The sequence below is a fragment of the Bos taurus genome, chromosome 15 (genome assembly GCF_002263795.3).
Source record: "Bos taurus isolate L1 Dominette 01449 registration number 42190680 breed Hereford chromosome 15, ARS-UCD2.0, whole genome shotgun sequence".
Classification (NCBI taxonomy): domain Eukaryota; kingdom Metazoa; phylum Chordata; class Mammalia; order Artiodactyla; family Bovidae; genus Bos; species Bos taurus.
In genome coordinates, this window is record NC_037342.1 from 58337421 (window position 1) to 58481599 (window position 144179).

At 41.9% G+C, this 144179-nt stretch overlaps 1 protein-coding gene across 4 annotated transcripts; it reads right to left on the reverse strand.

Moving 5' to 3' along the window:
* Nucleotides 1-45465: 45465 nt before the first annotated feature.
* On the reverse strand, nucleotides 45466-107877 carry BDNF (brain derived neurotrophic factor). 4 transcript variants are annotated; one of them, XM_005216334.5, is made up of 2 exons: nucleotides 107296-107877; nucleotides 45466-49137 (listed from the first exon to the last, which is right to left on the reverse strand). In XM_005216334.5, exons 1-2 carry the CDS (start codon nucleotides 107296-107298, stop codon nucleotides 48364-48366), a joined length of 777 nt encoding a protein of 258 aa, XP_005216391.1. In that variant the 5' UTR covers nucleotides 107299-107877; the 3' UTR covers nucleotides 45466-48363. The 4 variants fall into 4 exon arrangements, with proteins under 4 accessions (XP_005216391.1, XP_059730970.1, XP_005216392.1 ...); XM_059874987.1 differs by lacking the exon at nucleotides 107296-107877 and adding an exon at nucleotides 106228-106486; XM_005216335.5 differs by lacking the exon at nucleotides 107296-107877 and adding an exon at nucleotides 85707-86000.
* Between the last annotated feature and the right edge of the window lie 36302 nt (nucleotides 107878-144179).

The window sequence follows — 144179 nt, forward strand, 5'->3', positions numbered from 1 at the left end:
TCAATGGTTCCCTGTTCACTTCATTCACTTCATCCTGTCATTTAAAATTTTCAACAATCTGGCCTCATCTATAATTTAACTTTTCCTCTTCCCTTAGCTATTTCTAGAAAATGATTTCCATATTCTTTCTTTCCTCCATAGCTTTGAAAACACTGTTGCCTTCCATCTGGAAATCCTTCTTTTCATAGATCTGGATGATTAAGTAGCATTCCATTTTATGTACTTCTGCATACTTATGTCTTTTACTATGTATTATACTGCTTCACCAAAATACAAGCAAGACTTATATAAATGCATATGTAGTTGATTAATCTATTCACTGATCATGGTACTAAAAGGTCTTGCATGTGCCCTTCCTATTCACATGCCCACTTACCCCTTAGCCTCATGTTACCCTCCTATTTCTCGCTTGCTACACTCTGACACGCAACAAATGCCTAATGCTGTTTCCTACTTTACGAAGTCTACACGCATATCCTCCTCCCCAGTACATTCTTTCCTGGGTAAATTCTACTCATCCTTTGGCTATTTCCTTGAACACCATGTCTTTACAAAAGCCTTCTCTGACTCTCCAAAGTAGATTTGGTCTTCCTATTCTATGCTTTTATAGGACCCTTTATTCTGTCTTTATGATACTTGTATCAGTTGCAATTAATTATTCATTTGATTATCTCTTTAATGCTTGTGTCTCCTCATCTAAGTGCCTAGTACAGTGACCACTAATATTGGTCGCTCTTTTTGCAACAGTGGAAATATTTTAAATCTTTGCTGTTCAATACTCTGTCCATGGAATTCTCCAGGCAAGAATACTAGAGTCGGTAGCTATTCCCATCTCCAGGGGATCTTCCTGACCCAGGGATCAAACCCAGGTCTCCATAATTTTTGGCAGATTCTTTACCATCTGAGCCACCTGGGAAGCCCTAGCCATGTGGGGCTATTGAGTACTAGAGATGTGGCTAGTGCAACTGAGAAACTGAATGTTATAATTAAATTTAAACACTCACATGTGGTTAGTGGCTACTGTATGTCACAGCAAAGCTTATTTGCTGTGATAGATAAATGGTATTCTAGATTTGTAAAAGAGGAATCAAGAAGTGACTGTTGCCTACTCTCACCATTTCTATTCAATATAGTATTGGAAGTCCAAGCCACAGCAATCAGACAAGAAAAAGAAATATAAACTATCCAAATTTGAAGGAAGAAGTAACATTGTCAATATGCAGGTGACATGACACCATATACAAAAAAACCATAACAACTCACACAAAAACTGCTAGAACTGATAAACAAATTCAGCAAGGTAGCAAATAAAAAACAAACATAGAGAAATCTGTTGCATTTCTTTATACTAAAAATGATATATCAGAAAAGGAAAGTAAAAACTAATCCCTTTAAAAATCACATTAAAAAATTAAATACTTAGGAATAAACCTGACCAAGGAAATGAAAAACTTATATGCTGAGAACTATAAAACATTAATAAAGGAAACTGAAGTGATTCAAAGAAATAGGAAGATATCCTATGCTCTTGGGTGGAAAGAATTAATATTGTAAAAATGGCCACACTGTTCAAAGCAATCTACAGATTTAATGCAATCTCTGTCAAATTACCCATAACACTTTTCACAGAAGTAGTGTAAACATCCTAAAATTTATATGCAACCACAAAAGACCAGAATTGCCAAAGCATTCCTGAGGTGAAAGAACAAAGCTAGAGCATAATTCTCCTACCACATAAGATAAAGGATTATGTTTTACATGAGCATATCTTCATATGTGCTATAGTAATCAAAACAGCATGGAATTGGTACAAAAACAGACATATGGATCAATGGAATATAATAGAGGGCCCAGAAATAAACCCACATACTACAGTCAATTAATCTTTGACAAATGAGACAAGAATATACAATAGAGAAAGGATAATCTCTTCTGCAAATGGTTTTGGGAAATTTGGACAGCCATATGTAAATCCCTAAAGGTAGAACTCTCACACCATGCATAAAAACAAACTCAAAATGGCTTAAAGACTTAAATATAAGACATGATACCATAAAACTCCTAGAAGAGAACAAAAGCAAAACATTCTCTGACACAACTCATATCAATATTTTCTTAGGTCAGTCTCCCAAGGCAATAGACATATGAGCAAAAATAAACAAATGGGACCTCATCAAGCTTATGAGATTTTGCACAGCAAAGGAAACCATAAACAAAACAAAAAGACAACTTACAGACTTGAAGAAAATATTTGCAAGTGATATAACTGGCAAGGGCTTAATTTCCAAAATATACAAACAGCTGATACAACTCAACAACATAGAAAACAATCCAATCAAAAAAAAAAAAAAAAAGGACAAGGGCTTCCCTGGTGATCTAGTGGTTAGGAATCCACGTGCCAATGGAGGGGACACAGGTTCAGTGCCTGGTCCAGGAAGATCTCACATGCCTCAGGGCAACTAGGCCCATGTGTCACAACCACTGAGCCCACAGGCCGCAACTGCTGAAGCCCATGTGCCTAAAGCCCATGCTCTGCAGTAACAGAAGCCACCTCAATGAGAAACTCGCACATGGAAACCACCAGTAGCCTCCATTTGCCACAACCAGTGAAAGCCTTCACAGCAACGAAGACCCAGTGCAGCAAAAAATAAATAAATAAATCTTTTTAAAAAATGGGCAGAAGACCTAAATAGACATGTCTTCAAAGAAGACATACAGATGGCCAACAGACACATGAAAAGATGCTCAATGTAGCTCATTATTAGAGAAATAAAAATCAAAACTACAGTGAGATATTACCTCAGACCAGTCAGAATGGCCTTCATTAAACAGTCTACAAATAATACATGCTGGAGAGGGTATGGAGAAAAGAGAACCCTTCTACAGTGTTTGGTGGGAATGTAAACTGGTTCAGCCACTATCGAGAATAATATGGAGGTTCCTCAAAAAACTAAAAATCGAGTTATCTTATGATCCAGCAACCCCATTCCTGGGCATATATCCAGGCAAAATACTAATTTGAAAAGACCCATGCACCCCAATGTTCATAGCAGCACTATTTACAATAGCCAAGGTATGGAAGCAACGTGAATGTCCATTAACAAATGGATAGATAAAGATGTAGAGTATATATATGTGTATATACATACACACATAATACAACAGAATACTAGTCAGCCATGCTGGGCTTCCCAGGTGGCCCAGTGGTAAAGAATCTGCCTGCCAATGCAGGAGACACAGGAAATGTGGGTTCGATCCTTGGGTTGGGAAGATCCACAGGAGGAGGAAATGGCAACCCACTCCAGTATTCTCACCTGGAAAACTCCATGGACAGAGGAGCCTGGCCAGTTATAGGCCATGGGGTCGCAAAGAGTTGGACATGACGGAGCATGCAGGCATGCCCACTGCAGCCGTAAAAGAAGAATGAAAATTTGTCATTTGTAGCAACATGGATGGACCTAGAAATTATCATATTAAGTGAAGTAAGTCAGAAAGATAAAGACAAATACCATATGATATCACGTATTGTTGTTTTTTAGTTGCTCAGTCGTGTCCAACTATTTGCGATCCTGTGGACTGCACCATGCCAAGCTTCCCTGTCCTTCACCATCTCCCAGAGCTTGCTCAAACTCATGTCCATTGAGTCAGCGATGCCATCCAACCATCTTGTCGTCTGTTGTCCCCTTCTTCTCCTGCTTTCTGTCTTTCCCAGCATCAGGGTCTTTTCCAATCAGTCAGTTCTTCGCATCAGGTGGCAAAATTATTGCAGTTTCAGCTTCAGCATCAGTCCTTTTCTTCCAATGAATATTCAGGACTGATTTCCTTTAGGATGGACTGGTTTGATCTCCTTGCAAGCCAAGGGATTCTCAAGAGTCTTCTCCAGCACCGCAATTCATAAAGCATCAATTTTTTGGTGCTTAGCCTTCTTTATGGTCCAATTCTCACATTCATACATGACTATTGGAAAAACCATAGCTTTGACTATACAGACATTTGTCAGTAAAGTGATGTCTCTGCTTTTTGATATGCTGTCTAGGTTTGTCATAGCTTTTCTTCCAAGGAGCAAATGTCTTTTAATTTCATGGCTGCAGTCACTGTTAGCAGTGATTTTGAAGCCCAAGAAAATGAAAATGTTCACTGTTTCCATTGTTTCCCCATCTATTTGCCATGAAGTGACAGGGCAAGATGCCATGGCCTTAGTTTTTTGAATTTTGAGTTTTAAGCCAGCTTTTTCACTCTCCTCTTTCACTTTCATCAAAAGGCTCTTTAGTTCCTCTTTGCTTTCTGCCATAAGGGTGGTGTCATCTGTATATCTGAGGTTACTGATATTTCTCCCAGCAATCTCGAGTCCAGCCTGTGCTTCTTCCAGCCTGGCATTTTGTACAATATCACTTACATGTGGAATCTAAAATATGACACAAATGAATCTATCCATGACACAGAAACAGACTCACAGACACAGAACAGACTTGTGGTTGCCAAGGAGGAGGAGGTTGTGGGAGGGATGGACGGGGAGTTTGGGATTAGCAGTTGCAAACCATGGCAGGCATGATGGATAAACAGCAAAGTCCTCCTGTATAGTACAGGGAACTATATTCAGCTTCCCGTAATAAGCCATAATGGAAAAGAACATGAAAGAGAATGTATATATATGTATAACTGAATCACTTTGCTGTAGACCAGAAACTACCACAACATTGTAAATGTAAAACTCTACTTCAATTAAAAAAAAAAAAAAAAAAGAATTGACTGGTAATCTTGGTCCTCTCTCCCTTCTATTTATTATGTAGGTGAAGGAACAATTCTAAAGTAGAAACTTGCTTCTAATAGGATCTCTGGCTACATGGGACATTCCATGCTGTAAAAATTATACAACAGCTCATCTGAAACACTCAAAGATAGACCTTCACAAAATTATTCATTAAACATGTTTAAACAGATACATTCTGTTTCTTCTCTCTTGTAAAGCACAGATGCAGGAAGGCTTTAAGGGTTCCGAAACACCAATAATATGAGCACGTATTATGGCTGAGTGTTTGTGGAAATATTGCACATCCATCCATCTCATCACCTGTTAAGTCACAACTTTGTTTAATATTCAAGAATGAAATGATTCATAGTCATTTCATTCATGGGAGTTGGTGCCAGTTCATTTCTGGGAGTTCAATCACCAGCTTCTGGAACTGAGACACAATAATATGTCTTATTATAAATAAGCTATGTACAGAGATTTCTGTCTTGCTTGCCCTAGGGAAAATATCTGTAATATCATATTTGGTCTAATAAATCAATTTCCAGAAGAATATCTGTTGACATCATTTTTCTTATTGCCTGAAAATTTGATATGGAACAAATCGTCTGGTCATGTTCAAAGCAGTAGATGAGCATGGGCAGGGTCTTCCTGTCTATTGTAGCCCCCAACCTCTGCAGTCACATTTTAGGGGTGTTTTCATGCTAGCATAAGAGAAATGCCTTTGTGAAAGGCAGAGGAATTGGAAACTGATTCCCTTAAAGCACTGATTTCATCACGTCTATGTTTAAGTTATGGCTGTTGTTTGCTATCCTCAGAGACAAGGCTGAAGTCCCAGTCTGCATTCAGAGTTCACTGTAATCAAGCAAGCCAGACTTACAAGGTGAACCACACTGCAAAGGCCCATCTCTCTCCCACTTAAAATCTTACCTGTGTGAATTCTGATCAAAATTAACATCCAGGGCAGCCTTCAAGGCAAACAGAGAAAGAGAATATTTCATTAAAAAGCTGAGATTGTTCGTCAGGAACACAGAGCCTTTCCCATTCGTGCTGCAGCTGTTTTCCAGGCTCCAAAGCCAATAACTCACCATGTACTTATTGATCAGCTACTCTGGCCGCAAAACTGGGCTCAGTGGTACAGGAGGATTCACTTTCAGCCTTGTTAATTATTTAAGCTAAGCCTTTCTAAAAATACATTCTTATTTAAAAAAATTTCAAATACACAGCAAAGCTGAGAGACTAATACAACCATCCTCCAAATATCCAGTACCCAGATTCAACAATTAGCAAACATTTGCCATGCTTACATCATTTATCCTTTCTTGTTATAGTTACTGTGGCTAAATATTTTAAAGCAAATCCATTTCATGTCATTTCCTAACTCACGTGTACATATCTTCAAAAATGTTAGCATTTCCTTCCATAATCTTAGTGCCATGATCGCACCACCCAAGAAAATTAAGAATGTTTCCTTTGCATTCTTCAATAATCAGTCCACATTCAGTTTTCCCCACTTATACAAAAAAGGTTTTTTTTAAATTTGTTCGCTCAAATTAGGAAACAAAGCCAAACTTCAGCTCAATCCAAACCAAGTTCTACTTCCTCTCTCTCTCTCTACCTGCCTATTCATTATCATATTATATTATATTTTATTTAAATATACATAATTGACATGTTGAAGAAATCAGATCAGCTGTCCTATAATCCCTGCACTCTCAGATTCTAAATTTTTCTGTCTACTTCCTCATGGTATCGTTTATCTTGATTTTTAAAAATATTTATTTATTTGGCTGTGTTGGGTCTTCGTTGTAGCACGCGAGATCTCTGTTGCAACACTTGGGCTTCTCTCCAGTTGTGGCATGCTGGCTCCTGAGTGCGCAGGCTCAACAGCTGCCTGCAGGCTTCGTTGCCCTGTGACGTGTGGGATCTTCCCGCACCAGGGATAGAACCTGTGTCTTCTGCATCGGCAGGCAGATTCTTTACCACTGAGCCACCAGGGAAGTCCTGGAAGGCAGATTCTTAACCACTGGAGCACCAGGGAAGTCTCTCTCTTGATTCTTTATCCCTCTATTTTCAACAAACCAAAAGTTAGATCTAACGATTCAATTAGGTCTTTTTTCTGGCAAGCACGCTTCTGAAGTGGTCCTGAGTGCTACACATTCTGTCACTTTAGGAGATTCATAGTGTCGGTCATCACCCTCTCTGAACATCTTTTCCTCTCCTCCCTCCAAAATTAAGGGTAGTCTTGGGTAAATCATTTGACCCTGCAGAGCCTCAGTGTTCTCATAGATGATGGGATCTTAAAGTTTGTTGTAAGGATTAAATTATATAATCTTTGTAAACATACCATGGTGCCTGGTACATCAAAACACTTAAATGCTAACTGTTACTGTGAATAAGGCACACAAAGTGTTTAGTATAGTCCCTGGTCTATGAGGTACTTGATAATGTTAGTTATTATCGTCATTATACATTATTCTGGCTGAACAGATCAGAGAACTTTCCTTTGGTGGACCCTATATGAAGGATGAAATGAAAGGAGCACAGACACTGACACACTAAGGCTCTGAGAAATCTGAGTATCTTTTTAGGACTACATCACAAGACTCAAGATGGCAGAAATTAACTAATTCCTATAATTATCGTATGGAGCCCAGAGTATGGCCTTCAGAAATGGATGAGTAAAAGACCCTGTACAAAGCTCAACCTCAGACCCTTATTCTGGTCCCTTATTGCACAATCCCCTCCCCGTGCCCCTGCAATACCTATCGTACAACAAAAACATTACCCGCCTCGTTCCCAGCTCTGGACATGTACCCCTCCTATCCCGCTGCACAGATAACTTGAGCCCTGTAGTTTCACCAGTGTCAAACAGACCAGTCCCTCTAGGTCTAGTTCACACTTCTCTACTCTTGGAAGGCCTTTCTGAGATGACTCCAGCCTGTACCACTCTCTTCCTTTTCCCTCGCCCATAGCACTTACAGTTTGCCAACACAATTTGATGCTTACACTTTACAGAGTTATAGACTGTTGTGGTTCCCTCCACTTCTATTTCCATATTATTTCCTGCAGGTAAATTGTGAACTCTGACGGCTGACATGATGTTTTCTTGCTTCCTAATTTCTGTTCTTTTCTCTAATACTCGTGCTTAAGCCAAACACTTGGCCTAGGAGTAGAAACATTGTGGAACTTCATATAAATACTCTCTCCTGATCATGCACTTCCTCATTATACCTTTACAATACACTTAGAAACCCAAGGACAGAATCACCAGTGCACTTCCAGGATTAGGCTGTGGTTCTGTGCTCAAAATCACCTACGCCTACCTCCTCCATCAGGTACCAAACTGCGTGTTGATGGTCTGGTTATGTGCCCATGTCCCTATCAGGCTGACAGGGTGCCAGAAATGTTCATTTCTATTACCCAGGGACAAGTGTGTAGGACTTGGCACATAACAGATGCTCAATCAATCAATGATGATTTTAAGAAATATGGGGTCACTCAATTTGACAAATTCACTTTTGCTCCAAAAGCAATTTTAATTGAGTTTTGGATTGATTTAGGCAACAAATTAAGATGTTCAAGCTAATTACATATGTAGGCCCAATCTTCATGAAAATATGAAACTTATGCTTAGGAAGCAGATAAAATTAGATCTAAAATTGAAATGGAAAAAACATTCAAGGAAGGCATTGACTCCTAATGGCTTCATTGTTCTCCTCAGGAACATTATGGAGCTTTCAAGATTTTAAACCTAAAGAAAAACTCTAGCAGTGGAATTTCAGACAGGGGAGAGAAAGCTATTTTGAACGGTGAGATCTCTTGGTACTGCTTAATTAACACTAAAGAGAAAGCTCTGTCCTCCATTCTGGAAGTTCTGGTGTTGCTCCAACCTCCACACCCAGCAAGTAAAAGAAGGCAGCTACAGGTCCTAAGAAAGTCAAAGGAAGAATCCTCTCTGCTTTTGTGATCAGTTTCTTCCACTGTTTGGGGTGGAGATCATCATTCAGGTTGAGGCATGTCCAGGCCATATTCCACACTCCTTCCTCTGAATCCAGAGCCCAGGGGCATTAATCAGACATCCCCATGTTGTCATTCAAGAGAAACACTGAGTTTTTTAAATACTGACATCTGAATGAATGGCCTAGCCAAACGTAAGGGAAAAAGTTTGTTATCTAATTATCTTCATCCTCTGAGCAAAAAAAAGATGTCCTTTCTTGTGTTTTTTTCTACCTAACCATTGTCTGGTTTGAAACAACAAAAACCAAAAAAAAAAAAAAAAACAAAAAACCTCAGCTCTTCAAGAGTTAGGCAAATTGGCATTGATTAATTTAACCTAATTTAGTTACAAGTTAATTCTTGCCTGCTGTGAGCCACAGCTGATTTGTTTAGAGAATTATCACCATTCATTGTTCATTGAGTTTTATCTTTCTGAATTTTCATTGATGTGGCATGATGTGTTACTAAGAAAAATATTATGATTTTAATTGCATTTTGGCATCTTAAAGGAATATTTCACACTGTCGAACATCTGCAGTCAACAGATGTTTAAACACAACTCCCTCAATGACTAAAATTTGCAAAATGCGTAATAGTTGGAAGAGCTTAAAATTCTAAATATATTTCTAGGAACACGATACAGGCAGATGAAGTGCTACTGGAAAGTGTCTTATATTAAATATTAAAGTATTATACATACCACCCCTCTGGGAAATGACAGGTCTTAGGGAAAGGACAAGAAAAGCCAGGAGACATTTCAATGCTGCCACACCAGAGATATTTTATAACAGAGTTGTATCTCTGCTCACAGTCAACTGCAGTGGGGACCCTTTTAAAGTGTGGCTATGAACTGTGGTTAACTCTGAACACTTGCAAAAGAGACAAGTTTGTCCCTTTGCTTTTGGTACCCATCTTCTCTGACCCAGAACCCCACTAGCTTCCTTGAAGCTAGAGCCTAAGATTAAGACCTCAGACTTCCCATGAATTGGTCAATCTTCAGTTAAACCAGGCAAAAATCCAGCTGTAGCAATGTGTGTGGGTGTGGGTGTGAGTGGGTGGTGTGTATCGGGAGGTAGAGGTGAGGGTAGAGAAGATGGGGAAGGGAGGATGGACCAATTAATGTTTGACTTACTGTTGACCAGTTGTCCAACTGAGTACTCTCCATCATGGTCAGCATGGCTTAAAGAAATCCAGTTGAAATCCAGAAATGAGTTGTATTTCTATCACAACTTTCAACCATCTACTCCCACTGACCCCTAATGTCAGTTGCTAACTTAAAGGCTGAGCTGAGATTGCTTGCTTTTCTTTTCCTGAACTACACTTTGATGAAAACTCCATTTCCACAGCAAGCTCCAGAAGGTGGTAGCAGAAAGAATAAGAAGCCCACGTTTTCCATCCCTGAAAGGCTAAGTTCACAGTCACAGGAAATGTATTTGAGATTCTGGTTACTATATGAGGGCTTTCAATAGACTCATCCCTGTCTGATTCATGATGTTATCCTGTTCCCTGCCTTCCAATGGCTTAAAATCCCATTGAGGAGATATGAATCAAATATGTAAAATAATAGAATAGAAGGACTCTAATGGTTAATTTCATGTGTCAAGTTGGCTAGGCTATAGTGCCCAGTTGTCTGATCAAGCATCAGTCCAGTCAATATATTTTTGTAAAGGTCATCTTTTTAGATTTTTGACTCAAGACTGCAACTGAAGTCTTATCTGAATTTGCAATCTGCCCTACAGATTGTGGACTTGCCAGCCCCCACAATTGTGTGAGCCAATTCCTTAAAATAAATCTCTCTCTCTGGAAAAACAGATATATATTATATTATACTGTATGTTATCATATATACATAATGTGTTACATACATATTATATATAATATATATAACATACATACATATATACATACATATTGGGCTTCCCTGGTCGCTCAGATGGTAAAAAATATGCCAGCAAAGCAGGAGACCCAGGCTTTATCTCTGGGTTGGGAAGATCCTCTGGAGAAGGAATAGCAACCCATTCCAGTATTTTTGCCTGGAGAATTCCATGGACAGAGGAGCCTGACGGGCTGCAGTTCATGGGGTTGCAAAGAGTCAGACACAACTAAGTGACTAAGCACATAAGCACATACATATATAGACCATAGACCATGAAGCACTATAAATATTTACTACTCAAAACCACAGTTCAAGTTTGAGTTGTCCAAAGGTCAGTTGTATACACACATAAAATCGCCTCCTACTGGTTCTGTCTCTCTGGAGAATGCTGACTAATACAGGTGTGTATAGGTAACATCTGTGTTCAGAGACGTTGACTATGGCCAGGAAGGGACAGAAAAAGCTTCACTGAGAAATAAACCAGTTTAGAAGTGTGATGGAAGTGGTTCATCAGAAAGGAAACCAGTGGTGATGTCGTTCGTGGCATCGTGGATGGACCTGGAGATTATTGTGCTGGGTGGGGTAGGTCAGACAGAGAAAGACAAATATCATATGATATCACTTATATGCAGAATCTAATTTAAAGAAAGGATACAAATGGACTTATTCATAAAACAGAAACAGACTTACAGATACAGCAAGCAAACTTCTGGTTACCAAAGGGGAAATACGGCTTGGGATGAACATCACTACCATGTATCAGCGACATAACCAACAGGATCTACTGTATAGCACAGAGAACTCTACTCAATATTCGGTGATAACCTATATGAGAAAAGAGTATAAAAATGTATAGGTATAATGAATTACTTCACTGTACACCTGAAACTAGCACAACATTGTAAATTAACTACAGTCCAATAAAATCTGAAAAAAAAAAAGGGGGAACAGCTTGTGTAAGACCTGGAGACTGGTCCTGTGCCCTTGAGAGGATCAATGGAGAGCCTCAGCCTGATAGTTGAGAGGTTGTGCCCTGGAGAGCAGTGGGCACTGAGACTGGATGGGTGGGGGCCCCAAGGGCTGATGTGTAAAAGAGTGCCTCTTCCTTTTCTTCCATGCAGGGGCTTAGATGGAATCACTGCATTTTTCAAACAGAGTGGTCATTTCTGTCGCACACTGACAGCAGCGTCCACGTCAGACTGCCTGCAGCTGTCTCCAGCCATCAGCATACCCTCTCTCCTTCCTACCCACCACAGAGGCATTTTCTCTTCCTAAGTGGAAAGCCCTCTAGAGAAACTAAAAGAATCTCATTGAGGAAATCCAAAAGAGTATGAAGGTAAATTCACAACTTGATGAACATTGAGGGGAATGCTTGAGTCAGGAGATGGATGAAGAGATACGAGGGTTCCTTTCTGATAGAGCAGAGAAATTGCATCCTGGAGAACCAGAAATTCAAGAACCAGGAGAACGAGCATTCTTATTGCTGCCAGTGTCACAGACTGTTTGAGCAAGAGGATCTTTCAAGTGACATTTAAACGAATAAACAGAACTCGTGTCTCAAGGTCAGAAATGATGTTTATGCAATTGACTCTGACCCTCCGGAGAGGTTGTCACCAGCCTGAGAGGGTGAGATGCCTTAATGAACACTAACAATGGGTTTATTAGAAAAATACTGGGGATTTGGCATTGCGGTGGGGGAGAATCAAAACCATCCACAATCCTATTACTTGAAAATGATACGAGGTGAGAAGTAAAGTTCTCCCTTCTGAATCCCCAGCCTGTTTCTTGTGCTGAGTATGAATCTTATGTTACAAACTCAGATGTGCAAGGAATAGCATTTTATTCCTTTTATGTAAACTAAATATAATTATGAGACTACAGTTGGGGTTCCCAGGTGGTGCTAGTGGTAAAGAACCTGCCTGCCAATGCAGGAAACCTAAGAGATGCAGGTTGGATCCTGGGTTGGGAAGATCCCCTGGAGGAGCAGATAGCAACCCACTTCAATATTCTTGGCTGGAGAATCCTACAGACAGAGGAGCCTGGTGGGCTACAGTCCATGGGGTCACAAAGAGTCAGATACAACTGAAGTGACTTAGCATGCACACAGGCACATGGGAGCCCTCAGTCACTTTCCTCACCCTATCAGGTAATTAGGAATTCGATATCAGCCATTACTGTCATCCTCCTGGGGTGGACGAGGGTGCCAGAGTTTTACACAGGTTCTCGGGAGGTCTCTTTAGCCATTGAATTTCATCTGTGATATTTACAGCTGAGGCATCCACAATCTCAGACCACATGACCTCTTCTAGTACTGGCTCCTCTGCTGCCTCTTTTATTTATTTATTTTTAAATTTATTTACTTGGTTGTGTTTAGTCTTGGTTGTGGCATGTGAGATCTTCGATCTTGCAGAATGCAGGATCTTTTTTTTTTTTCAGTTCCAGCATACAAACTCCTAGTTGCTGCAGGTAGGATCTAGTTCCCTGACCAGGGATGGAACCCAGGCCCCCTGCACTGGGAGCACGGAGTCTCACCCACTGGACCACCAAGGAGGTCCCATGCTGCTTCTTTTAAAGCCAGGAAAATCTTTGTTGAGGCGTTAGCATTCCCACCTCCCTAGGCCTGTCCATCTGAGATCTTCCTCCTCCAGGGAGTACTCCAGGATACACAGATTTCCATTCCATTTCCATTTCAAAGTTCTTCTCTTCTTTCTTCTGCTCCTTCCAGAATGCCAAAGGTAATCTCCTCAATGGGCTTAGGTTTTATAAAATTCCGGATCAAGATCAGAAATGTCTTGCAAACAATTTTGGCCTCTGGCCCTGTGAGGAAAGTCTCCCTTATGGCAAGAGGCCACAGAAAGGCCTGACCATCTGCTTACAGTGCAGGAAAGGAAGAACACAGGGTGGGACAAACACAAATTAATATTCCCAAAGCTAAATCACCACACACTGTTGAAAGCTTGGTGAGTATCCTTCCAGAATTTTCTTGTGCTTACAAAGTAAAATATCTATTTACACATAAGCTATTTTTTTAAACAAAAAGGGATTTTTAAAAAATCATATGTAGTCACAAATTCATTTTTTCACTTAGTATAGCATCTTCCTAGATTAATCTTATTATGTTTGATGAGACTGGGTATTGCTCCATTGATCGATATTCAGGTTGCTTCTGTGATTTTGTTCTTACAAACCATGCTGTGTTATGCACGTATATGAATGTCTTTGTTTTGTTCATTTTCCTGCCATTGCTTCCTAGGAATGAACTGACTGGCTTGACCAAGTGGTTAACGAAGCTTAAGTACTCAGATTTATTTGCAAACTGCAACTGAGTTCTCTGCATCCTGTACCATGGGCTACGGCCTGTTCTGGTGGTGGTTTGACACAAGCTGGTTTTAGAGAAAGACAGAGCCCCTAAAATGAATTTCTCAAGTTCCTAATTCCTGTAAGTTTGATAAAGGAGGTGCGGTTGGTCCAAAATTTATTCCAAAAAGCTCCCTCGTTTGCCGCTTGGAGTAGGAGCTCACCATTTGTATTTAGGCAACAAGAACCTGGAGTTCACCACAAATTTGCTACATGACACAGGCAAATCACTTCCCATTCAAGGTCTTAGGTGTGTTGTTACTGAAGTGGAGATGAGTCACACAGATGATCTCCCAGGGTCTTCCTGCTATGATATCATGATATTATACATATGACATGCTCTCTGAGTCCATAAACATCCACTGTCCTAGGGCGGTAACCAGCATCCATCTGTGGGTATATGGCTGACCTTGGGCTGCTCTGGATCCTACTATGCCTCTTCAGGGGCTTCCTAGGAGGTGCTTACATCATAAAGAACCCACCTGCCAATGCAGGAGACATAAGAGATGTGGGTTAGATCCCTGGGTTGGGAAGATCCCCTGGAGAAGGGAATGGCTACAAATTCCAGTGTTCTTGCCTGGAGAATCCCATGGACAGAGGAGCCTGGTGGGCTATAAGCCATAGGGTCGCAAAGAGTCAGACACGACTGAAGCGACTTAGCATGCACATGTGCATACCTCTTCAGCCTCTTACACTATATTTTAGCAATACTGTATTTGTATTAGCTTATGTTTCCCTAGAAGTAAACCTTGGGACCAGAATTCAAGTTCAAGGAGTTGATATTTGGGAAGTTCAGGAAATACCTCTAAAAGGGTAGGGAAAGTTTGCAGTGAAGGAAAGTGGCCATTAGAGGGTGGATGCGGACAGCTGTCACTGTGGATGTCTGGAGCTTATTCCCAAAGGCAGTCCTGGGAAAAGGTATAAAGCACCTGCCGTAGACTTATCTTGCCTGAAGGGCAAGGAAGCTGGGGTGTTTATACACCACCTCTCACCATCATACTATAATGTGCTAATTAACAGCACCTTTAGCCTACCACACACAGCATCTCTGCCTCCCCTGGTGAGAGGAAATCAATCAAGAGTACAAGAAGAGGGACTTCCCTGGTGGACCAGTGGCTAAGACTCCACGCTCCCAGTACAAGAGACCTGGGTTTGATCCCTGGTCAGGGAACTAGATCCCATATGCTGTATATCTAAGCATTCACATACCACCACTAAATGTCCCACATGCCGCAACAAAGAAAGATACTGCCTGCTGCGACCAAGACCTGATGCCGTCAAATAAATAAATAAAATAATTTTTTTTTAAAAAGTGCAGGAAGAGTTCTCTGGAACACAGCCTTGGGATATGAGCACGCCACGACCAGTGTCTGCTACCTAACTCGTCTTTGCCTTTGCTCGTGTTCTCCTTTCTCCGTTCTTTATCTGGTTAACTTACAACCCTGAGACACCCTGGGTCTGCATCCTGCCTCTGCGCCTCACTACCTGTGTGACTTGGAGCAGGTCGCTTAAGCTCTCTGTGCTTCAGTTTCCTCTTTTGTGTGATAGGTAGAGTGACATGATATTTTATCTCATGAAACAGTATTTAGGATTAAATGGTAATGGATGGGAAACACTTAGAGCAGTGCCTACTGCTACGTAATACTTCTCTAATATGTGTAGTTATCATTTTTATTACCCTTCAAAAGTTCATTGAAGGAATTAGCCCTGAGACCCCCAACTAGGTTAAGGGCTCAGGCCCCTTCTGAACACATCATGCTGGTATTTTCCATACGAGTCTGTCTTTTCCTACGGACAGAGAGTTCTTCCTCAGGCCTGCATCCCTTGTAGTGAGTGCGGGGCTTAGCCTGACTTTCTGTGAAAGTGAAAGTTGCTCAGTGGTGTTCGACTCTTTGAGACCCTATGGGCTGTATAGCCCCGCAGGCTTTTCTGTCCTTGGGATTCTCCAGGCAAGAATACTGGTAGTGGGTTGCCACTCTCTTCTCCGGGGGATCTTCCCAACCCAGGGATTTGACCCCCATCTCTTGTCTCCTGCATTGGCAGGTGAGTTCTTTACCACTAGTGCTACCTGGGAAGCACAACAGAGGTAATAAACAGAGACTCTGATTTTACTCATTTACAGATAAATGCTTTGTTTTAAGAATCACTCTGGGTAAAATAAAAATTTCACTCAAGTGTAGTAATATGCTTCCTTTATCCTAACATACATACTCCCACCAGTGCCCCCAAGAAAACACATATACACACACTCACACAGAGGAGAGAGAAGCAAACATTTTTTAATGCTTCTGAAATCAGGTTGAGTTAGTCTTAGCACTGAAATGTTTTGTCACCCCATCTGCTTTGCTTTCAGAAAATCAGCTGTTATTAAAGAAATGGTGGGCTCTCCCATTAAAATTGACGATGTTTGTTTTAGGAGCTGATATGCTGAGCTCACTGAGTTTCAGCCTCACCTCAGTCAAGGATGAGCATGGCAGGTTGTGGGAGGTGGCGGAGGGGGGGTTGAGTTCTAAGAGTGGAACAAGGCTTGTTGGAGCCATGCCAACCAGGGGTCTGAGGGTCAAGGTGAAGAAGCCTGATCAGATGCCAGGATGAAGGAGCAAGGGACATTGTGATGGACAGGAGACAAAGTTTAGGAATGGAGGGAGAGTCACGAGAAATGAGAGGATGAATCCTGTGCTGAGGGGCAGACCCATCCAGGAAGTCCTCCTGTGTGAGAAAACAGCTGCATGGTGTGAGAGTAACTTGGCCTGGGATGGACACCCCAGGACCAAGATTCGTGCCCAAGTGGCACTGAGAGAAGTGGGCCTGGCCCCGGGCCTCAAGGGGGTGATATAGTTTCGGTGGGGGAGGGGAAGGCAGCAATGATGAACCAAGGGCCACAGGGAAGTTTGCTGCTGCTGCTAAGTCACTTCAGTCGTGTCCGACTCTGTGCGACCCCATAGACGGCAGCCCGCCAGGCTCCCCCGTCCATGGGATTCTCCAGGCAAGAACACTGGAGTGGGTTGCCATTTCCTTCTCCAATGCACGAAAGTGAAATGTTAAAGTCGTTCAGTCGTATCCGACTCTTAGCGACCCCATGGACTGCAGCCTACCAGGCTCCTCTGTCCATGGGATTTTCCAGGCAAGAGTACTGGGGTGGGGTGCCATTGCCTTCTTAGTCAGGTGCTAAATGCTGCCTCATTCCATTTTGGTTGAAGAGAAACATAACTCTGACAAGAAAAATTTAGCAAATTGGCTTCTAACATCACCAAATCAGAAAAGGAACTTTGTAGCAAAAAAAAAGCAAAAGCAAACCTGAGTAGGGTGAGAGATAAATTAGAAATTTGGGATTAACAGATACACACTACTGTATATAACATAGATAAACAACAAGGACACAGGGATCTCCTTGCAGTCCAAGGGACTCTCAAGAGTCTTCTCCAACACCACAGTTCAAAAGCATCTATTCTTTGACGCTCAGCCTTCTTCACAGTCCAACTCTCACATCCATACATGACCACTGGAAAAACCAGAGCCTTGACTAGACGGACTCTTGTTGGCAAGGTAACGTCTCTGCTTTTCAGTGTGCTATCTACACTGGTCATAACTTTCCTTCCAGGGAGTAAGCGTCTTTTAATTTCATTGCTGCAATCACCATCTGCAGTGATTTTAGAGCCCAGAAAAATAAAGCCAGCCACTGTTTCCACTGTTTCCCCATCTATTTGCCATGAAATGATGGGACCAGATGCCATGATCTTCGTTTTCTGAATGTTGAGCTTTAAGCCAACTTTTTTCACTCTCCTCTTTCACTTTCATCAGGAGGCTTTTTAGTTCTTCTTCACTTTCTGCCATAAGGGTGGTGTCATCTGCATATCTAAGGTTATTGACATTTCTCCCGGCAATCTTGATTCCAGCTTGTGCTTCTTCCAGCCCAGCGTTTCTCATGATGTACTCTGCATAGAAGTTAAACAAGCAGGGTGACAATATATAGTCTTGACGTACTCCTTTTCCTATTTGGAACCAGTCTGTTGTTCCATGTCCAGTTCTAACTGTTGCTTCCTGACCTGCATACAGGTTTCTCAAGAGGCAGAACAGGTGGTCTGGTATTCCATCTTTTTCAGAATTTTCCACAGTTTATTGTGATCCACATAGTCAAAGGCTTTGGCATAGTCAATAAAGCAGAAATAGATGTTTTTCTGGAACTCTCTTGCTTTTTTGATGATCCAGCAGATGTTGGCAATTTGATCTCTGGTTCCTCTGCCTTTTCTAAAACCAGCTTGAACATCTGGAAGTTCACAGTTCACGTACTGTTGAAGCCTGGCTTGGAGAATTTTAAGCATTACCTTACTAGCATGTGAGATGAGTGCAATGGTATGGTAGTTTGAGCATTCTTTGGCATTACCTTTCTTTGGGATTGGAATAAAAACTGACATTTTTCAGTCCTGTGGCCACTGCTGAGTTTTCCAAATTTGCTGGCATATTAAGTGCAGCACTTTCACAGCATCGTCTTTCAGGATTTGAAATAGCTCAACTGGAATTCCATCACCTCCACTAGCTTTGTTCATAGTGATGCTTCCTAAGGCCCACTTGACTTCACATTCCAGGATGTCTGGCTCTAGGTGGTGGTCATACCATCGTGATTATCTGGGTCGTGAAGATCTTTTTTGTACAGTTCTTCTGTGTATTCTTGCCACCTCTTCTTAATATCTTCTGCTTCAATTTAAAAAAAGCAAACTCAAATTTCAATCCTGGCTCCTTAATGTAGTAGCTTAAAGAATTTGGGCAAGCAATTCAGAGAAGTAATCTCTGTGCACTTAAATTTTCATCTTGAAATGCAAATAATATCCCTCAGCTGTTGTGAGGAATCACTAAAGTAATAAGATAATGATAGTGATGATTTATTGAATTCTTAGTATGTACCAAGCCCAGTACCAGGGGTGTTCATACACTTTGCCTTATTTCCTAGCATAATCCTACAAGATAGATATACTATCATTCTTGTTTTACAGATGCAAATTGAATCTCAGTCTGGTGAAGTAACTTGTGTCATCTCCCATAGCTAGAGAACATATATAATCATCATGCATGTTTAACACAGTATGTGTTTAACACACGTGAGTTCTCAGCTTTCATTCTGCCTGCAATACTAGCCATAGACAATTTTAAAGTCAAATCCTTGGAAGAGTGTTCCCCCTCTGCTGGTCTAGGGTTTGTTCAAAGACTGCCATGTTTTTGTGAATTTGATAGCATCTTAATCTATAGAAATCACATGACCTTATTGTAATGTGCTGAATTTCTCTGCTGGTAATTCCTCTAGGAGACCTCCATCTGCATTGGTTTGCACCTGACTCTCTCAGTGGCATTTCCTCTTCTACCTGATTCCCGACATGATTTATCATTTGAGTTTAAGCAACCTGAGAGATAATGTCAAAATCCATCAATCCCTCCACAAACTTTGTACATCCCTTGGGTTTGCGTAGAGGATAATCTCGACAACCCAATTCTTGTGAGAGTGGTGAGGGCTCCCAGAAAAGAACCAGGAGGCTGGAACACTTCCTAGAGCATGGAATGTCATGCTTGGGGGAACTTGAGTTTCATAGCACTTGAGTCCCAGAGCAGGAAGATGGGAACTGAAGAGATGTCATCCATACCCTGGGACATCTCAAAACTGCAGGTGGGACCCAGGAGCCCTTCCTTGGTCCAACATGGGTCACCAAGAGCCCCTCTAGGAGTTCCAGGAACAATCCTGCATCTAGTCTTCCCTCCTCTCCCAGTTTCTGGCCTTAGGTTTGGAGGAAACCAGTGATGCCTCAGGGCTTTGAACTGGTTTCTGAGGAAAGATTAAGGCTGGATCTCAGGCTCCCTCTTCTCTCAAGACAAGCCAGCAGCCACGCACTGAGTGCAGCTTGTGGATTTGCCTCATAAAGTATTTGTTAAAAAAAAAAAACAAAAAAACAACGAATTAGTTGCGACATTTAAAATGAGAGACTGCATATGAAACTCCACATTTCTGGCATCTCTTGAAAAATCACATCTGATGATCCCAGGCTGGCATTTCCACAGTGAGAGTAGGCTGGATCTAAGGAAGCCTCCTCAGACAGGACAGGCACTCCCTTGCATGCCTTGGATCGGTGCTCATGGCTCCACACGCTCTGAAGTTATTTGCCTGATTATTTGCCTGGTCCCCTGGGCATTTTGGCTTTGAAAGAGCAAAGGAAAGTAGCAATGGGATTACAAGAGAGTCACAGTTTATAACAGGAGAAATAAAAGGCACTTTTTAACTATTGCCTTCATATATGGTTATTGAGTTTTGCAGAAAGAGAAAGTGGAGATGGGATGAGTTAATTAGGCTCAGTTTTATGTGGTTGGTAAGTGGTAGAACTGTCATTTGAGGTGTGCAACCACAGAATCCCACTCTGCCTTTCCACCGCAATGACCTCACTGGGGATCTTCTTCCTCCTTATGAATAGGATACCCACTCATTCCTGAATCCCTAGGGCACCTGTCAGGCCCTTCAGAGTTAATATTATACCAAACACCATCCTTGATACCAGGAAAATCCAAGTGGAGTCTTGCTCTGGCTAGCATCTTCTCTGCTCTTTGAATCCCTAATGAGGATGTGTGTAGTGATATTCAAAGAGGAGAGGTTCTCTGTAAGTCAGCCAGGTTACCATTTGCCTTAAGGTGAAGAGGTTCAGGTTAAGAAGTTGGATGACTCAGTCCCACAGCTCAGCAGCCATCTGCACTTGACATCACGGGCCTGAATTTTCAGCCCCATTACATTCTTTCAGGTCCTTTAGTCTTGTCTTTAGTCAGGTCTTTAGTGTTGCCTGAGTTCATATTCATGTCCTAGGAGAGACTCATTTTTCAACCTGTGCTTTACTGCTCCCACCTCCCCACTAGCCTTAATTGCTCTTGAAGTACTTCTGGCATTATTTTTTAAAGACTCCCCTCCCTTAATTATTTCCAAGAGCCCATAGAGCCTACTGTGTGTGTATCAGACTTTTACCCTTTGGGTTTCTATGGGACACCTGCCTCATTCTATCCAAGTTCCTGGGGAGCTGCTTTTGCCAAACACCACAGTCTTTCACCTGACACCCTGGCCAAGGGGGGTCAAGGTCATATGAGTTCTGTGCAGTAGTGGTAGAACCAATGGCTCTTCTCTGTGTGGTGTTTTAGGGTGGCTACCAAACTGCCAGTAGCCTCAGTTCTTAGAGAGTCTGACCTCGAATTTTCTTGGTTTTTTGGTGGTGATTTAGTCACTCAGTCATGTCCGACTCTTTGCGACCCCATCAGGCCCCTCTGTCCACGGGATTTCCCAGACTAGAATAGTGGAGTGGGTTGCCATTTCCTTCTCCAGGAAGGAACCTGGGTCTCCTGCATTATAAGCGGATTCTTTACTGAGGCACCAGGGAAGCCTGTTTTGTTTTTTTAATGTTCACGTATTTGGCTGTGCTGAGTCTCAGCGGGTCCCAGGGATCTTGCATCACGCAGGATGGTTTGTTGCGGCGCAGGGACTCTCCAACTGTTGTGTGCAGGCTTAGTTGCTTCGCCGCATGTGGGATCTTAGTTCCCTGACCAGAGATCAAACCCATATCCTCTGGGTGGCAAGGCACCACGGACCAGCAGGGAGGTCCTAAGCTTGATGGTTTTTATCACAGCACTCTTCTGTCTCCAGATATACCCTCCCATTGCTCTATAGAATCCAGAGGCGATGCCCAGGAGAAATGGGTTGGGAGGCATGATACTGAGCTGGAGTCTGCCCTTCTCCTTCAATGACTAAGGCTATATTACTGCACTGAGACAGTCCACCTAATGCTGTCTTCCCTAGGACTGAATTTTTTGTGCAAACCCTTACTATTATCTTACCCATTCTAGGCATGTCTGGATGGTAGTGACGAATGTGATTCAGAGTTCAGTTGGAACCCCTGAAATCTTAGGTGGTAGTATTTTATATTATCTCATGGCCTTAAAGAAATAGGCTTTATTTCATCTGAAATAGGCTTATCTTACAGCTTCAGTCCAGACACAGGTTGACTTAAGTGCTCCTCTGGGTGCTTGGGTATGCACTTTCAGTGTCCTGTTTCCTAATGAAGAAAGCCTCATGACTCAAAGGAGATTTGGGCTTTAGATTCCTGCACTGTGTGGGCTGAGTAACAGGGCCCCAGGGCCCCAGTTGCTGCTGTAATAGGTGGAACTCCTGAGGTGACACGGAGGACAAGACATGGAACCCAAAGACAGGTTAAAGCCAGGCCTTAGGAGGAGACAGAGGCAGGAAACCCTCACACCACTGCCTTCCTCTGCAGGCTGGTTTCACCCCCTCTCTCTGTAGACAGTCATCCTCAGCTGACAGGAAGGTGTCTGGCCATCCCAGAGATCTCAAGTTTACATGTGAGAGTTCCAGAAAGAAGCAAACTTGTCACATCTTTCCCAATGCCACTTTCAAGCTTCCAGGGAGTAGAACCTGGCTGTTTCTACTTAGATCCATAGTCACCTCTGATCTACCCAGCTCTGTCCAACCCACATGTTTGTGTCAATGGATCAAAGGCCATCCTCAGAGAAGGGGTTCAGGGGATTTCAGGCGTTCCAACGGACTCTGAGCCACATTCAGCACTGACATCCAGGCATGCCTAGTGGGCAAGATAACAGTAAGGACTTGCACACACACACAAAAGAAAAAACACACAAAAAAACTCAGTCCAAGGGAAGACAGGATTAGGCAGATAGTCTCAGTGCAGTAATACGCATCCATCATTCTACCTGATCATATCTCTTACATTCACTTAAATCTTCCTGGAATGGCACTGAGGAGGGGAGGGATGGTACTTAAGAGAAGTAGTGAGATCTAGCAAATAATCTTGGTATCTAGTAGTTACAGAACGTTTCCTATACACCAGATACCATACTGAGTGTGTCACAGGAATTATCTTACCTAATACGTAAAACCAGATCGTATCAGTGGTTACTATTAGCCTCATTTCATAATGAAGACACAAGGCTTAGGGAGCCGGCTGGACCAAGATCTCTGTAGATAGCAGGGCTCAAGCCAAAACTTACGCTTCTAGTTATTTTATTTAAAGTCTGGCACATCTAGGTTCAAATCTTGAGGTTGCCACTAGATATGTGATGTTGGACTAATCTGAGTCTAGTTCCCTGACCTGTAAAAGGACACAAAAATAACTTTTCAATTTAAAAGGTTTAAGCGACTAAAGACTATCATTCTCTTCCTCCATGTATCTGGGCTTCCCTGCCTCATCCAGGCACACCTGTTCTCTCATTCAACCTTATGGTAACCAAATCCTCCAGAATTTTCCAACCACCCTCTCATTCTCCATGAATTCTCAGGTTAGAAAAAAGTGATAAGAAAGCAGTATTAGGAGTCAGAAGATATGGATTTGAATCTTGTGTCAGCATTAAATTAATTTCTTGACCTCAGGCAGGTTTTTTGACAATGCTGAATCATAGTTTTCCCATCTATAAAATAAGAAGACTAGAATACTGCAAAGATATAGAAGTGGTGGCAGTGATGGTATATGTGTGTGTCTGTTCTAAGGATTAAATTAAGAAAGGCATGGGAAATGTTCTGGAACCTCTAAGGCACTGCTCACTTTGAAGAGATTATTATTAAGGCAGAAAAATCCTAGAATGACCTCCTGGCCTGTTGCCTGGTTGCCGGGATGTTTTAGGCAGGCATTGTTTGCACAGTGCTTTCATACTCTTAATTTGTAGCTGGATGTGTTTGCACATCTAAACTCTTAGATGGCACGAGTCTTGAGCCTAGGGTGCGTCTTTAAAGTTTCTTTACAAAACTTAGAAATGATGGATGCCTAATAAATTCTAGATATACAGATAGAATTCAGGCTTTCTCTGCATTGGTCTTTCATGTTATTGTAGCAATGTTTTTCAATAGTCTGGTGACCTCTTAACAATGAGTATTAAAAGCCTTTGAAAAATCTCAAAAAGCCCTGTTCAAATGCAAAGGTATTATTAAATTTTCAGGAGGTGCTATTATTACTAATACTATACGAATTTATGAGTAGCAATGGAAACCACAACTCTATAAGCAAAATTGCTTTTATTTCTGTTTTGTTCTTTGCATTTGGCAAAAACATCCTATATAGGTCAAATTTCTATATTTCTGTATCCTGTGTGCCTTAGGGCACATATTGAGCTATCAAAAGAAGAGAGAAATGTATAACAACTCAGAATCATGAAATTTCAGAGCTTAAAGATCATTATGTTCAGCTCTGTTATTTTATGGATGAGAAGACTATGTCTGAGAGACATGAAATGACTTGCCTAAGTTCACACTGTGAAATGTAACCTTTGTATGTCATTATTCTTCCTTGGGAACATTTGATGTCTTTGGTATATTGACATGTCCTTGGAAAGAAAACAATTTTTAAAGTGAAATCCTTTCTTTCAAGGGTAATGATATGTATCTTAAATTCACCAATGGAGATGGTAGAAATAAGGCAGTAGACAGAATTCAGAAAAGTTTGCAAGCTCACCACTTAGTTGACCACAAATAGACCATTCAAGTAGCCAATTGCATTCCGGCCAACAGGCATCTAATCAGGTGACCTTCTTCAAATTAAATACCGAGTCTTTGTTGTTTAGTCATTAAGTCATGTCTGACTCTCTGGCAACCCCATGGACTGTAGCCTGCTAGACTCCTCTGTCCATGGGATCTTCCAGGCAAGAATACTGGAGTGGGTTGCCATTTCCTTCTCCAAAGGATCTTCCCAACGGGGAACTGAACCTATGTCTCTTGCATTGGCAGATGGATTCTTTACCACTGAGTCACCAGGAAAGCCCCCGTATGGAATGGACACTGATAAATACCATTTCCTTTTGCTTTTTTCTGTGTCAAGATGGGCTTCACCTAGCAGATCTGATGGAGTAGCAGTGATTTAAATATTCTTTTGGCAAAGTTCATATTTACCAATGTCTGACTATTAAATTGCCAAAAGCAAGATATTACTTGGGTTTATTTGATTTTAATACAGAGCAGGTGTTCACAGTGCATGATATACAGTAAGAGCTGTATCGCTGTTTCACACATACTATCTCATTGAGTCTCCTGGCAACTCTATGAAGTTGGTACCCTCCACCTTTTACATGGAGTAAACTGAAGCGCTGAGAGTGCAAGTAACCTCTTGAAGGACACCCAGAAACCAGTGGCAGAACCAGAATTCAAACCCAGGTCTGTCTGACAGCCAGGCCTGTTCTCATACCCAATATTCTGTGTACTGTCCTGAGAAGCAAATTTGCTGTCAAGAAAGCTGTGTTCAGTTCATCCATCTCTACTACAACAACAAAACAAACAGCCCAATTGAAAAATGGGCAGAGATCCTCAATAGACACTTTCCCAAAGAAGCTATACAGATGGCCAACAAACACATGAAAAGATGCTAACAGTACTAATTATTAGAGAAGTACAAATTAAAACTATAATGAGGTACTGGCTCAAAGCAGTCAGAATGCCATCATTAAAAGGTCTACAAATAACAAATGCTGAAGAGGGTGTGGAGAGAAGGGAACCCTCCTACACTGTTGGTGAGAATGTAAATTGGTGCAGCCACTATGGAGAACAGTAAGGAAATTCCTAAAAAAAACTCAAAATAGACCTTCCACATGATTCAGAAATCCCAGTCCTGAGCATATATCCAAAAATAACTCTAATTCAAAAAGATACACGCACCCCAGTGCAGCACAATTCACAGTAGCCAAGACATGGAAACCACCTAAATTACCACCAGCAGATGAATGGATAAAGAAGATGTGGTTCATATATACAATGGAATACTACTCAGCCATAAAAAGAATAAAATAATGCCATTTGCAGCAACATGGATGCAACTAGAGATTATCTTACCAAGCGAAGTAAGTCAGAAAGAGAAAGACAGATATATGATATCATATATATGTGAAATCTAAAATATAACACAAATGAACTTATCTACAAAACACAAACAGACTCACAGACACAGAGATCAGACTGTGGTTGACAAGGGGGAGGGGGTTAGGGGAGGGATGGATTGGGAGTTTGAGATGAACCGATGCAAACAAGTACACGTGGAATGGATAAACAACAAGGTCCTACTGTGTAGCACAGGAAATTCTATTCCGCATCCTATGATAAACCACAATGGAAAGAACTTGAAAAAGATTGTATATATATGTATGACTGAGTCATTTTGCTGCACAGTGGAAACTAACATGACATTGTAAATCAGCTCTACTTCAATAAAATAAATTGTAAAAAAGAAAACTGTGTTCTTGGAGTGTTATGGCAGGACTGAAAATGCTCGAGGTCCAGTGAGACCAAGAGCTAATGTGGGATGGAGGCTTTAGGACAGGGCCTGAAGACGATGGTTTCTAGCTTGGAAAATGAGGAGCAATGTCATGCAGGATGTGACACTGAAGTTGAGTCTTGAAGGACTTAGTTATCCAAGGACAGGAGTAAGCAAGGACAAGCAAAGAGCCAGGGGTGAGAAGGGCAAGGTAGTGATGGGAAGCAGGCAAAGGGTGTTTCAGGAAAACTGGATCCTGAGGGCTGTGCAGGGGAGCATGGAGGCAAGGGCTCTGAAACCCTAAGTGCTGCCACATCACCACGGCCTCAAGTGCCAAGCTAAAAAGTGTGCATCTCAAATTGAAGTTGCCTAAAATGGCCCTTAAAGAGATGAAAGGAAAAAAAGAACAAAAACAAAAAATTAAGACCCAAGAGTCTGAGACATGGTTATCATTTATCAGTGAGAATTGGCAAAATATGAGCTTATGGATCTAGTCAGATCTCTTCTGAAAAAGTCACATCAGTTTACAGAGAAAAAAAGCCTTTTTTAACCACAAAGAGAAATGATTTTGCAAACAAATACTTGTTCATTTGAAGAGCTTTCTTTCTGAAATGTGATATAGTTTCCATTATTTAAATGAAAATACTATTGTGGGTATTTTTCCTAGGCTGGATAAAATACACCTAGAACTTACACTTTATTTGTGAATTCTTTGCCTTCCTCCTACCCTCCTTCTCTCTGTCCCTTCCTTTTGCTTGCATTTGGACTTGGCTTACCCCTTTGTCCTGGACAACTGGTGTCTTCTCCAACTTTAATTCTGCTCTCTCTTTCACATTTTCAATGTTGTATTATGTTTAAATTTCATGCTAAGACATGGAAGCAACCTAAATGTCCATCAACAGAGAAGTGGATAAAGAAAATGTGGTACATATATACAATGGAATATTACTCAGACATAAAAAGGAGTGAAATTGGGTCATTTGTAGAGACGTGGATGAACCTAGAGACCGTCATACAGAATGAAGACAGAAAAAGAAAAACAAATATTGTATAATATCACTTACAGGTGGAATCTAGAAAATGGTACAGATGAACTTATTTGAAAAACAGTAGAAGAGACACAGATGTAGAGAGCAAATGTTTGGATACCAAAGGGGGAAGGGGGATGGGATGAACTGGGAGATCGGGACTGACATATATACACTGCTATGTATGAAACAGGTAACTAATGAGAACCTACAGTGTTGCTTAGGGAACCCTACTCAGTGCTCTGTGGTGACCTAAATGGGAAGGAAATCCAAAACGAGGGGATATATGTATACATATAGCTGACTTACTTTGCTGTACAGCAGAAATTAACACAGCATTGTAAAGCAACTATACCCCAATGAAAAATTTTTTTAATAAATAAATAAATTTCACATTCACTGCAACGTGAATTCTCAGCCACCAGCACACCCAATATCCCTGGCATGACCAAGCTGAAAGGTACCGTCCAGAGAGGATATAACCTCAGATTACAGCTGAGAAGACGAAGGTGCAGACAGGGAGCATGTCTTTCTCAAGAACATGACACCCGTTCTAGTTTGAGCAAGCTCTGGGAGACAGTGAAGGACAGGGAAGCCCGGTATGCTACAGTCCTTGGGATTGCAGAGAGTCAGACACAACTGAGTGACCGAACAACAGCAAGGCAGAGCTGGACTCTGACCTTATCCTCTGTTCCCCATCCCGTGCTCATTTTAGCACAACATCTGAGCACATGTATAAGCAGGGCTCGGGGGAGAATTTAGTTTCTTAGGAGTGGTTGGTTCGCAGAATTCCAACAGACTTCTCATGTGCTATTTCAAGATAGAATCCATGGGGTATTTAGAGCTGGGGGGAACTTTAAGATCATCAAATCCACTATCCTCCTGTTGCAGAGGAGATGACCAAGACTGAGAGAAGTGAAGAGGGTCTTGCCCAGATCTCACAGCTGGAGAGGGACAGAGTAAGGTCAGGGATTCCAGTCCACGGACTCTCAGGCCCATGTTTTCTCTCTGTACATGCTCATCCTTATTCCTCAGAGTCTCCACTTCAAGAATCCATCTCTTCGCAGTCACACACACTGAAAGGAGTTCTGCTGCACAAAGCCTGGAGGAGCTTCAAGTGGAATGTATCCATACCAGGATGAAGCTGTGTCCTTGGTTTTCCTGAGATGGTCAGTTCAGGTTGGTGTGTGGTGGGGTGGAGGTGTGGGAAGCTGGCCAATTCTTCTCTGGAAAGTCCTTCATCCTTTCCTCCCTGAAATGTATCCCAGTTATTGACGTCTTCATGAAACCAGAGCCCAAGCCAGTCAAAGTGGAATCGGGAACATTGAACTGGGCCCAACCCAGTCAAAGACAAAACTTCATATTCGCACAGCATGGCTGCATCCACCCAATTCTCATACTCACAAAGCAAACACATGATGAAGTCTCAATGGCTAGATTGGGTCGTGGGTGTGGCAGGCGTATGTGTGAAATCACTGTGTGGACTAGTAAACACAATATATGGGAAAAAAATGAAAAGAAATCCATATCTCCCTCATACTCCATTCTAACTCCTTTAAATAGATTAGATCCAAAGAAGAATATTGGTCCTGATCTCTACCAATCAGTCATCATTTTCAACCTTGTCTGACCAGTAAAATCACCTGGGAGCTTTGAAAACAATAGCGATGACTGAGCTCCACCCTTAGAGATTTTGGTTCACTTGATCTGGGATGGTATCTAGACCTCAAGATTTTTTACAAAACTCCCCAGATGTCTAACATGCAACTAGGATGGAAAACCACTCAATTGGATGATCCAGTAGCTTTCCCTGACTGCTGGGACGCATTCCTTTTGCTGCTGCTAAGTTTTTTGTATCCACTTAGGGTTAAATGCCCTTAAAATGTGGTGTTACACTGCGTCATTCAATCTCATAGACACTTGTTGAGTGCTTGATGGTTAGATGGACTGCAGGGGGTGAACAGATGAATGAAAATGCCCGTGGTCCTACAAGAACATAGGGTAAAACAAGGGCCTCAATCTCCTCGACATTAATAACCACTGCCTGGGAAGGTAGCAATTACTTTTTTCTGGGAAAATCCTAAAGGCCTTATAAAATTGAACCTTGAAGATTCTATAACATGTGGGAACAATTTTATCTTCTTAGTAGATGATTCACTTATAGGGAGAAGAGGCCTGCCTAATGGGAAGGGTGCTTTGATAAGTCCATTATTGTGTTCAAAAGCGCCTTGGGCCAGTGTCTGGATTTGCAAGATGGAAGTGTCCCCGCATAACTGGGAGTGGGAGCTGGAAGGTAGGGCTGAATGCCCTGTAGAGAAGAGCTCAAAAGAACACTTGGCAACTTTTTCACCAAGAACTAGGGCTCAGCACTTGCAGCAACATGAATGGATCTAGAAACTGTCATACTGAGTGAAGGAAGTCAGAGAAGGAGAAATATTGTAAGACTTCACTTATATGTGGAATCTAAAAAGAAAAGATACAATTGAACGGACAGAAGAGAAACAGACTCACAGACTTGTGAATTTATGGTTGCCTGGAGGCGTGGGGGCGTGGGGAGGGGAGGGGAATGGACAGTTAGGGAGTTTGGGGTGGACATGTGCACACTGCTATATTTTAAATGGAAAACCAACAAGGTACTACTGTATAGCATGTGGGACTCTACTCAGTGTTATGCAGCAGCCTGGAGGGGAATTTGGGGGAGAACGCATACTTCTATATGTATGACTGAGTCTCTCTGCTGTGCACCTGAAAATAACACAGCATTGTCAACTGGCTATACTCCAGTACAAAATGAAAAGTTTTTAAAAATGTAAAGACAATTTAAAAAAATGTGGCTCAGGAGTCCATTTTAAATAAGATATTTGAAGATGAAAGTTTAGGTACTGTGGAATGGGAATTCTACCTTTCATGTTTACTAAGAAACCTTCAATAAAATCCGCACTGTTCACCAATGATTTGGTAAGAGTGAATTATGTGTGGAAAATACAAAGAGGATGCTGAGTCCCATTTTGAGATGGGCTGAGTAAAATCAGAGGATACATATGAGGCAACATCTCAAGGGCAGGGCTGCTGGATTTAGCAACAAAAACTCCAACTCCATCAAGTTTAGTTTGAATTTAAATAAATACAAATAATATTTTAAGTATGTCCCATGCAGTATTTGGACATACTTATATTAAATATAAGTATTTATATTATATGTATATAATATAAATATAATAGAGCCAGGCATCCTGGAATGTGAAGTCAAGTGGGCCTTAGAAAGCATCACTACAAACAAAGCTAGTGGAGGTGATGGAATTCCAGTTGAGCTATTTCAAATCCTGGAAGATGATGCTGTGAAAGTGCTGCACTCAATTTGCCAGCAAATTTGGAAAACTCAACGGTGGCCACAGGACTGGAAAAGGTCAGTTTTTATTCCAATCCCAAAGAAAGGTAATGCCAAAGAATGCTCAAACTACAGCACAATTGCACTCATCTCACACGCTAGTAAAGTAATGCTCAAAATTCTCCAAGCCAGGCTTCAGCAATACGTGAACCGTGAACTTTCTGATGTTCAAGCTGGTTTTAGAAAAGGCAGAGAAACCAGAGATCAAATTGCCAACATCTGCTGGATCATCAAAAAAGCAAGAGAGTTCCAGAAAAACATCTATTTCTGCTTTATTGACTATGCCAAAGCCTTTGACTGTGGGGATCACAATCAACTGTGAAAATTCTTCAAGAGATGGGAATACCAGCCCACCTGACCTGCCTCTTGAGAAACTATATGCAGGTCAGGAAGCAACAGTTAGAACTGGACATGGAACAACAGACCATTTCCAAATAGGAAAAGGAGTACGTCAAGGCTGTATATTGTCACCCTGCTTATTTAACTTATATGCAGAGTACATCATGAGAAACACTGGGCTGGAAGAAGCACAAGCTGGAATCAAGATTGCCGGGAGAAATGTCAATAACCTCAGATATGCAGATGACACCACCCTTATGGCAGAAAGCGAAGAGGAACTGAAAAGCCTCTTGATGAAAGTGAAAGTGGAGAGTGAAAAAGTTGGCTTAAAGCTCAACATTCAGAAAACAAAGATCATGGCATCCGGTCCCATCACTTCATGGCAAATAGATGGGGAAACAGTGGAAACAGTGTCAGACTGTGTTTTGGGGCTCCAAAATCACTGCAGATGGTGACTGCAGCCATGAAATTAAAAGATGCTTACTCCTTGGAAGAAAAGTTATGACCGACTTAGATAGTGTATTGAAAAGCAGAGACATTACTTTGCCAACAAAGGTCCGTCTAGTCAAGGCTATGGTTTTTCCAGTGGTCATGTATGGATGTGAGAGTTGGACTGTGAAGAAAGCTGAGTGCCAAAGAATTGATGCTTTTGAAGTGTGGTGTTGGAAAAGACTCTTGAGAGTCCTTTGGACTGCAAGGAGATCCAACCAGTCCATTGTGAAGGAGATCAGCCCTGGGATTTTTTTGGAAGGAATTATGTTAAAGCTGAAACTCCAGTACTTTGGCCACCTCATGTGAAGAGTTGACTCATTGGAAAAGACTCTGATGCTGGGAGGGATTGGGGGCAGGAGGAGAAGGGGACGACAGAGGATGAGATGGCTGGATGGCATCACTGACTCGATAGACGTGAGTCTGAGTGAACTCTGGGAGTTGGTGATGGACAGGGAGGCCTGGCGTGCTGCGATTCATGGGGTCGTGAAGAGTCGGACACGACTGAGCAACTGAAGTGAACTGAACTGATATTAAATATTATTCAATAATTTATTTGAAATTCAAATTTAACTGGGAATCCTTTATTTTATCTGGCAGTGGTTTATGCTTGGTGGGGCTTTCACAATCAGGGAGTCAGGAAGTGAACAAAGGCATGGAGGAGGGAGAATGCAAAGTGTACTAGAGGATGGGGAAGGGTAGGCTGGGAGTTGTCTGAGAAATATAGTAGGAAAATAATCTATAAACATAAATATAAGGCTCTGAATGCCAGTCTGACTGATATATACTCTGTCAGCAATGGAAATCCTTTCAAGATGTCAAAGGAAGGGAAATCATGTGGCCCATCCATCTATCCATTCATCTGTCCATCGCTCCATCCATCCATCATTGCATCAATGTATCTGTATGAATATGGCATATGGGAAAGCACACATCCTCTGAATTTATATTCTCATTCTGCTCTGTGCTCACTGAGTGATGTTTGGCAAATCATCCAGCTGCCCTCAGCCTCTCTTTCTTGAAAAATGGGCATAATTAGGTCTTCATCCTATACTTTTCATCAGGATTATCATGCTATCATACAAGTGCTGAGCAAACAAGGTCATCTTGAATGACTTCTTGAGGCCTTCCTCAAAAGCTCCAATACTGTGTTTACCAACTGTTACCCTTATTACCCTAAAACATTCCACTCAGTCTGTCAGTTTCAACCTTTTGCAAAAGCACTGGACTTTATCCCTTACCAGCGCCCTTACCAGTATGTAAGGACAGCATCTCTCTCTCCTGCCAAGTCAGTATACAGGTGTTGCTATTCCTTCAGATGTGCTACAAACTGTTTTCTCGTGATTTCCATTGAATCTTCAGGGAGATCCTTCTGCTATCTTGAGGGAATAGATTGGGATGGGGGTAACAGAGTGGAGGTAGAGAATGCACCAGAAGACTATTCTGAGAGTCCAGACTAGAAGTAATGAAGACCTGAACCAGAGTAGTAGAAAGGGTGAGCTGAAAATGGAAGAAATGGATGAGGAGAAATGACCCTGAAATAAAAACAAAGGAAAGTTCTGACCCCAGGAGTTGGTCCCTTTGACATTGCTTCCATTTCCTCTAGGGACATGTCCTAGATAACGGTGAAATCGGATATTCCTTGGCAGTTTCAGATGACACCACCCCTGACTTTCCATTGGATGAGTGGAAGCCCAAAATAGCCTCTGGTCCCACAGGCGGGTGATTCCTGGGACTCAGATTCCTGTTCTGAAAAATTTGGGGAAGAAGCCAGGCACTTGCCCACTCACGCTCTCACCAGCTGACCCTGCTGCCTGCTGCCACAGAGCATGTGCCAATTCCGATGAGCCCTGTGGCCTAGCAAAGCTGGCTGTGTCCTGCACTGCTGCTCCAAGAAGCCCTCCTGGAAGGGGTGAGATAGGAGAGATGTTTTTCCTGCTAGGAGTCAATCAGACTGATTGCTTGGCAATTTGAGGTAGAGGTGGGAAGGGAGACAGAAAAATTAGAAGGGGCAGAAGACAAACCCAAGTGTAAACCTAATGGTCAATCTGAAAGCAGAGAAGATATTTCAAACAATTGAATCTTAGTATTGCTTGAGCTTTACAAAGGCCTTAGGAGTCCCGCAGAACAATCCAAGCTTTAGTGAAATGACGTATGGGAGTTCATCTCTCTCAGAGCGGGCTGCTCGGAGGTGGGACAGGTGGTGACCTGTCTGCCCTCTGGCCGGTGGAGCTTTGTCCTCTGCACTGCCGCCACCGGGCCTTCAACTGCAGCCTCAGCCCTCAGAGTTCGTGTCTCCTGTTGCTGATCACAGTGAATTTGAAGAAATTTGAGGACCCTAGTTTGGGATTCAGTGTTTGAGCTTTCTGGTCATCCCATCCTGACTCTGAATGCTGATTTTTACATCTAGAATTGTTTTTCTTGTTTCTATGGTAAGGCTTCTACTTTATTTGATTTCCTCTGGGCCTAGGTTCCTAGCTGGTTAATATATAGGCCTTAACTCCCATGCCCAAGTCCTAGGCACCAGGTTAGGACTAGAATTCTCTGATGTTTCCTAGTCATGCTTACCTGAAGGAAGTGGAGTTTGGTGCAGTGGTTCTGCCCTAGCTGGTCAAGAGAACCATTGGGCAACTTTAATAGATGCCTGCACCCCTCTCCAGAGATTATGATTTAACTCATCTGGGGTAGAGCCTGGGCATAAATATTTTTTAAATGTTCTCTAATGATTCAAGTGTATAGATCCTGATCAAGAGCCACTGGTCTGGTGATTAAGATTGGGGCCCTTAGCATTTGCAACGATAGGAATAGACCATAAGGGCATTATGCTAAGTGACATAAGTCAGACAGAGAAAGACAAATACTATATGATCTCTTTTATATGGAATCTAAAAAAGCTGAACCTTAAATCAGACCAGTGTTTTCCTAGGTCAGTCTTAAGGCAATAGAAATAAAAACAAACATAAACAAATGGGATCTAATTAAACTTACAAGCTTTTGCACAGCAAAATAAACCATAAATAAAATGGAAAGACAACTTACAGAATGGGAGAACATATTGCAAACAATGCAGTCAACCAGGGCTTAATTTCCAAACTACATAAGCCGCTGGGTTTTCTATGTGGCGCTAGTGGTAAAGAACTTGCCTGCCAATGCAGGAGACTTAAGAGATGCACGACTGATCCCTGGGTCAGGAAGATCCCCTGGAGGAGGCCATGGCAACCCACTCCAGTAATCTTACATGGAGAATCCCATGGACAGAGGAGTGGCCCGTAGAGTCACAAAGAGTCAAACACAATGAGGCAACTCAGCACACGTGCACACAAGCAGCATGTACAACTCAAGAATAACAAAAAAATCAAATAATCCAATCAAAAATGGGAAGAAGTCCTAAATAGACATTTTCCCAAAGAAAAAATACAGATGGTAAATAAGCACAGGAAAAGATGCTCAACACTGTTAATTATTAGAGAAATGCAAATCAAAACTACAATGAGGTACCACCTCACAGCAGTCAGAATGATCATCATTAAAACGTCAACAAATAACAGACAGGAGAGGGTATAGAAAAAAGGAAACCTTTCTACACTATTTGGAGTAGGAAATGGCAACCCACTCTAGTATTGTTGCCTGGAAAATTCCATAGACAGAGGAGCCTGGCGGGCTACAGTCAATGGGGTCACAAGAGTCAGACACGACGGAGTGACTTTCACTTTGACTTTTCTACACTGTGGTGGGAATGTAAGTTAGTACAGCCACTATGGAAAATAGTATGGAGGTTCCTCAAAAAACTAAAAATAGAATTGCCACATGATCCAACAATCCCACTCCTGGACCTACGTCCAGAAAAAAAAAATGCTAATTCAAAAAGACACATGCACCCCAATGTTCATTGCAACAATATTTACAAAGTCAAGACATAGAAGCAACCTAAATGTCCACCAACAGATGAATGGATAAAGCAGATGTGGTGCATATAAACAATGGAATACTGCTAAGCCGTAAAAAGAATGAAATAATGCCATTTGCAGCAACATGGACGCAACTAGAGATCATCATACAAAGTGAAGTAAATCAGAAAGAGAAAGACAAATACCATATAATAGCAATTATACGTGGAATCTCAAATATGACGCAAATGAACTTATCTATGAAACAGAAAGAGACTCACAGACATGGAGGACAGACTTGTGGTTGCTAAGGAGGAGGGAGTTGGGGAAGGGTTGGACTGGGAGGTTGGGGTTTGCAGATGTAAGCGTTTATATATAGAACGGATAAACAGCAAGCTTATAGCACAGGGAACTGTATTTGATATTCTATGATAAACCATAATAGAAAAGAATATAAAAAGAATGTGTATATGTGCATTTTATATTCTTTTATAAAAGAATATAGATAACTGAACCACTTGCCCTATAGCAGAAATTAACACAATATTGTAAATCAATTCTACAATAAACAAAAATAAAAAACTGAACTTATAAAAATAGAGACTAGATGATGGCTACCAGGGGTTGGGGGTCAAGGCAAAAGATACAACCTTCAACTGTTAGAAGGAATATGTTTTGGGGACGCTAATGTATAGCATGGCAATTATAGTTAACAATACTTTATTGTACACTTGAAAGTTGCTAAGAGAATAGATCTTTAATAGTTTTACCACAAAAAAGAACAGTAATTATGTGATGTGATGCAGGTGTTAGCTAACATTATGGTGGTTATCATTTTGCAATATATAAGTGTATCAAAAGAACACATTGTACTTAATTTACACAATGTTCCATGTCAGTTATACCTTAATAAAGCTATGCTATGCTAAGTCACTTCAGTCATGTCTGACTCTGTGCGACCCCATAGACGGCAGCCCACCAGGCTCCCCCGTCCCTGGGATTCTCCAGGCAAGAACACTGGAGTGGGTTGCCATTTCCTTCTCCAATGCATGAAAGTGAAAAGTGAAAGTGAAGTTGCTCAGTCGAGTCCGACTCTTAGCGACCCCATGGACTGTAGCCTACCAGGCTCCTGCGTCCATGGGATTTTCCAGGCAAAAATACTGGAGCGGGGTGCCATTGCCTTAATAAAGCTAGATGGGGAGAAAAATGCCAGGGTCATAATGAGAATGCCAAGAGATTATTAACATAGAGGCAGCAGCAACTTGTAGGTAGCATATGAACAACGAAAGGAAACAAAGTTGATTTGAAAAAAATGGGATCTTGAGATTTTATAGATGAGGCTTCAAATCTGACTTTATCATTTACTAACTGTGTGACCTTGGGGAAAGTTATGTAGGCTATCTATTGTCAGTTTCCTTGTCTCTAAAATTACATGTATCACACAGTTGACAAGTATTTTAGATAGTATGCAAAGGACCTAGCCTGGCATCTGGTACAAAATAGCGATGTAAATCATTTCGAATGTCAAACTCTTTCCCATGTTCAATCAAGTCCTAGAGTCATCACTTCTTTCTGGGCTTCTCCCGTATAGATCACCTGTCTGAAGCTCATGGAATTCACTCTCTGTGAACACATCTGTAGAACATGCTTTGTCCTTTCATGCCCCAATTCTGCTCCAGCCTGATGGGCACATCCAATCCTTGGCATGTTGACTTTGCTGCCTGATGGATCCCATCACCTATTGGATCTGTTCTTGAGAAATTGAGGAAATCTGAACTGCAAACTGAGTTCATCTCCTGCATCAGTTCTGTTCCATTTAAGGTCACAGAGCGTAACACCTAAACTCTGCTAGGACAACATGGATGAGTAGGGGACATAGGCCCTCTTCTGATGCCAACCCAGCAGGGACTGGATCACCACCTTTTCTCTCCTCCACCAAACCCAAACACAGAACAACTTTATAAAGTTTTGACCTAGAAGGATTGGGCATTCCTAAGTTTAGTAAGTCTACTTACTAGTCTGCCTGTCTACTCAGTCCTGGCCACTCACAGGAAACCCTTCTGAGCTGCTATGAGATGGAAGGGGTGACAGCTGTCTCATTTTCAGGTATTGGAAACAGCTGGTACAGAGTTGTAGAAACCATACCCTCATGTTGTTCAGCACAGACTAGAATGTGTCCACTTCTGAAGGGACACCAGCCAACATGAGCCTCTTGGCATGTTAACCCTTAAAAGAGCAAGCCAGTGTTCTTTCAAAGGTAAAAGCTGTAAGCACCACTAGTGCGCCACCTTTTTGATGGAGGTCCAGCTCTTCTGAGATATGTAGCTACTTCCATTTCTCTTGTTTCCATATTTGCCCTTCAGTTCAGTTCAGTTCAGTTCAGTCGCTCAGTCATGTCTGACTCTTTGCAACCCCATGAATCGCAGCATGCCAGGCCTCCCTGTCCATCACCAACTTCCCAGAGTTCACTCAGACTCACGTCCATCGAGTCAGTGATGCCATCCAGCCATCTCATCCTCTGTCGTCCCCTTCTCCTCCTGCCCCCAATCTCTCCCAGCATCAGAGTCTTTTCCAATGAGTTAACTCTTTGCATGAGGTGGCCAAAGTACTGGAGTTTCAGCTTTAGCATCATTCCTTCCAAAGAAATCCCAGGGCTGATCTCCTTCAGAATGGACTGGTTGGATCTCCTTGCAGTCCAAGGGACTCTCAAGAGTCGTTTCCAACACAATTCAAAAGCATCAATTCTTCGGCACTCAGCTTTCTTCACAGTCCAACTCTCACATCCATACATGACCACTGGAAAAACCATAGCCCTGACTAGACAGACCTTTGTTGGCAAAGTAATGTCTCTGCTTTTGAATATGCTATCTAGGTTGGTCATAACTTTTATTCCAAGGAGTAAGCATCTTTTAATTTCATGGCTGCAGTCACCATCTGCAGTGATTTTGGAGCCCCCAAAATAAAGTTTGACCCCATTTCCACTGTTTCCCCATCTATTTGCCATGAAGTGATGGGACCAGATGCCATGATCTCCGTTTTCTGAATGTTGAGCTTTAAGCCAACTTTTTCACTCTCCACTTTCACTTTCATCAAGAGGCTTTTGAGTTCCTCTTCACTTTCTGCCATAAGGGTGGTGTCATCTGCATATCTGAGGTTATTGATATTTCTCCTGGCAATCTTGATGCCAGCTTGTGCATCTTCCAGCCCAGCGTTTCTCATGATGTACTCTGCATATAAGTTAAATAAGCAGGGTGACAATATACAGCCTTGACGTACTCCTTTTCCTATTTGGAAATGGTCTGTTGTTCCATGTCCAGTTCTAACTGTTGCTTCCTGACCTGCATATAGGTTTCTCAAGAGGCAGGTCAGGTGGTCTGGTATTCCCATCTCTTTCAGAATTTTTCACAGTTGATTGTGATCCACACAGTCAAAGGCTTTGGCATAGTCAATAAAGCAGAAATAGATGTTTTTCTGGAACTCTCTTGCTTTTTCCATGATCCAGCAGATGTTGGCAATTTGATCTCTGGTTCCTCTGCCTTTTCTAAAACCAGCTTAAACATCTGGAAGTTCACGGTTCATGTATTGCTAAAGCCTGGCTTGGAGAATTTTGAGCATTACTTTACTAGCCCTTACACGGCTTCTATTAAATTCTACAGGGATTAACAGACTGGCTCCAGACCAAGACTGTCTGGATCCCAGACCCTGCTCAGCTACTCACTAGTGACCTTTGGCAACTTCAGTGAACTCTCTACCCTGTGTTTTCATCTCTAAAATGGGAGACCTAATCCAACTATCTAGTCTATGGACTCTTAGGAGGATTAAGTGAGCACGTCTTCACCAGGTGCCTTGCATGCTGCCTGCTTGCAGTCAGCACAAATCATTCTTACTGTGTGAAGGGCTGGATGACCTGCAGCTCAACGATGAGGTGGGATCTTCCTCATGGGACATGACTATTTTTATAAGTGTGGCTCTGGTGCCTTGTATCTCTTTCCAAGGATGACTCTGTGAGTTCATCCATTTTACCCTGGCTTCCATTTTTTCCATTCAATTGGGATGGACACTTAAAAGATAATTTCTAACATACAGTCTAGAAAGATATCTTTGACTGTAGTAGATCTCCTTCTCCATTTGCCTAAGTGTGAGTATTGGTCACAGTTTAACTGTCAAGGAATATTGCAAGGGGTTACACTAGAGTTGCCTTCCTGAGTCTTCCAGAAAAGACAAAGTAGTCTTAGATGCTAATGAAACACAGATGAAATAGGATACCCTCTAGGGGTCAGAGAATATTAGAGAACAGTCTCTAATATCTGCTCTAGATGAGCACAGCTTATCCACAGTCAATAGAGTTTGAGACTTTTCCATGGGTCCATAATTTTTCTTAAGGGTTTCATGTGTATTGACCTATTTGATTTTCACAAAATACTATGAGGTAAGTGATAGTATTTTTTACCTATCCTTTCCAAGCAAGGAAATTGGGACACAGAGAAGTTAAGTAACTTGCCCACAGACACACAGCTCTAGTATCAGAGCTAAAATTCAGAACCCTGCCCTCAGGTTTCAAAATCCATGGTCCTGTGCTCTGATGGGGGTGATAAGTTGGATCCCAGAATAAATAGTGTCCTGAGGTCACCAAGAAGGGAAAATCAGCATGAACTGGGAGCAGACATACATGGAACTAGAAAGAAAATTTATGTTTTCAGAGATTCAGGCCCAAAGGGTTCTGGGCCAGGAATAAGTCAAAGTTGGGAGACTAGACGAGGAATTCCAGACTCTCGCCTACCTAGAGAGGTTTGTCTCCTAAGCGGGCCAAAGTTCTTTTCAGACTGACCTTCCCTAAAAGTTTGCTGTTAACAAGTCTATTGGGTGTGGTGTTGCCATGATTTATCATGTGACACCCTTATTTTCACTGTCATTGTCTCCAGAAAGAGGCTATACCTAGAGTGCTGCAGGGAGAAGCATGTTGAGAGCTGCATGACCTTGGTGAAGTTATAAACCCAAAGGAATCAAAAGGCAAGTCTCTTCTGTTTTGGAGGTTCTTGCATCCTGACTTCACAGGATGCAAATCCTGCAGTTTGATCCGGGGTTTCCTGACCATAACTCAGCAAAACACACCAGATCTCTCTTTCCCAGGAACCGTTTCCATCACAGAGTGACATACGACATAGGCACATATCATTGTCTGGCTTCAAAAGCAAGTTTAGAGCCAGGCAGAAAATGTTTGCACCTTGAAGAATATATGGGTACCTTTGCCAAGGAATTTCCTGCCCAGTTGTCAGAGTTGGTAACATTTTCATAGTTATGTGTGAAGGGAAAACTTCCTGGGGCATCTCCCCCGCTTCCTCAACTCTCCTTTTGACAGGGCCTCCTGATTTCAATCTCATGATAAATGCTGCACTGTGCACTTAGTCATTCAGTTGTGTCCGACACTTGCAACCCCATAGGCTGTAGCCTGCCAGGTTCCTCTGTCCATGGGATTCTCCAGGCAAGAATACTGCAGTGGGTTGCCATTTCCTTCTTCAGGGGATCTTTCTGACCCAGGGATCGAACCCAGGTCAGAATGATAGACTCAGCGTGGAAGTTACCTCCAAGACCATCCAATTCAGCCTCTTCCTGCAACAGATGAGGGCTTGAAGTTTCAGAAATCAGAAATGGCTTTGGCCATTCTAGTTAAAGACTGGACTACCAGGATTCCTGGCTCCTAAGGTAGGCTTGTCAGCGCTCAGGTTTCCATGTGGTTTAATAAATAGGTAACATAGGTGTACACCCTCCACCCCAGCCCATAAATGGAGACTCTTCAAATGCAGTTTGCAGTGTCTTAAATGTGCAGGAATATGCACACACAGACACACACACACAGATGGGGTGAGGGTGAGAACACATTATTCTCCTGTCCTCCTTTCCAGAAATAGTTCCTACGATTAGGAAAAGGTTTGCCACGGAGACTGGAGAAGCCCTTTGCATTTGCAATCTGGTCATTCTGGAGGGGTGAACCTAGGACTCTTCAGCTGGACGTTAATAGCTGATTAATTCAGAAAGCTTATTTAATTTGTGACCAATATAGCTCTGTTTCGCAAAGAGAGGGCTGTGTTGGCAGATGCAGAGACCAGCTCCCCAGATGGAATAATCTTTTTCTTATTAATTTGCTGTATGTTGCTTCTCATTTCTCACAGTCACTCCAAATGTGTTACAAACGACTACATGCTCTGGGTCCTGAATCCACTATTGCTATAGCTTTGGGAAAAAAAAATATTGACTGTCAACTGCAGTGAGCTTTCCCAGCACTTTTTTCGTGCTCGATTTTTAAATTAACATTACCGTCTCCCACCACTGAACACTGCTCCACCTGGGAGCAGCCATTGCTCTGGTGTTTTTTAGGAAACGACAGTCTAGATGGTTTGAGTGATGTTTTCAGGGCCCTGGAAAGAGGTCGAGGTGTGGCTGGGATTGAAACTCACAGTTCCAACTTCTTGGGCTGTGGAGTCTTCCTATTGTCTAGCATATGAAGCAGGCTGTTTACTCCCTTCAGGCAAGGGATTCATGAGCATTGCCTGGAGAGCTTGTTAAAAACTCTGATTTCTGGCCCTGCCCCCAGAGCATCTGATTCAGTAAGTCTAGGGTAGGGCCTGAGAACGTGCATGTCTAACAAGTCTCTGGGGGTGCTGCTGCTGCTGATTGGAGAGCGCACCTTGAGAACCATTGCTTAGTTGAATGAGAGGCACATACAGGTAGGATCGCAGAGAGTGGGGCGACCGAGTGACTTTACAAAAGGTAGAACGATCTCCAAGTAAACACAGCTCGGTACTTTTTGAAGAAGGTCCGATGTTTGTCACTCAGTAGTGTCCAACTCTGGGACAGAGGAGCCCGCCAGACTCCTCTGTCCATGGGACTCTCCAAGCAAGAATACTGGAATGTGTTGCCATGCCCTTCTCCAGGGGATGTCCCCAACCCGGGGATCAAATCTGGGTCTCCTGCATTGCAGGCGGACTCTTTACTGTCTGAGGATTTTTATTTCGTTTTGTGTCTTTCGCTTTTCCCCTGACACTAAGCACCAAATTAGAGTTTAGAAACTATTGTGATTATTTTTTAATGTTAAGGCTCAATGGAGACTGTAGACTAAATTAATTTGACTGTGTACCTCGGTATGTGATATGGATTTTTCCAAAATGTGAGCACTTAAGCTGGACAAAAATATTTCCCCTGAGTTCAGCCATTCTAGGCAGACCAGCTCCTGGTTCCTAAGGAACCATCTGAACAGCATACAGCACCACAATGCGATGCTGCAGAAGCATCCTGGTGATGATTTCTAAATGCAGAACATGTACCCCAAGCTCAGTCTTTCAACCAACATTTTTTTTCTTGTCACTTACAGGCTTATGATTATTAATACCCTGTCATTAACTACAGTGTTGTTTGCGGTGTTTTAGGACGGAAGGGCTTATTTTTGCAAAGGAAAAGTACTTTTGTTTTGCCAGATACAAAAATCAGCAGCTCACAGTTATATATACAATGAATGCAAAGGTCCTATTTGTTTATTTTGCATGTGTGTGATGGGTGGGATAAGATTTAATGAACTGGAAGACCAGCTTTTACAAGTCTATGCTACTGACATTACTAAGCACACAGGATTGTTTATCAGAAAAGCACATGTCAGGTTGCACAGGTCCTGATCTAGGATTTTGTGCCTAGCAAATAATTAGAGGGATTGAGGTAAAGGCCTATGGAAATCCTATAGAGCCACATAAATGGCTTTTTTTCTTAATGAGGAACATCATGGGTAAAACCACATACTTTTGTAATATTTAAATACATTCTTCAGGCAATTTACTGCATCTACTCACAAATCAAAAAGCAAGGAGGTTGCCTCCTTCCTCTCCCACCACACCACATACCCTGTGCAAGTTAAACAGTGGCTAGAACTGAAGGAACAAGGGATAGAGGTGTGGGTCAGATATTTATTAGCTGAAATGTACATAAAGGCTGGCTGGTTTGGAATGGCTGCATCTACTCTAACCAGAGTTTGGTTCTTAGGTGGGGAGTTCATAGCCCCAGTCACCAGTTAGCTTATTGTAACCAACAGCAGTCAGTTTCCCAATTATTTCTCCCCCAAAACCAACCACCTAATCTTTAAAACAAGTTAAAACAACCCACAGCTTAAAAAAGAAAAAGCCCAGATTCCATCACTAATTTTGCTGTTCAACATTTTAAGGTTAGCGCAAATCTGTGGATCACTGTTTCCAAGCTAAATAATTTATCTACCTACATTATGTACGTAAGTTGCTTCTTATCCGAGTTATCAACTTCCTTTATTTAACCATGGCTTACCAAAACATACAGCCACCTCCACTTTAGCTGACTTACAGGACAGGCTTGATGAACATGGAGAAGACATGTACGTTTTAATTAAGCCTAAGCCCTAATGCTGCTGGGGTACTGGCTGAGCTGAAGCCAGGCATGAAGGCTTCTGTTACAGTTCATAAGGTGTTGACATTTTATCCAGAGTTTAATAACCACTGAACCAGGGAAAACTTAACACTGATCCATTCTAAGAATTCAGATTCTCACTCAGAACTGTGACAGAATTCAGTATTCAGAATCAGTATAGCTAATAAAAAAGACTTCATGGACACTGCTTATGACCAAAGAGGCTTATCAATAAGGTGATAAACAACAGCAATGGTCTGGGTTATTTCCAGGCATCTTTGTGATGAAGGAGGTTTACCTTCTTACCCAGTGACTTGAGTACCTATTGACTACTCCTGTTATGTTCAAGTTGGATACTTTTGATGTCTCCATCTTTTGTTGTTTGTTTGTTCCTTGGACCTCTTCTTCTGATGAAAACTTCCCATCATGTTTACCAAACTCCTTTAAGGAGTTTGAATGTCACATTGAATTCTTATGTCTTTTCACTCAAGATTCAAAGTTTCCCAAACTTCTAATTCCATGGCTGGGCTCCTGGCTTCATTGGCTGTTGGGACTTCTAGAATTTAGAGTATTTTGCAAACTCACTGGACTGTTTAGGATTGAGGAATTCTATCTTTGGATCTGCTCTTCCAAATCCACAGGTCTGTTTGTTATGACTTCCTTGATCCTTATTTATAAGACAATACAAGAGGAAACCATGTGTGTATATGTTTGAAATAGAAATGATACATTGCACAGATATAGTTCACCACGTTCTGGGGTGGGTTGCCAGTGTTCAAACGGGGAGTCTAAAGAGTAGGAACAGATGCTTTTTTCCCTTAATGGCCCTTTCTCTCATGTAAAATCCTTCCATTTATTTCCCTAAGATTTAGTGATAACTTTAAACACTTTAACTAAATTACCCAGTGGCTTGGCAGCCATGAATGAGGCAAAATCTTTTTAGAAATCCTAGCAATCTGTTAGACTGTGGGTACTGTGATATAAAATCTGCATGTTCCACGTAGAAAAATTAAATCAGTGCAGTTGATGTGAGCACATAATGCAAATGGCACCATTTCTAAACCAAGGGTACATGACCTGCCTCTAAATATTGAATTTCTATGTTTTTTTTCAGTCATTGACTTTCTAAATTTGGGCCAATTTATCCTCATTATCCCTAAGTAAACCTACTTTGATTTTTTTAAACAGTTATTTTATAATCAAATAGAGCCAGCCAGCCCTGATTCATGGATCCTGGTGTTGCTAGGATACATGGCTTGGTATTTGATGAAAGTATATCACTTCAAAGGGGAAAACTTTCAAGTGTCCTAGAAAATGACACTCCCCCGTCTTCAACTGTGGAAGACAGGCCCAATCCTAGAGCTTCTTGAAAGCTTGCAGACTGCAGGATTGGCCTCCCATGCTTTGAAATAAGCAGCCCTTCTGGAGGGCTGTGCAATTGCTGAAACTGGTCAGGTTGATCTTAAAGCAAGGAACACACGTATTTAACAAAACACGTTTTCATGTTTGTTTCACAGTGAAGAGAAAAAAACCCAGAACCCCCAGATTTTATGTACTTTGAAAATATATTTAAAAACATTAAAAATTCTATATTTAAAACATATATTATATGTTAATTAGTACACTTAAATAGAACTTGTATTTACAATAGGCTTCTGATGCGATTAAGTTTTAATGCCAATTTTTTTCAAGAACATAATTATATAAATATACTAAAATACAATAAATATTTTTTTGTTGGTTTGTTTTACATGGTGAATAATATCTTTACCATAGAGAGAACAAGGCCACAGACATTTACTTACATTGTCAATGGGAATCACCATAAAAAAAGCAACAGGCTTGCTGCCATGCATGAAACACTTCTGCCACAAAGAGACCACAGCAAGACTTTTAAAAAAAACAAAACCAAACAAAACAGAACACAAATGAACAGCAACAGAGAAAGATTTGAACAAAATCAACCTTAGGTCAATGTAAACCACCAAGCATGTGACTGTGATGTAGGTTGTTGAGTAAGAGACTGCCACTGACCACATGGTTGCTGAAACGTCTCCTACTCAGCCACAGATTCGGCCTTTGCAATACTCTTTGAAACCGTGAAGGGGACTTTTTCTGGTTTTAGAATTTTGCCCCTCAAAAAGAGGCTGGGAAAAATTGACAGCAGATATTCTGAGAATTCATTACATGTTAAAAATAATTACAAAGATAATAATTTCAAACAGCACAAAACATAACTATACTACATAAAGTTATCCCTTCTTTTAAAGACAGGTATTCGGATGGTACCATAAAATATAGGCTTGTTCTAAATGAAAGACTGAACAAGTTACACATTATTTGCTGATGGTATCTTCATTCCCTGGGTCATGGTAGACAGCCTCTTTTGTTTATCTCTTACCCTAAGATGCAGCAAATTTCTTGAGGCTTTCTGATACTCCAGAACTGGCCCAGGAGATTTTCAAGTTTACACAATGGGCTAAATGCACCTTAGCACTAATTTTCACTGGGATCCCTTTTGCCCAGGACCACTATTCCAGCTCCCAACTCGATTTCTCCTAACCCAAGATGGCAGAGGGAAGGTAGGGACCCTCTCCATGAACAGACAGGGTGGTCAGGAGGCGGGGAGCATCATTTCACCAGGGAGCAACATTTTGTCAGCTTGTCCTGGTCTCTCCCACCGAGCAAGGTGCCTTTAAGCCTTTGGTATCTTGGATGGGCAGACACTGTTCCAAAGTCTTGTCCCTGGACAAGATTTTCTATTGGTAACTGTGGTCATCCAACCTGAGTTTTGGGGGGACCTTTTCCTGTTTTTCTTTCCCCTTTACCGAAGTTCTCAAAAAACAAAACCCTGGTTTCCTCATGTCTAATTTCAAAGCAATCAATGTTCATGTAGCAAACATCTCCCATTTCATTGAATCCATTTCATGATCACAATGCCACCCATGTGGTTCCAAAAATGCTCCGGGCTAATCCAGCTTTACGCAAAATTATTCAGGGGCAGAGGGTATAATCAGCTTGAGCGGGATCCTCCAGCGAGAACCTCTTAGCACTGTTAGATAATGTAGGCACTTAAAGCTTGAGGTCCAAGCAACTTGACACGTGTCATGCCAGAGCCACCCCTGATGAGTCCTTTAGAGGTCTCCCTTCTGGAATGTCTCAAGTACCCTTCCCCACCCCCACCTAGGCCTCAGCATGACCACTCAGAAATTTCTCCTGCACGACCTGGACAGGATACATCCGCTCCACACAGCCTCCAGATGGCTGTTTAGTCTCATTTCACTGGCAGTGTGGACTCCTGCTCTATCTAGGTGTTTCTGGGTCTGTATAGAACTCTCCTTTGGCTTCCAAGGCAGTTTTAAACTTTACCATGATTTTTTTTTAATCCTTATAATGATTGACCCAAATGTTTACCCCTCATCTAAAAGAATCTTCATCTTCGAGTTATTTTTTGTTGTTTTTCTCTCCTCTAAACAAAAAGAAGAAGAAAGAAAGAAAAGAAAAGAAAAGAAATCACTATTCTCTAGGCTTCTGAGTGCCATGGTGTGACAAACCTGTCTACTCATTTGCAGCAGTGGTAAACTACTTCAGGGCTTGCGATTGGTTTTTCTCCCTTAAGAGGAAACAAAACAAGGAGGGGACCAGAGGGGGTGGGGGGGAAAGAATGTGCTCAGAGTAAATGAAGATCTTTCTGACCAAAGAAGATGCCCTCCCCACCCCCACCCACCGACCAAGGCCCAGAGGGTGAGTGGGCGCCTAAGTGGTGCGCCATGGGGAGTGGAGTGAGCACTTCATTTGTTTGTCATAATTTTATTCACTTTCCAGTCATCTGATTGATACTGCCAACATCTCTGCAAATGAATCTTTGACAAATGAATCTTTTATCAACCAGAATATAGATGGAAGGAATTCTTTCCCCATCCCTACACCCTGTGGGAACTAAAAAACAAAACAAAACAAACAAAAAAAAAACACAAAACAAACAAAAATATACCCCTCCCATCCCCCATCCCCTAAGCCAGTAAAGCGATGACAACAGCACCTTGACATTGTTTTAATTCCAACGCTATCAGAAGTTAAAAGCAGTAAAACAGATAGAGTACTAACAAGAACGAAGATACTTACTGTCTAAAATGTAAACGGAATGTTTTGGTTCAAATTTTTGTTAGACTTTTTCTTTCTTTTTTTGTCTGTTTTCTGAAAGAGGACAGTTTGTTATCAATTCACAATTAAAGCAGCATGCAATTTATTAGTAGTATTTTTTAAACTTTTTTTTTTTTTTACGTTTTTCAATTCTTGGCAACGGCAACAAACCACAACATTGAGGAATGTAAAGCAGACTTTTTAAAGTTGTGCGCAAAAAATGACTGTTTCCCTTCTGGTCATGGAAATGTCCAATAAATAGATTGTAGAACCACTGTACTGTATAAACTTCATTTATACATGCAGTTCATAAAATTATTTTTTTTCTTAACTGAATAATTTACCCTGTTATGTATATATACAAATAGATCATTTTTGTCTCAATATAATCTATACAACATAAAGCCACTATCTTCCCCTCTTAATGGTCAGTGTACATACACAAGAAGTGTCTATCCGTATGAACCGCCAGCCAATACGCTTTTTGCTATCCATGGTGAGGGCCCGCACGTACGACTGGGTAGTTCGGCACTGGGAGTTCCAATGCCTCTTGTCTATGCCCCTGCAGCCCTCCTTCGTGTAACCCATGGGATTGCACTTGGTCTCGTAGAAGTACTGCTTCAGCTGGCCTTTTGAGACGGGGACTTTTTCAAGGACCGTGACCGTCCCGCCCGACATGTCCACTGCAGTCTTTTTATCCGCTGCGGTCACCCACTCGCTGATGCTGTCACACACGCTCAGCTCCCCGCGGCGGGCGGGGTCCGAGTGGCGCCGGACCCTCATGGACATGTTTGCGGCATCCAGGTAATTTTTGTATTCCTCGAGCAGGAAGAGGAGAGGGGGCTCCAAAGGCACTTGACTGCTGAGCATCACCCGGGACGTGTACATGTCCGCGTCTTTATTGTTTTCCTCGCTGGGCCGAACTTTCTGGTCCTCGTCCAACAGCTCTTCGATCACGTGTTCAAAAGTGTCAGCCAACGACGACGAGGACGTCAGGCCTCTTGAACCCACCTTGGGCCCATTCATGCTCTCCAGAGTCCCATGGGTCCGCACACCTGGGTAGGCCAAGCTGCCTTGGGCTCGGAGGTTGGCTTCTTTCATGGGGGCAGCCTTCATGCAACCGAAGTATGAAATAACCATAGTAAGGAAAAGGATGGTCATCACTCTTCTCACCTGGTGGAACTGTGGGGAGAGAGCAGAAACAGGACACAAAGACGGTTTAGGGCTTTCTTTTGCTGGGAGGCAGGGCAGCCATCTGATTGTAATTCCAGGCCATTCTGCAAGGTCAAGGTTTCTGCTGTATTGGTGATAAACTTGCAGCTGCACCAGGCACGGGTTAATGTCAGTAGTGTGCCCAATAGGCTTTAATATAAACCAGAGCTGTGCAGCCCTGGTCCCAAGGTTGAGCATGTAAACCCTAGATTAGATGGCTCCTGAGCAAGTGAAAAAGAACTATGGCTTCGAGTGTGCTTTCTTCCTCCCACTTGAGCAGCTTTGTAAGTTTAATTTTTAATGATCTCTGCTCAGGCTGTCACAAGAAACACATCAAAAATGTTACCAAGCAACAACTGCATGGGTAATAGTAATTTTCCCCCCTCAACTTGGCAGCATGGCTCTAAGGCAGGAATGTGTGATGGGACCAGTAGTGCCTGTGCGGGGTGGGCCTTTCTACCTACAGACCATCCAGGCATGAACGAGAAAACGAGTCAGGGAGCTACAAGGAGGCTTCCCATTGACTCTCTTTCCTCCCACGGAGATAATACATTAGAAGAAAGGAGGGACTTCTTTGGTGGTCTAGAGTTAGGACTTGGCACTTTCACTGCTGTGGCCTGGGTTTAGTCCCTGGTCAGGAAACCGAGGTCCCCAAAGCTGTGTGGCATGGCCAAAAAAACCCCCCAGAACAGAGAAAGATCATTTCATCAAGCCATCCAGTTTTACTGATAAAAAACCAAAGGCCACGGAGGACTTGCCTCCCATCATGAAGAAAGTTTCTGTTAGAACTCAGGGCTCCCAAGTCAAGCTCCAGTGTCTTTCTACTTGTTTTTCTTACTACACTTTGGGTGGCCGTAATGAATATAAGTTTTGCTTATTCCCAAACAGAAGTCATTTTCTACATGTTAATTTTAATGACGTGTCTATGCCTGGGGCTGATATCATGAAAGGAACGTGTCTGCTTAAGAGAGAGCTGAAGAAGGAGGCGTCGAAAAGCTTGGAAGGCAATTTCCAGTGCCTGCCATATGCACATCCATGTGTATGTCAGCTCCCCTGGCCCCTTGCCCCTCAGCTTTTCTGGCGCATATGCAGACCCATCTAAGAGAGCGTAGCCTCTTTTTATTGGAATGTGGCCGGTGTGCACGTGTGGGTGCGTGCAAGCCCTAAGCTGATCGTACCTTTAAAAGGCCGAGTAGCACTGTATACATTTTGGTACAGGCAGCTGGTGGTTCTTTCTGGGCTTTTGAAGTTTTCTGGGAAGTCCCTTAAGAGCACACCACAAAATTAATCTTTTCCTGTTTGCCAGAGGGTAGCTATACTCTAAATTTGACTCTCTCTCTGCAAGCATGCTCTGGGAAGCCAATTAGAATGAGCGAACAAGTGAAGTGAGGACATACCTACAGACACAAGGTTATCGTCGGGTGGTGGAGGACATCAGAGTCACTTACCTGAAGCATCGCGTCCCTGAGTAGTAACGAGAAGCATCCTCCCCGCCCCCCACCTGGACACTCTAACTTACTCCTACTCCTCAGTTCTGGAGCAAGGACTTACAAAAAGACACTCATGTGCCATAGCTGTTATATTGTCAATCAGTAGGAAAGGGGACTGCCTGTCTGCCCATGAAGTGTCACTTGCCAGGGAAGGTAACCTACCTCCAGTCAGTAGGTCATACTGCAGAAAGAGCTGAAACTCTGGGCATAAGGAACCAAGGTGTCTGTCCTCCACTTTTATTGAAATCACAGTTTCTACTACTATGAGACTTAATTATTGTCCCCAGACACCAACCAATTTCCTTGCAGATTCAATCCTGCTTTGTGCAAACAGCAAGCATGCTTGGAGCTCCTTGGAGTGCACAGTCTCAGATTAGCACAGACACAAAGGTTTGAAAAAAAAACACAGATATCCATTCTGCTAATACCTGAACTTCTGGAAAGATTCTGGATTCTACACCATCAAAGAACTAGATCCTCCAAGGAGATTTCTACTCCTGGCAGGCGGTATTTACACACTGAATGAAAACCCTTTCTCCTAGCATTCCCTGTCCAAATTAAAGCAACCCGAGGGGCACCTCAAATGCAGGTCACTGAAAAAAAGACAAATTTAGAATATTTTACTCCTGCCCTCTATATCATACTGGCTGAGATTTGCTGTGATGAGCTACCTTTTTTAAAAAAATTGTATTTTGGCTGTGCCAGGTCAAAGTTGCAGCTTATGGGATCTAGTTCTCTGGCCAGAGATCAAACCTGGGTCACCTGAAATGAGAGTGTAGAGTCTTCACCACTGGACCACCAGAAAGTCCCTGAGCTATCTTTTAGTACCATATTCCCTGAAATCTAAGCTGCCATCCTCATAAAACATATCATTTTAGGTACCACTAGGATACAAAAAAATGCAGCCAGATAAACTATCGCTTTCATTACCACTTAGAATGGAAAAGAGCTCTTTTAGACTTATTTGGACATATTTTATCATAGATAACTTTTGTACAAATGTAAAAAAGAAAATTAAGCAAAATAACTTGGTTAAGGCAATGACAACTATGTTGCAACTGCTGCACAGCCCATGACAATAAAATGACATTAACTGTAAGACATGACCCAATTCAGGGATGTTTAAAGAAATGAATAAGAAAATGTGCATCTTAGAATTAACAAAATGGGTAAGTTTCGTGTTTACTAAGTGTCCACACTCGCTGCTTAAAATGGCCCAAGGTATTGAGATATCTTAAACTATACAGGTGGAAAATTATTTTATTATCACTATCATACTGAGTCTTTAAATGATCCTTTTTTCTATACTTAGCTTAAAGAAGCTGACACTGTAAAGTTACTGCTTTTCACTTGTCTCATTTGTCTCTTTTTATTAAAAACTTTTTGCTTATAAAAGTAGTTCAGTTCAGTTCAGTCACTCAGTCGTGTCTGACTCTTTGCGACCCCATGAATCGCAGCACGCCAGGCCTCCCTGTCCATCACCAACTCCCGGAGTTCACCCAGACTCACATCCATCGAGTCAGTGATGCCATCCAGCCATCTCATCCTCTGTCGTCCCCTTCTCCTCCTGCCCCCAATCCCTCCCAGCAGCAGAGTCTTTTCCAATGAGTCAACTCTTTGCATGAGGTGGCCAATATATCACTTTCTCATCAGTTCCACAAGCAAGTACTTCAGAGGAACAAATGGCATCTGAGTAAATATAATTTGGCTTTCACCCTGAGCCCAAACATGGGCCTTCCTTAGAGCAGAACATCTGTAGACATTCAGTAATTAACCTACCTGGTGATAAAGCCCTCCCAGCATCCCCCCGCCCGCCCCCCAACACATTTCTACAATGCTGCCTGCCTGCTGGCTTATAAGGTCAATATTTCCTGTAGGAACAATGTTCCTTTCTAACTCTTCTGTTTTTGACAATGGTTTTTTGATACTTTGGACCACCCAGGGTGCAGGTTAGAAATCTTGGAATCAATTCTGATAATGTATTTCTTTCAAAGCCTTTAAATCCAGTCAATGAAGAAATCCTGCTCATTTTTCTAAAATATGTCTCCTGTCCATCCTATTTTCTCCATCCCACTGCCACTCTCTCGGCACACAGCCCTCACAATCTTATTTTGACTATAATCCTCTCATCCCCTTCAGTGTGCAGGACATCCTTTCTGCTCCACTTAACTCTGATGACCATTGTCTGACTAACCTCTCATCTTAGGCTCTTATATGAAGACGTGCAATGACTATTTATTCCACCAGATCAAATCCAACCTTTTTTTACTTGGTATTCAACACCTTCCAAAACCTGGCGTCATCCTACTTAGCTGACTTTCTTATGTTACTCAGTGCTCCATCACCTCTGCTCTGATCAAGCCAGTGTCCTTGGGAGTCCCATACACATCATTACCTGGAAGTGACTTGTTCCTTTCTTCTGGCAAATTCTTTTTTCTCTATCTGACTAAATCTTGCTTATTCTTCATGACCCACTTCAAGCATCAAATCACACGTGTCACCTTCTCTAATTGCTCCAGCACACACTGACCTTCTTTGCCTCTCGGATTCATGTTGATGTATGGCAAAACCAATACAATATTGTAAAGTAATTAGCTTCCAATTAAAATAAATAAATTTAAATTTTAAAAAATAAATAAAATTCCACCTGACGTCTCATTTAGTACTTCATTCCGTACTCACTTGTTAATTGTTAACAGTGTTTGTTAATTATGCCAAGTCTTCAGTTGGATGATAAGCTCACTGAATCATAGGTGATTCCCCCATAATGCTTAACATATATACAGTAGTATATACAGAATAATACAGTAGTACTCAGTCAAAACGTACTGACGATTTTATTAAATCATGAGAAGACACAGTTCTGACATCATTTTCATAGGAAGTCTTTCCACATGGCACATACCAGTGAACTCACTGAAATTATTAGGTCAAGTACAGGCTGTGCTAATCCCAAATTATAAGCTCTAAAGTATTTGATAGATGGTAATTATCAGCCATGGAGTTTCTCTAATAGGATAAAATTTTACTTGAGTAATAATTTTTAAAAACAAATAGTACTACAACACACTAACTGCCCCCACTACTTCCTGTATAGCTGTTTCTAAGAGAAGACTTGAAAAGGGGGCAGTAACAATAATTATAGCAAAAATTAGAACTTTCAATCTTTTAATGTCCTTTCTTCTATTTACCTCTTTAATGAGTAATTCTATATACCATATTAGCAAATCATAAAAGGTTAAGTAAGTGCTTCCGTGACAATTTTCTTCTCTGACAATGTCTTCAGATGAGCCTTTATTGTGCAAGATACAAAAGAGGCTATGCAAAATTACTAAGTAGATTTTTAGTCTATATATCTATTTATATACAACAAAATTCACTGCTGCTAATTCTGTTCCAAGCCTTACAACAATCAACTCAACCACATCCATAAAATGCTAGGCAAGTTGTTTTTAGCCCCATTCTTGAAAAATTAAACATAGTGCACAGGGCTAAAAAGAAAATTAATGAAATAGAAATGAGGTTTGCTTTTAAGCCTTACTCACAAGTTTTAAACATTCAACCAGATGAATATCCATGATAGCATGCTGTAGTAATAGCTTTTATTTGTCTAAAAGACTATGGAACATTCACAATCAGCATTTGACTGTCACAAGGAGATAGAACAGGTGTTATGATCCACATTATACAGATGAGACAATTACTGTTCAGAGAGGTCAAGTAACCTATCAGACATCATAAAGCTATTAATAAAAGGTTACCTGTTTCACTGTCTACATTTTTACCATCAGGAGGCAGAAAAAAACATTTCTAAATATTGTTTTAATTTAAAATATTTAACTGCAGGGAGGAGAGGCAGTGCTATGAAAAGTGGTCAAAGAAGAAGCTTATAAAGTGTGGACACAATTTTCTCTGGTTATATATATCTCGGAGTCCAACTTTCTAAAGGCAGCACCATTAAGATATTTTGACCTTCAAGACCCTTCAATTTTAAGGCTTGATTAGTTCAGCAGATGGAATTTCAGACAATTCAGTCCTCCTCTAAAAGAAAGCTTTGCAAAAATTTATGCATGCTGGAGCCAAGTTTTCATGCCAGAGCTAAGAAGGGGAACCAAACAATAATATGGATAATTTGGGCATACAGGGAGAAAACTACAAAGCTTTGTTTGTTCCCCAATCCCTTTGAGTTCTGTCTATGAGCATGTAGACAAAGAAAACACAGTTTAAAGATATACTTGCTCATGTTAGTTCCATAAGCAACAATAATGGTAATGTTGGCAAAATTATCAACTAATATTTAATTTCTAACATACATGATGCAAATCAATTAAGAGCCACCTTAACAAAATCTTTCAAGTCAACATCAATAATCTTTAATTTGTATACAGTTTCATTCCATTCATAGGTTAGGCTTACTGTTGTTGTTCATTCATCAGACATGGATCTGTTTTCAAGCTTTACAGTCTAGGAGGGAAGTAGGACATATATGTAAAGTAACTAAGATATAAAGGTAGAAATGACCCAGGAAATTACAGGTACAATTCTATAAAGAGAAAGAGGTTACTTCTAGCAAGAGAATGAAGAATACTTTGTGAGCAAAGATATCAAAGGATAGAAAGGATTTAAATGTATCCAGAAAGGACCCCACTGATGGACAGCAGCTGGATTAGAGGCATGGAGTACATTTCTTACCTGCCTCCTGAGAAATCTGTATGCAGGACAAGAAGCAACAGTTAGAACTGGACATGAAACAACAGTCTGGTTCAAAATCGGGAAAGGAGTACATCAAGGCTGTATATTGTCACCCTGCTTATTTAACTTTTATGCAGAGTACCTCATACAAAATGCTGGGCTGGATGACTCACAAGCTGGAATCAAGATTGCAGGGAGAAATATCAACAACCTCAGACATGCAGATGATACCATCCTTATGGTAGAAAGTGAAGAGGAATGAAAAAGCTTCTTGACGAAGGCGCAAGAGGAGTGAAAAAGCTGGCTTAAAATTCAGCATTCAAAAAACTAAGATCATGGCATCTGGTTCCATCACTTCATGGCACAAAGATGGGAACGCAGTGGAAACAGTTTTCTTGGGCTCCAAAATCGCTGCGGGTGGTGACTGCAGCCACAAAATTAAAAGATACTTGCTCCTTGGAAGAGAAGCTGTGACAAACCTATACAATGTATTAAAAAGCGGAGACATCACTTTGCTGACAAAGGTCTATATGGTCAAAGCTATGGTTTTTCCAGTAGTCATGTATGGATGAGAGAATTGGACCATAAAGAAGTCTGTGTGCCAAAGAATTAATGCTTTCAAACTGTGGTGCTGGAGAAAACTCTTGTGAGTACCTTTGACTGCCAGGAGATCAAAACATCAATCCTAAAGGCAATCAACCCTGAATATTTATTGGAAGGACTGGCGCTGAAGCTGAAGCTCCAATACTTTGGCCACCTGATGCGAAGAGCTGACTCATTTGAAAAGACCCTGATGCTGGGAAAAACTGAGGGCCAGAGAAGAAGAGGGCAACAGAGGATGAGATGGTTGGTTGGCATCACTGACTCAATGGATCTGAGTTTGAACAAACTCAGGGAGATAGTGAAGGACAGGGAAGCCTGGTGTGCTGCAGTTCATGGGGCTGCAAAGAGCTGGACATAACTTAGCAACTGAACAACATCAACATTTCTGGGGAGAAGAGTTCTAGAACAGTGAGGAATAAGAGTGAATCACTGACAGGTTTTGAAAGGCTCTTTCAGGGTGATGCTCAAGAGTTTGGAACCCGCCAAACAAGCATGGAAGAATCAACCAGAGTTTCTGAGTGGGAGGAATGCTTTGAGAAGTTCAGTTTATCACCATATGTAGGAGAAACTGAAAGAAATGATGCACTGGAAGAGACAAGTTAATTAATTGATTTTATTCTTAGTGGCTATTGAGCTTTGAAAATAAATATTAAGGAGTACATATGGAGTAGGGGTTAAAAGCCTGGACATATCTTTTAACTTATTCTATGTATGTATTTTTAGGCTTAAGTTGCCAAAAGCAAAGGGGTTAGAGAGAAGTATGCAGAGCTAGGTGGTAGCCACAAGCCATGTCTGTCTTGGCCAAAAGAACAGAACAGAGAGAGAGATGGAGGGAAGGCAAGAATATAAACTCTCATTCCAATTATGATTACACTGAAGTTGGGTTCTACTGCTCAGCACTTTTAATTCAAAGATCTCTAAATGGTTTGCAAATATTAAGTAATTAAGACTCATAGTACCCTAGAGGTGCAGGTAACTATAATTATCCCCATTTCATCTAAGAGGAAAGAGAATCAGAGTTTTTAATCAACTCATCTACTCGCTGTGGGTCCCCTGATAGAACAAGGTCAGAATCTCAGATTCCAAAGGAAAACCAGGCTTTCACTTACAGGGACTAGACTCTTCCATCCCTCTGCATTATTTTTGTATTGTTTGCCCATTAGGTACATGTTGCTTAGCCCAGAAGACTTAAAAACAGAAATACCTCACATTCCTGAACTAAAATAATGGGTCGCTGGAATCCACAAATAAAATGGAGAGGGAAAAGCTCAGACGTTCACCTACTTACCTGAATGACCAATCAATTGAAACTAATAAATATTTCAGTAAACGATATCTGATAATGTATATGTTCCAAAGCTGTGAAGAAAGTTCCTTTAAAAATGTAGTTCTTTTTAACCAAAACATAGTTAACGTCCAAGAGCACCTGATTATACTTCCTATGAAACACAGTCCTTCACACTACTCTCTGATCCCCAAGGATGCCCATGGTGACGAGTGACACCTGGAGACATTAGCCTCACCAGGAGTGCCAGAGAAACTGCTGATTCTTAGTTCAAACCCAGAGTGACACATACATGTGAGTACCGTGAAAAGAAAGTATATTTCCCTGAAGCATAAATTTAATATGTAGATGTACATACTCCTTTGATAGAAAGCCGTATAACTCTGGTCCTTTATTCACTCTTTGTATTTACCACCCTATTTCTGAAAAATGATTTTTTTCCACTGGTTGGAGACCTACCTTATCCAGGAGTCAAACTAGATCATATTCTCCATTAGGCTAAGGATTAGGCATTTTCTGAAAGAATGCAATTTGTACAGTACCTTGCACAAACTACGTCCTCACACATGCTAAATGACTCCGTTCCCTTTGTGCTGGCAATATTTGCGTGGTTTTTAGGGAGGCACGAGTAAAGCAGGGAGGTGCAGTTAAAGTAAGGGGCGTCCCTGGTGGCTCAGCAGGTAAAGAATCCGCCTGCAATGCAGAAGATGGAGGAGACTCAGATTCTACCCCTGGGCCAGGAAGATCCCCTGGAGGAGGGCATGGCAACCCACTCCAGAATTCTTGCCTGGAAAATCCCATGAACAGAGGAGCCTGGTGGGCTGCAGTCCAAAGTGTCGCAAAGAGCTGGACAGGACTGAAGCGACTGAGCACAATTAAAATAAGAGCAGTAAGACTTCAAGTGAGTGACAACGATGGAATGAATTTTGGAATAAGAGACAGAAAATGCCCGGCAGATGAACCAAGTCTGGGCAGAAAACATCCCACCTGGCAGTCTAACCCCGGGCACAGCTGTCACCGTGTGAAGGTCTCCAAGAGCTCCCATCATTACTGCGCTGGGAAACCTGCTGTTCTACTGGAACCAAGGGAGCATCCCTGAAAGCCACAGCCGCCCAGAGCTGGCAGTCTTACCCATGCTCTGCACCCTAATACTGCCCCAACAGGGCACATCTCTAGCCTCTAATAAAGAAGTCTCAAGCATATGCAAGTCACATGCATATCAAGTAAGTAGACTGTTTAAAAAATGCTTTTAAAAAACTACCACTTGTTAGATTATAAGAACCAAATGGCAGTTAACATTCAATTAAAAAACTAACCTCTTTAATTATTAATAGGATTTTGTTTTCCTTAGAATTTCTGGTGGAATTTGTCATAATGAACTAAAATAAAGTTCATGTTTAATAATGTTCTGACTATTAAAAGGCCAAAAGCAAGGAATTATTTATCAAATTTCCACACAGGATAGACAGTAATATTAATTATGAAGACACTGTCTACCTGGTGCTGTGAAGTTTTAGTAATCCACTGTGTAAGGAAGGGCCTGAAAAAATTATCAAGTGTTGATCTCTACAAATGCTGTGAAATCATAGGGAAAATTATCCTACAAAGGGAAATGACTGTGGAGATAGTAAATAAGGAGATGCAAACCTCATTATAACATAGGCATTTAAGTTATATTTAATCACACAGGCTTTGAATTTACAGAAAAAATTTACTCATAAAATTTATTTCATGCAACCTAAAGTCTCAAACTTCAGATAATTTTTTTAGTGCTATGTTTATAAGCTAAGTGTATTAATGCAATTCCAATCTGTTACAACAGAAGGAAAAACCTGTGGAGCCTGAAATAAGTTTTAGGAAATAGAGGTATGGGATCAGTTTCCACGGGCTGAAATTAAATGAAGTCTTGCTTTCCAAAGTGGAATCCATAGGCCTATACCATTAGCAAAACCTGGGAGCTAGTAAGAAAAGCAGACTCTCGGCTTCCCCGCCTCCATCCCATCCACACACCCACTCAGTCAGAATCTGCATTTCAACAAGGCTCATAAACTTCAAGGTGATTCACATACTTATTAAAAGTCGAGAAGCACCGGACTAAGTGATAAGACACAGAAATGATAGGGTTAACATCAACTTAAGTATCTTCCTTGGTTCAACTTGTTTTGTTTGGACATTTATTAGGTGGGAAAGTAGTTTTGCTTCTGTAACGTTAAGTAAAATTTGGGTTCCCTTTATGTCAACTGGCTTTTCCACTATTGTGTTTATACCATAAAGTGCAGGATACCTATAAATGTGACAGGTTGAATGAAAATTTATAGAGCACTACTGACCTAAATCTGGACTTCCACTCAGTCGCTAATTTTTATCTCAATGCTACAAGGCAAGGGCAAGCATAATTGGCTTCCCTAATCACTGCAACCTTAACACCAGTGACTCAAGCAGAATGACACTGGAAATGATATGACTAGTTACAGCAGCTAGTAGATTTCCAGGCAAATATTTTCAGCCAGATGTCTCTGATCCTTCTAAGTTCTTCTGTCTTGAAATAATGGAACAGAGGCAGAAAGAACAGACTCACCCACTCAATGGAGATGTCTTATTTCTAGGCTTGTCCTAAAACAAACAGATCCAGCTCTCTCCTACCAAGTACTATGAAATTAAAACAAAAACTCACAAAAGAAGACTACAACATGGAATCCCCCGGCAATCCAGTGGTTAGGATTCCTCACTTTCACTGCTGAGGCTCAAGCTCAGGGTTCAATCCCTGGTCGAGGAACTTAGGATCCTGCAAGCCAAATGGTGAGACTAAAACAAACAAACAAACAAAAACAACAGCCGCAGCAGCAAATAGTCCAACTCGAAAGTATAAAGCATCAAAATCCCCTCCACAACTCAAGTCGGTCTTTATTTCAATAAGGTACCCAGCAGCAACCCATTTCTCAATTGAGTTCCAGCATCTAGGATCATTTGTTTCAAGATGGAAGCACCAAAAATGATTAAAAAAAAAGATTTCTAAAGAAAAGTAAAAAATTTGAGTTGAATGACATTATCAGGAAGTTGATGGGGTAGTTTCATAAACAGAACTGGAGACTGGTCCACTGTTCAGGCTTTTTTTTTTTTTTACAAAGGACTGAAAAGATGGCTAATTTCCAAAGCCCAAGAAGTCACCAAGTTCACCGGTACAAATGCAAATGACTCACACGGAGAACCCCGATATTGTGGCTGTTAAATCACTGGCGAATGGGTGGGGCTGAGATGCCACAGACCCTGTTCTCCCAGGAGATCCACCTTGAGCCCCACAGAGTTGACACAGATGTCAGCACTGTTAGGGACTGCCTCCCTAAACAAGGCGGTGGCACCTACTGACAGGGGCTGTCGTGAAAGCACAGAACTCGGATCTTCTTCCAGTTTCTGGATCCAGGAAGGAGCATGCTTTAACTAAAAAAACATGCAGGGGTAACACAACTGCATTCTCTGTCCCTAAGGGGAGAACATGCAGTAACTCAAACCAGAGGATGAAGAAAAGCCCTCTTTAAGAAGTTTGCCACAATGTGGAGACTGGGAACATGCCAGAACAATTGGGAAAAAAAAAAAAGCAGAGAAGAAAGTTAAGACCCGTCTGTCCTATTTCTGCCTCTTTCTTCGGAAGTGGCAATGTCACATCGACAGGCTGCTCTCAGGGTGGTGTTGGACTGACACTCTGGAGTTTCTGCCAGGAGATGCTACGGGGACTTTGACAGCTGTGAGCCAACACCCACTCGACACCGTCGCCACACAAACACGCTCTTAATGGACCCCAGAGCTGCGGTAAAGGCATGCCCTTCTCAGTGTTTCCACAGATGGTGCTCCTGGAAATTTCCATACCCAATGTATGCCTGTGGTTAATTAGTTATCTGAGCAATTCCCATAAAGAATATCTGCACACAATTAGACCCATTTTAGGTCCAAACCGGAAGGCTTCAACGTCATTAAGTCAGAAGGGGTGGAAAGAGAATAGGATGGATGAAGAGATCTCCCTCTAGATTAGACCCCATCCTTGGAAATACACAAAATTTTAATATTTAACAAAGCAAAGGAGGTGAAAACAGGTAGGGGAAGAACGTGGACGGATAAGTTGCCTCTAGAATCAAAAGAATAACATTCCTTTAGAAGCCACTACCAAGAAATCCTAGGGGAAAGATAAAGTGAGCAAGAGAAGAAAAGCTCACCTTTATGAGACCATTTTCAGGAATCAGTTTGTTAAATTCCACTGCAGCACCAATACACACTCCACAGCCCTTCTTCTGGGATGCACAGTCATATACAGGAGCGTGTGGGTAGAGGCCGAAACGTGTGTGGACACGCCACCCTTTCTGTAGCAACACAGTGTTCCGCGCGTTCACGAGGATTAACCTTTTCCACAAATGGAGCAAACTGGTGGCTCCACACACAGAGTTGTCCTTCGGGTTATTTTTGCATCTAACTATAATTTCTTTTAATTGCTTACTGTAAAGCACAGGAAAGTGCTCATTATTTGTAGCTTAATGCAGGAGCAAGAATAATTGCAGTCCCCCGCCCACTGCCCTCACCCCAGCCCCTAACCCTTCTGTGTGTCACCGTTCATTTGAAGAGCACAAGGAATCTAGTTTCTGGGCCCGAAACATAATGAACCAGGTGTGGACCTATTCTAGAAACTGGCTGTGCTCCAGAGCTACTATAAGATACAAGGAAAATACTAACATCTCAGATGGCAAAAGATCTATATGGCTGGTCAGGAAATACCCACATCATAGACTGTACCTATAGGAAACATTCAAGTCTGTGGTTTCATGAGTATGAGGACTGTGAGAACATCTGCTTGCCTCCAATCCTTTTCACTCAACATTGACTCCTACATAAGACATGCAAACTCTTAACACTAATATATTTAATCTAAGCAAGGTAAGGAAGGCTGTGTTTCCACACAGTACCATAAAGACATACAGTATTGGTAGCGGTGTATACAGTGGGGATTTGGGGAAGATGCTCTGGGACATTACATTAAATAAGTAATGTCAAACTTCTCTTCGAATTAGAAAGTGATTTAAAATAATAGCTAACATTTATTGGTTCTGGAGGTAATCTAATTATGAATAGTAAGTTTACAGCTGAGAACACTGAGGCTCAGAGAGATTTATAAATCATATTGCCTAACACCATATGCCCGGCATGTGGTGGAAATGGAATGTGAACCCGGCTGGCTCGCGTGCTTTTATCCATACGGGGTCAGATGTGGATGTGGTGTCTTATATTTTGAGGGAGGTCCATTGCCCCAGTTTCTTATTTATTTAAGCAAAGCCCCATGTGATCATTCCTGATAAGTAGTTTGTTTACATGCTAATTCCACAGAGGTTGAATATAAGCCTAAGGTTTCCTCCTCGCTATCCTCTTCCCAATATTGAATTATCCCTCAAGGTACCAACCATACATGCATACTTAACAAGGCAGAGTGTCAAAATTCTGCAAGAATTTGCTGGACATTTCCCCCTGAGGTCTCTTCAGGCACTGGAAAAGAACCACATGCTTTTCAGACTAGGAGCCACAGCTACCAAGGCCACGCCTGTCAACTCCACATGAGTAAGAATGACTTCAATCAAGAAGCACCCGAGTGCCTTTAAAAAATACTTGTGACATAAAAACCTTTCTTTTTAGTATCTCAACCTGATCCCTTCCAAGTGTAGAGACCTGGCAAACTAGGCTACCCCGCTTCTGATTCATGCAGTTTTTTCCTGTTTCAGGAACAGGGCTGAGGGCAGACTTCCCTGGTGGTCCAGTGGTTGAGAATCTGTCTTTCAATGCAGGGGACACGGGTTTGATCCCTTGTCTGGGAACTAAGATGTCATATGCCACAGGGAACCAAGCCCATGCTCCACAACTAGAAAGCCTGAGCACCACAGCAAAGATCCAGTGAAGTCAAAAATTTAAAAAAAAAAAAAAAAGAGTAGAGCTGAGGGTCTGAGACAGGAGTGAAAGTAAGGCTAGAGAGTGTTAAATTTATTCTCAGGGAGCAGTTCAGACAAGTTAGGGCCCCAAAGACAGGAGACCAGATGGTCCAGTGCAGACAGAACAGCGGACTCTCAGACTGTGCTAATAGGAACCATCGTGTCAAAAAGCCAAAGGAACAAGGGTAATGGAATGCAGGTCTCATGCATCTTCTCTGCCACCCAGCTGGTACCCTGAGGCCTTCCATGTGAATGACTAGGCAAAACAGACCCCATGGCTCCACAGAGCAGATGCAGAACATATACCTGGGATGATGTCCTGAACGTGTGTGGTGGGTCAGATGATGATGGCATAAAACAACACTTTGCTTCTGGCGATAGTCAGCCCTCAGAAGAGAGCAAGCTTCTAGAGAAGCAGCCGTAAGGAACCTGAGAACAAAACTGGAAATGCCTGTTGTGAAGCCTTGACAGGTATTAACAAAAGAAAATGTGTATCCACATTCGTCAGTGGTGTGTCAGCCAGCTTCTGGCAGTCCACCCTTATGCCCAGGAATCATTTCGTGTTTCTCGTGTAGCCAGATACAGTCATCAATCAACTCCCCAAGTGCAACTGGTCCTCACAGGGGAAGAGGAGTGGCTTTCTGCTTTAAAGTGGCCCCATCACAAATTATGAGAAAGAAGAAGGTTCATTTGGACTGAATAACCATCCTGCCAGTTTCATTTGGCAAACTTTTCTATGCAGTGGAATGCAAGGGAGTTTTTTCCCCTAAACTCAGGAACTCACAGAGAAAATTAACGGAGAATCAATCTTACCAGTGAAAATGCCAAAGAGTCCTGCGAAGGTGACATGGAATATATGTATGTTCTTCAACAGTTGGAGATGTTGTCTAGGGTATAAATCTTGCATTTACAGGATAGTCTATTTGCATCATGCAGGAAACTCCCTACGGCTGGAGAAGTCTAGCAATACTGTAACATTGTATCCTATAGTTTTAATTTATCTTATAAAGGACTTAGTACTAGTAGTGTTAGTTGCTCAGTTGTATCTGACTCTTGGCAACCGCATAAACTGTAGCCCGAGGCTCCCCTGTCCATGAGATTCTTCAGGCAATGATACTGGAGTGGATTGCCATTCTCAGGGGAAGTGCAAAATTAGTTTTCAAAAGAGTGTCCCCGTGGGAATGAAAGTTTCAAGCTTAGGGAGACTTCCACTGTGATTTGGAATCTCTCTCTTGAACTCAGTTCCTAGAAATAAGGTTGCTGCTGCTGCTGCTACTGCTGCTAAGTCGCTTCAGTCGTGTCCAACTCTGTGCGACCCCATAGATGGCAGCCCACCAGGCTCCCCTGTCCCTGGGATTCTCCAGGCAAGAACACTGGAGTGGGTTGCCATTTCCTTCTCCAGTGCATGAAAGTGAAAAAATAAAGTGAAGTCGCTCAGTCATGTCCAACTCCTAGCGACCCCATGAACTGCAGCCTACCAGGCTCCTCCGTCCATGGGATTTTCCAGGCAAGAGTACTGGAGTGGGGTGCCATTGCATTCTCCAAGAAATAAGGTTAGCAGCTGGGAAACAAGTGTTGAAAGCAGGGTACGCAGCACGCTGCAGTGGGACAGTTGCCTTTTCTGCCCCAGCAGACACTGCTGGGCTCTTTCGACCCAGTATTGCCATTAGGTGAATAATGAATGCAGGTGTAACTTTCCACTGCAGGAAATTCTGCAAGTGGCAACGTGGGTCCATTCCATGTGTGTCACTAGAGCCGGCACAAACCCACGGCCATGGCGAGGCATTATTTCCATTGGAACTGATGCCAGCACCAGTTCTTGGAACTGGGCAGCATCCCCACTGCAAACCAGGGGCCAGGGAAGAGATGGAGACCTCACTTATAAGGTCCCCTCCTGTTTCTCATCCTTCAGACTAATATGCACTCTGTTGGTAAGGCTGGTACTGAAACAGGCATTCTCATTTACCAATGGTGGCTACACAAACAGTTCAAGACCTTCCTGCAGTACAATAAGGCAATATTTATCAAAATTTTAAATGAATTTCCCTATGGATCCAGCAAGTCTACTGAGAATAAATCTACAGTAACAAGGAGGTACTCATGCCTGGAAAATCCCATGGATGGAAGAGCCTGGAAGGCTGCAGTCCATGGGGTCGCTGAGGGTTGGACACGACTGAGCGACTTCACTTTCACTTTTCCCTTTCATGCATTGGAGAAGGAAATGGCAACCCGCTCCAGTGTTCTTGCCTGGAGAATCCCAGGGACGGGGGAGCCTGGTGGGCCGCCGTCTATGGGGTCGCCCAGAGTCAGACACGACTGAAGCGACTTAGCAGCAGCAGCAGCAACAAGTAGGTACATATGTACAAAATGATGAATACACAAGGTTATTAATTGCAATAAAGCACAGAATAGCAACTAAAAGAAGCCCCATTTCTAGCTAAAGGAAAATAGATAAACTATAGTACATATTCATAATAAATTCACGCAATTGAAAGGAACAAGTTAGCTTCCATATACTGAAATGGAAATAAAAGCAAGATACAGATCAGCACATGTATACATATACACACTATCTTTTGCTTTAAAATGGGGTAATGTAAATAATATCCATATTTACCTGTATTTCCATATAAACACACTGTAAAGGATTCACATGAGATGGAAACAAATAACCACCCCTCAGGAAGTATGTGTCAGGTGGGATTACAAGTGAGCACAGCACAGGTGGGACAAGACTTCTCAATGCACACATTTTAATACTATTTTGATTTTTGAATCATGTCAATAAATTATCAAAAACTTTAAAAAATAACCAATTAAAAAAATGTTTAACCTAGAGGCTTCACTTTTGGCCCCAAAGAATCCTTCACAATGCTCTGATGCAACAGACACTTCAGAGATTCAGAATTCTGGTGCCTGGTGGTAACTAAAATAAAAAGTCTGGGTCGGGGGAAGGGGGGCTTCCCTGGTGGTCCAGTGGCTAAGACTTGACCTTCCAGTGCAGGGGGTTTAACATCTGGTTGGAGAGCTAAGATCCCATGTGCCTCGTGGCCAAAAACCAAAACATAAAAATATAAGCAATATTGTAACAAATTCAAGAAAGATCTTAAAAATGGTCCATATAACATATATATATTTAAAGAAAAACTCTGGGTGGCGGGGGCAACCCATATCAACTTTGGGGACATTTCCCTGGAATAAACCAGTCTAAAGTAGAATGGTTGGATGTAGAAAACAGTCTCTGGGGCTAGGGGCTGAAGATTTGAGTTCTGGTCCTACTTTTCCCACTTGCTATTAAGTTGACCCTATGAAATGGCTGATAACTGGCCTTTTTTTTTTTTTTTTAACCAACAAAGTAGACAAATTTGTGGGTGAACCTTCCTGAGTGAGCCCATTCAAGGATTCTGCTGCCTCAGCTCTGTGACAGGCAGAGGGTTAGAGTTCTCACCCCACCTGCCACAGCATCATGCCAAGGGTCACCAACAAAGGGCAATCCTATAAAGAACCTTTGTAAGTTAAGCATAACACCAAGCTGAGTGGTGACCATGGCCAAACATAGGAGGAGAATGAGACCCATTCCCCAAAGTCAGATGGTGGCGAAGAAAGAAAACTTCTAAAAGACGGAACCTAAATTAAACGGAACATAAGAGTAGAATGCCAAAGAAAGACTTTGAAGAGAAAAACACGTGGTTAAATGACTCCATATGTGGTCATCTGCAACGGAATATACTGCAAAATCCAGAAGCCTCAACAGGGAAATCAGGGAAACATATATGGAGCAAACTTTCAGACCTGAATACAGACGCATGATCAATGTCAAACAAATGATCCAAAAGGATGGCCCTTATCTTTGCAATCAGTATAGCTGTTGGGCCGTGTGTCTGTCACATGCAGGTAGGCCCCCAACTTTCCTCCAAAATCAGAGGCAAACTTCAGATACTTTTAAAAATGCTCCCTGGAGGACCTTACACCCCAAATTTAGAAACAGGATGAAAAAAAAAAAAAACTCTTTAAAAAGGCAAGAAAGAAAAAAAACACTCATCTCCATATGTACATCTGAACATCATCTGGAAAGCAGATCTCCTATGAAATGGATGGCCAAAGCTGCACCACAGTGTTAAACTCATCATGAAAACCCCAAGGTTGCTTTCCTTTACCTGCCTGAAGTAAAACGTTCCAAGAAGTAGGAAATAACCACAGGAGGAAGTTCACTGGTGGTGCCCTAACCTGGTACTGCCATCTAGATGCCTGGAAACCAGAAGCCTCTTTGGAACTCAGAAGAAAGTGAAGAACTCCTTTCTGTTTCTAGGTGGTCGAAACAGTACCATGCTTTCTGAGACCACCACTTAATGACTTTGATGAACCCTGCTGAGATGTTCTCAGGCTGCTTGGGGTCAAATGCCATCTCCTCTCACTTTCAGCTTCATGTTTCACAATCAACCATGTTTCCTTACAGAAATTTCTCTAGGAGGCTTACTATCCTGTATTATTTCAAGTCAGAGTCCCCTCTTGCACAAAAGGCTTAAACTACCTCTGATTAAGAATCAGAATGTGTTCTGTTTTAGTTCAGGATTCATTTATTCATTCAGCACAGGTTATTAAGAACTTACAAAGTTTAGATGTACTTTGTTTTAGGAAAACCATTTTCAAGTAAGTTTCTTGTAAAGTAGGAATAATTAACTTGGTAACTCTTAATAGATTCTTCAAGTGACTGAATCCTGAGTTTAAATCCTCACTGATTTTCAAATATAACAAAAAAATGGGTTATGGAAGTGGGTGCACTCCCAGCTAACTCAATAGCTTTCAAGGGAGGTGTTTCAATGTTACCCCTAAATGGTCTATATGGTTAAATACTGAGTTAGAGATTCACTAGATCAAAAACAATTCTTTAAAAAAATGTTCATAGAAACACAGGGACAATGCGTTAACACCTCCAAGGTATATGTCAGGGTCAAGGATACAAGCTCATATTTCATCAGCAGAGCTCTGGTCATTTGACTGAAGTTGAAGGTCATAACAGGCTATGTTTCTGTCATTTCCTCATGAGAAGGAAACTAAGTTGTACTCCATGTTTATTCCATGAGGAAAAAAACCTACAAATATTTTTAAAGCTACATTTTGGCCTCTTCTCCCTTCACAGCTACAAAGGTCATCATCTTTCTATGGCTGGATTATCTTCTATTTGGATGTCAACTTGTCAAATTTATAGCTTAGGGTGACTATAACTTAGGATGACTATGACGTAGCATTCTCTTAAAATCGACATTTTAACTTTTGTTCATTTACTAGACATTCTCTGAGCACAGATACTGGGAACACCAAAAGGAATGAGACAGAATCCTTGCCTTTGAGGACTTCACTATTAAAGTGCAGGGCAGGAGGGTGAGGGGTGGAGAACAGGTTAGACACATTACAGACAATTATGGTTCAATGTAGAACACACTGTAATTGATGTATGCACATGGGGATTCCCCGAAGAGAAAATGTAAAGGAAGGTAAGGTGAGAGAGAATAGGAAATTGTCAGTACAAGTTTTTGTTTACAATAGACCATGTTTCAGAGACTAAAAGATTGTATTACCTGCTTGTAATGTAGTGAAGGTGAATCTCTGGGATTTACCCATGAAGGACCCACGAAAAGTCCAGAGTTGATGAGCTTTATAAACTGGAAACCAAAAGGCTCATTTATGAATATTTACATAGAACCAATTTCCCATTTAGAGTGCTTTTTTAGCTGAATATCACAATGCTGGAATCTTTATCTTTTCCAGGGAAAAAGACATGCTAAATTATTTAGCAAATAGCTGTGGAACCCCTTACTTTGTCAGCTATGCGCTATGGAGACTAAAGACAATATAAGAGATAAAGCTTTTGCTTAAAAGTTTTTGATTAAAATACACAAAAGAAAAAACCTAACTTAAAACACAACTTCCTTGGGACATATAGCTCATTCAACTTTGAAAAAATTACCACTTCTTTTCAACTTCCCACTAGTACATGTTTGGGTTAACCACACCTCATCCCCTTGGGATTTTCTGCTGAGAACAGAATAGAAATAAGATGCCAAATGGGAATAATACAGGGTCAGAGTCATGTTAGGAAAGCTGTGTTAGAAAATGCAGTGGGGCCTATTTCCTACTGCTGCTGCTGCTAAGTCGCTTCAGTTGTGTCCGACTCTGTGTGACCCCAGAGACGGCAGCCTACCAGGCTCCTCTGTCTCTGGGATTCTCCAGGCAAGAACACTGGAGTGGGTTGCCATTTCCTTCTCCAATGCATGAAAGTGAAAAGGGAAAGTGAAGTCTACCTCAGATCAAGTCCCCTCATGGAAACACAGGAGAGGGAAGAGGATTTCCTTCATTATTTTAGACACAAGGAATTTAAGTAACTTGCCCAAGATCACAGATCTATTGAGCAATGGAATGAAACTCAATCATCAGCTCCAGAGATGCAGGGTCCCAGGCTGAGACTGTTTCATGAACTTTCTATTTAAGAAATGTTTCTTTAGGGACCTCCCTAGTGGCCTTGTTTAAGAAACCGCCTTCCAAAAGCAGGGGACAGGGGTTCAATCCCTGGTGGGAGAACTAAGATCCCACAAGCCATGAAGCAACTAAGACTGTGTGTGGCAATGAAAGATCCCACAGGCTGCAGGAAGACCCAGCATGTCACAACTAAGACTCTATGCAGTCAAAAATCCATAAATAAATAAATATTAAAAAAATTAAAAATAAAAACACAATGTACCTTTAAGGTATACCGAAAAAAAAAAGAGAGAGAGAGAGAGAAAGAAATGTTTCTTTAAAGTCACAGACTATCCTAAGCAGGATATTCTAGAATGTTTTTCTAGACTAAACTTCACATCCACAGCTCCTAGCAGAGAACCTGATACAGAGAAGGTACCCAATGTTTAACAGTTGCACAAGTATTGCTTATATAATTAACTATTGTAAGATAGAGACTGTGAATGATTCAGGAATCCAAATAGGGTAGGTTTCTCTTGAGCAGAAGTCTTTCCAGAGGAAGTCGAATTCGAGATGAGTCTAAACAATGAGTCGGATTTAGATGGATGACAGGAAGAGAAAGTCAATGAGTAAGTAAATTAGCCTCCAAAGATGACAACAAAAGGGTTCTGGTCTTGTTACCGCAGGAACAAAGTGAAGCAGATTTAGACCTGGAGCATGCTAATAAAGTTTTCTTTTAATTTTACTGGTCTTCGTTGCTGTGTGTAGGCTTTCTCTACTTGCAGAGAGCGGGAGCTACTGCTCGTTGTGCTATGAAGGCTTCTCATTGCAGTGGCTTCTCGTTGCAGAGCATGGGCTCTAGGCGCTCGGGCTTCAGGAATTGTGGCACGTGGGATTTGTTGTTCATGGTACATGGGATCTTCCCGGACTAGGGATTAAGCCCATGTCCCCCTGCATTGCAAGGTGGATTCTTACTACTGGACCACGGGAAAGCCCACTGATAAAATTTTTAATAGTCTCAATAATAAGTCTTTGGCTCCAAAATCACTTCGGATTGTGACTGCAGCCATGAAATTAAAAGACATTTGCTCCTTAAATGAAAAGTTATGACAAACATAAGCAGATTGTTAAAAAGCAGAGCCATCACTTTGCCAACAAAGGTCCATATAGTCAGAGCTATGGTTTTTCCAGTAGTCGTGCATGGATGTGAGAGTTGGACCACAAAGAAGGCTGAGTGCTGAAGAACTGAGGCTTTCAAACTGTGGTGCTGGAGAAGACTCTTGAGAGTCCCTTGGACAGAAAGATCAAATCAGTCAATCCTAAAGGACATGGGTCAAATGTCCCTGAATACTCAATGGAAGGACTGATGCTGAAGCTGAAACTAAAATACTTTGGCCATCTGATGGAACTGACTCACTGGAAAAGCCCCTGATGCTGAGAAGGATTGAGGGCAGGAGAAGGGGGTGACAGAGGACGAGATGATTGGATGGCATCATGGACTCAATGGACACGAGTTTGAGCAAACTCTGGAAGATGGTGAAGAATCTTTCACCATGGGAAGCCTGGCATGCTGCAGTCCATGGGGTCACACAGAGTCAACGACTTAGTGACTAAACAACAACAATCCCTATAGCAACCCTGTTAGGAGGTTGAGGCACAGAGATTAGATGTAGTTTGTACAAGGTCCCAGACCTTGTAAGTAAGTGGTGGCCATAGAATCCTACTCCATCCTTGGGCCAGGCCTTCTGCTGCCGTATGGAAGTCTGTGATTAGGAAACAACTTTCAAGTCAGGAGATTATCTTCAACAGGCTTCACACTTCAAAGCTTTGGAGTTTCTGATTATTTACAAGGCTGCAAATCCCTTCTAACCATGCTCAAATCCAAGTATTTGGATGACGAAGTAAATGGGTCTTTTAAAATGTATTCGGGTTCAAGCTCAGCAATTCTTCAACCTTCCTGCAAGTCTGAACCACCTGTGGAAGTTTCTAAACACAACACATGCCCAAGCCGCAGCCCAAACCTCCAAATCTCAGGGACTAGGACCTGATATCTGTTTGTTTTTTTAATGTTTATTTTTTGGCCACACCGGGTGGCATTTGGGATCTTAGTTCCCCAACCAGAAACTGAACTCGCACCCTCTACATTGCAAGTACGGAGTCAACCACTGGACCACCAGAGAAGTCTCTGTGAATTTTCTTTTTTAGTTTCAAAGGTAATTCTGATGATCATCACCTTTAAAAAAAATTTTTTTTTATTTAGTTAATTTGGGCTGTGCTTGGTCTTTATTGTGGCTCGAGGACTTTCTCTAGCTGCTGTAAGCAGGGGCTACTATTTGTTGTGATGCCAGGGCATCTCTGGAGAAGGCAATGGCACCCCACTCCAGTACTCTTGCCTGGAAAATCCCGTGGATGGAGGAGCCTGGTAGGCTGCATTCCATGGGGTCGCTAAGAGTCGGACACAACTGAGTGACTTCACTTTCACTTTTTCATTTTCATGCACTGGAGAAGGAAATGGCAACCCACTCCAGTGTTCTTGCCTGGAGAATCCCAGGGGCAGGAGAGCCTGGTGGCCTGACGTCTATGGGGTCACACAGAGTCGGACACGACTGAAGTGACTTAGCAGCAGCAAGGCATCTCATCACAGTGGCTTCTCTGGTTGGAGAGCACAGGCTCTAGGGCTTACAGGATCAGTAGTTGTGGTACACAGGCTTAGTTCCTGGACCAGGGATTGAACCAGCGTCCCCTACACTCCAAGGCGGACTCCCAACCACCTGACCACCAAGGAAAGGCCCTGATGATCACCATCTTTAAGAACCACTGCTCCATGCTATGCTCTCCAATAGTTCACTTACAGGATCCTCAGCTTTAAGCAAAATGATTACTAAGGAGCTCAAAGAACAAGACATACCCTTTTTCTCTCTTCAAGTATTTAATTTCCTTAAAACAAGGAACTTTAAAAAGTCCTTAAAATAAACATTTTTTTATCTTCCCACCATCACTTTTTGCCAATCTCTTCTCTAGAGAGCAGAGACGAGGTCACGGTGATGACACTGGTCTCCATCTGTGCCAAGCACTCACATTAACAAGGGTGAAATAGGATGTCTTACTTGAATTCTGCAGGTCATGGTTTAGAGAGCCTGTGTGATGGTAAGAGGGCTGGATTAGGATCACAGAGCTGTAATCCTTGCTCTGGTTCTATAGCTGTGCCACTTAGATCAAGTTATTTACTCCAAGCTTCAGTTTCCTCAACTGTTATATGGGAATAAGGTGTGCCCAGTTTTTTTCAAAGGGTTATTTATAGGATCAAGTGGAACATGTGGATGCATTTTCTTAATGTATGGAACACTATACCTTTGGACAAGATTTTTACTGAAATGTACAACCTTGGTGCCAGTGGTAAAGAACCCACCTGCCAATGCAGGAGATGTGAGAGATGTGGGTTATGATATCTGCGTCGGCAAGATCCCCTGGAGGAGGGCATGGCAACCCACTCCAGTATTCTTGCCTGGAGAATCCCATGGACAGACGAGCCTGGCAGGCTACCTTCTATGGGGTCACAGAGTCAGACACAACCCAAGTGACTTAATGTACATACAATCTTACCTACATATGACAATAAATCCATGTAGGAATGTTAATGATGCCAAGTCAACTACATTTTGGTGCCAGTACCAATGCCTACCGGGGCACTGTACTAGGACAAGCTATCCAAACCTCGGATACTGCTTGAAGCAGTGATGGCGAGGGTTCCCCTAAATTTCAACATGAGATTAGTTTTGAAGAACAATCAAATACTGTGGAATAATAGACACTTTCAAGTTTTAAGAAAATCATTGCCAGGGATGTGAAAACCAGAAAAATACACTTGTATTTTAGGAAGAACATTTTAAAATAAATTCTATTTATTTTTTTGGCCGTGTCACATAGCTTCGGGGATCTTAGTTCTCAGACCAGGGACTGAACTTGGCCCCAGCAGTGAAAGCCTGTAACCACTGGCCCTCCAGGGAATTCCTTATAAATTTTATTAATGATAAATTAATAAATCATTAAAATTAATTTATCATTTTAATGATAAATTTTATTAATTATGATAAACTTAAATGATTATTAAAATCTTTAAGATAAGGTCATCCTGCATTGCTTCTCAGCCATTACATGTCTATGATTATTTCCAAAAATTATCCAGTAGGGAAAATTTCACATATCCATATCTAAGTTACCGAGTTACCATTTCTGAATAATTTAAACAAGTGGATGAACACAATCCTGAATTTGAGAGAATGGCTGCAAGAATGGGCAGGACAGTCATTTCCATGAGGAGGGAAGAAAGATTTAGGACTTGGGGATTTCTACTTATTGACTTTTCTCAAGAACAACAGTTTTCCAACTGGGTTTTGCAGAGAAGAGTATCAAGAGGCTTCTTGCAAGGGGCAAAGTCAAGGTCAAGGAGGCAGGACTCTGCTGTTCCCACTTATAGTTCAACTAGCCCAGAACTGTTTATTTTGTTTTATACATTGGGGTTCTACTGGAGATTTTGTCAGAAGGAGAAAAATCCAGTCCTACAATTTACTTATTTACACCTATACTACTAATTTGGAGGTTAGAAGATCTGTGTCTACTCCTCTGGTTTTGTCTCAAAGAACGCAAGCAAAGGTCTCTGTCATTATGTACTTACGGCTTATTCTTTTGTATTTAAGGATTTACAGTTTAATCTGATTGCCCTGCTCAGGAGTGAAAGAGAAGGTTAGAAACACGGCTGTAGGTTTGGTATTAGCAGGAAAATGGGATTTCTTACCACTTCCTGGTCCTGTGGGTTTTTTGTTTTTAATTTTGGGTTGGGTGGTGTGTGGGGTTTTTTTGTTTGTTTTGTTTTGAGATTCACAAGAGAACTATGTGAGAGTTTGCTTCCTTGTTGTATATCAAGAGGTTAGATATTTCTGAGTTGATGGTGCCAAACTATGCTCTAGTTCCACTGACATATTTACACGATCCATGAACACCACACACGGATTCTTATTTATTCCATATATTTGAGTAAAAACACCTTCTGACTTCATGGTGAAAGGAGACCACCCAATGGATTGAAAAGTGGTTTTCAGTAAACTCTTAAAAAAAATACCATTACTAAACTTGAACATAGTATTGACTAACATTTAAAGATAATATTCACAACACTGATCTTTCCTTCTTTTTCTTACTCAGCATAATCATGAAACCAGATTCTTGTAAATGGAAACATTCTCACATTTTAGCTCCTTTAGGGGGGAAACACATGGGATTTATAAACACTGTCAAATAAAAGACACATTCCTGGAAACTAAGAGGCCCAAACATGCCCTGGTAAGTAAGTAAAAAACTCCATCATAACACCAGTGGAAATGAATGGCATTTTTAGTCCAGAAATTCTTCGACTGTGCCTTCTACCAGCATCATTAACATGAGTTCCTCCAGAAATAGCCTCAAATAATAGCAAGATATTTAAGGCAATGTCTAAGCATTTTCATTGCCTTAATTTGAACACAAAATGATACTCAATTGTTATATATAAAAAAGAGATTATTCTCTTAAGAGTGACATAAGTTTTTCCAAAATATTACAATCCACAACTGAAAATACAGGACAGGCAGGGAGTTCTGAAATGACTCAGAGAATTTGTTCAACAGCTTTTTAAAATACTCTTTTGAAGTGAGTATATAAGGAGGTAATGGAAGCCTTACCTGGGAGAATCAATGGAGTGGCTTACTAGGAAGCACCTGATGATGGATGGATCCATCTAGACCAGTGCCTGGCACCCACTGGGCACTAAATTAATGCTAGATGAATGAATAAATAAAAGAATCATCCCCCATGTATAACACCTTTACTTTCTTTAAAGAAAAGCTTTGAAACAGGAGAAAACATGCATGCAGCAACATGAACTATAAAATATGTGAAGCTCTAAAGAGTATGTAAACAGTAAACTGCTTGCTTTGCTGACTGAAAATATGAATATTTGATGAGACCATGCAGAATAAAATGGTCATGACTCCTAGGAATGTAACCTCTGGTCTAAACTTGCATATTAAATGTGGGTTAATTAATTTCTGACTGTTCTACAGAAGAGCAAAATAAGTTATTAAAAAAAAAAAAGAAAGTTAATCTATCCATGTTGAAACATGAAAAGGTTGAGGGAGGGGCCAATTCTTGGACAGTTTACATTTAGAAAAGGAAACTCTTTGGAAAACTGTTAATAGCCGAGGGTGCTATACTTTGAGAAGGGGAAGGTGAGTGCTGTGGGCTTTTTTGAGTTCAGTTACTGAACTCTAAAAAAATCTAATGTCAAAAGCTAATTTCTTAAGCAATTTGGGTGTCTGAACCTGATCAGGACTCTTTTTAAAAACATTCCATTCTGTATGATCCAAAGGAAAAATAACTACTTTTGAGAACCCACGTGAAAGTATGAAAAAAGCAAAAGTCCAGCACTTTTCAAAGAAATGGGAAGGATTTCTGATGCTCAGTTCATGATGCTGCACCTATCTCAGGCAGAAGACCCAAAGAAATACGTGATTGTCATCAGGATTGTATGTGAACTAAAACAAGGAGCATACTGATGATATGACCAATATATTTGAAAAAACTTAGGAGTACAAAGGTACTTCAGAATATACCTAACTCCAAGCTTCCACGTTAATATCCATCCTTTCTAAAAGGGTTTCAGTCTGTGCTTATAACAGGAAACTGATCATATTCCATATTCTTTCTTTGTTAAATCATAAATTCACTCAATTCAATGCCTTGAATGTGGTGAGCCTGTGATATTTACTTAATTAAATCAAACTGAAAGTTCTTCTAGATACTACGTACAGTGCTTAAATTTATATCACTGGTTCTAGATCTGCTCTCTGGGGCAACATAAAGTAAATTCTCTCTTTCCTCCGTATGCCAGTTCTTCACAATTGTGAAGACGGTCCTCTAGACTGGACATCAAGAACAAGTCAGACATGCGGCCCCCTAGTCCCCCAGACATGGTGGGCAGCGACAGGATATTCTTTCTTATTGAGCCGGGTTGGGTTCAGAATTCTTCTTAACCCAGACTTCTGGGAGCTACCATCATGTGAATTTAGACTAAAGAAGACAAAAATACATTCGCCATTCCAGCCTAAGTCTTCCTGTCCCCAGGCTACCCATTCCAAGTTTCCTCAGTCATTGCTTACTTGCGATGGTTTCCAACTTCCTATGCATCCTGGTCACATTGATCTCAATATATACCCTTTTGTCAGTGCTGTACCGAAAGCAACCTATTTCATTTCTTGAACTGAAGATAATACTTTTTCTAAAAAACTTGTTCTTTTTTATGGGAGCATAGCCTATTAGTGTAGTGACAGTTTCAGGTGGACAGCAAAGGGACTCAGCCATACTTACACATGTATCCATTCTCTTCCAAACCTCCCTCCTGTCCAGGCTGCCACTTAACATTGAGCAGACTTCCCTGCGCTATTCTATGTATAGTCTACTTGAGAAATGGGGGGAAATATTAGTTTCCCCAAACTAAAACTGCAGACCAAAACTGCAGTGTGTGTGTGTGTGTGTGCGCGTGCGCCCAGTCGTATCTGACTCTTTGCAACCCCCATGGACTGTAGCCCACCAGCCTCATCTGTACACGAAAATTTCCAGGCAAGAATTCTGGAGTGGGTTGCCATTTCCTCCTCCAGGGGATCTTCCCGACCCAGGGATTGAAGCTGTGTCTCCTGGGTCTGCTGCATGGGCAGGCTGGTTCTTTACCACTGAGCTGCCTGGAAGGCCCTAAACGGCAGTAGTTCTATCCAAGTCCCTCCACCCCCATCGCCATATAGACACACCACTGTCTCACACTCATAGCCGGCGGCTGTTTAAAACTTCTGAGTTTCCTTTGTGCAGTCTAAGTCAGCCCCCCGAATCTGGTCCCAACTCCATATTCTCTCTATTTGTACAGTTGACTTTTAACCTAACTAATCATAGTATTTTACATTTAGCTGATCCAGATTCTATCATTCAACAGAACGCCTGCTGGCTTTATGTTTCAAAATGATAAGCACATCGTCTGTGCCTTCAGATACATTATCAGCCGGCGTGAGAAGGCTGAATGTGCCTTCACCATGTTGCATAAGAGAGAACACCTTCAACAGTTTGGTCTAGGAATGTGGCCTGGGACTCCGCCAAGCATCTCTGCCAGCAGTGTGAAGCAAATTTCTCGACCTTCAGATTCTGTGTGATGTAAAAGAAATTTATCTGTGTTTAAAAACACTCCCCATAATTCAAGAAATAAATGAACATGTGAAAATTCAGGGAAACTTGTTTCAGTTTGGGCATAGGTTCAGTTTTCAAAAGCAGAAAGCAAGTATCAGAACAGGCAGCAAATGCTGATGGTAACAGCTCCAAACCAAGAGTGATTAGACTAAATGCCATGTGGCAAAAATTTTACTCTATGAGTTTCCTTCTTTTTCTATCTCCCTCTCGCACCCCACCCCCCATCTCACTCTCTCTGTATGTGTGAGAAATATAGATTTTTCTCCTGAAAAGTTAAGTTTTCTGCACCTGATTGCTCCTATGCATGACACAATGCACAGACAATATAATACCTTCCTTTGGTTATCTGCTTACCAGAAATTGACACTCACTTAACATACACTGTTTTCTGTTCCCTGAAGCACAATGATCAGCATCACCACCAGTACCTCAAATTGAAAACATTAAGTGAAAATTTACCAACAGGTTTATAGTTGCTACTATCTAAATTGGCTTTAACATTTCATATGTTCCAAGCATGACAACTTTATGAGTGAACCAAATTGTGCACAAGCAACTTCAGAATTCATCCAACTGAAGGACATTTATAATACCTACCACGAAAACAAAAATATTACACTTATTTCCTCCAATTTCTGCCTCTCTGCCAGCAAAAAATATTTTTTGTTGTAATTACAAAGTTTCTTCATTGTCCACACTGTCAGAATCTGAGGCAGCTATTAATCAATCTATTTGTTCATTCAACAATACTTGTTGAAGTGTTTCTTCTACGACCAGAACCATTTTGGATACTACTGCGGAAGCACGCAAAAATGAAGGAAATGCAGATTTTGGCATCAAATAATTTTAAGCTAATTTTAATGACTGGTTCCTGGTTCCATAAATTTTTGGTGCTGGCTCAGACGTATAGGTTTATCTAAGGTTGAGGCAGCTCTTACAATGCCTTCTCCTTGTCTTCCACCTTCCCCCTTACTTTTTTGGTGTTTAAAGTCTTGCTACATATATGACCCTTTTTTTATTCTCAAATCATTAAAGTTAAAATTAGATCATAGATCAAAGGCATTCTTAAGGTCATTCTATTCAATTTATTTGGTGTTATTATATCTCAGAAAGGGCAATGAACTCTCTGTAGCAAGTAAATAAAATCAGAACCTTTGTACTCAGTGCTTCAGCATATATCGTTGAAAATAAAAAATGTTAAAAAGGAGGCCCGCTCTTCTTCCTGGTGGGTTATTCTACATTTGGCTACTATTAAAACACTAAAAGGACTTGGTGTAGATATTGAGGTATGTATCTGCCTGTTTTAAAAATCTCATCTACAACCCCAAGTGCATCCTAAACCACCCACACACAAACACCACACCCCTACCAACACATACACTCACCAAATCTGAATAGGGTGGCAAGGCAATCCTAGTAACCATAGTCTTGGAAAAGAGGCTCATATGGCACAGAAGCCGTTTGGCTGGTAAAGCTGGTGATTTTGTTCTCTAGGTGGCGCTATTCCACTTTTGATGAGTTGATTAAATTCCTTCCAACTGTCCGTTTATTTTCTATTTCCATCATATAAATCTTAATTTTATATGTACTAGTTGTAATTAAATGACAGATTGCCTTCCAGTTTGATTTCAATAAGCTCTTTTGAAGTAAAGTGACTTTTTCACCACTTGATGTTACACATTTCCTAGTTATGTTGTCTTAGAGTTAAGGAATCTTCCTTTGCCTGACCTCCTCCCTTTAAAATGCAGACGCATGTCAGAAACACAGAGGGGCATCATAAAGCTTCAGCCAGACCAAAGGAACCAAGATGAAAGCACATTTAAGAGCTACTAGGTTCTGCGAGCTCTCAAAATCAGGACATTACTACCATGACAACCAATGAAAAGTTTTTTCAAGTGAACCTTTGGGGAAAACTGCATAACACATGTTGTTCTCTGGGCTCTTTGGAAATAAACTTTTATTTTATGATGGCTGTCATGGAACTTTGTGAAATGACTTTGCTTCCCCACCCCCAGTCACTCTGCTGTCCGACACCCACCCCCCAATTCATCTAATGAAACCCATGCTTAAACTTTAGACAATGTACAGATGAGACATCAGTGCAATTAGCCACTTCTTAGCATCCAGTGTTATCGGGTCAGATTTGTTTCACCAAAAGCGTAGTGTCGCAGAGTTTGTACTTGAATTTGAGTACTTACATTTAAAAAAAGCTCTCACACTACTTCTTTGACAAGATACTCATGTTTTTCTTACAGAAACAAGAATACCTTCCAGTTCACTTAGAAAACATGCCCATTTACCACTCCATCACTCCCGTAAGTTTTCCCAAGTCTATATATTAGTGAACTCCACTGTTCCATATCTATCATCAATAATGATTCCATATATTTAATAACTAGGTCCATGACTTTTCTAAGCCTTTGGTGTGAGTATTCTGGAAAGCCAGAGATGCATTATTTACGATTAAGCAATTCTAGGATTTCCCTGGTGGCTCAGTGGTAAAGAATCTGCCTGCAATGCAGGAGACCAGGGTTCGCTTCCCGGGTTGGGAAGATCCCCTGGAATAGGGCATAGCAACCCACTCCAGCATTCTTGCCTGGAGAATTCCATGGACAGATGAGCCTGGTGGGCTACAGTCCATAGGGTGACACAGAGTCAGACACAACCGAAGTGACTAAGCAGCAGCAGCAAATAATTTTATGACTTAAGAGGAAGTTTAAGGAGACTTTGAGGACGCACATGTCTAAGCTTAAAAATACCAAAGGCTTCCACTGTTTCCTAGGGTTAAACCCCATGTACAAATGACATACGGATTTCATTTGCCAACATCATTTACTGTTTAACGTGACTCCATCTTAAACAGAGTAAATGGATGCAGAGTGTAACCAAGAAGTTCACTTAATTCTGAAGCCCATCTGGGCATGTTATTCATCCTAATAAAGAAAATTCATCACAATGCAGTTAAACATTCAAATGATTTCTTCCTCCATGAAGCAACAGCTAGCCGTTTGAAACCTAGAATTCCCCGGAATTTTCTCCTCCATTCCTCTTTTAAAATGCAGTTCACAGCTTGAGATTACAGAGTCTGCTGGTGGCTGAATGACTGCACTAGACGGCTGAGAGTCCTTCAATTAAGCAGCAATTTTGCAATTAGTGGAAACTGAGGGAACCATAACAATCATTTGACAACAAGTTGAGACAAGTTAGCAATTACCCTATTAAAGGGATACATTCACATGCATTGGGCAGAGCTAGGCTAGGGGAGCCCCCTCACACAAGCTGAACTCTTCTACACAGGGAAATGTAAATGTAAATGTTTCAGCCATTAAAATAAACTCAGTTTTATGGACATCAGAAACGGCAATGGTTTTCATTTTAAAAGATACTCAGAGTTGAGCTCTCATGTACTTTTCCATTCTGTTTTCATTCAAGCAGCCTAAAATCAGTCTGTCTGCTGTGGGACTAACTTCCTAAAACTAAAATGTTAATGAAGTACTTGTAGATTACCTTTCCATTGCGTACATCTTCAATATTCTAAAGCTTAGTAGAAGATTAAGTCTATGGTTGAGCCCCAAAGCTGTTGGCTCTTACATTCCACAAATTCACACCTGCATATAGGGCTGTGGATGTGTGTGTATGACCAGGGTGGGAGGGAGGTATTGGATACTAACAGCAGGTTCTAAAGACAAAAGTACCCCAAATTAACAAGCTCTTTGCTGTACTATGAGGTGGGCATGCTCAACTTGCTGTGAGCTGCAAACCAGAGCTATTTATTTTTAAAAGAAATGAGATTATCAATCATCTGCTTTTTGACTATTGAAAAGCTGGAACTCTTGAAAGATTCCAGGAAGAGAATAACTTACATTCTAATGCTGCCCCTATTAAACCGAAAATTCAAGTATTTTGAGCCAGGATTGTAGAAACTTGCATTATTTGCAGAACTTCCCTCTCTCCAGGTGAATCAAATGAACCAGCAACATTCCAGCATCTCCCCACCTCTCTTTGGCTATTTTCAGATTTAGGCAATTAACTCAGATAGTATAAATGAATCATTTGAGGTGAGGTCATTGTATTTCTGGCAAATGATCATTTTCTTGGTTCCTTCTGTTTGCAAGTAAAAGTTACACTTATTGAAAAGACATCCTAAAACAGAGTTCCTAAATGTTTTATTTTCTGGACACCCAAATGTTAACCCGCTGTAAGTCTTAAATAATCTTAAATATGATCTTAAAATAAATGAGATTTCCAGTTACTAATTCAGCTCTGAATAGGCAATGAAAGGCTCCAAAGGTATGTGAAAAATTACTCTGTTATTTTCCTTTTTTAAAAAATGTGATGTCTAAGTGTGTCTGCAATGTTCTAATGCTTCAAAACATGTACGTAAGTCTTGTTTATCTGGAAATCATTTCTTTCTGCTTATATCATTTATAAATAGAAAACGTTTTGTAATGACTTAAAATAACTCTACATACATAATGCTTCTCCTGTCATAATACTTAGTACAGGTCTATATTTACCAACATTTATCACATTTTGCAAAATAAAGTGGAAGAAAAAAAAAAAAAGACGAATTTATGGCCTGGGAATTCCAGTAATGGTGACCAACGAGTTTTAAATTCCAGTAAAGGTTATGGTTACATTTCAACAAGTGTCTCTTTCCTTTTCCTTACCTCCAGCAGTAAACTTGCAAAAGAAGAATCTTAAGCAAGGTATTTGCAAAATCAAGGGACAGGAGTTAATGACCTTAAGCAAGGTATTTGCAAAATCGATAAACAGGATTAATGACGGTTTTAAAGGGGTGTGGTCCCTCGGGTCAAAACTTTATGGTCTATTGCTTGTAATAATTTGGAGTACTACATGTCATAATCTCATAAATTTTCAACCTAAAAATCATAATGTTGCATGGGTAAACAAACACGTGTAGACGAATTAAATCAGTACCTCAATAAATTAAAATGAAAAAAATATAAGTATATACAAATATAATTTTAAGGCCAAAATGGCCTCTGACTTTATAACAGACTCACATAAAAATACTTTTTTGGGGGTAAAATTAAAGGTAAGGGGGTATTTTCCCAGAAGTTAAACCAATTTGAAGGTCTCATTTAATAACATTACATCCTATTTAAAATCAATATGCAGTTTCATATGCAGTAAAAAGAAATCAATGTTCCCAATTACACATGACTTTGCTTGAAAAAGATAACTGTACTAGGAAATTAATAAACACTCAGGAATATGCTTTTCTTTGCTTCTGGCCAAGAACATTCCTGCACTCTTGTCAGAAAATATTCGCTGTTTACTGCAGACATCGAGGAGTAAGTGTAAGATCCCTGAAGGACCCTAAACTGAGATCCAGGAATCCCTAACACACCACCAACCATAGCCTGTCAAAGCTCCCCCAGCTCAAGGAAAACTTGCACTGGAGCCAGGGAGGCGCGACGAGTCGAAATTCATCCGAGTCGGGAGTCAGAAGCGTCATTCAACAAGTCCCTCCTACCAGCTACCGAAGAGATCCCGCAAAGCCATCTCTTACCACTTCCCCAGCCCCCAGCCTCCCGCCCCTGCAGCCGCTCTGGGTAGCTTGGCCGGCAGAGGGCACCCTCTACCTTCCCTAGCGCCGCTCTCCCCACCCCCTCCTCTTCGCGGCCCCTCCATCAGCGTCCCTCCACCCGCTCCACCCGCAACACACAAACAGCATCCTTAGACGGTGACTCTAGTTCACCCCAGCAGTCCCAAGGCTTTTCTTCCCTAGGGGGTGCCACCAGTCTGGAAGTCCCCTTCTCTGCCCGTCGAGCAAAGAGCCTCCAACCCTCAGCTATTTCTTTCCAGGCACGGCTAATTCACCCATTTCCTCTTGCCGGCTATGCATGGCATCCCTGGGGACCTAACCGAGTCAGAACATCACCCTCCGCCAAACACACACACATACACACATCCCTCCCAGCCCCTGAAAGCCAAAACTTTTCACTTTTCTGCAAGGTGCCTCAAGGGAGGTGCCCGGGGTGGGGAGAGGCGTGAGCACAACTAGCCCCGGAGTCCCTCAGCCCCTTTCAGGTCCGAGTTGCAGGAGTGTGTCAAGTTTCCCAAGATAAACTCGTACTGGACCCGTATACGTCCGCTTTTAACTCAGCTCCTGGGGAGCAGGTGATGATGTGCAGCCCTGCTGAAGCCCCGGGGACGCGGTATGCGGGCTGAAGGAGCAAGCGGCCCCCCAAAACCTGCGCAGGGGCCACCCAGCCCTTGGGAAAGATTCATATCTCAGCCCCAACCCCGTCACCTCAGCCGGGGCCCCCCACAGCTGGCGCCCTAAATCGCTCTCACGACCCCTCCTCTGCTGGGGGTCCCCGGGGCGCCGTCTTCTCCCATCGCGCAGCTCTGCGTCTCTTCTTGGCTTTCTCCCCGCCACTTCTGGGCTTCCCGGGGTCCCCGCTCTCTCTCGGGCGTCCTGGCTACCCCTCTGGATCGTGCGGTGGGAGTAGAAAGCTCAGCAGGAACAACTCAAAATGCCCCCTTCTCTTGGAGGGGAAGAAAGGAGTTCTGGCCTGTTCCCCATAACTTCGCCCCCACCCCTCTCCGCCCCAGCCAACTTTCCCCGGCGGACCGGCGGCTCTCGAGCCAAGCCCCAGGTCCGATGCTCGCCTACCTCGGGGTCCACACAAAGCTCACGGGTCCCCGGCGGCGGAGTCACATCGTCGTCCCGCTCCTGGCCCCTGCGCCCAGCCCAGGTCCCCGTCGCGGAGCCGCTCGCCGCCGGCCCCACAGCAGCGGTGGCAGCTGCAGTTCAAGCGTCTCATCAACGCTTCCCGTGGAGGAGGTGGGGGGCGCGCCGGGCCGGTTCCTCGGCCGCGCCCGGAAGCCCGCGGCGCGACGGGGTGCGCGGGACAGCGAGCGGGCGGGTGCGCCCGGGCGCGGCGGCAACGGGGACCCGGAGCTCCAGCCTGCGTCTGGAGCTCGGGTCAGACATTATTTAGCTCTTCGGTTGAGCTTCGATTGGTCAAACGGCACCGCCCCCCGCCCCCCTCCCCCAACTCGCCCGCGCCACCGAGACCCGTGCGGGGCGGCCGCTTAAAGGGAACGCTGTGCCTTTTCCTCGCCCCCGCTCGGCCCCGGGGAGTCCCCGGGCTGCCCGAGCGCCCCGGACCCGCGCACCCCCGTTCGGCCAGTCCCCGGGGCCCTGCGATGTGGCCCTGTAAGCCCCGCGCCCGTCCCTGGGGCGCCTCAACGGGACGCGGGCGCCACGCCCGCGGCTCCGATGGGTGACCTAGCCCCGGCCCGGGGGAACCCCGCGTCCCGGGCCCTCCGCGGAAACCCGGGCGGTCCGCGCCGGGACTGAAGGGAGCGAGCGCGCATCGGGCGCCCCCGGGGTCTCGCTCCCCTCTGTGGCAACTCCCCCCGGCTTCATCCCGGCACCTAAGTTCTGTGGGAGAGGGCGTGCGTTTCCCGGGCCACGGACACACCTTCCCGCACCTTCCCGCACGACGGAGCTTGCCAACGCGAGCACACAATGAAATCGCACAGAGCAGGGGGGCTATTGGTTTACTCCGCTGCCTTAAACACGCCGCGGCTTAAACAGAGTTCGTGCACTGACCTCTCCGGAGTTTGCCTAATAGGAATCCAATCAAGATAATAACGGCATTTTTTATTCATGAACACCCCCAGATAACGTTACACCAAGTTACTTGCTCCAGTCGGGAAGCCGAGGCAATGACAGACCTCACTCAAGCCACACGCTTTCTAGTCGACCAAACAAGAGGAAAAAAACGGAGAGAAAGAAAAGAAACCCACCTTTTCAGTCACTACTTGTCAAAGTAAACATCAAGGCAGCTGCTCTGGGGAAGACTTCGGCCCCGAAACTCCCAGACTCTATTCTTTTTTTCACGTTCCCTTTGGTTAAAAAGAAGGGGTGGGGTTGAGGGGAGTCTTTGGTGCCCGCTATGTACTCCTTCTGGTCTGCAGCAAAGAAGTTAAATTATTGATAGTGGAAATTGCATGGCGGAGGTAATACTCGCACCCCCTGAGCGAAGAGCTCCATTTGATCTCGGCAGAGGCTGGGAGATTTCATGCTAGCTTGTGGGGGGGGGGGGGGGGGAGCGGCTGCGCGAGCAGCCTTCTCCGGGTGAATGGGAAAGTGGGTGGGAGTCCACGAGAGGGCTCCACGGTGCCTTGACGTGCGCTGTCATATGATACCTCCGCTGCCTCGAAATAGACACTCTAGTGCACGAATTACCAGAATCAAAATTCAGCGCATTTAAAATGATACATCTTTTATTAGAAGAGTTCCGTTCCAGGGCATTGCATGGTTCTGCAGATGTTTTCACTTCCCTCCCTAGCAAACTTACACACATAAACCAACCCTTTTAATAAAGAACCTGGGTAGCAAAGATAAATAAAAAGCCTTCTGTTTTAATGTGTGTGTGTGTGTGTGTGTGTGTGTGTGTGTGTGTCTCGGGGTGGGCAGTTGTCTCAATTAATCCTCACTTCGCCCCTCTTCCCCCGCAGCAGTCTTTCGGATTCTTAGTTGCAGGTAGCCAAGACTCTTGCAGAGAACTTCATATTCACTTTCAATATACTATCGGACAAACGCTTTCAACCGTCTGTCTAGGTTCCTGCTTGAAGGCGGAATTTTCTTCCCACTAGTTGGACCAGTTCCTGCGCGAGAGTACAGACCTTAAATTTTAGAGTAAGGAACGGGAAAAGACCCTGACATTTAACTTGTAATCCTGGGACCTCTTCCGAGCATAGGAACCACCTGTCAGTCGTGTTCAACTCTTTGAGACCCCATGGGCGGTAGCATGCCAAGCTCCTCTGTCCATGGAATTCTCCAGGCAAGAGTACTGGAGTGGGTTGCCATTTCCTTCTCCAGGGGATCTTCCCGACCCAGGGATCGAACCCAGGTCTCCTGCATTGAAAGCAGACTCTACCATCTGAGCCACCAGGGAAGCCTAAAAAACCTCCAGGGTTGCCTATTAAAATATAGATTTATCCTCCTGAAACTGTGATTTAGTAGGGGCGGAGCAGCGTCCAGAAATTAGCATTTTAACAATCACCCCTAGCGATTGGGAACCAGAAAATCTGGGGTCAGCTTTGAGAAGCACTCTTTCTTAAGCAATGCATATTTGGGTGTCATTGGAATCTCTCATTTCCCCCCAAATTTGGTAGGCATTTTTATGAGTATGTGCATTTCTTCTGTAATCTCAAAGGAGTTTGACCTAATCATTGCTAAGACTCATTGCTTTAAGAATTTTTCTAAACACTCCAACATTAATTTGGGGAAAGGGAAAGATTATAAACAGCTTCCTCCCCTGAACCCTTCTGTGGTTATCAAGAATGTGCTGTTGAACTGAATATGTAATATCATTATATACTCAGTTCAGTTTGCCTAAGGGTTTACAGTTAAAAAAAAAATGAGTGCACTTATATTAGCTGTTTTAGAACTTCTAAAGACCAGTCACAGAAATTACTATTCTTATTTTATAAATGAAAACCGGAGGCTGAGTGCCACGAAATCATTTGCCCGAGTTCACACAGCTAAAATGCCAGAGACAAGACTTTAATAAATCAGGAACTCCAGCTAGAAATATCCCTGCCTCTCCCCACCCCCAATAAGGGAAGCTATGTTTCTTGGAAGTGTTATCGAGATGTGCGATCTTTTAGCGCCTCTTTGCAAATTGTTGGACTGAATAGTCAAATTATTCAAATATATGCATATTCTTAGAGTGTCACACATTTAGCTTTGCACCTCTATCAACTTGACAGTATACATGACCAGCACAAACTACCCTACAGCACAGATGGTGAAGTATATTGTGGAATATTTAATGTATGTGAAATATACAGGCTAGTTGGGAGCAATGAAGGACAGAGGTCATGAAGCCCAGCTTGGCCCCCTCAAAAAACCTCTGTATGATTCCCTAGGACGTCCCAGATGGCTCAATGGTAATGAATCTGCCTGCAATACAGGAGACTTGGGTTCAATCCCTGGGTTGGGTAGATCCCCTGGAGAAGGAAATGACAACCCACTTCAGTATTCTTGCCTGGGAAATCCCATGGACACAGGAGCCTGGCAGGCTCCATGGGATCACAAAAGAGTCAGGCACAACTTAGTGACTAAACAACAAATTGATTTCTAGGGGTGTAGGCTGAGTGCAGACACAATTTCTTTTAATATGGAAAAACAATTTGAGAGGCTAGTTTATAAATTAAAAAAAAAAAAACTGTACTGCTTTATAAAATACTGGAGGAGCCCTACCCTAAGCTCTCTCTCTCTCTCTATATATATATATATATTTATGACTTTATGATAACTTCAAACCAGTGCTTACTTTCCAACTTTAAATTTGCTTGAAAATGAGTTATTTCTCCAGGTTTTTAAGCTCACTTGTAATTGCGTTCCTTCTGGAGAAATACCTAATCAGTGAATATCAAGAATCTGAGCATTCTCAATGTTGCTAAATGAGAAGTTATGGCAAATCTACCTACTAAATTCACATTGCCATGTCAGCATTTCTGCTGAAGGAAGGAGTGTTCTTATTTCTGACACTTCTGGTTTTATGTATAGCCAATCTTCTTATTCCTACTCTCCCTCTATGTTATACAGATGGATATATCCTTACTTTCCAGTGTGTGGTGCAGTTTTACTGAGGAAAAGACAGATGAGCCAGAAATGGCAAGAATATTTAGAAATAAAAGAAGATCAAATGCCAATTCAGATAAACCTTCTGATGAATCAGACCTCTGGACACTTTTGAGCATTTCCCAACTTTCTGATTTGTGATAATGGTGTTACCAAAACAATAAAAACCCAGACTAAATGCTTGCCTATTTGCCTTAAAAATACATCTTACATTAAAAACAATGATGCCAAGATAAAGTTGTACCAGTGTCTTGATGGGAATTCTGAATAATTTTTTTATTTGGTTAATTCAGGTGGCATATAGAGATAGTGTTAGAGGTCTAAGATCAAATGCTTTACAAAAATCATTTTCCTATTGTGATCAAGGGTGATGCTGAAAATATAGAGCACGTATTTCTGATTCTTTTTAAAGACTGGTCTCTAACATGATAGCTGTGGGAGCAAAGATTCCAAGTTTGTAATCTGAATATTTTCTCAGTCACCAAAAGGGGGGAGAATTTCACTGCTTGAAAAGAAAATGCTCTCGATTCTACTTTTGTGGGACCTACAAAATTAATTTTGAATTAATCAAAATCTCTATTTTTGGTTGCTGCTGCTAAGTCGCTTTAGTCGTGTCCGACTCTGTGCAACCCCATAGACAGCAGCCCACCAGGCTCCCCCGTCCCTGGGATTCTCCAAGCAAGAACACTGGAGTGGGTTGCCATTTCCTTCTCCAATGCATGAAAGTGAAAAGTGAAAGTCAAGTCGCTCAATCGTGCCCGACTCCTAGTGACCCCATGGACTGCAGCCTACCAGGCTCCTCCATCCATGGGATTTTCCAGGCAAGAGTACTGGAGTGGGGTGCCATTGCCTTCTCCGCTATTTTTGGTTAGGATCTAATCAATCCTTCTAACAGAATATTTAGAAGGACAAAGGTCAGGGAGAAATTCCCATCTATTCTTGTCAGGAAATATGAACTAATCCTCATTACCCAAGTGGGAGCAGAGGCAGTAAGCTCAGATGTGACACTGACATATTTTTTTCTATTAATAATTTTAATTGGCTGAGGTCAATTCTACTATCACTATAAGCATTTTGTGTTTAATTATGTTTACTTAAGTTTCCTAGTTACCCCTGTCTTCAGTCTTCCTTGCAAAAAAAAAAAAAAAAAACCAAAACATGTCTAGGATCAAATCAACTGACCTCAAAAACTGCTGAAAATTGGCATAACGGAAATAATAAGTAAACAGAAAACTCTCCTGCTGAGCAGAGTGGCAAAGATGTTTTCAAATTCATGATGTATGGTTTCAAAGGGCCAATACAGTGTGAAACTGTCACTCATAATCCTCCAAATTATTGAGCAAGGCCTGTCCTGAGAATCTTACGGGAGAAATAATATCCCTATTCACTGGATGGTACCTTAATATGAGGTGTACTTCTTACTGGTAAGCTTTTCATGAACCATAAGAATAACTGTGTGCCATACTGAAATACATCCAAATGGGTCAACACCTGTTACAGAAATTATGTAACCAGTGGTACCCCACTCCAGTGCTCTTGCCTGGAAAGTCCCAGGGACGGAGGAGCCTGGTAGGCTGCAGTCCATGGGGTCGCTAAGAGTCAGACACGACTGAGCGACTTCACTTTCACTTTTCACTTTCATGCATTGGAGAAGGAAATGGCAACCCACTCCAGTGTTCTTGCCTGGAGAATCCCAGGGACGGGGGAGCCTGGTGGGCTGCCGTCTATGGGGTCGCACAGAGTCGGACAGGACTGAAGTGACTTAGCATAGCATGGTCATTAGTGATGAACAAAAGAAAAGCACAGTAAGAAAATGTTAGAAGGGCCAAGATTAGGAGAGCAGCGCAAAAAGGTCAAAAACTGATCCCATCTGGGAATAATATTTAGCTGGATCAAAAAAAAAAGCATAAAAACCATTATGAAACAACTAACTTCCAAACATATGAGAGTCATCAACTCCAAGCCCTCCAAGTTACCTGAGTTCTCTGAGAACATTTAAAAACCAATAATGAGCAATAAATTGGTTTACTTGTTACAATGTTTCTACAAGGATAGTCAGAAGGGACCTGACTGTGGGCTTCAGGACAAAAGTTAGAACTGACAATGGTAGCTGATTTTGCTGGTTTTGCAGGGAGAAGAGCCAGGAAGAACTTTAGCAAGTTTAAACCAAAGTGTTTTAGGACATTGAATCAGGTTATAAGGAGCAGGTTACTTTATTTTTGAAACCCAACTATTTAGGTTGTGTGATGATGGGAGTGAGAGATTTTCTACTGCTAAATTTTATATTCTTCATGGAGAAAGTTAGCAACGTATGCAAAAAGATAACTTAGAAAAAATAATTACTGAACTTCCTAAAGTCATGTTTGAAAAACCACACCAAGAATGTGGCCTATTTTTCCATGATTCTGAATCTACACAGTGTCTATGGTGAATACTTTTTGGGAGGAAAGACTCAAGCACTCTTGTCAAAATCCTCTGGGTAACCCAGATGTGGTAGGAATAAAGTCCCCAGTGGTACCCATGCAAGGATTAGGTTTTAGATTTGTGTCACATACAGAATCATTTAGAAACCTCTTGATCTTCTTAACTTCAGTTTACTACCTTTGCTTCATAGTTCCATTCATTCAATTGATGAAAACTTGCTGAGTACCTCCTGCCAGACAATGCTCTATGGACTAGCATCCATGCAAATGAGTAAAACACATCTTAGCCCTTCAGCTGCTCAAATTCTACACCTAAGGTTTGTGTTTTAATCCATTGGGCCACATATGAGTTAGTTAAAAGTAGGAAATTATGCTTTGTTTAGTTTTCCCTTGCCATGGGTTTACTGTGTAGAAAGATGACCGTCAGCATGACCCTAGTGGTCAAGGGGTAGCAGTGATGGTCAAGAAACCTGCTCCCAAAGCTGAAAGGGCAGCTAGCAGCTGGGGAGGGCCGCTCGTGGTTGATCAGTGCCCTAGCCATCTTTGGTTAGCAGTGTTTTACAGAAGGCAGACAAAGGATAAGAAATTAGGGTAGAGTTAGTGATAGGGAGAAAATAAGACATAGCTTGGGAAAATAATTTTTCTAAATATGATTAGGTAGACTTATAAAATGGGCTCCTCAGGTGGCGCTAATGGTAAAGAACCCACCTGCCAATACAGGAGACACAAGGGTTTGAACCGTAGGTTGGAAAAATCCCCTGGAGGAGGGCATGGTGACTGGCTCCAGTATTCTTTCCTGGAGAATCCCAGGGACAGAGGAGTCTGGCAGGCTACAGTCCATACAGTCACACAAAATCAGACACCACTGAAGCAATTGAGCATGTACACATGCAGACTTATAAAAAGATAGATCCAGAAGGGATCTTTCAAGATCATCTCCTCTTCCTCACTACTCATAGGTCTATCACAACAGACCAGGAATATAGACTACACATACTTCTTCTGACAACCTTTCTAAGAATCCAGTCATCATAGTGCTTGGAAGTTCCCACTTGTAACATATTTTTGTTCTTGTTGCAATTTATATTTTATTTCATTTCATCCAACCTTAGTGAAGATAGAGACCAGCTGCTTCCTAACCATCTTGTGTTATTAAGTCACCCCTCAGCTTTTCTCATAGCGAGAAATCAGATCTCACAACCTTTCTTCATAAACTCCAACTTCCAACCCATTAATCATGTTCTTTGGTCTACCCTGGACCTCCTCCAAGATTTCCATACTCTTCTGAAAATGTAGAGGCCTGTATTAGACATGTCTGTGAAATTATCCAGGGCTCAGGAAACATGGGAGTCATGAATTATCTGAACACAGCTGTTGGGAAAAACTAAAGGGAAGATTCAACCAGATTGATGAATCCTTTCCTTGCAACTTGGAGACAGAAGTGGTTGTTTCATAAAAAGATGAGCCTTTATGTCAAAGCTATATATTCTATCCTTAGCTTTCAGATGAAACATTTTTCAAAAGAAACAGATCTTTAATAGGACATTTTGTTTTTATTTATTCTCAGCAAAATTGTTTAAGAACAAGTAATTTTTCTGTTCTCCACTTAATGTCCCAAGTTGTAGACTTTATCTGATAAATTAGGATAGTACTTTCATAGTCTCAAGTAATTTCTCTCGGAAGGTAAGGTCTACAAAACACTACATGACTGTTGAACTTTGAACTTTCTCCTAAATTAAACCATGTCTTTTCATTTCATCTGCATTCCAAACCTAATTAGAATACAGTAAAACTAAGTTGAAGGCCATAAAAGAGAATCAAGCTAACCTATATGATTCCTAGAATCAAGTTTAACTGATAATTTCCCTTGTCAAGAATACCTCTGTTATGATCTCACAATCTAATGTGACCAACTATTTTGGGACTTCTAATTCTTGATAACCCAGCTGAAGAGCATGAGATTAGCATAAACATCATCCCCACTACTCCTGGCTGTCTGTTTAGGCCATGTTGAAGGAATTCAACGGTAATTTCAAAATCAATCCAGCAATGGGTTAAAAGAAATTAAGCCAGACACGGAATGAAATCAATACCCTAAAAAGAAACTGAGTAGAAATGGGTAACATTTACTTCCCCTTCCTAACATCATTTGGAGAAACTGTCAGGGCACTCTGTGGCCAAAAGATTACTAAGAGATTTGCTTCTAAAACTTCAGTCTACCAAGAAGGGCACCAAGAAGTGCAAAGTCTGGCTGAGCCTAAGAAAGAGTGATGGTGATACAGATGGACAAGACAAATATAATAGCTCATAAAACATGAGGACAAAGAGATGGGGTAGAGTGGGAAGTGAATGGGGAAAAGCAGAGCCACACATTTAAATTCCAAGATCTCTTCATTATTATTATTATTGTCATTTTAGTTATGGTTACATATATCTTCAGGGAAATTTATTTTTCTCTGCTTGGACTGAAGTCATGACCTGGGAGAGGGGGTGATATATAAGAGGTGGGGGAAAATAGATGCCCAAGTTTGGAAGTCAGATTTTGAGTCTATGATACAAATTAAATATAATTTCTAGGATGCAAATTCAGCTCACAGTCAGTTTTCCTCAAAACAGACTCCATACTGAATTAGAAAAATGAAGACCCAACTCTTTATTATCAAATTTTATGCTTCTCCCAAATGCAGTAAAATTTTTAGCATTGAGAAGCTTTTATTTCAGAGACATGTTTTCCAGGAGGCTTTGGGAAGAATGAGCCAATGCTATCATGCATTCTGGCCTTTTTAGCAAAAAAAAAAGTTCCCAGGATAAATAACTGAAGTTAACTTGCATTGCTCATTGCTTTATGTCTATGATGAATGCTAACTTGAATTACCATTCTCACATAATAAACATATTTTTATGGTATTACAACCAGATTGTGGATGTAGATCATCTTAGAACTACTTTGCAAGCCAAATTTCCATTGCCTTTCATTTTATCTGCACACAAAAACTAATTAAAGTGAGTAAAAATAAGTTGAATTCCATAAAAAAGAATCATGCTAACATACATGATGCCAATTTATCTCAGAAAATATGTCAAAGTTTGACATATTTTTGACTATTTGCTTGACTAATTAACATTTTTTCTAATTTTACTTTTTTTTACTATGTTTTTGATAAGTCAAATTGTTATTTATTGATATGATTTTGTCCTCCATTCCTTGGAAAAATTTATAAAGTGTCTAATTTACCCCTCAATGAATTGATAAGAGCAGTACAGTATTTAATAATAAAATTAATCTTGAAAACAGAATTACATGTATAAATATCATATGAAGTACAAAGAAACAGTCTCAAAGAATATTTCTTTGGAAAATGATATGAGTTAAAAAATATAAAGTTTAAATTAGTGAACATTTCCTAGCATTTTTAAGAAAAAGGATTTTAAGGAATTTTAGAATTTTTTCCTTATTTTTATTTTTTGTTGTTTTAAGAAAAATATATCAATTTTTTTGTTTTGCTTTGTTTTCCTAGGGTAAGAGGGGAGTATGCTACAAGAATAAATAAATAAAGCTGTTGCCAAACCTCAGATAAAAATCTAGAACCAACTGAAAACACTGGGAATAATATAAGAATCAATGAAAACTTGAGGTTTCAATTCATCTTGTCTTAGTTAGTGTCTCAATAATCATAAAGTAACTATAGAGTATTAAAGAAATTTAAAATACTATAATTAGTTTTGTCCTGAAAGTGAAAGTGTTACCCGCTCAGTCATGTCTGACTTTTTGCAAACCATGGATTGAAGCCTGCCAGGCTCTTCTGTGAATGGAATTCTCCATGCAAGAACACTGAAGTGGGTTGCCATTCCCTTCTCTAGGGGATCTTCCTGACCTGGACATCAAACATGGGTATCTTGCATTGCAGACTGATTCTTTACCATCTGAGCCGCCAGTAGGATCAATGGAGTATTGAAGAAACTTAAAATATTATAATTAGTTTTGTCCTAACAATTTGAAATTAGCAATGTCTTATTGGAATGCTGTTAATATTTTGTTAATTATGTTTATATTTAAGAAATTCAGGTATATACATAAAAATCAAGATATTTTGAAAAATTAAGATAATCAAAACCTTGCTCAGGCTATTTATTGTTTTCTTATGTTTGATTATTAGAAAAGAGAAGAAGTATCATGATCATATGATATGATTGCAAGTCCTTCAGTAGTCAAGAGAATTTGGGTTCTTGTTTAAACGCTATCACTCTCTGGTCATGTGACCTGGAAAGTCACTTCACCAGCCCACGCTTGTTCACATCAATGCTATCAGTTTCATAGAAATGTTTATTGAATAAGTGGAACAGCATTAACTACTGTGCATCTCAGTCACCTGATCAATGAATGAGGCCAGGACAGCAGGCTATAAGCCGCGGTTGCCAAGTCTAGTGGCACATTCAGACTTCAGCTCAAAGGAATGCATAATTCAGGTGATTTTAGTGTACTAAGGAAATTTGTGAACTAGATCATCTTTAAGGTTCTTTTTTTCCATATAAATTTCAACTGCTTACAGGAACTGTATATCTTTGGTAAACTAAACTTGAAACTCATGTAATTATTTCCCCTAAATTTAGAGCCTTGAGCCAAGGTAAGGAGTCATACTCTTCTGCATTTTATACTACATAGTTATCTATGATGAGGTTTTAGGTAGACTTTTTCATACACCAAAATGGCCTTTAATATCATCCTTTCCCCCTGGGCTGGTTTCTTAGCTCTGGGACATATCAAATGCATTGTGAGTTCAGGCCATCCTTCCTTGCATAGATCACAGTGGCAGTGGGATGAGGTTTTTCCATAGCCTCCAGATCCTTGATTCTGTATATGACTTTGGCAACTCTGCAAAGACCACTGACTTGTACTATCTTGGACTTACCAGTTTGCATCCATTCCCTCATTAAAGACCACATCTTTCTAAGAGTTGTTTTCCGAAGGAAGATGGATGAAATTTATTAGGAAGATGCCCAAGTCGATGTTTAACTCCTTTACCCAGACTACCCCCAGCTTAGTTTCTAGAGCTGCTATTCTGAGTTCTGAGTTGGTGCAAAGATGCAAAGGACCCAGATACCAATACTTGGCATTCTCCCAAACGAGATGCTAATTCCAGAGAAGTTCCAAGTTTGGAGTAGGGCTTTGGGAGGAAGAATGTTAAATTGCACAAGAAAAGCCAATAAACATTTTAGTCCCCAGCAGGGACTATCAGCCTTGTAATTACGTTTAGGATTGTGCTTGTCAATCCCCTTCTTCTCCATCTCTGTAAACAACATGTTAGCTTTGGAAGTTTGTCATCCACTGGGTTTTTGGAGAAGGCATTCCTCATCACAGCATCTGCAGTGCTATAGCCAGTAACAGTTTGAAAAGGCAAATTTATGAAAAGGCTTCTAAACATATTAAATCCTAATCTAAACAATTTATAACGTTTCTTACTCAATAACTCTCAGAAGTCAACTATCTTGGAACTGCCCTAAACAAGTTAAGAAAAGCGTCAGACATCATCCATGGGGTTCATAAACTAAAGTAAGTGGAAGGAAGAATGTGCAGGTGAAGTATTCCATGGAGTAGTCTTTCTCTTTGATGACTATATACTTATTTCTGGACAATGTATACTTATTTCTCTCTTGTTAGTGTTTTAAACATGACAAGAATTATAATAAGAACAACTAAGATTGTGTAGGGACTTACAGATTAGTTTACTGAGTAAAAGAAAGGGCTTGGAATTAGACAGACCTGGGTTTAGTTAAGCTTAACCACTTTTTGATTCTGCTAATTTAGGATATTGGCTCAGACGGTAAAGCATCTGCCTGCAGAGCGGGAGACCCGGGTTCAGTCCCTGGGTTGGGAAGATCCCCTTGAGAAGGAAATGGCAACCCACTCCAGTACTCTTGCCTGGAAAATTCCATGGACTGAGGAGCCTGGTAGGCTACAGTCCATGGGGTCGCAAAGAGTCGGACATGACTGAGTGACTTCTCTCAAGGAATTAACTGCCTCTGTTTCCTTATCTTTAAAATAGTAATACTAATAATCTCTGCCAAGAAAGATCATTGCAAGAACTCAGCTATGGGAATGTAGAATGCTCATCGTGGTGAACTCAACAAAGTTAAATTAAGTGATTAATTTATTTGATCCTCCCCCACTTTAAGAGGTAGCACTTTCTCCATATTATGATTGTGAAAACGGGGTTTTAAAAAGGATAGGGGACAATCAGTGGTTTGAAAATCTTTCATTAGTTAGCAAAGATTCAATATAATTCTAACGCAGCATTTGTGGCCACTGATGTTGAGATTCTCAGCCATACCAAAGGGTTGTGTTAAAGATCTCTTGACAAAAACGTGTGTGCCAACCTGACAATGAGGAATCCAAGTCTAATCTGTGTGGTAGCTATTCCATAGGGAAGTGTAATATTATAATGGACTTTGGAACTAGAGAACATTAGGTTTGAATTTTAGCTTTTCCATTTAAGATTTGCTGTATAATTTGGGGTAAATACACTCTCTGAGCTCCAGTTTCCTTCCTTATACAATAATATAATCTGTCTCAGAGAATTGCTTTGAGGGTTAAATAATAAATGTCAAATGCAAAGGAAACAACTTAGTACTGGATAAATGCAAAATGAATGCTATCCCATCCCATCATAATGTGCACGTGCTTTCTCATAGTGTAGTAATGACAGAAATGAAGTCTTTATAACCTCTTGAGGTTAGTGAAGCCACACCAGGAATCTGAGGCAATGCTCCCTAAGTTAATGACCAGAGTCTGAACTTTTTCTCTTTATCAGTGGAGTGATGGACTTCTAGAGCAGTGAGGGTAGTGCTAGTGGTAATAAGGATAAACCTCAGAGTAATAGGGGCATCCCTGGTGGCTCAGTGGTAAAGAATCCACCTGCAATGCAGGAGACGTGAGTTAGATCCCTGGGTTGGGAAGAACCCCTGGAGGAGGAAATGGCAACCCACTCCATTATTCTTGCCTGGGAAATCCCGTGGACGAGGGGCCCTGGCAGGCTACAGTCCATGGGGTCACAAAAGAGTCGGACATACTAAACAACAACAATAGCAAGCTCAGCTAATAGAAACATGTCTACTACACCTTAGCCATCTCATCTGCTGGTTCTTTATCCACTTGGCAACTTGTTAAATGGCAGAAGTGAACTTTAAAAGTTTTCTCCAAATGCCAGTTTCCTTTTTCCAGGATGGAACGTTCAATGGCTCATACTGAAAGGCAGGGAGAGACTAAACTAACATTTCTGAATCTATGCCATGTTAATAAGTACCCCCTTCCCCAAGTGTTCTATTGTCAAATATGTTTGGGAAATGCAACTCAATAGTATTCGCCAGACTTTGCCGCCAATAGAAATCAGTCACCTTTACACCATATGTCAGGTGTTACAGATATCCCAAAATACACAGACGCTTATCATTCCTGGAAAACTACAGTATTCACCTTGCTGCGTGATCTTATTTAGTCTTTAAGAAAGCACATATATTGGGCATCTGACTCATAACTCAGTTGGTAAAGAATCTGCCTGCAGTGCAGGAGACCCAGGTTCAATTCTCCGGTTGGGAAGATCCCCTGGAAAAGGAAATGGCAACTCACTCTAACACTCTTACCTGGAGACTCCCATGGACAGAGACTGGCAGGCTATAGTCTATGGGGTCGCAAGAGTCAGACAGGACTAAGCACAGCACTGTGTATCTATTACTATATCATGCAAATTGACTTTTTAAATATTTGTATGATGATATTTCAATGTAATTGACTTTGTGATTGTATACTTTTAAGTTTTATTCATTTAGAAACATTCTGAGAAGGGTTTATAGGCTTGACCAAACTGCCAAAAGAGGGGAGTCCACGGCACAGAAGTGGTTACCAACCACTTGGTGGTAATCCAAGTGCTGTGAATCCAACACACCCGAAGGAGAAGTAATAGCAAGGCCATTCTCAAACACTGGCTATGGAAGTTGTTGGGGGAGAAAGAAGCCCTTACTGGAGGAGGAAGGTAAGAGTAGAAGAAATCATTGTTTCCTATCAACACAACCAGAACAGTAATGAGTAAGGATGGTAGAGATCTAGCTCAGTGGACAAATGGATGTGAAGATTACCCTGAGAAACGACACGTCTATTTAAGAACACATCCAGTATTCTAATACTAACCCTGTTTTGGTTTTCTTTTCTATTTATCTGCTCAAATTTTCCCATGTTTCCTCTCTTTTTCCCATTCACTTGCCCTGTAATGTCCTATCCCACAGGCTTCAGATGTTTATGGAGCCTTTCTGCAATCCCTCAGTTTAGGTATTTTTTCCCACAGTCACGTTATTACCTAGGGATAGTAATAGTTGCTATTGTCCTTGAAGAGGGAGATAAGACAAGTCAGTTCCAACTCCTGCTGGTGCTGATGGGTATGGGGTTTAGCATACTCTGAAGGAATCCTGAATTCCATACCATCATAGCATGCACTCTGGGCACAAAGATCTCAAAGCATCTTCTTCTGCTGTTACAGGCAATTGATTGGGTTTCCCTTTTCCAGTGTGAGAAGGTTTTTAAGTGCATTTAACATTCACTCAGAGGTTAAAAACAGTGGCAAAGTACTTTCTACCTCCTGGGGTGATCCAGAAAATGTTCACAAATGGTCAAAAGTGCCTCACACAGGCCATAGGTTTCTCCTAGCTACAGACGAAAGTTAAATTTGGAGGTCACACACTGCTAAACTGTTGATTTTTAGCAACTCGACTTTTAAGTTTTTTATTTTTAAATTAATACTTTGGAATATATTTTCCCATTTGTCTAAAATAGAATTTGAGAATGATGCATGTCATCCTGAGTGCATCAGAAGTTATTTTAAATATGGCATCTTTATAAAAGTCAATAGCTGCCTCATCAAAGGGCAATCATGTCCAGTGTGGGTGGCTGTGCCAATTGTTTTTGAACTACTGCAGCGATCTAGCCAATCCCAAGGAATGGCTTGCAGCCTTTCTACACCCACATTTTTCTTAATTATCTCCACCAGGCTGAGTTAGCTAAGGACAGACCTATAGCATTTCCTGGATGTCAAAATGCCCACACACCTTCTGCAATCCTTGGGCTACCAGCTCCCTTTCATGTTTCTCCTGGTTGGTCTATCTAATTACCTATTATCATGTGTATATAATGCATTATTCATGAGGCCCAGACAATTTCAGGGTGTAATATCTTTGATTTTAAAAGGAAATGACCTGAAAAATGAGAACTTCTGCTGGCACAAAGAAAATAAGCATTTAATTTGTTAGTGAGTCTCTCATCAGCCCATCCCTTTAAAAAATAACCTGCAGAAGTTTGAGATCATCATTCAGATGAAAACTTTCCAAGTTTGTTTCTCAAAAAATGATTGGTTCAATATCCAGATTCTTTCTATGCTAGATTCAAGTAAGTTGCTCTGATTTTTCATAATGTACTTCCTAACAAAAAAGTTAAAAATTGGTGACACCCAAAATTGTGCATCATCAAAGATTAGGGTAACTTAGGCCCAAGAAATAAGTTAGCCATCATATCACTCAAACTTGGAGCTAAAATGGAACTCAGAGTTTATCCTAAGAACATCCTCCTTGTTTTCTGTGTGAGGAAATATGGATCAAGGGGGACTAATTGATTTTTCTAGCTACTGGTAATTAGTTGGGAGCAGAGCTTGAACTCAGGCTTTTAATCTACTTCACTGTGTTCTCTTGGAAAAGATAAGAATCCAGAAGTCTATCTTCTTCTAGGGAAATTAAAGGACAAATCAGGTCTCTAAGCTGTAAGTCCACCAAGCTAAACACCTTTTAGTCTTACACACTGCTGAATTTCCAGACTTTGGCATAGTTCCTGGCACATAGTAGATTGTCAGTTAATGCTTACAAAATAAATTTATGAACATTAGAGTCTCTATAGAAAGCATTCCTCTTGGGCAAATGGAAAATGGCCTGTTAAGCTCATGATCCCCATAAATATCAGAGTACCTACTAAGAGAAGCAAGATCCCAGGCATTCAACACTAGGATGAAATTCCAGAGGGTTAAAAGAAAACAGGGCTTCCCAGGAGGCTCAGCGGTAAAGAACCTGCTTGCCAATGCAGGAGACATGGGTTTGATCCCTGGGTCAGGAAGACCCCCTGGAGAAGGAAACGGCAACCCACTCCAGCATTCTTGCCTGGGAAATCCCATGGACAGAGAAGCCTGACCAGGTGCAGTTCATGGGGTTGCAAAAGAGTTGGACACGACTGGACAACTAAACAACACGAAGAAAATACGCCAGCATGAATCCACACATCGGAAACGACCCCTGAGAACCTTCCCAGGCCCCAGATTCTACAACTCACAAGAGTCCTGTTTTGTCTTCAGCTGTTTTTATTCTCTGTGTTGTTTTGGGGGGAATTAGTGCCTGTTCCTTAGACAGTATATCAACCCTAGAAATATCCTTGCCTTCTTTGAGCCTCCAATTATGGGAGAGTGAAAGAATGGCTTAGAAAGAAAAGGTCATAGACTGGCAAAAACTTTTCATTGGCCTATAGAATTGTGGGAATGATTTGTAGGTAACTTTTTCCCCCTTTTAAATCAAAGAAATCAAAACAGGAGAAAATAATGCCTACAAGCCCCTCAGATGCCAGAGTGGGGTTTGAGGCAGGATGGGCTGGAGAGCTGAAGTGTGGTCCTTGAAATCTGAAGAAAGACTCTGAGTCAGTCTTTCCCTCTTACTGGCAATGTGCTCTTGGGAAACCCTGAACCTGAGGTTCCTCATTTGTGAAAGGTGACTAATAATTCCTACCCTTCCCTCCTGGCTGAGATCAGATTAGGAAACCTGTGAGAACTTTCAAACCACTATGTGCGTATAAAGTATTATTAGTAGAAATACACATAAAGTCTGCATTATCCTGAATTCTTTATAGGACTCCTTTAGAATGTTAGAAAAAAAGGGGAAACGTCAATCTGAACTTTAGAAAACTCAGAATGAACACTCCAAAAATTGCCAACTGACAATGGAGGCAGGGATAAAGATTTGACATTTTCATTTTTGCACCCTGGTGTTTTGGGGTATTAGTCTTTAGGGACTACATGTTTCTCTCAAGACACACTTGTTCAAGCAGTAGCTTTAACATCCAAAGTAAAAGAAGATTTAATATTTTTGAAATATGGCCACTCTTTGGCCAAAAAGGAGAGAAATTTTCTTTTTATTATTTAGGAATTTAATCTTTCTCCCCTTAAAAGTAACAGCCTCTCTCCCCATTTCCATAGGACTCAATATCAGTAAGCTCTCACTAAATGTTAATGTTTATTGTTATTTATTAAATGCCACGAAGTATCCTTTACATGGATCAAGGCATGTAAATTTAAGAGACTCACCGATTGTTAAATTCTCTAGAAACACACAAACACACCCATACACACAAGTGCACACTCACACACATACACAGCAGTAGCAGATCAGCAGAGAAAGACACCAGCCAAAGAAAGATAATTTGAGATACTTCTGAGGTAGCAGTTGTAAAATTAAAATAGGCAACTCATTAAATTATCCATAGAGTGAAAAGAAAGCTACAAAAATAGATATTTTTCTGGCAAGTCAGTGCTTTTTAGAACAAATTTAGTTTTAAGCAGAATCTTAAAATCAGATTATATCAGTTCATATTCACTAGAATCAGTTAGATGGTTAGATTAGCTTTTCCTAATTAAAGAAAAGAATTAGCTTTCCTGGCTTTTGATAGAAGTATATTTAATAAAAACTATGTTCAGTTAGACATCATTTTAACTGACATATTGTAAGCAGTTTGATTAAATGAATGTCATTTGAGCAAGTTGGAGCCTTGTCCCTAAATCACAGAATTAGAAATGAAAATCCTTTGTAAGTCATGCCACAGTGATGATTTTTTCCTCATTTCTATTTGTTGGTTTTTGTGGCTTATTATCTATTTTGTGGTCATCCAGGCCTTTGCCTCTCACATTGCCTGATACTGGAATGTTGTTTCTTACTAAGCTTCCCCTAGAGGACAGGCCAGGAAAAGGAAAGAAACTAAATTCACTAGCTTCTCCTCTTATTAAGAATACATATTACAGATTCGATAGGGAAAGAGTCTGGTGAATGAACGAAGCAGCATATGAATGTTGATTTTAGATCTTTTAAAGGTATTCTTTCCAATTTACAGATAGGCAATTTTACAAACAATATTTTGTAAGCCAACAAGAACTTGCTTTTCAAATCCCATTTACTGCCTTACCATACACATTAGATGATATTTAAAAATAACTAGCACTCTGGTTGAGATGGAAATGCTGTAGGCAGAGAATGGCATAGTGATACCTCCCCCTTATGGAGTGTCTTCTTCCCAGTTTGCAAAGCTCTTTCAGACATTCTCTTCTATCCTCCAAAAATTGCTGTGTTGTAGGTCTTACTATCAATGACACTGAAAAAGCTACAGGCAAAACGAATATATTTTCATCTGAATCAATACTGATATATTCCATTGGGGGAGCTAGACCAAGCTGAAGTCTCTCACACAGAAATTTTAACATGCAAGACCAGGGGGCACAAAAGTAGGCTAGTTTACTCTTCGTTTTTTTTTAAGGTCAAAATACCCCCTTCCTCTTTCTTCCCCTCTTCTCTTTAACACCTTCTAATGTTTTCTTTAGTTTCAAACAGGACAGTTGAAATTTCTTGCGTTCGTACTGAAGAGCTCTATGTAAATACACATAAACAGTGACGATCAGGTGCACTATACTTAAAGTGACACTCATTTTCACAACAGCAGGCGAAACCATTTCACCTACAAGTCAAGGATAAGCATGTGAGCGCGTGTGAGAGAGGATGACGTGACACTTTTGAGGTTTAAGTTATTAAAGATCCCGAGGTTACAAGAATTAAGTAAGCATTTTCCCTCCTTGTCTCCCGAAGACTCGAAATCTACAATTTTCTCCATTTGACTGTCAGATAAATTGGCAAGTCGACTAAAAGGATAATATTCCCTTAACGGTGCATTCATTTGAAGCCCTAGCAACTGTATTAGGCAGCAGCGAGTATTCGCTAGCAAAGCATTTCGAGGAGACAGGGAACTCTGCAATTTAGAGTGACAGATGATTTTTTTCTCATCCATCAAACCGCCTCAAAATGTCACAATATTTACACCTCTTCCTTGGTGAATTAGAATCCAGAGACAGGCAGACGAGGAAAAAAAAAAAAAAAATGCCGACCGGTTGCCGCTAGATTTGGGGAAAAGCAAGTGTTGCACCTTTAAATTCTGCCCCTCGGTTCCCCGTTTCCCCCCCTTCTCGGGATTTTGCAATAAATCTCCCAGTTCTGCGTTCAGCCCTGCAGATCCGTATTTAAAACAGCACCATCTGGGAAGGGTGGGCGGCGACGGTGATGCGGACTCCTTGGAGTTCCTTTGCAGCACGCTTGGAATTGCATCAGACTGATCAGAAATCCCCCCGCCCCCAAGCCCAGCCCCTCCCGCCCCGTTCCCCTCCCAGCCCCTCCCCTCCCCTCCCTACGCGTAGATCTGACTGAGAAAATGACTGGATCTCGGAACAATCTGTGCCCCATTCGCTGCAGGCTTGCTCCGTAAACCCTGCCCAACGCTCCCTTTGTGTGCGTAGCAGCCTATCACCGTCATCTGATCCTAGTGCCTGGTTTTTATTTTTATTTTTTTTCCTTCTAAATCGCCACAATATCCTCGCGTTGCCTATGAATCCATTCTTTTCACCTGAGCAGAGTTGGAATTCTTTTTTTTCGTTCTCTAAAACAGTCCAGTGAGTTTCGGAAATAGGTTTTCCCCTACGTTCCCCCACCCCCACCTCAAGCCTTGTCTCTTAATTAAAGAGGGCTGATCCAGGAAGGAGGAGTCCAGAACGCACAAGCCCTGGGGTGAAAATTACCACCCGGCTTGGCTCGTAGGCCGGAACAAAGGGGCCGGGAAGTGGGTTGGTTGAGGGTTGTAGGAGTGTGGAGAGGATGGTGGCCCCTGCGCAGGGGCGCGCAAGTCCCTGGACTCCCAAAGGGGAGGCAAGACAACGCTGTCGCGCGCTCCGGCCGCTCTCTGTCCCCCTGGGACCGAGGAGGGGAGGTGGAACGGAAGACTGGGAGGCTCTGAGCAGCTTTGATCACCCCCGCCCCCTGGCCCACCCGGGCGGCGGCCAGCGGGCCGCCCTCCACACGCGCCTCCGGGTGCAACCTCGCGGTGCTGGGCGGTCTGTGCACCCAGCTGATTGGTAGCTGGGTCCAGCCGCCGCGCGGAGCTACTCGTGTTCTCCTCCACCTCCTCCAGCCGCCCAGACCCCATTCCCCGGCCCGCTCCCTGGCTCTTCGGCCCGTAAAGGACCTCTCCTCCCAAGTAGAGGCCCCCTTTTCCTTAGTTACCCCGACTGACTCGGACCTGGGCTCAGAGAGGCATCCAGTCCGGCGGGGAGCGGAGCGCGGTCTCGGAGGCTCCCCTTCCCTTGAGAAAGCGGGAGCCCTCTAAGCCAGCACCCGAAACTCGTCGGGAGGGAGGAAAGAAGGCAAGGGTGGGGGGGGGAACAAAAACAGAAACATCCAGCCAGGCGCGAGGGCGACGGAGGGAAAGAGAGAAAAAGGAAGGGACGGAGGCAGGAGGAGGGGGCGGGGTGGAAGGGGGGGCGGGAAGGAGGGAGGGGGAGAGAGAGGGAGGGAGGGATACAGAGAGAATGAATCCTTCTGCCTAGAAGAGCTGAAATTACCTTGATGCATTTTGTGTTGGAGATTTAGCGTTACCTCCTACCCTCTCCCAACCTCCACCGCCCCTTTCCTCACCGCACACCACCTCCACCGCCTAATTCTAAATGGTACAAAGTCAAAATTTAGGAAATCGAATGTTGAGTAAAAGCTTCATAATTAGTAATGAACCTACTGTACACACACACACACACATTCACACACATACACACACACACACACCAGCAGAGAACGGAAAAGAAGGAGATGAAGGGGAGAAAAAGAGAAATCTTACATTTGAATCAGACATTTGCAGGTCCAAGTTAACTAAACTCATTATATCCGCAGGAAAACTGAGCTTCCCCACCCCCCTTCTCGCTTTACCCTAAGGCTCTCACCTAGGGCAATTCAAACTGGGCAAATACCAAGAAACAACCCCCCTCTCATACTCTCCTTCTACTTCCTCCCCTCCACCGCGCGTCCTCTCGGGAAGATCGAGTATCAAAATAGCTCAAAAATTGGGGTTGCAGGGGGTCCCCGCCCCGGTGCTTACCTTCTTTGCGGCTTACACCACCCCGGTGGCTAGATCCTGGAGATAAACACTTGCATTTCCCAAAGTTAACCCAGTATACCAACCCGGAGCTTGCCAAGAGTCTATTCCAGCCTACACCGCTAGGAAGCCAACTTCAGCGAGCTCAATGAGGGGACCAAACTGGGGCTCGCTTTCCAAACGCTGCGCTCCAAAATCTGACTCTCTCTCCAGCCCCGATCTCAGTGTGAGCCGAACCTCCGAAAAGACGCTTCTTAAGGGCGACACAGGGCTGGCTTACTGCGGGGCCGAGACAGCTACCTGAGGTACCACCACCTAAGACAAATCCGTCGGCTCTGTCCAAGGTGCTGAATGGGCTCGTATCTCCAGGATTACACACCCGGCGCGGCGGGAGGAAAAGACTAAAAAATCTGTAATTAAGTGATATTTGATATTGCTCTAGACGGTTTCTTCCACTTCCTTACGTTTTGTCACGTGCGGATGGCTTTGCCAAAGCCATCCTGTTAATAGTTGATCACATGTTGATGAGACCCTTTTCTCCTATGAGAGGCTTACCCATTTCATTACCGGCAATATGCCCTTCTGACTTATTTCTCTCCCACCAACCCCACCCCCATCTGCACCCAAACTCCCAGTCTTTATCCTATCCTTACCCCCACTCCACCCCCTGACCCCAAACTCTAATAGCATTATTGTTTTAGATGGAAATTAATCTTCTTGCGAATGTCAATTACATGCCCACATATAAATCATAGAATATGCTCATATATCACACACATAGAAGCAAAGAATGGAATGCAAGAAGGCTGGGAGAGAAGCATCAGCCTTGAACAGCCAATATAACACACACACCCTCCCTCCAACTCCAAGTTTGTTCCACGCAGTTCCACATTGCTGTGTTAAATCTCAAATGATTCCAATTAAAGTTGCACTATGTAAAAACCCGATTCTCCTGGCCTGAGTAGCTGCTGTTCTTTGGCGTGTGAAGTGCTAGGAAGAGCTGTGATATGCCCGTTGTTAAGCAACATGTCAAGATTTTTCAATTATAATGCAGGGTTTATTGCTACTCACCATTGTGCCTTTGCTGTCCTGGAGACTCAAGTGTCTTAAAATCCCGTCTCCCCAACAGATGCTGGAAGGTAATGTGTCTTGTTTGAAGTCATCATGTGAGAAGTTCGGCTTTGCTCAGTGGATCGCCCACCACTTGGTGTGACTTATGAATCTAATAACCCTTTGCAATATCCGCAAGCTTAAACTCTCAACCACCTTGGCGACTACAGAAGACAAAGCAACTCGCATCGATGTTGAAAAACCTATAGATTTACGCAAACGCCCTCACTCCGAGAGACACGTTTCCTTTTGAGTTCTTACGTGATTCTAATGAATGAGCGAGGTTACCAATGACTGCCCAAGTGCCCTGCTATATAGCGGTGGTTCCCAGGGCTGCCTTCCAACCGCCGGTCACTGGGTCCTGGCACAGAAAGTTCCCGGGGAAAGTGGGGAGTTTCAGGGTACCCTCATGTAAATAACCCAGCCTGCACACCGCTCCCTTGCCCACTGCTCAGGTCACACCTGGGGCTCTGGCATAGCTGAGCTCGGCTCGGGAGATTTTCCTGTCGCCAGGTAAGAAAACCTTCGCCTAGACAGGCTAGGGCGGGAAGACCGCTGGGGAACTTGTTGCTTATCAGCGCCAGAAGGCTACCGCTTTAATAATAATACCAGAAAAACGCAGGGGGAGGGGGGCGAAAGCGGGGGAGGCGGCAACGACGACGACTATCCGTGTTGTTTACGTGACCAACTTACTGTGACTCCTTTGGTAAAAAGGAAACTTCTTAGAAAAGTTCGTACCCCTCCCCCTTCCCCCAATGACTAAGGGTCCCCAGCTGATGAGGTCGTGAGTGACGATCAAGTCGGAGGTGGGGGGATGGGGGATAAGCGGGGAGGGGGTGTGGGTGAGTGACTTGTCCTTGGGAACAACCACATGCGTGGAAGCGCGCATGAGCCCGGCAACTTTCCCTTTCCCTCTTAGGGACTGATGACTAGGCGAGAGGCACCCGAGCGAGCCACTAGTTGCCCACAGGAACCTGTGTAAATCGAGCTCTCGAGCGGCCGAGTTGAATGAAGTTCTGACTGCGTTTGCTCTAATGGTTATGGCTTCTCCAATGTGAGTTAACAGCGCGGGTGCGCAGCTAGGTCGGCATGGCGCACCGCGAAGTGTGGAGCCGCGGGCAAAGGCAGGGAGGGGTGCCTCCGCAGCGGTTTGACGCTCCGCGTCCGCTCGGTGCTTCTTACCCGGAGTCGCTTCCGCATCATCCGGGGGCTCCCGGGCCATCAGGGTGCCCGGGTGAGAGCGACGGGGAAGCGGAGCGGCGCTTGAGAAGCCGGAGATGGGATTGAGCTCCGCGAGAGGGGCCTCTCCCAGGAAGCCCCGCGGTTAGCACCCGCGCTTCCCGCTGGAGAGGTCACGTGTTGGCGGAAAGTAACTTAGGAGGGATAGAATGAACTTCAAGGAGAAGAGAAAAAAGCAAAAGAAAACAAACCACCTCCCCACCCCCTCACCCGCACCTCCCTCGGCCCCCCCCCCCCCCCATGTGTAAAATAAAGGTAAAGGAGGAAGAGGTGGGAGGCGGCGCGGCTCTCTGCTGGAGACCTGCGGAGAGCTTGCGAAATTTCAGGCAACGAGCCGTATAACCCGGTCATCCGCAGCGTCCCCCGGGCCTAGGGAGGCGCTAACCCAAGGTAGCTTTCCATTGAAGCTGCCCTTTGCCTACCCCCAGTCGGCGCCTCCACAGCCGAGCAGAGGAACGGAAGACGACTGTAAACCAGTTGTTATGGAGATGCTGGTCGCTCTGAGGAGCGCAAGTGCCCTGGAAAGTCCCCAGACGCATTTCAGGTTTCGCCGTTTTGGCACCAACACCAAGATGTTACTCTCCACCCAGAGTTCCCAGGAAGGGGAAGCCCACCAACGGCGTCGCAGGCCCTGACCGCGGCGCTATCGACTGCAGGGATGAGGCAGAGAGATGCTGCAGAAGATGGTGGATAGCTCTTAAGTTTCAGACCATCCAACCTTTTCCAATTTCCAGTTTCTTTATGCCGATCAAAAGTGCTGAGTCTGAATGACATTCGTGCTTCCTTAGGTGAATAAACCTCAGTTACACGATAGGATGATTAGAAGCAAGAGAAAATTAGCATTCAGTGGCTGCTTCAAGGTCCTCTCCCCTGCCCCCTCCCATCCCAGAAATGCCTTCATTATGGAAAACGGAGTCTCCATTGGTACTGCGTTGTTATTACTACAAGTAAGTCCAGTGTTGAGTTGATGATGGCTCAAGAGATGTTTCCAGAGCCAACCTAGCTTATACTTGGATCCAGCCAAAGTACGTATTCTACAAATGCTTGTCAGACCTCATTAGGGACAGTTCTAGACTTGCCAGGCTCCTGGAGACCTGAAATAGGTCATTATAAAAAGATGCCACACATCTACACAATCGCCAGTGTAACAGTTCCCTCCAACTAAAAGGACTGTTCAGATTGTCCACAAATTGCCACTTTTTGTCGATCCATGAATTAGCCAGCAGATGCTGCCCTAAGACTAGAACAGCTGGCACACGCCATCCTCAGAGGTCTTGGGGTACAGGTTTTGTGGACAAAACCAGTTTCCTGAGAATGCAATTCATAATACTGTTATTAAGTATTCAATATCTCATGTACAGATCTGAAATCTTGAAATAACCCAAGGCGATGATTACTGTATAAACATGATTATTCCCCATCATCTATGATATATTTATGTGACTTTTTCCTCAACAGTTTGTGGTCTGTATAGAGACTATTAAGTTACTTCTCTGATGGATCCTTGTTCTGAAAATTAATGTCATATTTTGTATGATACTACGTGGGATATCTTGAATTGTGAGCTTGGGTTCCTGGGGACTCAAAGCATGAATGACTGATTAGTTTGAAATGATTTAGACAACACATGATGGTCCTGAAAATATTTCCCAAGGAATATTTTTGACTATTGTTGTTCTTTCTCGGAATCATTACTAAAACCTATAACTCATAGATCAAGATGAGGGATGAAAAAGTAGTGAAAGTCACTCAGTCATGTCCAACTGTTAGTGACCACCTCTCTGTCCATGGAATTCTCCAGGCAAGAATATTGGAGTGGGTAGCCATTCCCTTTTCCAGGGATCTCCCCAACCCAGGGATGGAACCTGTGTCTCCTGCATTGCAGGCAGATTCTTTACTGTCTGAGCTACCAGGGAAGCCCCTTGGTGAGAGACAGGAGCTGTTATATAAAGAGAGTTGCTGTAGAGAGTTGGAGAAAGGAGTTAAGAGATGGTGTTTGACATACATATATTTTCCTCTCTTGATTTCTCAGTGATCTGAAGAAGAATTCTCTTCTCTTGATATGTTATCAGCTTTCCACCTTTTATTCTCCATCCACTCACTTACATATTTTCTTTTTTTACATCTGCAAAAAAATCCAGTTTCTAATATAAGCAAAAGTTGCATTCATTTAATTTGTTAAGATAGATGCCAAGCACTGGACCTTCCACAGTGTTCATCTCAGGAGCACTTATTCCTGAGATCATCTCATTTTCTCCACAAAGCCTTGGTCAACTATGATATGAATATCACACCTCTCTAGGTTCATCTGACCCCATTCATTTTTAGTACTGGTAAGAACATTTCAAACTGAACAGTAAACAAAGCTTGCTTTCTTAAAGATTACTAATGCAACAGTGTAGCCAAATTTAAAGGCAAGTGTATTAATACAACCTAGAAGGAAGGATTTTTGTTTTCAGACCAGGAGTACTGTGTTCTTTATCAGTGCATGGTCTGATGTTCACATGCAGTTTTCTATCAAAGCCATAAAGTTTATCCTCTGCCTGTACCTTTATGAAGAATGGTACAAAAATTAATAAGAAGGAGCTTATCAAGACTAGGAGGCACAAAAATATCATTAAGTCGATGTGTCAGGAGTCTCGGAATTAATGGGAGAGAGGTAACAAAACAGGAGTCTACAAAATCAGAAATGAAAAAGGATTTCTTTTGTTTAGGCAATTAGCAGATGCTTGGAATATCTCTTGAGACAAAGTCCCCTCTATCTCAATTTCTAAAAGGAAATTCAGCAAGCCACATTCAAAAGAATATTTTGGGTACTCCCTCCCCTGTGTCAAGGTGGAATTGACGAGAGTACTTTATTCTTTTCTCCCAGCTTTCCCTCCTAAATCTGTTAGTAGTTAATTACTGAGCTTTCCATCTCATCATGTGTTGGATAGATTATTTCCTTTCCTCACCCTTATTTATATTTCCTCTCCTTCCCCTTCAGTACTTGTTCTATGCCAGGTACTTTGATAGAAGCTGATGATCCCTGTATTAATAATTGCCTACCCTAAAGAATCTCAGAGTCTAATAGACCCAATATCTAATCTATAAAGAGTCAATGAGTCAGGTGAAGATGATACAGCTGCATCGCACATGGTTAATTATTGCCAAGATGTCAACAGTTGCCTTCTCCCAGCCATTACCTAAGGATCAGTTGTAATCAGTGAAGAAAAGTATTCACAGAAAGGCCTCAGATAGTGACATAGCTACTGTCTGGGAGGCTCAGGAAAAAAAAAAAAATAGGTAGCAAAAGAGTTCTTCTCATGATATAAGAAGTGATTCTGACCAGGTAGGAAGAAAGATTGGCTCTCTTAGTCACTTCCTGATCTCTAATGGTTCTCCACAGGCAATAGAAGGAGAAGCAAAGAATCACGATGCACAATTTGGAAGGCTTTCTGAAAACAAGAATAGGCAGCGATTGCCAAGAACCTGGTGTTGAGCTTATATTTAAAAAGAACTCAAGGAATCTTCCATCTACAAACCTAGTTTAGTTAGAAAGGAAACAATCCAAGCATCAAAAAGAAAGCAAGCAAGAGAAAACCTTAGAAAAGTCATGATGTAGTTTCAATAACCTCTGTGCATTCCTGAGCCTGACAAGTAAGCATGAGACAGAAGATCTGGATATGTCTTAACTCAATTTCAGGAAAACCAGACAACCCCATAATGAGGCCAAAGCAAGACCACATGGAATATTGAGGAAGAACTGAATGACGCTGTCTAAACCATCCTACAGACAAGAGATGAATAAGAGGAAGTCTGGGTGGCAAGTAGAGGAGAAGTGATGTTGTTAATAAAAAAAGTTGATAGGAGATTAAGACAGGTCAAGAGCATGTCAGTTCAGGGCTTGTGAGAAAATACATTGAGCTAAATGTAAGAGCATATTCAGTTCAGTTCAGTTCAGTTCCATTCAGTCGCTCAGTCGTGTCCAACTCTTTGCGACCCCATGAATCGCAGCACGCCAGGCCTCCCTGTCCATCACCAACTCCCGGAGTTCACCCAGACTCACGTCCATCGAGTCAGTGATGCCATCCAGCCATCTCATCCTCTGTCGTCCCCTCTTCCTCCTGCCCCCAATCCCTCCCAGCATCAGAGTCTTTTCCAATGAGTCAACTCTTCACATGAGGTGGCCAAAGTACTGGAGTTTCAGCTTTAGCATCATTCCTTCCAAAGAACACAAGAGCATATTAGAAATTGAATAAAAAGAGAAAGCAAATCCCGAAGGAGTAATATAACTTTGTGGTCATTGTTTAGTTGCTAAGTCATATCTGACTCTTCTGCAATTTCCCAGGCAAGAATACTGGAGTGGGTTGCTATTTCCTTCTCCAGGGGACCTTTCCCAGCCAGGGATGGAACTTGCACCTCCTGCGTTGGCAGGTGGATTCTTTACCACTGAGCCACCAGGGAAACCCTCATATAACTTAGGACCATGGAAAGGCAATTAAAAACTAGTAAAAGGGTCCAAACTGTGATTGGGCCTAACAAGGTATGTTTCAAATCAACTTTGCCTAGAGTATCTGGAAAGAAATGTTCATAGATGCTAAAACATGCTTCTCATAATTAGTGTGCATATGAGTGTTCTGGGCAGTTTGTTAAAAGTGGATCCTGAAGATGAAGCTTTGGCATTTTTAACAAATCCCCTGGTGATGAGGTTGGATGACTCTTTGTGACTGCTACTTCAGCCTATGGTATTGTTTGCATTATGACTTCATTGAAAACTAGCTATCTCTTTATTAACTGAAGTGAATACCAAATAACAAGAAATAATTCAAGGAAGAGACCTGTTCCTTTAACCCTAATGTTACACAAATCACAAAGTCTAGCTTACTTTTCAATCCATTAATTCCAGAAAGTTCCTGAATATAATGGGCATCAGCCTCTCACATCAATCAGTCACACTGCCGTAGTTTGAATGTTTGTCATTTCATATGTATTGGAATAAAAGAAAAGAGAATCAGCTTGGAATGTATTGTGCACATTGCACAACTGAAAAGCAGTCAGAGAAAATTATTCTAGTCATGTAAAGAGGATTGGTTAGGTCATATTGAGTCCTGAGCTCATTCTGGGTTTCTTTCTATAAATAGGATATTTTGGAACTAGAGAAGGCATAGCAGAAGGCAACCAGAATGACAGAGGGATTTGGGGAATTTGCTTCTGCTGAAAGGTTAAAGAAACTAGGTCTGTTTTCTTTTGTAAGGAGAGAAAAGATGGTACCTCACTGAGGTGATATCATTCTGAAAGTAGTGGAAGTAATAGGATGCGACAAGAGTGCCTTATGGAAACAAGAGTAGAAGGCTTCTGGCAAGGAATGAAGGCCAGAAGAATGGCTCTAGCTTTTCTAAAGGCCTTCAGCTAGCAGTGTTCCTACTGGCAAAATTCCACTGGTCACAAAAGGAGCGGTAAACACTGAATTTAGATCAGGAAATAAGTGAGAGATGTAAAATAAGGAGACAAAGAGGCATCTTATCTCTTTTTTTCATTGAGAAAATTTTCAAATGGGCATTTATTAATCCCACAGAAGCACTGCACTCATAGCCCATGATGGAGTTTTCTGACACTCTTCAGGCTCAAGGACTTTGCTTCTGTAACACATTTCTGCTTCCTCTTCACCCTCAAGTGGTTCCATAAATTCAGCAAAAAAAAAAAAAGGTAAATAATCAATTACAATTGCAAGGCTCTTCCTCTAATTTACTTTTTCCTCTTTATCAATCCTGGAAAACATTCTTTTTCAGTTGGGAGAAAAGTACTGTCCATGGTTTTGCATATGAGATCCTAACATTTTCATCTGATCCCTGAAACTCAGAGATGGAAGCACTTACAAGCTACTTTTGTCAACCCCATCATTTTATAGCAGGGGAATATAGAACTCACTGAGTTGATAATCATGCAATTTTGTCTATTTGGTATTAGAGCATATACACTTTCCAGAAACTTTGAAAATTCCCCAGTGAACTCTCCAGAAAATATTAGTCATACCATGACCTGTCTTTTCAGTAAGTCAACCCATGCAAGAGAAATTACTCTAGGTCGCACAGTGCCTTCATGTGGGAACCTGAGGAGTCCTTTGTCTTCCAGCTGCTCAGGGCTTTCGTGTCTGAGGCCCTGCTGTAGAGTCAATGGAGTGGCCAGACACCAGTGCTCCCCTCCTCCCGGGGCACATCCTGCCTCTCATCCCTTGTAGCTACCAGACTGTTTACCTCCCAGAATGTTTGGGCTTGAAGTTACATTAATGTGAAGGTATTTGGGAAAAAAAAGAAAAAAAAAAAAAAAAACCCTCATCATTTCCAAGAATGGCTTAATTACAGTGCCTTTTCCTTTCACATCCTTCTGTCCCCTAGGGTGAATTTCCAGCATTAAATAAACACTTCAAATATATTGGGGGCTTCCCTGGTAGCTCAGATGATGAACCCACCGGCAATGCAGAGGACCTGGATTCGATCCCTAGGTTGGGAAGATCTCCTGGAGAAGGGAATGGCAACCCACTCCAGTATTCTTGCCTGGAGAACCCCCATGGACAGAGGAGCCTGGAGGGCTGCAGTCCATGGGGTCATAAAGAGTCGGACACAAGTGAGTGACTAACACTCAAACACTCCGCTGCTTTAAGTGATTTCAAACTGCTGTGAATGGTCGGTAGTTCAGGAAGTCACTGGGAAAAGGAAGCAGTTCTCTCTAGCTTCTCCTTGCAAAGGTGTGATGCTATTCTCTCTTCCTGCCTCTTCCTCCACCAAGACAACATGGAATTCTCTATTCCCACTTTTATACTACCCTGCCCTCCTCTGTGTCCTGAATAAGGGTTAACCTGAGGAAGAGATGGGGAGAGAGTGTTCCAAGAAGAGAAACTAGCCTCTGTGAAGCCCCGGAGGTGGTGTTTTAATTAGTGTGTGTAACAAGTCACTCTAAAACTTAGTAGCTTAAAATTAAAATCAACATTTATTATACCCATACTTTCTGTGGGTCAGGAATTCTTATTGAGCTTAGCTAGGTAGTTCTGGCTTGAGGGAAGGAAGTAGGTGGGGAGGTGGTGTGGGGCAGGCCTTTTATTTATTTATTATTTATTTATTTATTTGGCTGTACTGGGTCTTAGTTGCAACTTGCAGGATCTTCAATATTCCTTTCAGAACACAAGATCTGTAGTTGCAGCATACAGGATCTAGTTCGTGACCAAGGAACCTGGGCCCCCTACACTGGGAGCATGGAGTCTTAGCCACTGGACCACCAGGGAAGACCCTGGGGCAGGACTTCTATGATACTGCAGTCAAGATTTCAGCCCAGGGCTGCAATTATCTGAAGACCTGATGGAGACTGAGAGATTAATTTTCTAAGCCACTCACATGGATAGGAAATTGGTGCTCCTGGTTGGCAAGAAGCCTCAGTTCCTCCCCATGTGGACCTCTCCACAGGCTGCTTGAGTGTCCTTGCAACATGGCAGTCGGCTTCCTACAGAGCAAGCAATCCCAGAAACAGAGCCAGGTAGCCACCATCCTCTGTGTAACCTTGCCTCGGAAGTCATGTAACGTCACTTCTGTCACTTTCTATGTTAGAAGTGAATCCTTGCTTCGTTCTGCACGCAAAGAGAAGAAAGTTAGACTTCATCTATTAAGTGGAAAGTTGTCAAAGAATTTTATAACTTTTTAAAACCACCACAGTTGGAAAACCTCTAACTTGTATGCTGCTGCTGCTGCTAAGTCGCTCCAGTCGTGTCCGACTCTGTGCGACCCCATAGACAGCAGCCTACCAGGCTCCTCTGTCCCTGGGATTCTCCAGGCAAGAGTACTGGAGTGGGTTGCCATTTCCTTCTCCAATGCATGAAAAGTGAAAGTGAAGTCACTCAGTCGTGTCCAACTCCTAGCTACCCCATGGACTGTAGCCCACCAGGCTCCTCCATCCATGGGATTTTCCAGACAAGAGTACTGGAGTGGGGTGCCATTGCCTTATGGTACCACAAAGGGCAATGCCACTGGGACATGATTAAAGAGGGCGGGAAGAGTGCAAAAGGAGGCTGGAGAAACAAGTCTGCGGCTTAGATCATGCAGGGCTTGGAGAATATTTTGGATTTTTATTCTCAGGGCTTTGGGAAACCATTCAGTGGAAAGGGTTACATGACAGATTTCACATTTTAAAATGATTACTCTGGTTGCCCTATGAAGACTGCATTCTCTGGAGAAGGAAATGGCAACCCACTCCTGTATTCTTGCCTGGAGAATTTCATGGACAGGGGAGCCTGGCAGGCCACAAACAGGGGGACATGACTGAGAGACTAACACACACACAAGTATGGAGTCCAGGTTGGAGTCTATTACAGGCATCAGATGAGAGATGACAGTAGCTTAGACTTAGAAACATGGGTAGATATGAGCTATATTTTGGAGGTAAATCAAAGGACTTGGTGATTGATTAGTTTATGGAATGAGGAGGAGAGAGGGTTCTGGCATGAACAATGGGCACTTTTGAAGGAATTATTATGGAGTGGAAAAGATCGGAGAAAAAGCAGATTTGCAATTTAGGTTAGGGGAAGGAGAGACCAAGGGTCTAGGTCATTTAATTTTCACAGCCAACTGAGAGACAAGGTAAAATGATAGCCACATCTACTGGACACTAACTCTGTGCCAGGCAGTGTGTTCAGGACATTACCTACAATCTTTTTAATCCTCTCAATAAACTATTATAAGTAAAGGCATAGAGAGGTTAACTAATTCTCCCAAAGTCAAACAGCCTGTAAGTGATAGGATAGAAATTAAAACTCAGGATTTTCAGATTCTAGAGCTTGTGCTTTTAAGTCCTAGACTACACTTATCTCTCCTTGTCTTTCCCCTCTTTTAATACATTCATTATTGGGTTTTTTTAGCTTTTTTTTTTAAAAATTGAAGCATACGTGGTTTACAATGTTGTGTTAGTCTCTGGTATACAGCAAAGTAATTCAGTTATCAGATTTTTTTCCCTTGTAGGTTATTAAAATAGACTGAATATAGTTCCCTGACCTATACAATAGGTTCTTGTTGATCATCTATTTTATGTATAGTAGTGTGTACATATTAATCTCAAACTCCTAATTTATCTTTCCCCCCTTCCGCTTTGGCAAAGTGTGTTTGTTTTCTTTGTCTATGAGTCCGTTTCTGTTTTGTAAATAAGTTTATTTGTATCATTGTTTAGATTTCACATGTAAGTGATATCATATGCTCTTTGTTCATTTTTGTTTTTATCGTAGTTTGTGTTAGAATATTGCCACAAGCCAGTTTTAATTAACTATACTGCCCCACCCCCCCGCTCCCTCCACCCCCCACCCCCCACAACACACAGTGGCTGGTATATAATTGAAGCTTAATATAATTTTGTTATGTGAATTAGAATTAAACTGATCCTTTTATCTCTGGGAAGACTAGTTTTCTAACCTCATACAACACAGAAGGCTAGATTGAAATGCAAGGTAAGGCCAGAAGATGAGCATGGAATACTAATGGTCTCCCGTTCCAGGAAGCCTTAAGCCACATCTGGAGTCACCCCTTCCCCCATCTCCATCCTAGAAGGGAGCAGATGCACCCTAGAAGCTTCGCCAAAACGTAGGTCAACTCCTTTCTATGATGCAGGTTATTCTTGAAACCCAAGAGCTACAAATCAAAGATGGGGTATACACTGCAAATTAGGGGGCACTAATGTGATGACTCAGAGTCCCAGAATGGGTCTGAGTTTGCAAATCACTGAAGAGATGTTCCCAAAGTCTTGACAGATCTATGTTAAGGCAGAAACAAGGACATCATATTCTCCAATATTACTGTGATTCAGAATCTAAATAGTGACCTGAACGCCAGAAATGTCAGCCAAGAGACAGGAAAAGGAATGAGCAGGATAGAGATCTGGGTACGAATAGAATAATTGTGAAAAGCCTGGAATTTCGAGAGAAAAAGAGGAATCTCTGGCCCCCACACTGGGCCTTTCTTGGTTCTTCTGCCTCTGCCTCCTGCCTCCTGTAAGGCAGGACACAAGTCTTAGAAAAGGGCCGCACTGGAAAGAACTTTCATTCAGACTCTCTTACCAGCTGTATTCTCTGACCTTGGCAAATCATTTTCTCTCTCTGTGCCTCAGTTTTTCTACTCATATAATGGCATTCGATTTGACATTTGTTTTGAGCTGAATTGCATCCCCCCAAAATTCATCTTTTGAAATCCTGCTCCATAGGACCTCAGATGTAACCATATTTGGAGATGGGGTCATTAAAGAGGTGATTAAATTAAATGAGGGTGTTAGTGTCAGTCGCTCAGTTGTGTTTGACTCTTTGGGACCCCATGGACTGTAACCCTCCAGGCTCTTCCATCCATGGAATTTTCCAGGCAAAAATACTGGAGTGGGTTGCCATTTCCTTCTCCGGGGATCTTCTCAATCCATAGATGGAATCTGAGTCTCACATTGCGGGCAAACTCTTTACCATCTGAGCCACCAGGGAAGCGGAGCTCTAACCCAACATGACTGATGTTCTTATAAGAAGAAAGACACCAGGGATGCATTTTTACTGAGGGAAGACCACAAGAGGACACAGCAAGCCAGTGGCCATGTGGACTCCAAAGACAGAGGCCTCAGCGGTAAACCAACCCTACTGGTACCTTGTCTTCGGCAGCTTCCAGAAATGTGAAAAAATAAATTTCTCTTGTTAAAGCCACCCAATTTGTGCTATTTTATAACGGCAGCCCAGAAAATGAATGCGTATTTCAAACTGCCAAGTATTCTGCCTTCCTGTTTCTGTGAAAGTTCCTTCAATACACTTAGTATTGGGATCCATCGAAGCTGACTGCAAATGCTTTGACAGTTCTCCCATCAGTGGGATCAATGTGCTCCTCTTCCAGATCCTGATGGACTCTGTGACTGCTCTGACCAACAGAATATAGCAAAAGAGACACTGTGACACTTTCTGAGTTTAGGCCTTAAGTGGTTCCGAGCTTCTCTTCCTGTCTCTGGGAATGCTTGCTCTTGGAGCCTTAGGCTGCCGTGTCAGAAAGACCATGTGCAAAGCCATGAAATTACATAGAGAAGGAATGGGGCCAGTGGTGCCTAACCTTCCAGTATGTCCTGCCAAGAAGTTGGCACATGAGTGAAATTGTCCTACAACTTCCAGACCACATCAGCTACCCCTGAAGGCTTTCAAGTGACCCTGTAGAGTGGAAGAATTGTCTGGCTGAGCCCTGTCTGAATTATTATCTCACAAAATCATCAGTTATAACAAGGTTGCAGATATAAGTGAACCACTAAGGTTCTTGTTAGTTTGCTACAATGATATAATGAACATTTCTGAACTGATTTACTGGATATAGCTCTATCAACTCTATACAAGCCTCTCTTACAAAGTCTCACTTTGGGGGAAGAAGTAAGGTGCAACTATTAAGGGAAAAGGTTTTGGGCTAAGATTTGGATTTTGATAAGTTCTGCCTTTGACAATTCTCTTATTTCAAAGTCATTTGGCATCTTTGATCCCAGTTTCCTCATCAGTTAGATGGGGATAATCACCCCTCCTGTGTGAGGCTTCATGAGAATTTAATGTGTTAGATATCACATTGCTAGGCAGATAGTGAGCCTCCTGTAGATGGTAACCACTATTCCTTCATAGGTAATGCTGCTTCTGCTTCCAGTTATGATAATGAAACCAGGTGCACTTACCTATACCTGCCAGTGAAGTTGGATGAAATGCATCTTCCAAACGAGCCGCTTTCTTTGGTCTGCCACAGAGTCAAAATCCCACCATTGACAATTCACTTATTTATGACTGTGCTGGGTCTTTGTTGCTACATGTGGGTTTTCTCTAGTTGCGGCGAGCAGGGGTTCCTCTGAAGTTGTGCTGTGCATGCTTGTCATTGCAGTGGCTTCTCTTGTTGCAGAGCACAGCTCTAGGGATCACAAGCTTCAGTAGTTGTGGCACATGGGCTTAGCTGCCCCAAGGCACGTGGAATCTTCCTGGACCAGGGATGGAACCTGTGTCCCCTGTGGCAAGCAGACTTCTAACCACTGGACCACGAGGGAAATCCTCCAGAGAAGTTTGGAATGAAAGCTCAGGTCTGAGAAATGGCAGAGAAGAGACTAATCAGGAGGGCAAACCCACTGGGAAGTTAGGTGGGGTTTTGGAAGCACAGAAAGGAAGGCTTTTCCCAGCAATGTCTCCTAGATTCCTCCAGGGAAGGAACTCTTTCTCTCTGGTGTATTCCCAAGGCCCTATCAGTCCTTTAGTCCATAGCACACTCTGCCTTCTGATAGAACTACTTCTGTCGATGTCTGTCCCTCCATCCAGAGTAGCAGCACTGAGAAAGCAGAAATCAGGTTTCCTTTGTCCTTATACCCCAGCCAGAGATCTGGCAAAGAGGAGTTAATAAATAGTTGTGGAACTGAATTGAGGAAACTGTGGACTCAGAGGAACAAAAAAGAACACAAAAAAAGCAGTTATTGGACTTTGCTGGTAGTCCAGTGGCTAAGGCTCTGCAATCCCAATGCAGGGGACCCAGGTTCGATCGCTGGTCAGGGAACTAGGTCCCATATGCCACAGTTAGGAGTTCACATGTCACAACTAAAGATCCTGCATACTGCCAGGAAGATCAAAGACACCACGTGCTGCAACTAAGACCCAGGGCTGGCAAATAAATATATATATATTTTTAATGCTTAAAAAAACCCACCAAGTTACTAACTTATTTCTTTTTTGTGTGGTATTGACCTGGCCTCAGTTTCCTTCTGTGAAATCATGGACTTAGACCTATTGATCTCTAGGAAGGCATTTTTGAACTTGACAGCAGTGAACTAATTAACATCTCCGCACTCTTTATTCTCAGAGTGCAGGCTTTATACCTTGAATTGAGGTGAAATCCAATCTAGAGGGCTCATGTTCATTAAAAAGGCCTACGGCATTGCTTGGAAGTGTCAGATGCTGGCTTGCCCAAATTCCAACAGGGATAATTGCATTCTGACAACTTCAAGTTTCCCTGCACTCTTCAATTGGTTAAGGTAGACTTCGCTTCCCTTCTCAAATTATTTTGCACTGCTGTCCTTGGCTGTTAAACACATAATTTGTAAGCCATTTTATTCTTTCTTTTGAAGGACTATGTAGTTTTGCTAAGGTTTAATAACAATTTTGACCACAAAAAATATTGTATGGCTTTGGGTTATTACCATGGATGAAAGGCTGTGCCTACATACTATATTGGGGATATTTTAAAACCTTATTAGTTGTCCTTCAGTGTTAAAGAATGACTCTGCAATATGAAAATTCTTTCACAGTGATTGATCCAGGTATTTATGGGAGGAGAATAAAATGCCATGAGAAGTCGAACTTCCCTTCTGACGGAGGCATGGACTTGCCTCTAAAAATTGCCAGGGGCCACATATGTTACTTCGTTAATAAGATAACTGTAGATTCCAGCGTGTTATATAGTTGTGTCTTAAAACACCCTTAACCTGACCTGATATACCTCCCAATCTAATAAAGGAACGAGAACATGTGAAAGATATTGGAAATTATGGTGGCTCCATTAATATTGCTATAACCATGATTACATTTATTGGTTTATTTTCTGTCTTCGTCATGGAATGCAGAAACAGAGGAGGCAGTGTGCTGTAACTTGCCCTCATATTCAGTTCCAGCAAGATACCTCTGTAAAATCATTTGTTTAATATTAAGGAGGTAATTTAACCCATTTTGTGAAGCTTTATTTTATTAGCAGCTGCTATAATAGGTTCCATCTGATCATCTTTCTTTGGTTATAATAATAACATCCTTATCCTCTTAATGATGAAATTTTCTCCACTCCTTTGATGTCTGTGCTAATTGCTATCTATTGTAATATTTAAATTCAGAATTAGAATGAGTTTCTTCCTTCATCTGTAGCTCTTAAAAGAGTCAAGTTGTGAACACAATGACACCGAATCAAACCCTAACTTGAGGCCTGTAATAATCTTAACAGCTCAATGACTCTGCTATTATAAATAGATGATTCTTCCCTTTCATCACCAAATGTTTACTGAGCACTTCCTTTGGCTAAGTAGGAAGAGACTGATGAAACGATTGCTGTACCGCTATGACCCTGTTACCCATTTCCTCCTTGACACGGATAGTATACATGTTGGAAAAAAACTAACAATTTCACTAAATGTATCTGTAGGTAGGATGAATGAGATAAGGCATGGAAAGAGGAAAGGAGTGCTGATAATGAATTACGAAATGAAGTCTCTGTAGGGGGTCCTCTAACTCTGTTTGGACTTTTTCTGGAATCTCTTAGAAAAAGGACCCATTTCCAAGCTTGGCTTGGAATTTTGGAGTATTTACAGACTCACAGAAGTTTTTCCGCGTGACCCAGCTCCATAACAGTATATTTGGGTGAAATTGAGTAAACATTTGTGTTGCTATCCAAAGCATGTCATGTGCTGCTTGTAAGATTTCTCACATGATTGCTGATCTCCCCTTGGAGTTTATTGCATTGCTCAACACTCAAGACAGGAAGTTTGTCACTCAAGACAGGAAGTTTCCTGCCAAAAGGCCAGATTGTCTTTATGACCTTAAATTTATTATCATTATTATAATCGGTTATAATAATATTATATCATTTTTATATCAGTTAATTTTCAATCAGTTAACATTCTCTTAATCTTCTGACCCTTTTTCTGATGGTTGGGGAAGCCTGGTGGGCTGCCGTCTATGGGGTCGCACAGAGTCGGACAAGACTGAATTGACTTAGCATAGCATAGAAAGTCTTTGGACTATATACTTTTTTAGTGATTATGATCTGGTTTAAAGGAGTGTCAACATTACCCTTTAATTTAGGAGATTGAAGTCAAAAGTGTGACATGGTATTTACACAACTTCTAGGACAGACCCATTTATCTATGTTTTAGTTGCCTTCTGTCGTGACTTTAGCAAAAAGAAGCAGACTAAAAAGGCTCATGGATGATCATGGACTTAGGGTTGGTAACTATAGAAGGGTTCTGGGGGTACTTGGGTTCTACAGACAGAATCAAAATCTCTCTTATCATGGGTTTATGATTGAGGTGTGTCTGTGTGTGTGTGCATGTGTGTGTGTATGTATGTGTGTGTGTGAACACTGATTTCTTCAAGGAGGGAGAGAGGGAATTTGACTATTTATAGAGGTACTTCTTCCAGCTGGTAAATGCTCAATAGATGGACTGATTGAGTAACAAAAGTACCAGACATATATAAAGATGGAACTTGCTTTACTGCAAATAGTCTTGAAAGTCACTAATCTTCCATTTAATTTAATTAATGAATATAAACTGTCTACACATGCCATAAATTGTGTTATGTTCTCTGAGTAATTTAAAAAGTGCATAATTTCTCTGAAGACACTACTAGTGAAGGGTGGGAAGCACATGGATAGCCACTGTCCCTTCCTGCTCCCACATCAGACATTTCTAATCGATGATGGTGCTCTTTCTGTCTGAATCTGGATTCAGTCTCAAAATCTTTTTAAACCTGATGCTCTAGGCAGCTCTTTCCAATCCATCTAAGTTGGAACAAGAAAGAAAATCCATTTACCATCCTGATTCTAGTGGATGGACAGATATATACACAAATGCCTGTTATCAGGTAGACCATGTCATTAACAAAAATAGATATTCCTTAAGTATTTACTACATATTGGGGCAAATTCTCAACAATGGATTTAGTAGTTGTGTCCCAAAGATGAAAATGACTTAAAGGAAATCTTATTCGGATCATCTTTTGAAAAACAAAAACATATACTTCAAAAGTAGATTATCATCCTCTGATTGACCTGCTTGACAAGATCAACTATGTATAGGATTTTGTGTATGTATCACACATGTACGAAATGTTCAACTTCAATTAAACTCTTTCATCAGACTATGAGATAAAGCAGAACAAATAGGGAAGCGTGGTTTTTCAAGGAAAAACAATTCAGAGTAGGAAAATGAAATTAAAGCATTCAATGAAAGTGAAGAGAAAGAATATGGAAACTAAAATTACTAAACAAATCTCTTCCACCCTCCATTTGACACAGGAAAAAAATATTCATTTTTCTTTTGTTTCCTGATTGAAAAAAAAAAAAACCCTCTGATTCCTATTAGATTAGCTTTTATAGCAAAGTCTAATCCTTAATATGTTAACAAAGCGTAGAGTATTTTTTAAAGTAAGACATCAATTTAGCAAGGTCTGTAGACTCTAGACTGGGGCTTCCCTGGTAGCTCAGACGGTAAAAGCATCTGCCTACAATGTGGGAGACCTGGGTTCGATCCCTGGGTTGGGAAGATCCCCTGGAGAAAGAAATGGCAACCCACTCCAATATTCTTGCCTGGAAAATCCCATGGTCTGAGGAGCCTGGTGGGCTACAGTCCATGGGATTGCAAAGAGTCGGACACGACTGAGCAACTTCACTTGGGACTTGTAGACTGAATGCTTGTGTCTTCTCAAAATTCATATGTTGAAACCTAATCCACAGTATAATATTTGGAGGTGAGACCTTTGGGAGGTGATTAAGTCGTGAAGGTAGAGTCCCCATGAATGGGGTGAATGCCCTTATAACAGAGACCCCAGAGGGTTCCCTCAACCCTTTCCTCCATCTGAGGATTCAGGGAGAAGATGACTAATGGCTCTCTGTGACCTAGAAAGTGTATTCTCACCAGCTACCAAATATACGGAGGCCTTGACTTTGGATTTCCCGGCCTCCAGAACTGTGAAAAATAAATGTCTGTGTCTATAAGCCACCCAATCTATGCTGTGTTGTTCCAGCAGCTGGGACAAACTAAGACGTGGGGACATTCCTAAGAACTCACACGAGATTTTAAAAAGATAAAGGCATACATTACCATATGTAAAATAGATAGCCAGTGGGAATTTGCTACATGACTCAGCAAAACTCAAACAGAGCTCTGTAACAACCTAGAGGGGTAGGATGGGGTGGGAGGTAGGAAGGAAGTTCAAGACGGAGGGGACATATGTATACCTGTGGCTGATTCATGTTGATGTTTGGCAGAAACCAACACAATACTGTACAGCAATTATTCTTCAATTAAAAGTAAATTAATTAAAAGATGATAAAGGCTTTCTCGGTGACACAGTGGTAAGGAATCCTGCTACTGCAGGCGGAGAAGGCAATGGCAACCCACTCCAGTACTCTTGCTTGGAAAATCCCATGGACGGAGGAGCCTGGTGGGCTGAAGTCCATGGGGTCACTAAGAGTCAGATACGACTAAACACATACCCCCATACATACAATACAAAGAGAAATGTTACATTACCAAAGAACTTTAGGTATGTTAAAAATGTGTTAAAAAATAAAATAGACATGCATATACCTAAGCAGAAAGTTTGGGGCCCCATGAGAATGTCCCACAATAACTTTATTTTCTAGTCCATTCTTTTTCCTTTTGAGGGATTTCTTGGCTTAAAACAAATTTGATCAGTCACTGATCACCTATCATGAGCCACATGATTATAGTTACTTGAGTTCTTCCTGACTGTTCAGAGAGTTTATGTCTTAACAGTTCATCTTTAACAAACCTGTGAGATAGGTACTGTTATTGTCATTTTATAGGTGGTGAAACTGAGGTAGAGAAAGACTAAGTAATTTGGTCAAAATCATGCAGTCAGTGAGTAATAGAACTGGAATGAGAACCCTCATAGCCTGGTCCCTGTGCCCACATTCTTAACTGGAATGCTTTACAGCCTCAGAGGGGAAAGTGAGGCTGCAAATTGGTAGTCTGGGTTTCATGAGCTAACTCTACTTCAAAACATTACTATTAGGGCTATTTACCTTCACAATTATATTGCTTTTGTGTGTGCATGCGAGTCGCTCAGTTGTGTCCAACTGTAACCCCATGGGCTGTAGCCTGCCAAGCTCTTCTGTCCATGGGAATTCTCCAGGCAAGAATACCAGAGTGGGTTTTCATTCTCTTCTCCAGGGGATCTTCCCGACCCAGGGATTGAACCCAGGTCTCCTGCATTGCAAGCAGACTCTTTACTGTCTGAGCCACCAGGAAAGCCTATTGCTTTTAACTACATGTAAGTAGAAATGCCAGAGAAGGCAATGGCACCCCACTCCAGAACTCTTGTCTGGAAAATCCCATGGACAGAGGAGCCTGGTAGGCTGCAGTCCATGGGGTCGCAAAGAGTCGGACATGACTGAGCAACTTCACTTTCACTTTTCACTTTCCTGCATTGGAGAAGGAAATGGCAACCCACTCCAGTGTTCTTACCTGGAGAATCCCAGGGATGGCAGAGACTGGTGGGCTGCCGTCTATGGGGTTACACAGAGTCGGACATGACTGAAGCGACTTAGCAGCAGCAGCAGCAGCAAGTAGGAATGCAAGGATGATTATGACTTGGAATTTTCTCCCAAATCCATGATCCTATTCCTATCATTCATCTTCAATAAAAATTAATTTTTGGAGTTCTCTGTGTTGGTTTTCTTCTCAGTGGTTACTCCTTGGTCTCAGTTTGCTGATTTTTTTCTTTGTACCTAGACTTCTAAATTATGGGGTTCAGTTCTTAGTTTTAGCTTTTGGTGATTTTCTGTATTTATAATCAGTTTTCAGTTGACTAAGTCTCGTAACTTTAAATCTTTTAAATAACTCAACTCTAAAATTTAGACTTCCATCTCAGACCACTCCATTTAATGCTAGATTGATATATCCTATTGTCTACTTGATAGATGCTTCGATATCCAGTAACTACCTCAAATTTAAATGTCCCAGCCTGGACTGCAAACTCCTGCCCCACCTTCAGAATCTGCTTCTCCCATAGTCTTCCCAAATTTCAATGGCAATTTAATTTTTTCAAGTTGCTCAGGGTAAGAATCTTGGTATAATCCCTAACACCTATTTTTCTTTTACATCCCATTTTCAATCCATCAGCAAATCCTTTCAGCTGTTTATCATTGAAACATAACCAGAACCTACAACTTCCTACCACTCTCCCATATTACTTTGATTCATGCCATCATTACCTCTTACTGGGGTTATTTCATCAACCTCTTCATTGGTCTACCTGCTCCCACCCTGGCCCATTTCTGTGTTGCATCTCCAGTCTCCCCTTATCTCAGAGAGATCACGGTAGAATCAAAGTCAGGTCAAGTTGCCCCTCTGATCAAAACAATCCAAGGGCTTCCAGCCTTATTTGGCACAAAAGCTGATATTCTTACAGACTTATCCTTTGCCCTTAAAGGACTTTTGAGCTCTACATTTTCTTCTTCCTCCTCAAGGCTCTGAAGGTTCCGACTACTTCTCTGACTGTATCTCTGTCCACTCTTGTCATTTATTTTGTTCCAGCTACACTGGTTTCCTGACAGTTCTTGAAACACGGCAAAGATGGTCCCTCTTTCATACCTTTGAACTTGCTGTTCCTCTGCCTGGATGCTCTTGTTTTAGACAACCACAGGACTCACTCCCTGAGTCTTTCAGTTCTTTAGTAAAGAACACTTGTCAGAGAGGTGTTTAACCATCTCAAACAATATGTACCATCTCTTCACTGCTTATAGTCCCCTGACATGATTCTGCTTTATTTTCCTTTAAAGCATTTATCAATGATTGTTTTTTTTATGTTTTATTTATTATGTCTTTATGTCTTTATTTATTTATTTTTTTTACTGTTTAAATTGCTCCAACAGAATGTAAGCTCAGTGAGGGCAGGGACTTTACCTATTTTATTCCCTGTTGTATTTCAAGCTCTTGGAACAGTATCTTGCATATAGTTGGTGCTCAACAAATACTTGTGGAATGGCTGACTTCCTGAATGAATGAAGGAATGAATGAATAGGCATCTACTATGAACCAGACACTGACGTCAGCACCATGGGTTTAGTAGTACACAAAACAGATATGGTTCCTGCCTTCACGACGCATGCTCTATATTGCTTATCAGTGTTCTTATTTTCTCTAGAATAGCCCAAAGTTCTTTCTTTTTAAAAAAAAAAAATTATTTATTTATTTGGCTGTGCTGGGTCTTGGTTGTGGCACTTGGGAGCTTCTTTGTTGAGGCATGTATAATCTTTAGTTATGGCATGTCAGCTTTTAGTTGAGGCATATGGGATCTAGTTCCCCGACCAGGGATTGAACCCTAGTCCTTGCATTGATACAATGCTGTACTTTCTCTTTTATCTCATTTCTCTGTTTCTAATATCCTGGTAAATTGAGGATGCATGAACATCAGTGCTACTGGACCACGTAGGATCAAACCGCAGTCTCCTGCACTGCAGGTAGATTCTTTTACCATCTAAGCCACCAAGGAAGCCCCGATATACACTCATGAACATTGGTGCTGTTGGGTAAATTTTCCTTTTGGCTCAGGCTTGGATTGTGTGGTTCAGAGTGCACAGGTAGTTAAGAGGCCCAATTTCCTATTGTTATGTAGCCCGTGCAGAAGTGTTAGCTCTTCTTTTATCTCTAGGAGTGTCTCCTACAGAAGCCCCAGGGATCCAGGGACACCCAGATTGCATCCAGGTCTGTGCTTCCCTAGGCGGCCACAGCAAACAGTGAGCAATTGTTTTTTTCCCTTTGACTCACAACTCTGTTTTCACCTGGGCCTCCTTAGAGGAAACTTTATTCTTCCAACTTCCTCTGAATGGCTACTCTGGCCCCATGCCATTTCTCATTCCCCACCAAAGCTCCCTCCATAGATAAGGATTTTTGGCACGTTTTCAAGGATGTTGCTGCTGAATTATCTACCTCTGTGCTTTCTTACGTTTGCTTTTATGACATTTCTTCCATTCTCCATTGTTCCCTGCAACTTTTGTTGATGACAAAAGATACCCTCCATTTACATTTGAAAAAGGGTAGCGACTCTGTTGTAAAGCTGGAACAATACCTCCAGAAGCTCAGCTTCAGTCCCACTTACTCAGCTGAACAGTCGTTTAATATTTTAATAAAATAAAAACCTTCCTTTAGTATCTACTGCTGGGTCTGTGAAGTTTATGATGCATCTTTTATATTCATTTCCACATTTAAGTTTTAATATTTTCCCTCTCTCCCCCGAGCAGCTTAATACACTGCAGGGAACACTTTCCCTTGATGATGAAAACAATATTAAAGGTAAGTGGGGTTTTTAGTTTAAGTATAATCAGGGGACTCATTAAGGAATGTGTTCTACATCCCAGTACCTGGATTTTTGCTTCTAAACTATTACTACGTATGCTTGAGTTTAAAATATTGCTATTTGATAATTTTGAAGGGTGAGTGGAGGGATAAACCATTTGTATTAAGGTTAATGAAAAATCAGTAACATCTTTGAGCTGATCAAAGGCTCAAATGATGATATTATCTTGGTGAAGTTAGACCATCTTCAAGGCTTACAGTCCCTGAGACTATCACCCAAAGAGAAGTATTATTCTCTCAAAGACAGTTTTATATTAATTAGGTATATTAAGATTGCTGTATAAATAGCCATTGTTATTGAGAAGCCATGAGAAGAAATATAATAACCCTTTGAACTGGAATACATGTATGGTAAGAACGAGCATATTCTTTCTCTGTACAAAGACCCACCTATGACACCAAATTATAATGAGAGGTTGTTTGATAAGCACAGAATCAGAATAAAGGAGATTAAATTGATTCCAACATCAGGCTAAGATTACCTGACACAATGGTGGTTCCCTACACAGGCTACGTCTCTTTTGTAAAACTAGTGGCATTTACAAAATTTTTAGGAGGTTGGGGTCCACCTCAGACCTAAAATGAGGGTCAGGCATTTTTTTTTTTCTTAAAAACTCTGCATATGATTTTCTTGGTCATTCATAATTGAGACCTTCAGTCTGATACACAATTGTTTCCCCAAGAGCAATGGTTTGGTCATGGTGCCATATTATCCAGTCCCCAGGGGGAAGACTCACTCTCTCCTGGTTGGTGGTTAGTCATAACACCAAGATTTGCCTTGTTATTTCCCTTTGCCTGGGGTTACCAGGATGAACAATTCTTTTTTTAGATACGATTTTGCATTTAGTCAAATGTTTGCTCTGACCAGAGTCCTTTCATTTTTAGGTAGCTTTGTCCATCTCCGCTCTGATTCAGCATGCCCTGATCATACAATTAAATCTTTTGTGCACAAGTAATCCTATTTCCTGCTTTGGGAGTTTTGAGGGACCCCTTTTATTTTAATCCCATCAAGAAAAACAAATGAGCAGAGAAAGGAAGATATTTCCCTTTCCTTACCTTTCCAGTTAGGTAAGTTTAAGCAGAGATAAGCTATCCCGTAGAAATGATGCATTTGCTGCCGTAAGGACCACAACCAGAGGCTGTCAGCTCTTTCCCCAGATTGCAGCCAAAATTGCTGCTGTTGTCCACTCAGTCATGTCTGACTCTTTGCGACCCTCTGGACTACAGCATGTCAGGCTTCCCTGTCCTTCATCATCTCCCAGAGCTTGCTCAGATTCATGTCCATTGAGTCGGTGATACCATCCAACTATCTCATCTTTTGTCGTTCCCTTCTCCTCCTTCTTTAATCTTTCCCAGCATCAGGATCTTTTCTAATGCGTCAGCTCTTCGCATCAGGTGGCCAAAGCACTGGAGCTTCACCTTCAGCATCAGTCCTTCCAGTGACTATTCAGGGTTTATTTTCTTTAGGAGTGACTGGCTTGGTCTCCTTACAGTCCAAGGGACTCTCAAGAGTTGTCTCCAACACCACAGTTTAAAAGCATCAATTATTTGGCACTTAGCCTTCTTTATCGTCCAACTTTCACATCCATACATGACTACTGGAAAAACCATAGCTTTGACTAGACGGACTTTTGTTAACAAAACTTTTGTTAGCAAAGTAATGTCTTTGCTTTTTAATACACTGTCTAGGTTTGTCATAGCTTTTCGTCCAAGGGGGAAGTGTTTTTAAATTTCATGGCTACACTCACCATCTGCAGTGATTTTGGAGCCCAAGAAATGGTCTTTCTTAAACATGAATTTGATCACGGTGAATCCCTTCGGTGAATGCTCACAGCTCTTGTGCTTAAATTTAAGCTCTGAAGTCTTGCAAAGCCTTCCATGGTCTACACACTGCTTATTTCTCTGGCCACCTCACTTTTCACACCTCCATAATCATGCTTCAGCCATCTCAGGATTTTGTTCACTTCCTTGAATGTGCAGGTCTCTTACATTCTCTCTGCCTAGCACACGTCATCCTCTTTTTCCCTGTTAGCTCTTCCCCTTTGATTCTTAACTTCACTGTCACTTCCTCTGTAAGACCTACCCTTATTTCCCCATCCAGTAGAGATGTTAGCTATAAGCTCTCAGGGTGCCCTGGATTTCCATGATTGTAATTCATATTATGTTTTAAAAAACAGCTCAGTGATTCACCTTTGCTTTTAAAATAAAGAGCAAATTTGGATTAATCCTTAATCAACTAGCTAGCCCTACATTTGAGATCTTATTTCTCTATCCTCTGGCCCACCATTCCTCAAAAATCTTTTATTTCATCCATTCTTAGTTACTTCTTAGCCTTTTATAACTGCCCCCATCACCAGGCCCATCTACCATAGAATATCTTTGCCTTTTATATTGGATTCATTTTATGATGAGAATGAAATATATATTCTTTGTAAGTTACCATAGACAAAATAGAGAGGTATTATATTTCCAAGATGGATTTAGCTCAAAAATTTTAAGACATTTCATTCTTTACTCTTTCTGAATTTAACTTCCAGAGACAGCCTCTCTCACTGTTGATCAAAGATTGCAACTACCTCTGACTGTGTCATTTCTGAATGAAAGAAGGGGGAGAGAACTCTTCTGTAAGCATGAAGTCCCAGCCAAGCACATTTCCCCGGCTTAATTGGGAGGAAGCTAGTATACCAGTGTGTCTGCTTTAGACATAGCCCAGATTTTCCAGTACAGTTAGGATTTCAAGTTATTTAATATTTTCCAATATTAGCATTGTGTTATGTTTTCTTAAATGAGAATTCATTTTTAAAACATTGTGCTTGTCGTCCCAGTGAACCAGCCCCAAGCATCCAGTATCGTACATCGAACCTGGACTGGTGACTCGTTTCATATATGATATTATACATATTTCAATGCCATTCTCCCAAATCATCCCACCCTCTCCCTCTCCCACAGAGTCCAAAAGACTATTCTATACATCAGTGTCTCTTTTGCTGTCTCGTATACAGGGTTATTGTTACCATCTTTTTAAATTCCATATATATGCGTTAGTATACTGTATTGGTGTTTTTCTTTCTGGATTACTTCACTCTGTATAATAGGCTCCAGTTTCATCCACCTTATTAGAACTGATTCAAATGTATTCTTTTTAATGACTGAGTAATACTCCATTGTGTATGTGGAGGGAGGAGGGTTCAGGATGGGGAACACATGTATACCTGTGGCAGATTCATTTTGATATATGGCAAAACCAATACAATATTGTAAAGTTAAATAAAATAAAATTAAAAAAACAAACAAACAAAAAACCTTGTGCTTGGTGTACTGGTACATGACCCACATTGGTCCAGTAAGAGTCAAACCTAAGATTTTTGTTAGTTCTATAGGGAAAGAAGTGGAATTTGCCCTGGAGTTGCTAATTTTTTTACTCAGACATAAGGCTGGAGCTGCTGGTGACCATCTTTGTTGCTAGTGGGAGAAAATCTGCCTAAGAATAAAACCACACAGGGCAAAGCAAACCAAAACACAGAGGCAGATTTTCATGGATTCAGCCTGCACACATGAAATTCAGCCATGACCGAATCCACCATGTGAAAGAGTCAGAGGTAGAGCTGCAGGGTCCCCAAGACTGAGGACCCCTAAGACTCTTACAGGTGCCTGCAAGTTTTAAAGTATTTTCATAAAAATAAGATGCTATCTGTCCTTTTCAGTCTAATTCCCTTAAGAGTGTGTAGTGGGGCTAAATTATATTTGATAGTGCAGTGGATTGAATGTAGAGAGAAATATGAGGATGCAGCTGTCTTCCATTAAGTGAGGCATTGAAGAGATTTATAAAAACATGAAATGATATGACTTATCTATTTGAGGGGAATATAGTTATTTTTCAATATTCATATTTTTCAATAAAATATGCTATTTTGTAAATATTAATGGGTCTATAATTATCACTTAAAATGAATATATTAATACATAATTTTAAATAAAGATGACTCTACACATGGACATCACCAGATTGTGAACACTGAAATCAGATTAATTATAGTCTTTGCAGTCAAAGATGGAGAAGCTCTATACAGTCAGCAAAAACAAGACTGGGAGAAGACTGTGGCTCAGATCATGAACTCCTGATTGCATAATTCAGACTTAAATTGAAGAAAGTAGGGAGAACCCCTAGACCATTAAAGTATGACCTATATCAAATCCCTTACAATTATACAGTGGAAGTGACAAATAGATTTGAGGGATTAGATCTGATAAACAGAGTGCCTGAAGAACTGTGGACAGAGGTTCATGGCATTGTACAGGAGGCGGTGATCAAAACCATCTTCAAGAAATACAAAAAGGCAAAATGGCTGTCTGAGGAGGCCTTACAAATAGCTGAGAAGAGAAGTGAAAGGCAAAGAAGAAAAGGAAAGATATACCCATCTGAATGAAGAGTTCCAAAGAATAGCAAGGAGAGAGAAGAAAGCCTTCCTAAGTGAACGATGCAAAGAAATAGAGGAAAACAATAGAATGGGAAAGACTAGAGATCTCTTCAAGAAAGTTAGAGATACCAGGGGAACACTTCATGCAATGATGGGCTCAATAAAGGACAGAAATGGTATGGATTTAACAGAAGCAGAAGATATTAGGAAGAGGTGGCAAGAATACACAGAAGAACTATACAAAAAAGATCTTAATGACCAAGATAACCATGATGGTGTGATCACTCACCTCGCCTAGAGCCAAACATCTTGGAGTGCAAAATCAAGTGGGCCTTAGGAAGCACCACTATGAACAAAGTTAGTGGAGGTGATAGAATTTCAGCTGAGCTATTTCAAATCCTAAAAGATGATACTGTTAAAGTACTGTACTCAGTATGCCAGCAAATATGGAAAACTCAGCAGTGGCCACAGGAGTGGAAAAGATCAGTTTTCATTCCAGTCCCAAAGAAGGGCAATGCCAAAGAATGTTCAAACTGCCACACAACTGCACTCATTTCACATGCTAGCAAAGTAATGCTCAAAATTCTCCAAGCCAGGCTTCAACAGTACGTGAACTGAGAACTTACAAATGTTAAAGCCAGATTTAGAAAAGGCAGAGGAACCAGAGATCAAATTGCCAACATCCATTGAATCATAGAAAAAGCAAAAGAATTACAGAAAAACATCTGCTTCATTGACTATGCTAAAGCCTTTGACTGTGTGGACCATAACAAACCATGGAAAATTCTTAAAGAGATGGGAATACCAGACCACTTTACCTGACTCCTGAGAAACCTGTTTGCAGGTCAAGAAGCAACAGTTAGAACCAGACATGGAACAATGGAACTGGCTCAAAATTGGGAAAGGGGTACGTCAAGGCTATATTTTGTCACCCTACTTATTTAACTTCTGTGTAGAGTACATCATGTGAAATGCCTGGCTGGATGACTCACAAACTGGAATCCAGATTGCCAGGACAAATATCAATAACCTCAGATATACAGATGACACCACCCTTATGGCAGAAAGCGAAGAGGAACTAAAGAGCCTCTTGATGAAGGTGAAAGAGGAGAGTGAACAAGTTGGCTTAAAACTCAAACTTTCAAAAAACTAAGATCATGGCATCCAGTCCCCATCCAGTAGATGGGGAAACAGTGGAACTAGTGACAAATTTTATTTTCTTGGGCTCCAAAATCCCTGCAGATGGTGACTGCAGCCATGAAATTAAAAAACACTTGCTCCTTGGAAGAAAAGCTATGATAAACCTAGACAGTGTCTTAAAAAGCAGAGATATTACTTTGCTAACAAAAGTCACTCTAGTCAAAGCTATGGTTTTTCCAGTAGTCATGTACGGATATGAGAGTTGGACCATAAAGAAGGCTGAACACTGAAGAATTGATGCTTTTGAACTGTGGTGTTGGAGAAGACTCTTGAGAGTCCCTTGGACTCCAAAGAGATCATACCAGTCAATCCTAAAGGAAATCAATCCTGAATATTAACTAGAAGGATTGATATTGTGTTTCATTTCATACAAATATAATATTGCCTTGAGAAGTTGGGGGATGCTCTACTGGCCAATAATAACCTTTATGTTTTATGGGCAGAAAAAAAAATCTCTTTTTTCTCCTACTGTAATTCAAAAATGAGGAGAAGACTTGGAATAAATGAAAGAAGCCAGGGAATGTTAGCCTGTGTTGCAATGTAAACCACACACAGGAAAGAGGTCCTTCTGTCTCCTAGCACAGGAGTCTGTGAAATCTGTTCTTATAGGAGCCCTGGGGGCTGTTCCAGACTATTGGAATTATCGGCTATGATTTCAGGGCAGCAGCACAAATCAATTTTAGGTTAAAGGGCAAAGAGTTCTTTTGTCTTTCTCATCCATCAAGACAAGTTTTTAAAGCCTGAACTCTCACAATCACCTTCTCCTAATGGGGTTTGTCACTTGATTTTTGGTTTTCATCACCACTGCAGTCAGTTTAAAACTTCTTATGCCAGGAAGCTGCTTTGAAAATATCTGAAGATTCAGCTGAATGCTGATTTGGGGCAGGACTGATCAACCTGCAAACAAACCAATTTTGGAAAAGGTTGATAACAAACACTGCTTTTTTTTTTTTTCTCTTGAATTGCAAACATTCAAGGATGCATGGCAAGGATGCATAGCTTTATTTATTCCAGAAACACTTAAGCAGAATGTCGTAATGAGAGTAACTATGGGGACAAGGAACGCCTTTGAGGAGGTGACGTTTGTACCGATCTTTGCTGTAGGAGGAAGAGGTAAAAACAAGTTACTGGCAGGGCACAGAGTAAATACAGGAATCTCTAACATGCAAAATGACAGATCCATTGGAGGATTAGTAGGCTTTCACATCATGCAGTGGTTATCACATTCACCTTATATCTGATGATTAGAAGAGAGGCCAGTGAGGCTGAAGCAGAGTGAGTAAACCCCAAAATAAAAGGAAGCAGGCAGGGGGCAAATCATGCAAGTCATTGCATAACTGCGACTCACTGAAAGATTTCAAACAAAGGAGAAGGGGAGACAGAATATACAGAAATGTACAAAGTGAGGATATGCTTTTCTCCTTGGCTTTCCACCCCAGGAAAACTAGAGCATGAATGGTACCTGTGTGCACACTGAGCTGTTCTTTACCTCCAGAGGCTATTCCTCCATCTGCCATGCAACCTTCAAAGAACCCCTCAGATACCATAGCTCCTCAATGAAGCTAGAAACTTGGGCTGTGTGGTGCTATGGAAAGCGCATGAACTTGGGCATTTAGGAAATCCGATTCTGTGTCCTGGCTCAGTCACTTTTAAAATCACCACGGGCCTTGCACAAGATTGTTAACCTTTCCAAGACCCTTGTTTCCTTTTAGCTGACAATAATATTCATGCTGCAGAGTTGCTGTGAGGATCAAATGAGATGACATTTGTAAAGGGCATGCTGCACAATGGGTGCTCCATAAATGCTAGTTTTCTTCTGCCTTGAAGGGCAAGATGGCGGTGGTTAAGAGCATGGACTGTGAATCAGAATGATTGGGGTTTGCATCTTGCCCTGCTATATGCTTCCTGACTAATCCCAGGCATCATTTCACCTTTTCACAGGTATATATACTTATTTGTATGGGAGCTAATAAAATTGTAGTACTAAAATCATAAGATTGCTGTGAGGATTAAATGAGATAATCTATTAAAAGTACTTGACTCAGTGCCCGACAAATAACAGACACTCGAAAAATACTGGATAAACAAGAGCAGTACTCAGAACGGGTGCTTTGTGACACATATGTAGTGGGATCTATGAAACACTTTCTAAACACATATGTGTGAGCCACTGTGGCTCAGAGGTTAAAGTGTCTGCCTGCAATGTGGGAGACCTGGGTTCCAATCTTTCCGAGCTGGGTCGGAAAGATCCCCTGGAGAAGGAAATGGCACCCAACTCCAGTATTCTTGCCTGGAGAATCCCATGGATGGAGGAGCTTGGTGGGCTACAGTCCACGGGGTTGCAAAGAGTTGGACACGACTGAGCAACTTCACTTCACTTTAATGGATATTGGTGAATTCAGGTGTGCAGCGCAGGAACCTGGGTAAGACCAGGGAGGACGGGAATGGGGAGCTGCATACATGTTCATGGTTACCTTGGCACCCAGGAAATAGATGCTACATATGCTTCAGAAGTTGAGGAGACAAACTGACTTCTTCACAATTTTGGTGCATGAACACAAACTGAATCTCCTAAGTTATAAACAACAAGAACACGTGTCTTAAAAAATACAACTGAATTCCAATGAGTCATATTTCTTTCCTGAAGATATTTGGAGAGGTCCAGAGTTCGAACATGATGGCTTCCCCACAATGCATGTGCTTCATCTCTGCTCGTGTAGCAGCAAGCTTGCCAGCCCTACTCAGGGAGGAGGTGGGCCTCCAGGGTGGCTGTCCTCGAGTAAGTCACATGGTGCAAGCACTCTAAACCACCCTTATAATCAAGAAAGGCAATTGACCCATGGTCCGTAAGCAAGATCTGGGGGGAAATGCCGAGAAAGAAGGCTTCCCCATCAATATTGATTACTGATGACATGCTAACTTTTTCCTTGCTACAAGCTCATACTCCAGAGGTAAGTCCCTGAGTTCTAGAATATTCCCGAGTGACACAGGCTCAGCCCGCAGCACAGTGGCCTTCTCACTGGACACTCCTCTCAATGTCCTGGAATTATATACCATTGCAAAAAGGTCAAAAAACCTAAGGAAGAGCATTGATAAAGAGTCAGAGTCCTGCAAGCCAGAGCTATCCCAGCCCAACAGCTTTACACCGCTCTGTTCATAGCCCAGTCTACGGAGGTTGTGCAGTGCACAGGGCTGCATGGAGGTTTTGGTAGCATTAGCATTTCCAAACTGAAAGTGTCCTGATTCCAAACTACATAGATGAGTAGCGAACCCTTATTTTGTGCCAGATACTTTCTCACAGATGATCTTATTTTATTAAATTCAGTAAAAATCTCAGGAGTCATTCCCAAGTGCGCCCTCTCCCTCTCCTTACCCCCACCTCCATATCAGGTCCTTGGCTTGACGCACAGAGTAAAATGTGCATCAGATCGCTGCTCAGCCATTCCTCTGCCACCACCCGGGGCCACACCCTCCTTGTCCCTCACCCCGGAGGGCCTCAACAGCTTCTAACTCTGTACTCTTCTCTCTACTCTACTCTTTGTACTCTAACTCTTCTCTCCTATCCTACCCAGCAGCCAGTGTGCTCTTTGGGACTGTTCTAGAACTCAGGGGCTTCCCTTCATGTCACTCGCCTACTTAAAACACTGGGGGCACTGTCTATCACACTGCAAATAAGATGCAATCTGCCTACAACGACCTACAAGGTTCTGCATGACGTGGCCTCCCTGCCTATTTCTCTGACGGCATCTCCTCATTCTCAGCTCACTCACTCTGCTCAGGCCACACTGGCCATTTCTGCCCCTGGATGTCTTCAAATCTTTTGCCTCCTTGGGATCTTTGCACTTGCCGTGTTCTCTTTTTCTGGAGTGCTCTTTTCCCAAATGCTTTCTTCCTTTCCCTATCATTTTATTTTTTTTTAACCAGATCTTCAGAGATGCCTTCCCTGACTGCTGTACCTGAAATATGTTTCCCAGTGTAACCCAGTCACTCACTGCCCTCCTAAACTTCTGTCTTTTACTTCAAAGCGCCGAGCGTTGGTGTTTCCCTGTAGCTTTACTTATTGTTTATCTCCCCTGCCAGAATGTAATCTTCATGTGGACAGGGACTTTTTCTTGTTCACGGCTTCTCCTTCTACAGCTAAAACAGCCCTCTGCACACAGTAGGAATTCAATAAATGCATGTTAAAAAAAAATGTTCCATGAATTTAATCCTTAGAGCACAGTTTTTCAAAGTGTGGCCCCAGACCATTAGCATCAGTCTCTACTAGGAAATTGTTAGTACTGCAAATTCTCAGTTTCTAACCTGGACCTACTAAATCAGAAACACTGGCCGTTGGACCCAGCTAGCAATGCTTTAAGAAGCTCAGTAGGAATTCTTAAGCATACTCAAGTTTGAGAACCACTGCCTTAAAGCAAATGCATAAAATAATATTAAGCCTGCTGTACAGATTTTTCAAAGGTAAATTTTAGAGAGGTAACATAGTTCAGACAACTTAAGGAAGAATTAACATTATCAAATGTCACATTGTAAGCATTTAGTAAATAGTATTAATAATAGTATTTACAGTAGTATTGTTACCTACTGTGTAGCAGGTGCTATATTTAATCTTCACAATTATTCTATTCAGTGGGTATTAATGCTTCCATTGTTAAGTTTATTAAAGCTCAGACAGTTAAGTAATTTACCGAAGATCACCCAATAAGAAAGAGGCAGAAGGATCTGCTTGCTTGCTTCTTTCTTTTTTTTTCCAGAGAGATCTAAGGACGGATCACTAATGTGGTAACAGATATGCAAGGAAAACACATTTGGCATTTTCTAAAATAAATGCCAATTTCCCGCAATTGGCAGTGATGAATGGTGGGTCTTGACATCCATGGACCCCTCCAAAAGGGAAGTAGATGTCCTTTCATTCTGGCGGCTTCAACGCAGAGACACTGACCCACCTGATCTTAATGATCCCCATCTTCTACCTCAGAAACAGGGGCTGGGTCACTTTGGATATAGGTTGGCAAAAGCCTGGCTTGGCCACCAGGAAGCATGAATAATTGTGGGCTCAGCAAATCATGTGGGCCTCACTGCCTTCATGGAAGAGAGCTGACATTTGATGGTGATAGAGGTGATGAAGATGGAAATATATAAATATATATGCTGCTGAAGTCGAGTCACAGCTGTTCTTGGAACTGCAGGCCCTGAACACAAAACACCAAACAGCAAAATCCTAAAGTTGTGTCACGGCAATCTGGTCAATTTAACCATGAATATTGATGGGGAGATTACTGGCTTTTCCAAGTCCTCCTTATTCTTTTCTCTGTTTGGGGTTTTCATATCAACATCAATCCATTCCCTTATTTTCAGTTTTTTCCTATTATTGAGGCAAACATCTATGGGATGGATATTAAATCTCTGATGAAGGTAAGACCAGTGCTGTACTAAGTTCCACTTAAAACTGGTATCTTTACGTATGTGCATTTACACATGCCTGGAGGATTTTCCAAGGATCCAAGACATTGCTGTTTGACTTTTGCTTGTAGGCTGTTGTTATTGGCCCAGACTCTAAGGACAAGATGGCATGTGACAAGTGGACTTATAGAAAACAAAGCCACTATGCTAGAAGATGTCAGAGAAAAGGGACACTGAATCACATGTATCTGTAGACCTATACTCAACATCTAGCACATACTGGACAAAGAATTGGGCTTCCCAGGTGGCACTAGTGGTAAAGAACACTCCTGCCAATGCAGGAGATGCGAGAGTTTGATCTCTGGGTTGGGAAGATCCCCTGGAGGCGGAAATGGCAGCCCACTTCAGTATTCTTGCCTGGAGAATCCCATGGACAGAGGAGCTTGGAGGTCTAGAGTCCACTGGGTCGCAACGAGTTGGACACAACTGAGTGAGCACAGCACAGATGACTAATAAATCTGTATGGAATGAGAATTTGGATAATGGATCCACAAGAAGAACTCAACGAATATTCTTTGGCTGGATAAAACAAGGAAGAATGGAAGGACTCTCCTCCGTTATACTGATTAGGAAAATATTACTAAGAGCCTCAGTGAATGTCAAATGAAGATTTGAAAAAACGCTTGGCCCATAGTAGGCAGACAAAGAATGACATCAGGCAAGCAGTCATCTTTCCTGCCACACGAATGAGATCTGCAGAGTGTAATGGAAAGACACTGGGCTTCTTCCTGAGAACAGGGTCCTTATGCTTGGAATAGTTCTTTTTTTTTTTAAGTCTGTGTATTCCATCATGTTACCAGAAACTTGGACTGTTCATTTGAGTCACAATTGTTTTATATCTTTTCTCACCACTTCTTGGAGGCACACAGACACTCATTTGTGCAAGCTCACACATTAAGGAGAGGGTACAGTCTGGGCTTCTGACACGTCCACACTCATTAGAGCCATCAGAAAAGTCATTTCCTCCCAGATGTCTAAAGAGCGGCTTTGTTCATACACGTAGATCCACTGGGTCGGCTCACAAGGCAGAGTTCTGACACGTCTGGCGCTTTCGGAGCCTGTGACATCAGGAACTTTTCTGGACATCTTCCTCTACTGTCTGGATACCAAGCCCAAGTCACCAACTCTGCTGGGCTCTCAAAAAGAACTACTGTGGAAAAACTGCCCTGGAAAATAAAATTTCGTCTGGTGTTTCTAGCCACATCAAGATTGTATTTTCAGTTTGATTTCAATAGCCTTTGGGTCAGGAGTATAGGTGTCCCAGGGGATCTGAAACCCCTTCCCACTGTGGAATGAGGCACTCTCCATTAAGTATCTTAAATCTAATTCCTGGGCCATGTTAACTGAGCTTTTTGTGCTTGTTTTTTCATCTGCGAAAGGGGTTACTATTGATACCTATACTGTACGATTTTTGAGGCTAAAGTCATAATATTAAAAGCATTTGAAACAGTTCATTGGAAGTCAAGCTTGGGAAATCCCACAGGGATTGTGGGCGCCCCTCCATCTTGCAAAGTGGCTTTGGTAGTAGGGAAGAAAAAGTAATTCGGGGATGACAGGGTGGGGATGGTTTCTGCATGCCTGTGCTGTTTCCATCTGTTTAGGACTTTTACTAACCTAAGAGTTTGGGGCTCCCTGTCAGATTTCAGATAGTAAAAGCTTTCAGTTTTTGCTTAAAAAGGGGGAAAAAGGGGGGTTGAAAACTTGAAAACCAGGGATCTAGCATAATCTTCCATTTCACAAATGAGAAGGAGGACTCAGAACCAGTGTTTGCTCTGCTGTCCAACTCGGCCCCCTCCCCTCCCCTGTCAAACTTGATTGTCCTTATCCTATGGTATCCACCTAAACCTGGTTGGACAGACAGAAAAAGAGGCATAAGCCCATTCTTCTGTTATAGGTTAAGCCTGACTGGGGACTTCCCCGGCGGTCCAGTGGTTAAGACTTCGCCTTCCAATGCAGGGGGTACAGGTTTGATCCCTGATAAGGGAGTTAAGATCCCACATTCCTTGGGGTCAACAAACCAAAACATAAAACAGAAATAATACAGTAAGAAATTCAATAAAGACTTGAAAAATAGTTCACATCAAAGAAAATCATAAAGAAAAGAAATCTGAAGCCTGATCCAATAGATTGTTCAAGGCTATATAGTTAGAAAGTTGTTTAGACTAAAATGTGGGGTTTTTAATTCATTCTTCAGCACAATTTGTGGAACAACTGGTACCTTTCAGTCACTTTCAGTGCTATTGCTATTGGATCCCCTAGGACCCTCAGCCCAGGAGGGGACTGTAACCATGGGCATGAGAATTCTCATAATGCTGCAAGATTCCTTTCCATGGTTTTGCTCCCTCTCATCCATCCTTAGGAGCAAAAAGGACTCTAAAAAGCCATAAAGCCTTTCATTAAAAAGTCCCTCATAACCTGTGTTATGAGAAGACCAGAATCTACCTTCAGCTGGTACCTTTGATTTCTTGATGTGGCTTTTTCTTATTTATAGAATGAATATGAAGATGCCCATCTCATGAGGCTGCCAGGAGGGTAAGTGAGAAAACGAATGCACAGCCCCAGACCCGCACTCAGGCTTCACAGAAGAGATTCAGCCAGTTGGATCGTCCTTCTCCTGCCATAGTGAATATACACCCTTCTCTTTTACCAGATTCCTTTAAGGACTTGCCTAGACAGTTTGGGTATGCTAAGTTCTTGTTTCTGAACTTTTTTCCTCTGTCTGAAATGTAAATCTCTGTGGGAGTCCCAGCACCTCAAGATACAATCCTGAAGTTGGCACGGTAGCTGTGAGTGTTTTTTATCATCTTTTTGGCAGACAAAAATGAACCCTATGAAGTAAGCAGAGCAGGTGACATGACTCCCATTCTGCAGATCATAAACCCAAGTGAAATGAAGTGACTTGCCCAGGATCATGTAGCTCATGGTGTCCAAGCTGGAATACAAATCCAGATTTATCTGACTCACATCCACTGCTCCATCTGGCAGCCTCTGGTCACCTCTGGTGGAAACCTTCCTCTAATCTCTCCCGGAAGGATGAGTTATATTTTTATAGAAAAGTATTTTTTTTCTCTTTTTTTAAATTGAAGTATAGTTGACAAATACTATATGCTATTCTTTACATGTGGAATCTAAAAAATAATACAAGTGAGTCTATATACAAAATAAAAATTGACTCACAAACAGAAAACAAATTTAAGATTATCAAATGGGGAGGGGGAGGCATAAATTAGGAGACAGGATGAGATGGTTGGATGGCATCACCTACTCAATGGACATGAGTTTGAGCGAAGTCTGGGAGATGGTGAAGGACAGGGAAGCCCGGCGTGCTGCATTCCATGGGGTCACAAAGAGTCAGACACGATTTAGTGGCTGAACAACGAACCACAGTGGGATTAACAGATC